The sequence below is a fragment of the Strix uralensis genome, chromosome Z, assembly GCF_047716275.1.
Source record: "Strix uralensis isolate ZFMK-TIS-50842 chromosome Z, bStrUra1, whole genome shotgun sequence".
In the NCBI taxonomy this organism is placed as follows: Eukaryota; Metazoa; Chordata; class Aves; order Strigiformes; family Strigidae; genus Strix; species Strix uralensis.
Genome location: NC_134012.1, coordinates 13,829,190 through 13,973,368, shown reverse-complemented (window position 1 = coordinate 13,973,368; position 144,179 = coordinate 13,829,190). Strand labels below are relative to the sequence as shown.

The window sequence follows — 144,179 nt, the reverse complement described above, 5'->3', positions numbered from 1 at the left end:
ATTGCCTGTACCACCTTCTCACCTTCCTTGTTTGAACAAAATACTGTCCATGTTCAACTCAAATTTACCTCCTTATCTCCCTGGCAATAGCAGAATTTCTAGTGGCAAATGAAGGACTCCTACATATACATTACCTTTTGGTCAGAGTTGGTTTGCTAAGCATTACATGGCATTGATATTTCACCCTGCAAGAATAACTGTATAGACACCAACAAAGTTATTTTTCCCAGCTCTTAATGATGATGAAATAATACTTTAAAAAATTTTAAGACTTGGCCATGACCTTAATCATTTCAGTGTAAACCCAAAGCCAGTTTAATGAGTTACTCCTAATCTATCCTAAGTAATGAACACCAGAATGGAGTGCCTTACCCAAAGTTTATTGATGTCTGTCGTCTACTATCAAAGGATGGTTTGTTTTCTCTCTGCTACAATAAAGATTTTCCACCTTTTAACATTAAGTACTCTAGTACAGATGTAAATGAAAAGATGTTCTTACTAAGCAGTTTCCAGAAATGTATGTTCATTAGCTGGTCTCACTTGTAGGTTTCCTGCCTTTTCTTGACAACATACCTGACCAGACAAATTTCCCTTAAGGTGGTAAACTGTTGAAGCATTGCCATTCACTTACTTGGGCTTGGAACAATGTATCATGTTAGACTACCTATGGCTGAGGCATCTTCTTCCTTGTGAGGTGGAAAATCTGATGAGTCCTTAGGGAAAAGCTCAGGCAAAAAGTGGTATTGAGACTGCTGAAATGACAGTGGTAACAAAGTTGAGTGCATCTCACAGAAGGGAAGATCACCATACCTTCAGCCCATGAGTCCTTATTCTTCAGAGATGGTCACACACCAAGGGTAGCAGCACATTCCTGCAGGATTTCCTTATGCTACCACATCATTCCACCCAAACAGAACTTCTGTCCTGTTCTGTGGGACCCTGAATTTCATATGGATGTTAATGAGTGTTTTCCTTACTACAGAAGTCACAGAATCATTCAGGTTGGAAAAGACCCTTGGGATCATCGAGTCAAACCATCGGCCCTACTCTACAAAGTTCTCCCCTACACCATATCCCCCAGCATCTCATCTAAACGACCCTTAAACACATCCAGGGATGGTGACTCCACCACCTCCCTGGGCAGCCTATTCCACTGTCTGACCACTCTTTCTGTGAAAAATTTTTTCCTAATGTCCAGTCTGAACCTCCCCTGTTAGAGTTTAAAGCCGTTACCCCTTGTTCTGTCACTAATCACTTGTGAGAAGAGACCAGCACCAACCTCTCTACAATGTCCTTTCAGGTAGCTGTAGAGAGTGATGAGGTCTCCCCTCAGCCTTCTCCTCCTCAAACTAAACAGTCCCAGCTCCTTCAATCTCTCCTCATACGATTTATTCTCCAGGCCCTTTACCAGCTTCATTGCTCTCCTCTGCACTCGCTCCAGCACCTCGAGATCTCTCTCGTATTGAGGTGCCCAAAACTGGACACAATACTCCAGGTGTGGCCTCACCAGTGCAGAGTACAGGGGGACTATCACCTCCCTACTTCTGCTGGTCACACTATTTCTAATACAAGCCAGGATGCTGTTGGCTTTCTTGGCCACCTGGGCACACTGCCGGCTCATGTTCAGCTGCTTGTCAATTAGAACCCCAGATCCTTCTCCTCCAGACAGCTCTCCAGCCACACCTCCCCAAGCCTGTAGCGATGCAGCGGGTTGTTGTGGCCCAAGTGCAGGATCTGGCACTCGGCCTTGTTGAAGCTCATCCCGTTAACATTGGCCCACCGATCCAATCTATCCAAGTCCCTCAGTAGGGCCTCCCTATCTTCATGCAGATCAACACTCCCGCTTAACTTGGTGTCATCTGCGAACTTACTGATGATACACTCTATGTCCTTATCAAGATCATCAATAAAGATGTTAAACAGAAATGGTCCCAACACCGAGCCCTGAGGAACACCACTTGTGACCAGCCACCAGCTGGATTTAGCTCCATTGACCACCACTCTCTGGGACCGTCCATCCAGCCAGTGCTTGACCCATCAGACCGTTCGCTCATCCAGGCCATGGCCAGCCAGTTTTTCTATGGCAATTCATGGGGAATTGTGTCAAATGCTTTTTGAAAATCCAGGTAGACAATTTTCACAGCTTTTCCCTTGTCCAATAGTCGGGTCATCTTGTCATAGAAGGAGATCAGGTTTGTCAGGCAGGACCTGCCTTTCATAAACCCATGATGACTAGGCCTGATCCCCTGGTTGTCCATTATATGACTTGTGATGGCACTCAAGATGATCTGCTCCATGACCTTCCCTGGCACCGAGGTCAGACTGACAGGTCTATAGTTTCCCGGATCCTCCTTTCTGTGTCTCTTGTAGATGGGTGTCACATTTGCCACTCTCCAGTCCAATGGGACCTCCCCAGTTAGCCATGACTTCAGGTAAATCATGGAAAGTGGCTTGGTGAGCACATCTGCCAACTCTTTCAGCACCCTTGGGTGTAACCCATCCGGTCCCACAGACTTGTGTGCATCCAAGTGGTGTAGCAGGTCTCTGACCACTTCCTCTTTAATTGTGATGACCTCATTCTGCTTCCCCTCCCCACCTCCTAGCTCATGAGGCTGGGTGTCCAGGGAACATCCAGTTCCACTGCTAAAGACTGAGGCAAAGTAGGCATTGAGCACCTCAGCCTTTTCCTCATCCTTTGTTACCATGTTTCCCTCTGCATCCAACAAAGGAGGGAGATTTTCCCTAATCCTCCTTTTGTTGTTAATGAATTTATAGAAACATTTTTTATTATGTTTAATAGCTGTAGCCAGGTTGAGCTCTAGCTGTGCTTTGGCTCTGCTAATGTTCTCCCTGCATAGCTTCACTACATCTTTATAGTCTTCATGAGAGGCCTGCCCCCTCTTCCAAAGGTCATAGATTCTCCTTTTGTTCTTGAGATCCAGCCAAAGGTCCCTTGAGGTCTCCCCAAAGGACACCATGCTGGTCTCCTTCCCTGCCTGCTTGTTTTTTGGCACACGGGAACAGCCTGCTCCTGTGCCTTTAAGACTTCTCTCTTGAAGTATGTCCAGCCTTCCTGACCTCCCATATCCTTCAGGGCAGCCTCCCAAGGGATTTTGTCAATCAGTCTTTTGAACAGGTCATAGTTAGCCCTCTGGAAGTCTAAGGTGGCAGTTTTACTAACCCCTCTCTTTGTTTCTCCAAGGATTGAAAACTCAATCATCTCACAGTCACTGCACCCTAGACGGCCTCCAACCTTGACTTCCCCCACAAGCTCTTCCCTGTTCACAAGAAGCAGGTCCAGGAGGGCACCTTCCCTGGTTGGTTCACTCACCAGCTCTGTGAGGAAGTTATCCTCCATACATTCCAGGAATCTCCTGGATTGTTCCCTCTCTGCTGTGTTGTATTGCCAGCAGATACCCAGGAGGTTAAAGTCCCCCACAAGAACAACGGCAAGTGTCTGCGAGATTTCTCCCAGCTGTTTATAGAAAGCTTCATCCACCTCACCACTTTGGTTGGGGGCTCTATAGCAGACTCCCACAGCAAGATCTGCTTTATTGGCCCTTAACCTAATCCAAACACTCTCAACCCCGTTATCACTATACTTGATTTCTGAGCTCTCATAGCATTCTCTAACATACAGGGCCACTCCACCACCTCTCCTTCCCTGTCTATCCCTCCTGAAGAGCTTGTAGCCATCGACTGCAGCACTCCAGTCGTGTGACGCATCCCACCACGTTTCTGTGATAGCTACTATGTCATAGTTCTCGTACTGCATCATGGCTTCAAGCTCCCCCTGTTTGTTGCTCATACTGCCTGCATTGGTATAGATGCACTTGAGATGAGCTAGTGAATCCAACACCTTTTTGTGAGTGTGGGCCCCATTTCCTACCAGACCCTTCTCAGGTGCTTCCATGATTTCTAAACATCTTTCCCTTCTCTCAAATGAAATGGCAGAGGGAGAGCCCTCACTAGTCCACCATCCTTCAAGCCTTGGCATGCTTCCCTTGAGCTTATTCCTAACAGGCCCAGTTATCTTCCCCTTCTCCCTCATATCTAGTTTAAAGCCCTGTCAATAAGCCCTGCTAACTCCTGCCCCAAAATCCTTTTCCCCCTCTGGGACAGGTTCATTCCACATGTCCCATTTGTCGCCAGCAGACCAGGTGCCTTATAAACCTCGCCATGATCAAAGAACCCAAAATTCTGACAGTGGCACCAGTGACTGAGTCACGTGCTAATCAGATATGTTTTCCACCCTCTTTCAGTGTTTCTGCCTTCCACTTGAGGGATTGATGAAAACACGACCTGAGCTCCCGAGCCTTCAACTAGCCACCCCAGTGCCTTGAAGTTCTTTTTGAGTGACTTCAGACTTGTCTCTACCACCTCATTGTTACCTGCCTGGATAACCAACAAAGGGTAGTAGTCAGAGGGCTGCACCAGAGCAGTGGCCTTCCTTTTAATATCTCTAACCTGAGCCTCAGGGAGGCAGCAGACCTCCCTATGGTATGGATCTGGTCAACATATGGGCCCCTCTGTACCCCTCAGAACAGAGTCACCCACTACAATTACCCTCCTTTCCTTCTTAATTGAAGAAGTCACAAGTTGTGGGGCTGAGGGACAAGCTGTAAGTGACTCACCAGATGGATCCTTGTTTCCATCTTCATTCAGCTGGCCGTCTAGTTCCTGGTTACCTTCACAATCTCAGTGTCAAGGAACTCCTTAAGAGTGAACTGCAAAATTTAAAAGGAACAAGAAAGAGCAAACCAGATAGAAATCTGCACACCCAACATTGTTCCTAAGGTTATTTTTTGTAAAAATTAATAAATAAATCAAAAACAATCCTCTCCCAAACCACAACATCTCTCTTCTCTGGGCAGTCTGGGGGTAGCCAGTCAAAGTGCAACTCATGCATGTTTCTGAAAGCATTTTGTAATACAATTCCTGCTTTTAGCTGGAGGAACAAAACTGGACTCTTATTCTCAGAAGTAAAGTCCTTAGTACCAGCTGCAAGAGGTCTCCCTAGGATTCAAATTTTGCAAGTAAAAATTCTGAAGATGTGAGATAAATATAAGATTTTAGGAAAAAATACAGTAATAAATAGTCCATTCATAGGAATGCAAAGCTGTAAATGGACCAACAGTTTTCTGATACCACAGTTACTTGATTACAAAACACACAAGTGCAATAAAAAGCACAATTTGAATGTTAGCTCACATGGCACAAAGTGCTTAAGATGGTGTTATATTTGTAAACAGGACATTAGTTAGATTAGCAGAATACAAAGTAATTCAATTAGAGACAGCTGACCTTTTACTACTTATGCTCAACAGCAGCAGAAGGAACCTTGCCTATAACAAATATTCAGCTATCTGTACTTTGTTGCTGTTTTCTCGCATTATCAAAATGAACATGTCTTTTCTATATTGCAGATGAATTTGGATTTCTGTAGCCTTTCAACAGGGAGATTTCCCTGTCTCAGCTCGATGTTCTGAGTATTGTCAATGAGGTCATACATATGTTCTCAGAAATATAACAGTAGTTTCAGTTTAACCATCAAGATATTGATTTCACCCTTGGGAAACTACCAAGCTGGGCATCATTAAAGTAACATTTGCCACTTTGCAGTGATTGCAGTAATGCAGGAACAGCATTCCCCCCATACCGGCCTTCCTGCACTGAAGGTTGTGATTAAGGGGTGACAGCTGCAGGTAATAAGAGTGTTGCATGCACTACCTCACCTTAGTACATTTGAAATCAAAATTACAACCTAGGCTAAGATGTGACTTCTCCCAGAAACAAAGGAAAAGTAATTTAAAAAACCTACTGACTTCACCTAAGAAAAATAACTATCATTTATACATCAAAACTAATAAGTACCATGTGATCAAGATGTCAGTTTTATCTCTATTCTATATGATAAAGTGCTATGACCCCTTCACACTATGCTGGTAAATTGGCTCAAAAATGACTCAGAAAATGCCACCTGCACTTTCCACCCAGCAGCTGAGTTTTACTACAGGTCCTTTAATTGGAAATGCAATTTTCCAGCTAGGCTTTCTTTTTAAAGAATGTTATTGTTCTTGCATTTGAATACCTTGTACTTGCTTTGTTTTAAAATGTAATGGTTGGCACATACAGTATGTGGTTCTGAATAATACCTTGCAATATAACAAACACAACCAAGTGTATAGTGTCAGAAAATGGTTTGTTGAGGGAAGGAGCCTGTTTTAGTTAACATGGGAGAAAGGTACCTCACTATGCAGCATTGGATATTCTTCATGTGCAGTTCTTGACTCTAGAGCAGCTCTCAATGCTGCAGGTGAAACAATGAGAAGAAATTAGATAGGAGATTTAATAATAGGAAAGTAAGGAGCAGGAGATGGGAAGCGGCCCCAGGGAGAGTCTGTGGTTAGTGGCATGTTCAGTCAGGCTATGCCAGCCACCTGGATTTCTGGGAATTTAATCAAGTGCCAGAAAGCCTGGACAGTTAGTTAAGGATTACCTCTGCCAAGCCACCCCAGCTCTACCTGGAGGTGAGGAGGGGGTTAGTGAGTGCCCATGGTCCCAGCTGGGTGGGTGGCAGGAATGCAGCTGAGTCAGGGGGAAAACTATGAACCGTGCTGGGTGGACTCACCAGAGACATTGAAGTGAAAGCTCTCTGCCCTCCTGGAAATCCCCAGCTGAGCATGGCATGGGGAGGTGGGCAGTGCTCCTGCTAACTCTTCAGCACAAGGAGACCATATATGTACATAATCTTGGGGTCATTGTTAAAGGGAATATTTCTATCCCACTCCTCACACAAGTATGTTCAAAGCAGGAATAGCTAAACTTTTTTTCCAGTTAAGGCATTGCTAACTTGTGAGGGACTGGAGACTGTAGAATTTCAAGGGAAATGAAGGGTATTAAAGAAGGTACTTCATGTGTCCCTCTGGACTCTGGTCCCTCCAGCCCTGTCATGATGACTTCCCAGCCAGCATATATGCTAGTTTGCTCCTGAGCTTCTTTGTGTGGTGGACCAACTAATTTCTCCCAAGAGGAAACCCAGAAATGGTGAATGAGGACGTTGTTCCAGGATCTTCCCCACACTGCCAATGAGGGTGGGAGCTGTGCAAGGGTTCACCACTCAGCCCACCAGTCTTTCAACATTATTTAAGTAAGTCTTGGGCTCCCTCACACCCATGCATGCATGATACACTGCTACTCTCCTGAGATAAAAACACCATGCTGATGGGTTGTCAAGGCTCTTTATCTAAATATATCTGTCTTATCTTGATTTGACACACTAAGAACAACTAGCACATTGCAGAAACACAGAGGCAAGCTGAGGCTGAAGAGTTCAAAGGAATCCCAGATGCCCTCTAGGCTCCAGCATCCAGGCAGCTCCCACCAGATGGCTTGGCAGCTTGACACAAGGTACAACCACTGTGCTGAGCTATGCCAGCTTGTATTTCAGAAGTTGAATCCAAACTTTTCAAAGGCCAGATATGCCACCAAATGGTCTGGTGCAGCTTCATGTAAATGTGCAAGTAGCACTGAGTCTTTGGTGAGGAGGTCTTCACGGGCCTGCTTCTCCTGTACCATGTTCAGTGTACCTCTGGTCTGGGCCTGGGGCTCTGTATTGAGCCCAGTAAACCAGGGAGTCCAGCTTCCATCTCCATGTCCTCGAATCTCAGCACTAAGGAGGAGAAACCAGGGAAGGACCACCTCACTATTGGATCTTCATCACTCATGACCCTGAGGAGATAGTGCTCCATAGGGAGACCTGGGAGCAGGTGAGAGCTGGCACTGTCTGAGTCAGGCTCAGCGGTTATTTGTTGCTGGGGCAGTTACATGTGCACAGGAAGCAATAGGCACTTGTCTTCCATCCAAGAGGCAGGTTCATGGATGTCCTTGTGACTGGACTTCCATAAACCAATTAGCACTCTCCTGTAATGCCCATTGGCTGGAGCATGGACATGGAGCTTAGCAACAGCTCCTCCCCAAGAATGGGTAGCCCTGACTGTGCAATGTGGGTAAACAGACTCTGCAGAGTGACATTGCAAACATCTGTGTGACTGCAATGGATATTTTCTATCCTTAAATCAATTATTCCATTAAGTCTGGCACTCTTTCTGCAGGAGTGGCTTTGAAGTGTGATGATGTGGCTCCAAGGAAGTTCTCAGTTCTCAGACAGGCACCTCACAGGTGGCCTTCCATCTTTCTAGATTTTGCATCCTGGGTTGGTAATCTCACATGGTTAGTCCCAACATTGACAGACACTGGTGTGTGTAACCCCAAACCTTCCTCATATAAAGGAAAGATTGCCACAGGTTGCAATCGAAAACGAGGTGGTTTAGCAAATGGGGATGCCATCCCAGTGAAAGGCTTCTGCCATCACATGCTGAGAAGCTGTGGGTGCAAGCAGGGCAGTAACAGGCTGATGGTCAGCTTTGACAGGGAGTAATGATGGTGTGCTGCCTTTTTTCGGTGTGCTCTGTTGTGACCCTGTGCAGAGTGCACCACAGATGATGAGGAGTGGAGCTACAGGGGCACGTTGGCGAATGACTATGAAGGGCTCTGGGACCATGACAAGGTTTGTTCTGAGTTTTGCTGCAGTTGGTCTGCTCTAGGAAGGATGATCATGAAGACTGTGAGCGTAAGTCATCCCTCACCAGCTGATCAGAGGTCTCTGGCTCCCTTCATGGATCATAAAGGATGCAGAGATGTAGCCTAAATGTCTCTGTAAGTATCCAAACTAAACTGTCAGGAGCCTTTATTACTCACAACTTGTCATTTGACAGGGCAAGTTCTTCTGAATCTGATTTTGCAACAAAAGCTTCTAAATCTGTGCTTTTTTTTTTTTTTTTTTTTTTTTTTTTTCCCCTAGTGGGTAGATAGTGCTGATGGAGGAGAAACTCATGTCTAAGACTTCCTGGAATTCACAAAATTTACATCCTACTACTTATTCCACTTTGCAGCTCATTGTCACACTCATACCCTGAGCCTGCTGAACACAAAGGATGTGTGGAAATGAGGAAGAGAGACTGGCCACCATATCACCTGCTCTCACCTGCTGCTGAGCACATCCTCAGAAAGGCCCCAGAACAGGGTGTGCTCACAGCTGGAGTGCCCCAGGGTCCAGGCTGGAGCACCCATCACAGTCAGGAGCCTGTACCTGGCTAGTTCAGCTACTGTCCAGACAAATAACTTCATCCCTGGGTGCTTTGAAAGACAGGCTCTGCCATCAAGATCTTGGCTTGTCCCATTGCAAGGCAGGAATGACCCATTTTTTCCACACTAGTTATTTGAAAGAAGGGTTTAGACTGCTAAGATTAGGACAGTGTTCATGAGTCAATAGATCATCAATTTCCCCAAAAAATCTTTAATCAAGAAAACCTTCCCTGTGAACTCTACTATAGATCAACACTGTAAAATAATTGCTCCAAATTCATGTTTCTCTATTAAATATGGGTCTAACCATTTCCCATTTTGTAACAAAAATGCACACCAAGACTACTGTGGATAGCATCTATTTGATTTATATTGGTCTGAACTGCCCTACAAATGTGGGGGGAAAGGCCATGTTTTGCAGCATCATTACAGGCAGGTAGAGGGGGAGGAAAGGCAGGAAGTTGCTAAGAAAGGGTGTGTACATATACTGTCCTAAAAATACTGGAAGTGGGATTTTGGTCTTCTGGGTTTGCTGGAGCAGAAGGGGAAGTCTCAGGAACGTTTAGCGGTTTGAGTGAAAAGGAATGAAGGCTGTGGATTTTTTAACAACACTTCCTTATTTCATCTGTTAATCAATAATTTATGTTACCTAGCTGTTAATATAAGCAAACAAAAGACAAAAAGCTTTGAAAAGGCCATCCTGAAACTCTGTCACTCCCACCTGTTCACACTGAGCTTTTTTTGCCTTACAAAATCTCACCATTCCATTAGTTCCTCACTCATCCTGGTCCCACTAGTCTGCAGGGTTCTCTAGCCTGCATTTCTGATGGAAAAGAAATAGACATTCCTAGGGGAAGGGACAATCTTCTGCTATTCACTAGGGCAGAGCCTTGCTCAGCCGCTGCGATCCTGACCTAGAAGCAGAACCTGTATCTACCACGCCAGTGTCAATAATGTGAAGGGTTAGAAGAGCCGCCCTTGTCTCTGAGCTGGGAACACCACAGTGCTGACACTCTACATGGTGCTGTACACCACTGTCATGTCTGTAGTGCTGCAAATGCTCATTATCACAGGGCAATCGGCCTCTCCTCACTGAGGTCTCTGTAACTCCATAAGTGATGAAGAGTCACCTCTTAACAGAAGACTAAATATTCTTTCATTCTTACTTTACAGCCACAGGTCTGAGCAGCTGCACCTCACAGAGAGGGCTCATATGTGAGGGCTTCATCAAAATGATACTGCAGTCTAAAGCAAAAGAAATGTTGCTATCCTCACTCCCACTCCTCACCGTGAAAAGTCAGTCCTGTTGACATGCAAAGGCAAACATAAATGACATACACTTGTTAATTATTCCTTTGTTCACTTTTACTTTTGTTGGAAATAATCTTATAGTGCTACATTTTTCCTCTCAATAATGTTTGATGCCAAATCTGATATGGACTTATGGTATGACTTGTATAATTCATACTTCACCTTTTTTCAGACAACAACATTAATATTTTTCCTCTTCATTGCACCAGAACATATTATACTTACATTTTCAAACACTTAGGGACCTTTCACTTTTGTCTTGAAAATCTTTTTTAAGTGAGGTTAGAGCTTTGCTGGGACATTGACTTTCAATCTAAACCCACATCTAAGGCCAGCTGTGTCCTTTTCATGATAAGCATCATTCAACTCTTCCCTTTCCAGATAAACTCCGTCCAGACTCTTTTTAGTCTCAGGCAGTGAAAAAATGCTGAGCAAGTAAAATAGGTCTCATACCCAGCCCTTCAATGGTTAAGTAAATGTAGTTCTTACAGTACTGACTTCATCCCTTCAGGGTTTTTGCATCCCCTCAGACACATGGTACACTCTGTCTTTCCCTTTTCTGATGCAATGCAGCCTACATTATTGAAACACTCCATTGCCGATTTACTAATTAGCCTTTATTACCAGAATTGGTCTGACCTTATCTACCTTCAGTACTGTTCTTCCTGGCTCTGTTCCACCAGAGCATTCTCATCTATTCCCATGTACAATGCACATTCAGGAACTTGTTTGGGTTATGAGTCAGAAGATAAACCCATCTCCCAGTTTGCAGCTGTAGCTGGAAGGCTCTTGAGGCTTAGCTGTAATCTCCAATATTCTTTACAGTAATTGTTATTTTCTTTACAGGGTAGATTGAGGGATCAATATCTAAAAGCAGTAGAGATATTATAATTTTCTAGTTTTTGTAATCCAGACTATAGACCATAGAGAAAATTTTACAGGCATAGAAGTGCATGCCCTGAATATCATAGCGTTTTTTCCTGATGTTAAGCAGAAGATACTCCAGCATGAGGGGAACAGTCTCTAGAGGCCAGGTAAGGTTTGTTACACCATGTACTTCTTGCTCTGACAAGGCTGATGGATGTTGGTGGGAAGTTCTTGTCCAACCTTCTCCTGAGCAGCTGTGCCAACAGTGTCATGACATAAATAATCAAAATAACGTAATTTAAATGAAACTAACCAACCCAGAAAACCTCTCTGTTGGAGTAGGCAGCTGTACACTGCAGTCTCCCACAAACATGCTTATCTGCTCACCAGGCTTAGGCGGCATGTAGGAAGCCTGGACGGAGAGGGTTGATTCACTAGCAACCAGCAAGATTACACCAGATTACAGTCAAGTTTAGCTGAAAGGCTAGGACTGCTGTCAGAAGCTGAGGAGTTCAGCCCAACAAGAAAATGGGTGGTATCACAGAGTTATGTGCAGAGCACATGGGAAATTGCTGGTACTTGGAGTTTCATACTGGCAAAAGAGCTGCAGAGCTTCTCTGAGAGGCTCTGTTGAGTTGTTGATTCCATAGAACTTGTCTGATTTCTTCAGAGCCCTGAGCCTGCTGCTTTCAGTGGAACAGCAGCACCCTACAACAGTTCAGGGCCTAGGCACGAGGAATTATACATTGTTAAATAGTTATTCATACCCTGAACTTTAGCTATTTTTCAGAAAATACAGCTGACAATGACAGAAGACTTCCTGATAGAGTACACAAATCAGGGACAGAAAAACCAAAAAAACTCTGAAGTGTTCCTAGCAGTGCAAGCAAAGCTTCTCAAACAAAGAAACGTTCTTATGGTAGTGACCAATTTCCTGTTCCCAATCAGATGCTCTTGAAAAGGGATGAATTTACCAATTCTTTTGGCAAAACTACTTTCTTTTGATTGTGCTGGAACAATTACAAGATTGCAAGAGCCTGGCTAAAAAAGAAAACAAAATTAAGAACTAGCTATAATATTAGCATGATGGGAAAGTCCATCACCTGCATTGGCAGCATCCAGCAGTGGCAGACTAGGAGGCTCCATCCAAAATCCTAGGAATGATCAAAAAGCATACTCAACTCTCCAAAGACATAAACAATAATCTATCTTTTCAGTGGGAGTACTCACAATGAAAGAGAACAAGAGACTGATCAAATTACAGTGCATGCAAAAGGACTGACTGGAGCAAGGAGCAGCTCATAAAAGATGAAGCAGTTTGGACGAGGTTTATAATCAGGACGAAAGGCAACAGCATTCGAAGGAGAATGACCCAAGCAGCCATGTAACTCCACCAAGACTGTCAATCTTGGGCAAAGTTAATGGGCAATCTCCCATCCAAAGAGCGAGCAAAGATGGAATAGGCAAAGGGGCTGCTGCCAGAAAATGTGGTAGCATAAACAGGAAAGCATGCCCAAATACAGACAACACAGACTACAAAGGAAACACACTGATTGCCACTCTGAATGCCATGATGAAAAAAGTGTACAAACAGGAGAAACAGAGGAACAAAATCAGAGAAACAAGCAGGCATCCAAGGGTTGAGTACTTGCACATACAGGAGTTCAGTGCAGCACAAAACAGCAAAGGAAACCACCAACCACAAGACACGCAAATGAACAGAAGATGTCTGTAAAGCTCGGTGGAGTACCAAATCCAAGAGAAGGGCTGAAACAATGAATAAACTAGAAGCCAAAGCCAAACAGACACTGGGACATGGCTCCATGTTTTATGTCACAAAGGTACCCTGAGACTTTTACAAGGAAGAAAAGTGAAACTGCAGCAAAACAAAGCAAATTAAAATCAAATGATGGCATGCTCACAAAACCAGAAACATAGTGTAACTTAAAAGTAGCGTACAGAGAAAGAGGAAGGCTAGGATTTCAGGTAAAGAACAAAGAGAACAAAGAAGTCTCTGATTTTATTAAAATATATGACCCTAACAACCCCGAAGCCAGAAGAAATGTTCCTCTCATAGACAAATGACAAACTGAGGGTGTAGCAGGAGGAACTAAATCTTCTGTTCCATCAAGGCAGCCAGAAGGCTAGTAAATTACCGTTATGTTATTTTTTTTTTTGATGGACCAGGATGTCTTCCAGAGTTGTTACATGTGATAATAGATAAAAGAGTTTGGCTATTATAGGAGCTGACTCCCAGAAAATCAATTCTATTACAAGAGCAAAATGACTAACAATGGGATCTGCAAAGAGAATGGAAAAGGCGTTCATACTGTCACAGAAGCCAAGAGTTGGCTGATTAGCATCATACTCACTTAGAAATCAGGCAAGCTATTTGCCAGAGGCACTTAGTGCTTCAAACAAAGCACTAAAAAGAGCTCAACATCAAAGGCCTGCAAAAAGGAGAAATATAAACTGACTTGACATCAGCAAAACATGTTGGCAACCAGTGCCAAGAATGGATATTAATAAATGTCATTGGAGCTACTTCACCATATTTGGGATGTCATCAGGTTCATAGAAATGACAAAGGCTGACATTTGGGGTAAAAACTAAGGGCAAGATTTTCAGTGTTACCAGAAAGATGTACAAACAAGATTCTTAGGAAGTCGCGTCATATCGGATGATGTTCTGGCAGCACAGATAGAACGATAGCTTGGGGAAGGCTGCTGCAAATCATGGCAGAAATCCCCTCTGCCTGCTGGGACCATCCAGGGATGCAGGACTGCAGTTGGAAGTGGTGTCACATGCAGGAGTCCATTGACGATGCAAGGTCCGTGACGTGGCCTTCAGAAGGCAGTAGTGATAAAACACAGATCCACACTAAAGGGATTCAGTCAGTTTACAGACTATTAGCATTGGTAAACTAACTACACTTTTTTTCCCTCAGAACCTTTAGGTTTAAGTAAACTTTCATGATTACTGTTACACAAACATGATATATGGTTGTCTCAACATGGCATAGCTATGCCATACCTCAGAGACTGCCTACCTACCCTAAAATACTGGGATGTGTACAGAAAGATGTGACAGAGGCTGCAGAAGTGGCAGTAGGTGGCTTCTGTGTTGAAGGCCACACTGAAACAGGGGCTTGTAGGACTGTGTACATGGGAAATACATCCAGTGTGTCCAAGTGTGGGAAACCTTCAAAGAGAATGTGGCTATGAATGACTAGATAGCTTTATAAAAAGCCATTACTATCAGCTTCTGGAAGCTTTCAGTACATGCCACTGATATTGCAGAACTGATATTTAAATATATGCTTCAGGAGACTGAGATGTACCTAGCTGGCTTCTTTTCCAAAGGGACATTGTAACATGAAGCATGGCAGATATGACATCATCAACTTGAAAGAAATATGGGCAACTGAATGACACAGAAAACATCGATCAGGGTAGTTAGGAGGCAGTTTCAAGACAGAGGTTATAAAGAGTCTGAGAACAAGCTATATAAACCAACAAGTTCCAAGTGTTCATGCCAGTCATTGTATTGGGAGTGTGAACAATCAGGGTGAGGCATGATCTGCCTCTGAAGACTGGAGAGATGGGATGAATGGACCATGAAAACATCATATTTAACAGCAGTCACATTGCAGCAAAAGTTTTCTCCAGGACACATTTTAGCCAATCTGTAATAAAAGCTGGGAGTGATGCCATAGCCAGCTGACCATAAGACCCTGTGGTCACTTCTGATATGTGTGGGAAAATTCAAGGCAATTAAAATAAACCACCTTCCTAACAGACCTGGCAACATTGCAGAGGTGGAATTTTTCATTGCGATCATCTAGTGTGCTTCCAGCAAAAACTGCTGCTCAGACTCCTAGGGACCAGAGACGTGGACAACGTAATCACATCAACTGTCCTGGACACTGCAAGGAAGATGTGATGGGCTGCATCTTAGCCGGGTCTTCCATATTGCAGGACAACATCTTTAACCAGAAACATATTCTGTGCTGACATCACCTGATTTTTCTCCCAAGTTTCTTTCCCTTAATCCTTTTTTTTTTGGGGGGGAGGGGGGGAAGAGGAGGAAACAATTGTTTTTGCTAAGAATAGGCTGCAGAAAATCAATGGGAGCAGTGTCCATAGGGAAGTGGCATGCCATATACATATATGCCATATGATATTCCCCCAAGCACTCTCATCCTTGACTACTTCAATTCAGGGGATATCCTGGCTTAGATGGGCCTGTGCCTGTGCCTGTTTATTTTCTCTGGGTACTTGCTCGGTGTCCCCTTGAGCCTCTGATAACCTTCAGTAGTTACTGCTTTGTTACAGTCTTGTTTTATGCTTGTATACTCAACACAGCCAGCTGCCTTAAGCTTTTGCTTGATTCCTCTATGTAAAAGAGTTATAAAACAATCTTTACAGTAAAGAAAAACCTTTAAGTGGCACAAGGCTCATGGTCTGTAGCTATATTAATTTATAGAAAAGTCCTTGTTGAAGACAAGAAAAATAAAACACTCTAGATTTTTTATTCCATCAGATCATTATACGAGCAACATCACTTCCGATTTAGATCCTATCCCCACTAAAGATAGTTTTAAAACTTTATATACTGAATGGAAAGTTAAATTCAACAGGAAGTATAATTAAATGACATTAATAACTTCCTCATTAATTTCTTCAGTGCTCCTGGATTTGAGCCTCACACTGCAATTTTCTGAGAAGTTCTGAACACTAGCTGATGTGGAAGCATCTGTTTGCACTGACCACCACTCATCGTTCATAGGCATCCTAAATCTGCCTATAGGGAGCTCCAATACCTTCTTTAGTGATAGACAGAGTGGGTCTGGGCTGAGCAAAGGCAGGGCATGTGCTTCCCCATGCCACCCCATCTGTCACCACTTGTGCCTCTTCTCCCAGGAAAGCCTTGAGGATAAGGTTTGAACCAGAAGGAAGATAGGCCTGACATTAAGCATTAAAAAGCCGGAACTGGCTGGCATTGCAGACAAGTGATATTGATCTGAGTTCATGACACAGAGATGTTAATAACTAGACAGGGGCAGATTTTTTTTTTCTTAACCTGTGGGAATTTTTAAGCTTTCACAATTTTTCTGTATCTCATATCAAGGCAGAAAGTTGAAATACTAAAAGACAAGCCAAATGCTCTTCCCCTCCTTCCTTCTGGACTGTGTTGTTTGAAGTATCTTTCAATTTCAAATGTATTTTTCCTCTTTCTACTATTTTTGTCTTTGGGAAGAAGTCACATGTCAGCTTTGATCTGCACCCCCTTTCCCACTGCCCTCCCTTGGCAGTAAATGCCCACACCTCTGGCTGTGCGCTCTCACCACCTCCCTGTGACCAGGCTGAGGTGGTGTAGGGGTCCTCAGCACTCTCCCTCTGACTGCTACTATAGTACTTACCCCGCATGATACAGCAAATGATTAATATTTTTAATTTTAAAATCACTTAAATTAGATGTTTCAAATGTAAAAAGGCTTTTCCACATATTTCAAGGCATGAAGTCTTTCCACTGGATTTGTTGTCACAGACATTAAGTTTGGGTAAAGCTCTGTTTTGATGACTGGCTGCCTCCCAGGTAAAATACAGTGAAGTGCTAGGACCTACCTTTATGAGAAGCAGAAGCTGAGCTTTTGTACCCTACAGCACAACTGACTCTGGAGGGAACTGGCCTCATTTTCCAATGCTGGTTACTCCAGTAGGTTCAAATGAGATTCAGCACTTTTGAAAGTCAAACCATGATATTCAGGGACTCAAGCAAAGATCCTGGATCTAGATAAAAATGCAAATGTTTGTGCCCAGTGTTTCCCTAGGACAAAGTAAATCATGTCACCTACAGATACCTACATGTACAGCCTTCGCCAAGATGGCAATGTAGATGACTAGGCTACTATTGACTTTCCTCAGATTATGGCTATGTTTTGTAATGTTCTGTGCTGCTGTAAACTGGTTTTCAGAGCATCTTTTGGATTTTTCTGGGTCCTGGTATGCCTCTCCTCTGCATTTATCTCCTTTATTGACTTTCTTTGATTAGTTTTCCAGTTGATGTGCTTAAATTTGTATCAACTTCATTTAATTTCTTAATACTCAGTCTCTACATAAGACAAAGGAGAAAAACCGTTACTTCTTGTTTTACTTTCATCACCAATGTAGTGAGTATAGTCATATCTGTCATGGGCTTATACCTAACCTAGTAAAGCAAGATAATATGTCCCATACAAAGAAACAGAGCAATTTTATTCAAGAAATGTGTTAAGAAGCTTAACAACTCCTGACATATCCTCTCTTCGTTCATACCCCTATTGCCAAAGGATATATGCTCCTGCAATGAATACAAATACCTAACATCAAATAGAAATCTCATAACATCCAGGTGCAGGTGTGCACAATCTAGCCATGATCAAATGGCATTCTCTTCATGCGTTGCCTCCCTTCTCATTTTTCTTAGTCATTTGTATCTGAAGCAGGTTGTAAGGGACCCCTTTTTCCACAGAGACAGGGGACAAGTTGTCTTCCTCTTGAAGAGTGCTTTTGTGCACTGCTACAACTATTGTGTCTTTGTATTGCTGTGACATCTACAAACCTTGGTCAAGGCTCACAATACTGTTGTTCTTGGGCTGGATAAGCATATTAACTCCACAGTGCCACACTTTGCTTTCATTCTGTCTCTTTTAATGACACGACACAGCAGGCTGTGACATTCAGTCCAGTTAAGACCCCTAGGTTGCACCTTCTCTTGCCCCAGCAATGACAGCAGTAGTAGTCAGTTAATATTATTATTGCAGGAGCTGACACTCTTTGTTGCGCACTGGGCACCACAGTGCCAGGCAGGGAGCAACCACAGAGCAAAGGCAGTTCCCCCTTCAGGTGACTGCAGCGTAGCAGAAAGAGGCGGGCTTGGTCGGATGAGAGAGCACATGAAGCAGTAGGAGGGCACTGGTTAAACAGATAAGAGTATTCACACAGTAGCACACAGGCAGTCTAACGCTGTCGGGTTGCCCGTGGGCAGCTGTGTGAAAAAAACAGCCATGCCTCCTTTGCTTGCAAACAACTGCAAAAAACAGCTGTACCGCCACAAGTTACATTGTGGTTCTTCCAGCTGTCACCCAAGTACACAAAAATCGGCCAGAAGTAGAGCAGAAACAGACGTTTGCATAAATCCATCCTTATAGATGCAGAAATGGGAGCAACTGAGCAGGGCTGGTACCCAGGCATGTGCTGAGCTCCCTATGGCCCCAGGCACCTTGTCACTATAAACCCTGTTTGAAAAATATCCCAGAGAAAATAATAATGGTCCTAAAAACTCTTCTGGCCTCTTAAATGCACAGCTATCAAGGATGGCCACTGCCCTAGAAAACTTTGTTAGTGACACCCAAAATTCAAAAAGGGACCTGATTCGTTGACATTTGTTCTGTGAAATCTCACACTATTTTGAGTAAATGCACATAGATGGAGTCAACTCACTTCTACCTCAGGTAAACAGCATTTATTTATTTCCCATGCCCACAAATTATCAGAATGAACCTGCTTTCTTGTTCATCCCTGCATGCTAGGTCCAATCAGCTGATCCAGAAACAAGAGGTGATTATTGCAAATTGACATGGATAAGATTTTAAGCCAGCTTCATTTCTGCAAGGATCCTAGACGACTGAAACTGCAACATGAGATAGGCAAAAGGGATGACAGCAAAATATAAAAGACAGTAACTGGAGACTCAGTAAAAATCTGATAGACACAAAATGGCCTTGTGCAGTGTTTCTGATGCCTTGGTTTAGTGCTTTGACTTAGCGGACAGCGTCGGAAAGCACTTAGTCTTGTATTCCTGGCTCTGGCCCAGATCAGCCCTTGATGTGAAGAAATCCCTGAAAGAAGCTGTAAAGAGGGGTGACAGCAAGGACATGCCAATGGGGTCCCCTTGCCAGACCTGCTCCTGTGGCTGCTCCCAGCAGGGACACACAATGTGTGTACTGTAGATATACAACATACTGTGTCATTCGAGTCGCGGAGTGGGTTGAATGCATCATTACACTCCTTCAACATTGCTCCAACCTCTTCCAGCTCCTCTGCTGCCTTAAGATGGATGGGGAAGTGACAGCATTCAACGTCAGGGTGCTGCATGTCCCCTGGCAGTGATGCACTGCTATCACTTCAAACAAAAAAGGGAGCTCTGGTGTTTGCATGCAAGGCTGCTGGGCTAACTGCAGTAATGCACGTTCTCATCTCCCAACTCAGTCTTCAGCAGAGTTTTAATCTATTTGCTCAGAAATATTTATCTACCATTTTTAAACCTCACACACACAAGGTTTCAGCAATTTAAAACATTTTAAATGATTCCCACCTCCCCCTTTCATTCTGATGTTGAAAGAACAGATACCTCATACACATTATTGAACACCCAAGATGGGGACAGAATTGGAAACCAGACAAGTTAAAGCTAAACAAAATATACTTGTCAGTGTATCTGTTACGCTCTTGCTCAGCTCAGAAAGACCCAGCTCAAATTGCCCTGTGATACCCAACTCATGCTACGTACCATTTAGAAATCAGAACCTAAGGAAGATCTTTGGCAATGTTTTGTCAGCAGATAAGCTGGCTAAATATTAACCTCTTTTTTTGCAATCCCTAATCAGATGGTTTCCATTCATACGGCTGCTCTGTACTCTGAACCTCAAGTTAATGTGTCTCCATTTTACAGGAAAGTTTTGCTCACATTGCTTTTGGGCTCTGAAGACTTCATAATGTGACCTCCTGCTGCTGGCTCACAAGGCAACCTGATGCTGCCTCTGTCACATTAGTTAACGAGTTCACATCAAGTCCAATGTTCACCATGACTTGTGGTCTCTGAATGCAGCGCACCATCCTGAAAGTAGAATTTCATAGACTGGGAGAAAACACTATGATTTGGAAATTCACATTAGATGGATAAAAATATTTCCAAGTCCTTGTACAGGAGTGAAGCAAGCCTGAAACAGATTGCTTGCCTGGCAAAACAGACCCTGCCAGTAGAGGACCTGCAAGCCTCCAAGAGTCTTCTTCTATGAAGAAAATCAAATATAGAATACTAGATATTTTGGTGTTTCTATATAGTATATCAATGTGGTCTATTTTAAAAATGTAAATAAGAGAGAGACATTAGCTCAATGTTGTAATTTATTGGTACTAATTGATAAAAAGGAAATAGATATAAGGGGCATAATAGCAGCAGAAGTGTTACATTTGCACAGTGAAGGTTGAATTTTCATTTTGGTAATTTAGAATTGTGATTTCTCAGTAGCATAGAGCTGATGCAGTTAAACTGGTTGCAGGGCAGATGCAGGGTCCTGGAGTAAAAATGTTCTTGCAGAGCAGCTCAGTGGCTCCCTGGCCTGTCACAAACACTGGCCAGCAGAATGGGGTGAGGAAGACTGCAATTCTCTGTCTGTCCCGGCCCACATGGATACTTGAAATGTTTTGTGGGCAGTGCTGGGCCAGCATCCCACAAACAATGGAGCCATGTTCCCTCTTCCTCTCCCAAATTCTGCAGCTCCAGGACTTGCTGAGCCACAGCAAGAACCTGGGGTAAGTTTTGCTGTCACTATCCTGGATATGGGGGTCTGACACTCTGTGTTTAAGTGTGCTGCTGAAGATTTAGCCTGTCTCTTCTGTGTTCTGAGAACCTAGTTTTGAAATGCTTTTCTTCAGCTCCTGCTTAGACATTTTATTTTCCAGACAAGAAATATAGCTGGGTCACAATTCAGTAAACCATCCCTATCCCACACAACGCTTCATCACATACTTAACTGTAACATCAGCACTGACCTGAAGGGGATGTGAGCACATACTCAACTTGCTGTCCATGCTAAATTATTTTCCTGAGCAAGGAGTGGCAGAAGGATCAATTCTGAGCTGAACTGGGGCCTTGCCAGATTTCGTTTCTTAGAGCTCAGCTGTTCTTTGCTGTTTAGCTTAAAACAAACCCCAACAACATTGCAAGAGTTTATTTTACAACACAAGAAAATATATATTTTCTATACTCTGCCATAACTCAATAACAATTAAAGGGATAAAGCTCACTAAAATAATTTATTTCTGGCCAGAAAGCAAAGATGAACATTTTCAGCTGAAAAAGTGAATGTTTTTCAGACTCACAAAAAGTGACAACTCAGGGTGATAACTGAGACTGTCTTGTGGTCTTATTGCAGCCTTCATGCAAAAGCTCCTGGGTAAATTAGTTCTTCTTACATGCATTCTAAGGCAGTAAACCTTTTGTAGAGGTCCTTACAGTACCGTAAAGCATTACTGTGAACGTAAGATCATCAGTACAGGGATTATGTTTATTTTTCCAGTTGTACAGCTCCAAGCACGCTCTGACATTAAACAAGTAAGGGACGGTAGCAGACTACAAGGTCAAATACAGCCTCATGTTAAAAACGCAACACTGGTGATTACATTAGCTTTGGATTTGGGCACAGCTAAAGGTACCATTTTCTAATTGCATTACAGCTGTGGCCCGGAGAAGCTCTCCACCACCTCTCAGCAACCACAGTTCTTGCCTGAGGATCTAAATTTTAGACTCATGAAATGAAGAGTGGTAACGCAGAAGCCTCCCCTCTGTCTCCACATTCTTTATGTGTGCACCACGTTACTGAGGCACAGTGTTTGCTGCAGTATTGGTAACAACCTGTTTATAAGTATGTGGGCCCCTGCTCCTATTCTGGGTGTGAATCCTGATGGAACATTCTCAGTCCTGTGGGGTGCAGGAGGGAGCAGAGCCTCAGAGGGGAGCCTGATGCTGCCCTGCTGCCCTGCTCAGCTGCTTTTCCCGCCCTAACATGCCACCTCTGCTTTTCCCAGAGCTACTGAGGTCCTCCAGTGCCCTCCTGTCATGGCCCTACTAAAGCTAGCACTCTCCCAAGCATCCTTCCTTTCCAGATGTCTAGGAAGCCTTCCTACAGCCTATATCGTCTCACCTAGATGGATCTGCTTGCATCTGGGATCTTTCTGTGCTCATTTAAGAGAGGAGGAAAATAATTTCCTCCTAAGAAATTGTATATAGCTTTTCTTGTAAATCCCCCGTGATTCGCTACCCTTATGAGCAGATTTCTTTTACCATTTTTGATGTCAGGTACAATCTAAATTATATTTACATGTGTCCTAGGGTGCTGCTATGCAAAGGATTTCCAACATATTGAAGCAAAGCCTGAAAACTGCTTAGGACTATGCAGTATTATCTGATTTTTTTTTTTTAGTGTCTCAAGAATAGTAATCATATATTACTCTGCAGTAAAGCCATTATATAATGACCCATCTGTGGAAGAAAAATTCCCATGAACCTAATGGTAAAGAGACAATCCATTTTAGCTACCTATCATTTCCAGATGAAGCATGAAGTTTTGGGCCCCTCACTACAAAAAGGACATTGCATTACTTGAGCGTGTCCAGAGAAGGGCAACGAAGCTGGTGAAGGGTCTGGAGCACATGTCGTACGAGGAGCGGCTGAGGGAACTGGGGGTGTTTAGTCTGGAGAAGAGGAGGCTGAGGGGAGACCTCATTGCCCTCTACAACTACCTGAAAGGAGGTTGCAGAGAGCTGGGGATGAGTCTCTTTAACCAAGTAACAAGCGATAGAACAAGAGGTAATGGCCTCAAGCTGCGCCAAGGAAGGTTTAGACTAGATATTAGGAAGCATTTCTTTACAGAACGGGTTGTTAGGCGTTGGAATGGGCTGCCCAGGGAGGTGGTGGAGTCCCCATCCCTGGAGGTGTTTAAGAGTTGGGTTGACATAGCGCTGGGGGATATGGCGTAGTTGGGAACTGTCAATGTTAGGTTAATGGTTGGACTAGATGATCTTCAATGTCTTTTCCAACCTAGATGATTCTGTGAAGCAGAAGAGCATAGTTATATTGTCCAAAACTGCCTCTCCAGAAGGGCTGGTGAGAAGGAGAAGCCCATAGATAGAGACTGGTTTGCTTGAATAACATTTAGTATGGATAGGCTGCATTGTTATAATTATCTGTATCTGTTTAGATTTACCTCTGTGGTCACGGAGGAATAGCAGAAGCATATAGTGTCATGTGCAATTACAGACTCCATCCCTATCTATGTGGGAGGAGGCAGCACAGCTTTCATTAAACATCTTTTTATTCCAAGCTAAGAACTGTACACAGCTGATCAATAAACTGGAAAGTAAAAAATATCTTTTATTCAAATTAATAAAAACTCCTGTTTAACATCTTTATTGATGATCTAGACGAGGGGATCGAGTGCACCCTCAGTAAGTTTGCAGATGACACCAAGTTGGGTGGGAGTGTTGATAGGCTCGAGGGTAGGGAGGCTCTGCAGAGAGACCTGGACAGGCTGGAGCGATGGGCTGAGGCCAACTGGAGGAGTTTCAATAAGGCCAAATGCCGGGTGCTGCACTTGGGCCACAACAACCCCCAGCAGCACTACAGGCTTGGGGAGGAGTGGCTGGAGAGCTGCCTGACAGAGAGGGACCTGGGGATGTTGATTGACAGCCTCTGCAGAAGTGTGTGAGAAATGTTTCCTGGTATTTGGTGCCTTGGTACACTGCCCCCCCCTCCTCAACATATTTTCACAAAGATGTCACATTTCAGATGAACCCATCTGAAGCTATATGTTGCTATACATTTGTTATATGCATGCATGTTATATAGAGCTATAAAATATATACTAGAGAGTATATAATACATGTTATCCACTTCATGGGTGACCAGAATAACCTGTGGAAAAACAGCAGTGACCCTTTAGGACTTACCCTTACCTGGGTAAGCCAGTAAAAGGTAATGAATTTCTTCTTGACCTTGCAGCACATGGAGGAAGGATGCAACTTCTCAAGATTGAAGTGGCTCTGCAACTCTTGTTTTCTTTGCTATTGTCTGAGTTTCTGTGGGCAGGTTGACTTGCCTCTGATTTGTGTCTTCTACTAGACAACCATTGGTGATGAGGTAAAGAGCTGTGTTTGAGGTGTTCTTTGAGTTGGCAGTACTTCCAGGTGATCACAAGATGTTTGTTTCAGGGGGTATTTTTTGTTTTGCAATTTCCTTCTTTTGTTTTGTAAGTATGATTTATAGCTTGCTTTGTTTTTATGCAAGAGCAATTACTCATTTCCTTTCTGCATGAAAACTTTCATCTGCTCTTTTGTGGTTGCTTTCCTCTTCAGGATTGCTATTTCAGATTCAAGAGGTCCTAGCAATAACAGTTAAAATTGTCAATTGTGGTCAGTAGTTAGAAGACATAGGACATGAAGCTAGATGCAAGCTACAGTGCTGATGGGAGAAAACAGCTGAATAAAAAATGGCAATGATCCCCTACTTGTAGCTACGTGAGCCAGACACACATAGAGGAGCGGGAAGGGCAGTCTGGTGCATCTTTCCCTGGATGTGTATCTTCCCATGGTGAAGGCCTTAGAGTGATTATTTGCAGGACTTGATAAATCTTCATCAGTTTGAGGAGCTATTCTCTTTAATCAAGAGAATATGCTAAGGCAGGCCCTCAGTACACAAACAGTAAATGATGCTAATCTCTCCCGTGCTTATTTTACACCAAACTGACTGCCTTCATTTTGTATGTCAAAGACAGACATCCTTTCCTACCCAGCTACTAGTATGCACTGCCAGCAGCTGCCAGCATTGCCCCTGAAGGTGACTGATTCATTGAGGAGTCTTTTGAAACTGAGTCCCACAAGCTTTCTCCTTTGCCACAAGGCATAAACTGATTTGTCTTCATGACCATGCACAACTGCAAATATAATTGCCTGTGACAAAAATAGCCTCCTAGCATCCAGGCCCAGATTTTAACTCCGTAGCCATTTCTGAAGTGAGAGCCACACGTTTTTACAGTTCTGCTGCTAAAAGGTGAGGTTTGGAGGTTAGTGTGTCCTTCTAGGTTACAGCATACACAACCCAAAAGAACTGAACATTATGCCCTTTCTTAAGACAAAGTCCTCAAGTGAAAAGATCAAAAGATGGATCTGGGACATGCAATTGAAGTTGAGTTTGTCTCTAATAGCTCCAGAAGCATGCCCCATGCTTGTAAGGCTATGGAAAGCATTTATGGACACCAAAGGTTTGGGGTCATAGACTGGAGGACTTGGCAAACGTGGCTGGTTAGTGGTAAGGTACTTGCAGTTGTACAGAATGACTCTTCACATTCATGCAATGCAGCTCCCTGTTCTGCTGCTTACAATGCACTTTGCAAAATTTGCATCAGCAGTGTCTCTCCACATGAACAGGAATTCTATTTCCATGGATGAGAAAATTGCATCTCAGAGAGATCAGATGATTTTCCCACAGTCATGCAAAGTCAGAAACAGACCTCAGGAACATCTGATTCATCTTCCTGCCTTGAACCATCAGATGGCAGTTCCTTGGGATGAAGAAAACAGACAGCTTTTTCAATAGTAGGTTGTAATTGCTCCACCACAAGGAAGATTGTAAGGCCATTGTTCATGGTGTTTGTAACCATTAAGGACACCATTTTAAGAGGTTAATAAAATGTGAACTATCATGAAATGATTGTTCCAGTCTCTGTTCTTCTTGATGCTGGCATTAGCACTGCGATCCTCTGTGCCTTTCTGAAATCATGCTGTTTTCTCCCTCTTCTTACTCTAAGGACTTCTCCCACAGGCTCTCTAGATAGATTTGCTATTTTAGATAAATGGTTTTATGAGGGGTCTTAGAGAATAAATGCAGTGGTCAAACTTTACTCCCTGTATATATGCTTCCATATGCTGCCTTAATTCAGCACAATAGTGTGCTAACACCTGACAAAGACCAAGATTTTACTAACCAAGTTGTTTGATGATTTTGAGGAAGACTGCACAGAATACAGTATCATCTTTCTTAAGTGCTCAATTTGAGTCAGATTTAAAACAAAGAAGGTGGAGAGAAGTACAGAAAAAAATCCCAAACCCATGACCTAAATAAGGAAATAAAAAGAAATGAGTAGAGCAAGGAAACTTATTAATAATGCAAGGGATCCAGTTCTTCAAGTAGAAAGAAGTTTAATCGGTTTTAAAATATTTAAACTAGGAAATTACTGTAGGAAACATTTCAGATGATTCATTCCATTAAAAAAAAAACCCAAAATATTACCAGAGATATGTGTGTGACAGAAAATGGGAATGATTCAAACTCAGGATGGTGAGGAATTCATAGTAGTCTCCTGGTTATTTTCTGGGCCAATGTGGCCTATAATTTCCTGGATCTAACTTTTTTCTAATTCTGTTGCCAGCTGCACTGTAAGAATTAGGAGTAAGTATGTTGGGTCAAGGGGGCTATGGAGGTGACAGAGGCAGTCCAGTCTTCAGGGAGGTATTGGTGTATGGAATGGCATCAGGGAACCAGAGTGTTTTCCAGAGGAAAGCATCACTTCACAGAGAAGAGACAGGGAATGCTGCAGGGACACTGGTGTTTTCCTTTGATGAGCTGGCCAGAACTGTGCTAAATTATTCATATCTGGGTGGTGATAGATACCTTATTTTCACACCAAAGAAAGATGGCTTTGGAACTTGTAAACTGCCTTTTATTTTGTCTTTGGGGTTTCTCTTTCTTTCCCATTCTTGTTTTTCTTCCCTTTCTCTATTATTTCCAAGAGAGTAGTACCATTTCTGGTTCAGAAACTCCAGTCTTTGAAACTCATAGCAGCTTCTGGACTCATAAGAGAAGAAAATTAGGACAGTTATCTTGTACTCAGCGGGAACAGATTATGGATTACAGTCTTGGGAGCTGCAAGCAGGTCTTTCTGGCTCTATGCATATAACTCTGCCTGGCTGCTCCCTGGACGCCATAAAAATTTCCCTACAGACTTAGCTATTCAGATCATAAGTAGGCAAGGAATGAGAGGGTTATGAGACAATCACTGTTTCCCCTCCTTCCACCACAAAGAAGGGATGTTCATTTCCAGGGTGTATAAGCTGTCCAGAGGATAGACTCACCCTGCAGAAGAGGCCATAGCAAGAGTCATCAAGGTTAGTTTAATTATGAGAGGTTGTAGTTTGAGGATCCACTGACATGGAAAGTAACAGTAATGGCACGTCCGTTTCTGGAACATGCTCTCCTCTTTGTGTTTTCTTTCATTTCTCATTGAGAGTACTAAGAAAGAAAACATTTGGACATGGCTCGATTGCAAATAATGCCTTTTATTCACACGTGCACACATGAGCCATGGTGATTTCTGCAGTGTAAGAAAAAGAAACTTGGTCAAGGTTCCAAGCTAGTAAAAAGAGTGCGATGCTATATCTTTGTGTCATTGGCATAACTGGTGGAAAATCATCCCAAGAAAGTATAACTTTACTGGAGGAGGGGTTTTCTTCCCTCTTACAACTTCCTGTATGTTCTTCTAGTCTTGGGACTATAAGAGAAAAGATTTTAAGGAAGCACAAAAGAAATAACTCATCTGTCAAATACAATGCCATTTGTGTTGTAATCACTGCATATAGGAGCCTTCTTTACTTGCTAAAATTTTCTCATGAGTTCAGTTATTTTAGGGGATGAAGTCATCTACATTAGGCATATGCAAAAGGATTAAGTCATCTACATTTCCCTGAACCTTTTGCTTTGTCACCATGTGGCACATCTGCTGCACGGTGAGGCTGTGAAGAACAGTTGGCACAAGTGGAGTAAATGTCTTCTATGTTGCCATAGGATTGCTTCAGTTTGCCTGCTTCCAGATGTGCGGTGTTAAATGCATTTCAGTGTTGCCATTAGAAGCTAAGCACTCAGCACACACAGCTCTTCAGCTGAATCTAATGCTCATCTAATGCTCAGTCTTTAGCTCAGGTAAAACAGCCTGGAGGAACCAGACAACCTGCTGAATTATAATCTATTCTGATGCTGCAGGACCAGACTCCTCATTTGTAGAGGTACATCGTGAGGTAGTTTGCTCTTCCACAGTGTTTGTTACTCAGGTATTTTTCATTAGTTCCATTTGGTTTTTTCTCAGACTTCACCCCCTTCCTTATTTTGGTGCTACTCAAAACTAATGTTTTTCAAAAGTTTCTTTTTCAATACCTTGAACAGCTTCTGAACTGAGAGTATCAAATCCCATGAGCAAGCACACATGTTTTTAATAGACTATAGGTAGATGACAACCTGTATGTGTTACCAAACATGTCGGAATACCATGAGTTAGTATCAGGGGCTTGCCTGGTTGTCAAAATTTTTGAAAGAAAATATTTCTCTAGTTACTTCATAATCCATTACTCAGAAGTGCTTTGGAGCCAAGCATAATTTATAAGATCAGTCAGGTCCAAAAAGGGTTCCTAAGAAATGCTAAGCTCTAGTTTAGGAGAACCAGTGAGCCACCTTCTTCATGGTGGTGTAGACAAACTTTGTCAGTAATGGTGCTTGTAGATATTTTTCATTAGCTATGTCTGGAATGGGTTTGACTTACATGTGGTGACTCTCATTTCTTTCAGCACTTCTCTGATGCCTGTCTCTGTTGATGTGCTGAAATCTGGAAGAAGGGGAAACATATCCTCTTGTGTGCTTTTGCTGTGGTGGCTCCACATGGAAAAGGCTTCTGCAGTGCAGGGATGCCTGACGCATGTGTCTGCCAGTCCCTGACATTGTGCAAAGCTAATTTCTGAAGAGACTGTGAGCAATGAGCACTGACAAGTAGATGTAGAGGTTGGAACAGTCTGGAATGTGGGAAGGAATTTAGCTGCTGCGAAGGCAGAACTCAGACATCTCCCTGCATTTGATGCATCCGTGATGGAGGATTTGAGGAACATTTGGAGGATGTCTGAATCTGATAATCTTTTCCACGCCTTCTGTTTCATTTTTATTTTTCATGTTTAAACCTGATTTTTTCTGCAGGAATGGTTTTGGGACAGCTTGCACTCAAGTGATAGCAGTCCTCTTTGGTATTTAGCTATAATTCTTTATCAGCTTTTAGGTGCTCCAAGGATGGGGCAACATTCCCACAAGGTACAGTTCAGCTGTGAAGCAATGAAGGGGTTTGTGGTAAACTGAAGATGGAAGAGATTAACAGAGAGAAAAGGTGTGCTACTCTGTTGAGTTTTAAGGTACAAAGGGAATAGTGCTATATGATAAAATGAATTTACATCCCTTCATTCATTCTCCCTGTAGTATAAAACGCCCTAAATGTCTTTGCTTTTCTTCTCATTGGGAAGTATATAAAGAAGAACAGCAAATGATTAAAAAAACCCTGATGCACTAAATAAATAGCAAAAAAAAAAAAAAAAAGGGAAAAAATCTAACACGCTAGAATTGTTTGTGATAAACCAAATTAATTCTTTAGTGTGATGCATTGATGTGTGAGGTTCTCAGGTTCTTATATTATCTGCTATTAGATTTTATGCTGCCTGCCCCAACTTTATGAATACCAATCCTTCCTGAGCACCCAGAGTAAGGTTCAAGTAGTTATTCAAGTAGTTACACAACAACAAGATTTTGGGTTTGGCTGGATATTTGGGGTGGATATTGGGGTCTTCCTATTCTTAGACTGAAAAGATTCATACATAGACCCTGACTGTTCAATGAAAAAAAAAAAGGGTGGGAGGAAACACACACACATGGTAAATGAGATTTGGATCTTACTTAGGCTTGAGAGTATCCAAACAGAAAAGCTGAACAAGCACACTGATTGCAGTTGATGAATCTGTGTTTCTCCTCATAAACATAAGCTTTAATACACCTTTTACTGAAGAGTGGCTTTCACAGTAATGCCCCTCATCCTACTGTTCCTGTGCTTTTGTAGCAGAGGCTCTAGTCAGCTGTGGTAATGCAATAATTCACAGCTCATCTCTCTTAAACCTGATCAAGCCTTTAGCATAGGCACCAAAGCCTCCAAAACACAATCTCTCCCTTCTACTTGGCCTAAATGTAGTCATTTCCCACATCATCAGAAACATTAGCTCAGTCCTCCTTTGCTTCCTGAAATGCAGGTGAGTTAAAGGTCAGGCATCTCAGTGACCCAGTATAAACAGTGCAGAATACTTTCCTCAGTATTCATTATCTGCCAATTGTGCCTGTTGCCTTGTGAACAGTAAAAGATCTGTTCATTCAGTAGAATATTTTTTAGACAGAAGACCTTATTTAAAATTAATTAATTAAAATGTAATAATTCCATCATAAATTTCCATTCAGAAATAGTGGTGTCCTTAGAAGACTTGTACCCAGGGTACATGATAGCAAAGAAGAAAACCCAGGCAGCATCTTTGATAGCAAAGAGGGTGACTGATTACAAAATTCAGTGGAAGGGTGGAGCAGCCTGAGTGTTATCAGGCTGAGCAATTCAGAGGTGAAATACCCATAATGGTGATTTGGAGATTAGAGAATTGCTGTTATTACAATGCTTCCCTAATTTTAAGAGGAGCAACAGTCTGATCAGGACCTTCCAAGAAAAAAATAATTCACAGGCAAAAGTTCTCTCTGAAGGACTACAGGTGGCTTGGGCAGACAGGTGAGTGTTTAGCATACATTGGGAAGAGGGAAAGATGGCTCTTTCACACTGGGTTTAGCAGAGACAGTGCTCTGTCTGAGCAGTGTTGGGAGAAGGAATGCAGTAATACAAGTAAAAGAGCTAAGGAAGAAGTGGTCTGTAAACTGCTATAGACACGAGGTTTAGAAGAGCAACTCAAAATGAATGTGTAGGCAGGAGAAGCAGTTTCTGGAAGGAAATCCCAGGTCCAGGAGCAGCACAGAAAGCACTGGAGGAAGAGGTGGAAAAGGCATGTCTCCCTCAGCACAGGCACAGCAAGCAGTGAGCAAGCAGAGAAGGTTTGTGCAACAAGCTCTGGATAAAGAACCATTTTTGGCTCTGTCACCATCCTGTGTGTGTGATGACAGCCAAATCATTTCACCTTTCCTGTTATTTTTTCTCCTTCCCACTATGGAAATGTTTCTTGCTTCAGGTTTGCATGGTCCTAGCACAGGAAGGCCTCAGATTTTCTGGGGCCTTCAGGCACCATGGCAACAAAATATTACCTAATTATAACAGAAATAATAGAAAGGAGACCAAGTCCAAGCACAGGACTTTCCCACAGAGGGAAAACACAAAATGTCCATAACAGTTACTATGAAGGAGGAGTGCTCATCGGCTTTGAAATCTGGGTCTCCTTCCCTTTGTCCATCTCCTTTCCTCTTGTTATTCCTCTTGTATTATGCCTTCATTTTTATAGCTACCAGCCAACATCCGGAGGCTAAAATCTACATGTGTCATCCTCAACTATAGCTTGCACATTGCTACAAATTGTCTCTCTAGCCTTGTTTCCATGGAAATGGAAGGTAGCAGCATGACAATAAGATAGGAGAAAATCATCAAAAAAGAACAGTCTAATGCCTTTATCTTATTTCTGCTTAGTAGTAGCAACAAGGCAAATGTTTTCTATCTAGAGCCATTTGCAGTGGAGGATCTCAAAGTGCTTTCCAAATGTAACTGTAGTTAGCCTCAAAACATCCCTGAAGTAAAGACTACTCCCATGTCATAATGGGCAATACACCTTTTAGACTTGAAGCTCTGTTCCCAGGTACGTACAGAGTCCTTGTTACAGACTGGGCCTCTTAGGCACTGCACAGCAGTGTCACATAGCATATGACATGACAGGCCCATACTAATGTGTTCAGGAATAGACCCCAGGGCTGCCCATCACATTACTTTTCGCCAAGAACAATCTTCTTCCTAGGCGTACAGGGAAGTAAAATGGTCTTTCCTGGCTTCCTAGGATTGCAGATTCAAATTAAATACCACCAAAAATAACAAAAATTGAGTGTCTGGCTTTCATTCTCACTTCCATTCACAGAAAAAAATGAGATCAGGGAATAGCAAAGCCTTTCAAGCACCTCTAAAACAATTGCCTATACCATATGTCTGACCTTCTGACTCCTATTTCCATGGAAACAGAGCAGAAGAAAAAAAGCCATAGAATGGGACAGAGGACAGTTATGCAACTGTATGTAATAGTTCTTACTAATAGATTCCAATTTCAGGTTGGGTGCATTTTAAGCAGGGAAATTTAAAATCTGGTAGATACCTGATGGTGGATCTGTCCCCAGTACAAATCTTCACTAGCTAGTCAGATCTCTTCTTTCTTAGCATTCATATCACACTAAACTTCATTGCATTGATTGATAGGTCTCTTCAGCTTGGTTGTTGGTGTGGCAGGTGCACCTGTCCAATGAAAAAAGGGCTTCTTGGCTACTGAAGTGTAGCAGCTACTAATTGTCCCTGTTCCCGGGGCTTCACGGTAGTTGGGGCCTTCAGCCAATAGGAGCCACTATTGACTACAGATCAGATTCAGCTGGGTATAAGTGCAGTCCCCTGGGGCAGCCATTTTGAGCTTGTCTCCTGGAGCAGCATGCTGTGGTCAAGGGCTCTCCTCTTGGGTTGGGATGCTGCTCAAGGAAACTCCTTGAGGTGACTTGGGTTGGTATGCTGCCCTGAGCAGGTCCTCGAGGTTGAGAGCCCTCGCTTCTTAGGTGACTGATAGAGCATTTTGGGTTGTTGTTAAACCCCAGGGAGTGGTCTTTTGTTCTGTGTTTTGTGTTGTCGTTAAACCCTAGGAAGTTGTTTTGTTCTTCTCTCATGGACATTCGAACCTGTAATTTGCAGAGAGCTAGTCAACTGTGTTGACAATAAATTTTTAATTTTTGGTGGTTTCTTGTTTATTTGAGAGCCTCCGTAACAGTTAATTGCACTAAACTTTGGCTTGTAGTCCTTATGGAACAAATGTATTAGAACAGGTACAAATGAACACCACAGTCTTAAAACAAGTCTCAGACACATTGAAAATCAGTCTGTCTATTTGTCTAGCCATCCACCTTTGTATTACCTGTGTGCTTCTCTGTTTCCACTGGGCCAAGCACATAGTACTGATTTCATATACCAGAAGTAGTATGGTTGTCTTTGCTTTCTGGGTGATACAAACATTTTAATGAATGATATTATTCATTCTGGACAGTACCAGCTTAATGGGAACACAACAGGGTTTTTTCCTGTGGGTATTTGTTTTACTTGCCTGCAATGAAAATTCATATGTGCATCGACAAGTCCATGGGAGGCAGCAGGCTTGGTTCCTGAAGCAGAAGGTTCCCAACTTCCTTCTTTCTTTGGCAGAGAGATGAGACAAAGTGTCATCAATGGGTTCACACACATTTATTTTGTGTCACTGACAGAAGCAATGACAGAAAATTCCAGAGCAATCTGTAATATACAGCTGAATACTTTAAATGGATCAAAGAGACATTTGGAAAAAAGGAAGGAAAAGGTTTCCAGAGCTTTTTGCTGTCATGCTGGCATGGAGGTGGTCCTACATGTGCATGAGGGGACATGGATTGACTGTTGCAGAGGTCTGTCTGGGCTCAGAAATTTGCCTGTGGGCACCATTTTGTGGGATAAATCAGTCAGGAAGCTTCCAATGATACCCTCCTAAATGAGGTGCATCCTCCAGAAAAGTGTCCGGTCTTATAAAGAAGGAAGAAGGGAGTGCTGACGGTCAAGACTTTATCCAGTTAAACAGAGCTTATTCTCAGAAAAGACTCTTTGAGCAAGAAGTCTGTGTGGCCTTAAAAAAAAATTTTATAAGATGCAGTAATTCTTCATTACAGCTGCTTCAAAGCTACTTCAGACTCTCCTCTGCCCTCACTATGGACCATTCAGTCAGAAAATAGGGAAAATATTTCCCCGAGGCCACTAGCAGCCTGCTACTGAAGGCTCTTGTTAAAATACCCGAAGGAGCTCAGGAGACTGAAGGATTTCAATGTGCGAAAGGGAGTTGCTGAGGACAAGAGAGGGGGAGAGACTCTCAGGGAAAGAAGAGCCATTTAAAGGAGTCCTGCTGGCAGGAGGAGAGGGGAGCAGGTCACAGCGTATAAGCAGTCTTGCAACATCCTCATTGGTAAAAGGCAAATAAAGAATAAATGAGGGGGAATTGTGGTCTGCTCATGGATATTCTGGAAGCAGACAAATAGACTGACTTAATTGGATAAGTTATTATCCATGAATTATTCTCTCCACCTGGATGATTAATGAGTCTGTTTATTCTTGTAACCCATTTTGTATTTCTTCACAGATCTTGCAGGTAAATGCAGAACTGATTACTTAGGTAAGGCATTTTGATAAAGGAACAAGGTAAACTAGTCAACTTGTTTACAGTGGCTTCCTGCCCAAGGGCGCTTGACACAGATTATATTACACAAAGAAATAATTCAGATGTGACTCTGAAATAACCACATGACTCTTACCGAACCTTTATTAGAAACCTTATTAATTGTTTACATGTACAAGTAAAAAGTCTGTACCTCATTTTTGGCCTGAATAGACAGTTCAATTCTCCTTGAACTTTACTCAGTCTGAGTTTAGACCAAGTAAAGTAGATGTACCTTTATCCATAAAGCTAAGAATTTTTGGCAGGGTTGATCTGAACTATGGAGAGCTGTTAAGTGATGGTGTCCTTCCACTCCAGCAAAGGAAAGCAGGAACTGCCTTACTCACTGGCTAATTTCTTTATCTTCAGATACTGCATGAAAAGAGAGTTGCTGTGCTGGGAGACCGCTGCTTTTCTGGTGCTAGGAAACAGTCAGGGCAAGCTTGGTCAGAAGAAAAGGCACAGCATTAAAATTCAGTTCCTCTTTGAACTGTTTGGGAAAGCTTTGCTTTCTGCTCCATCTATCTTTTCAGTAAAATGAGATGACAGCAAATCTGACAGACTTTTTGTTTGTAAGCCAGGCACCCAGAACAGTTTGCTGCTTCTGAGAGGGAGGACAAAGCTCTGCTCTTGGTCTGATCACCATGGTCATCTGCTGTGGGGTGTACTAGACCTGCCTGTACCTCTGTGAGAGCACAACTCACCCAGAAACACTTGTGCTTGAGGGTCTCCACATGGCCTTGCAGCCTGCATAGCTCATGTTAGTCCTCTCTCTATTATCACAGCTCTTCAGATCTGAACGGTGATTTCTCCGCTCTGTTTTAGGGGAATGTGGACTTCTTTGCTGTGTATGGCTCAGAGCCAGTCCTGCAGGGAAGGGGTGTCCTGTAGTGGGTCCTGTGACTCAGAGTGAGGCTGCTCTTGCCCTGCTACGTCACCCTGCATTCATGCCTTACATGTTGTTTTGGGAGCCAGGGACAAGTCCCTTTCTTAGAAGATTCTCAAACCTAAGCTCTGGCTTTCTTCCATGACCTGAAATTAATACACCAAAATGGCAATGAAGGCAGTAGAGTGAGGCATGGTAAATCTGAAGGTATTTTTTGTTCACTCTTTTTTGAAAGCTGTGTGGTGTGTTTACTGGAAATCCTCTGGGTCTTTTGAAGAGGAAATCATCTGCTTACAAAGACAATCCTGCTCACCCCTAGATTTCAGGACCTGTTTTTAGAGGTGGTACTACTGGGAGATGGCACCATGGGTATGCCCCATTCACAGATCACAGCTATCAGACACTAGGAAGAATATGGGTGTGGGACCATCCATCTCCTTAAAAAGATATAACTGCAGCCTTCTTGCTTTGCCCTTCCTGCTCATGAGGTTAGGAATGTAACCTTGGAAATGCACTTCAATTTTGCAAATATTACCTTTTGCTTCTAAACATTCTTCAGGAATCTTATCAGCAATGCTGAATGGTTTTTGCATTGAGCTAAATTGCCAGAATAGCTATTTAGTTGGGTTGTGACTCAAAAGATCTGGCATCTGTTCAATGCTCTGCTACTGAGTTGATCTGTGGCCATAAGCAGATCCCTTCTCCTGGCTTTAATGCATAGGGGTGAACTAACAGCAACATGGGAGGATTTAATTAGCTAATGTTTTGCTTGTTCTGATGCAAAAATTATCATGGCACCATAACATGTTAAGAAGGAAGACAGAGAGTGAAAAACACCCACAACTCTGCACAGCTTCAGCGTAGCACCAGAGAGCAGAGAAACGGAAGAAACAAGCTTCTACAAAGTTCCAGCCAGTCCTGCAGCTACTTGAAGCCTCTGGAAATGTTTTAGCATTTATTAGGTCAGAGCATTTATGAGGTTAATATTTGATTTTATGCAAAAAAACCCAAGCATGTGTGTGTATGTATTTATATATGTAACTGTACAGTTATATAGTTGTAATTATAAATGTAGGTTATAGTTGCATAGATGAAGTTACACAGTTTTCATATTTAGATATAGGTAACTAGAAATTCACACACACTTACTTTTTTTTTTTTTTCTGGTTGAAAGAAAGAGTGAAGACCAGTACCAGTATAACAAGGGTCTCTCCTAGAAAAAACACAAACACAAAATCAGCCTAAGTCTATCTCTCTGCCCTCTACATGTGGTAGAAATCAACCAATCTATTCAAAAGATATCAGAGAGACAACAGAACAACAACAGAGTCTTCATTGCCTTAGAAAACCAGGCCAAAAATCAAGCTTAGCATTTGGAAAGATTTCTGTAGTCCTCACATTCTACCACTTGAATAGGCAGAAATAATTATTTCCAAATGTCTTCATAGAAAAACTGTTTTATCCATTTGTTTACCTTTTTACACCCTAATTTCATGGGATTATTTACTGTGTTTTTCAGACTTGCCTTCCGTTTTCTGCCCCTTTCCTTTTTCCTGGTGAAAATAACTTATAAAAGAGGCAGGCAAAAGTCTGCATAGCCTCAGACTCAGGCTAGTGATACCTTGGATCAGCTTCTCTCTACTTGGCAGCTTTATGTAGTCTACAAGTAATTTTTAAATTGGGGTCATCCACCTGGCTGGTTGGTGACTGTACCCATCTTGTGAGATGATTATGTCCAGCTCCCAACTGACTTCAGGTGTTTCCTGGTGTGTTGATGCCTGTCTGTGTCCTGAGTCCCTCAGCCACTGTTGTGTCCAACTGACTAGCCCATAGTATGGCCTTGGCCCCAGAATTGACATCCCAGTTTTGGGAAGATTGACTGACACAGGACTCAACTTTAAATGAATAACTTCTGATTTGTCTTTCAGCCAAAACACACAAAGGCTTTTGTTCCTTTTCTCCCATTGCCCCAAAAGTCCACCACATTGTACTACAGAGCTTGGGCACATGGAGAAAGATCAAGAGAGATTTGGAAACCATGAAGAAAGTGAGAAAAAGGCAAACCCACTGACTGCTTATATTATCCACTGTTTAGTTCTGACCCAGAGTGTTTATTCCTTCTCATTAACTCTAATTACAGAAGTATTTTGCATTATTATCTACATGGGGTATGAAGCTTGCTTGTTCTGAAGAAGAATGTGGACACATTGCTTGTTGTAACTGAGGAAACCTCTCCAAAGTCTTCCTCAGACTCTCTGTGAAAGGAATAAGAGCTGTTCTCTCAGCTCTCCAATCCCAGACTGCTAGCAAATTCTGTCCAAACATTTTCAGCAGTGGTCATAGGACTGACAGCATTTTCTAGAAACATTCTCATTAAAGAGAGTTCCAGTAGTGTTACTTCTTCACTCTACAGAACATTTTATGGGCAGGATTCCCAAATGTGGCTAAAGATGCAGGACTGAACACCTACAGACAGACTGCTTATGATCTTCAGGTACTCCTCAGCATTATCCTGCCAGGGGCTCCAGGCTGACTCCAGTAGTACTACAGAAAATTGAAGAAATTCCACACCATATATATAGTGTTTGGCCCAAATAAAGTCTTCATTGTCTTTGGGTAGAGCAGTTGATTTTGACTGCTTTCAGGGCATGAAAGACACCCTCTAAAAAGGTCTTACAGATGATGCAACAGGTATTATTAGACTAACCAAGAAAGCTGAGAAACATTTCTCTTTGGAAGAATTTTATCGTTTCAAATAGCCTCTCAAAAGTTTACATATTCATCAAACTATTTTTTTTCAGAATCCATCAGTTTTGTACAACTCTTTTTGAGTGATCAGGGATTGAGAGTACTTATGGCCATTTTTGACAGGTTCTCATTTCTGTGACAATCTGAACCATGAGAATCAGTGTTAAAGGTTCCATTAAGTCCCACCCAGACATGAGTTTCCTTCCTTTCCTCTGCCCACCCCACCTCTGAAACACCCATTATCAAACACAGTTTAATCTTCCAGGGCTTCTTGCTCAGCAGACACATTTCCAGGAATAGGAGAAGTCTTTGCAGCCTCCTGGCATGACCATTTACTAAAGCCTGTGTGCTGGTACTGCTTATATTCTAGGAGGTTGCTTACATGCTGTGCAGGCACTGGCTTTTGGTCACATCTATATCCTGTTGCAGCAGCTTTTGTGCTCCTTGCTGTGCCTGTTTCTCTTTTCTCCTACTCCTCCATTAGCCTGCCTCAACTCTAGTGAACACTGTCTAATGTCATAAAACATAGCAGTTAGTTACAAATTTTTACATAAAAACACAATCTACTGTGGAGCAGTACGACCACTGGAAAGCCCAAGTACTTTACTTATTTTTCCTGTATCATATTTCTCTAGTTCCTTCTACTTTTTAAAGTACTTATGTAAGATTTTTCCTTCTGGTTTTGCATCTTGAATCATGGTGGACTGTGTTCAGTAATAACATAATAGGTTATAGTGGGATGGCAATGGTTTTGGACATAGTAGGACACAAGGAAGTTAAACTGTGCCAGCCTGAAATAAGCATCATGGGTTTTGAAGCTTACTGGTAGTCTCTTATCCAAGTCATTAATTGATCAGAGCCACCAGAATAAATGAATTATCAGATTTTTTTGCACCTCTCAGTGCTTCAGTAGGTGTCCTGTCAACTGCAGAAAATAAACTTTTGTCTGAAGGTATTTAGTTGCACAAATAACCTATTAACCCATCATCATGCTGGCTGGGCTAAGGCCATCCATGTGACACTTCATTTTTGAGGGCATGTCTTTCTCCCCTTCTTCTTAACTGTACTACTAGTCCTGGATCTGACAATTTTTTTTTTCATCCAGTCACAAGGGGAAAAGCAAGCAAGGATATTTTTGCATCTCTTCCATGCAATGTTGTGAATTACTTTGCTATAATCCTGTTTCTCCTTTGTACACGGAACCAACTGCTCTGATTCTGCTTGTAAGCACACATGAAGTTAGGAAAAACCCTGGTGATCTCTAGATTCAGTTGTGGCCTCTCCCATTATTTTCTAATGGAGTTATAGTTCAGTCTCCCTCTTCTTTAGCTAGGAGTCCTATGGGGGAAAAAATTCACCAGGAAAAATATTTTTGAAATTCTGTGTGCTATTAGATGGATTTAAATCCACAATGTTTCATGAAATCAAGAATATCCAATCAGATTATACTGATTGGATGAGGAAGGGGAGGTAAGCATAGTTTAACTTAGTGAAGCGTCTTGAAAGATCTCAATGACTGGGTAGAATAACACTCAATGGACTCAGCACACTGTTGAAGGTTATTTTTTGCAGTGCAACCTTAGCCTAAATACAACCTCCCTGCTGCTGTAATATGTATTGGTAGGCCACAGATTCTTCAAAGAAGATGAAACACTGTTCTCTCCTGAATTTCACATTTATTAAAAGATTTCATCTTCCCCTGTGTAATGTTTGCATCACAACACAAATCATCAGCTTGCTTTGACCCTGACACCATTTTATAGGCTTAATAATAATAAATCTATGTCCTGAAATAGTTTCTGCAGATTACAGCAATCAATCAAAATTCAGGGAGCCTTAAACCATTAATGTCATCACCAATGATCCAGCACCCTGGGAATCCATCTAAATCAGCCATTATTACTGAAAACGCTCCTTAAAAGCCTTAAGATAAAGGTAGTATCTGGGAGCATAAATTGCAGTTCTATCTTTATCAGCCATTGAGGGATGATTTTCATAGCGACTTTTTTGTATCTGTTTTGAACAAGACAAAGCCAAAACAATTCTTTCTTTTGCCTCATGTAGCTGTTTTGGTTATTGTAATAGAAAAATAGAAGCCAATACATAGCACATTGCTTTACTAGAGGAAAACTGAAGTATTTGTTATGTAAAAGAATCTCCTGATTCTTTGAAGGAAAAGGAAGCCCTTAGTGCACTTTATGTTGAAACGTTTCTAGTTCAAGGCAATGCTCCTAAGAAAAGCCGTGCCCACTTCATTGGACTACAGATATCTGCAGGTTTTGTAATTTCACACTCTGGAGTTTTGTGATGTGGAGAAACAATGCAAGAGTTCAGGACAAAGCAATTCCTTCACATGAGAGATACATCTACTACTCCTTTTCTTGGGATTTTCTGTAGCCATCCATTAGCAAAGTACCTGAAAGTCCAGGTAAAATCAGTGGCAATAGTGAAAGGTTGCAGAACTCAGATATGTTTTTATTCTCTGGTTTATGTGTAGCTTTTAAAAATTAGTTTTCTTTCACCTCTTTTAATTGAATTTGTATGTGATTTTTTAATTTTATTTTTTGCTTAGCTGGTTGGGTTGAAGGGTGCTAGTGAAACAGAGGGTCACATGCTTTGGGGTAGGGTCTTTTGAAAGTGTCTAAACTATGTCCTGCTGATTGTTGTGCCTAATGTGCTCTGACAGCTCATTCCCACCCAGCTAGGAGCACAGATCACATCTCAACCACATCAGTGCAGGCTCTGTGATCAGCATTGTCCTGAGAACAGACATCGTGTTATAAAGATCAGAACTCCATCACTAGCGGGAATGGATTCAAGTTTCTTAGAAGCTAGCTAATCCCCCAACAGCCTAAACCTAATGGACAGTGCTGAGGCAGTCCAGCAGTCTCCATCTTCAGCAATCAGTATCTCAGCAGACATCCACCCAGATAGCTACAAAACATGCCAGCAATCTCAATGTCAGAGAAAAAATGTTTAAGTCATGTTGTTACAGATATGAATGTAAATTAACCAGACTGTCCATATCACAAGGCATGTCTGAAAAGGGAATAACTTTTTTTACCAATGGTGTTATTTTTCACAGGTGCAGCTACTGTTCTGTTGTTCATGCCTTGATTTTTCCCTAAAATAGAGCAAACATGAACTGCATGAATATTTTTGAATCTTAATATCTAAACAAGAAAAGAACACAGACAAAACCGTGTCTCAGAAAGCCTGTTGTGTGACACTCACTGAAAAGCAGATTAAATTTTGATCTAATTCAAAGGAAATACATCTACAGACAGGTTTTCAGCCTCCCATTCCACATTGAAAAGTAGAATATGTAAGAGAATAATTTTCTGTTTCTGAACTTGTGAGAAGCACTCTAGTCTCACTTAGTGGCTCCCTGGTTTTGCAACTGCTATAATTCCCTGATAAGAGATTAGTTGCTGTTCTGCACTTGAAATATGACATTGGCATTGTTGTCTGATAATGGTTCAAATCCAGCTTCATGTGTCTAGGGAAAAAGACTTCCACAGCTGACTCATTCCCAATGAGAAATCTCTAAACTTTGCTCCCCATCACTGCAGAGGTTTATAAAATTCTGGTCTCACCAGAAGCATGTCAAGTTTCTTTACTTGAAGTTGGATTATAGCCTGTGGAGTCTATGCAGTAGAGAGAGACAGGTGTAAGGGGAAAACAAACAGGTATTGTTCTTTCTCATCTGTTCTGTGAGGTAATGCAAGAATAATCTATGAAAATCATAAACTAAGGGGCATGCAGCTAAATCATCTTCTCTTGTTCTTCCCTTAACCTTGTATTTCCTAAACTGATAAACTTGACCTTTTATGTCTTTTAAATTTTATAGCAGTATCTCTCAAAAACAGACAGGCAGTTGTGACCTCGACAATGTCAAATAATTTTATCTATCATTATATGCCAGTCCTTCCCATTTAACTGATTTGCTTTCGGGACTGCAGCTCTCCCTGAGCTAGGTGGCTGTTAATGGGGCCTGCTGCTGTGGTTGGTCATACAATGAGCTATAAATGCAACCTTTTATTTTAGCTTTTACTATGTAAGTAAAACCAGTTACTGTAAAAGCTGTTTGGGAAAACGGGTGACGAAGCCCATCAACAGAATAATGTAGCCCATATGGTGTCCGAAACTTTGCTACAGGAATTGCAGTTAAAGACTGAGGGTGGGGACCAAAAGAGCCCCAAGGCCAAGACTTTGGAGGTGGGTAACTACTACTTTAATGGAGTAGAAGAACAAGCAACAAAGTTTTTATTAGGTTATTTCTGAGGAAAGTTTCCCACAAGTACTGAATAAAGCACTTGTCTAAAGAGGAAAAGCACATGAGAAGGAGCCACGTAATTTCTTGGGGTTCATGAAATTCCCCAGTGTCACGATTTTGAGGCTGGTCTAGGCTCCATCTCATGGCTGCTACCCACATGGTAGTCAGGGCAAATGTAGATTTCTCTGGGTTCTTCCTCTTTTGCACCTCTGTGTGTCACACCTATAAGGTGGCATGGGATTGCTTCAGGCTCTGCTCTACAGCTCTAACGAATGGTCATGAGATCAGTATGTGAAGTGGTGTTATGGTGTAGAAATGAGCCATAACATATCCACAGACAATGATGAAACCCATGGACCTGGGCAGTAACAGAGCTCAGGGGTGTGCTGGATAATGACCTAATCCTCAACTGAGGATAAAACCAGCTACTTTCTGAGTTGCATTTTATCTTCAGAGAAGCAAAGGTTAGTGAAATACCTATATTCTCTAACAGGTTTGGAAAGACTGAAATTCCTGGAAGCTCTTGGGAAGAACATCTAGACTCTGAACAGCTAACTCTTGATACAGTATCCCTGCTCTCAAAGGAGTGTTACCTGAGAGAAGTGATTTGCACTGAGTTTTATTTCTAAATCTAAACAGGAAGAGTATTTCAGAACTGGGACGTCTGGTGTGTGTGTGTACTCCTTATACTTACGAATATTTAGTCTTTTGCTTAACTTCTGACCTTCCAGTTCTGACTGTCTGGTTCTGGAAATCTGAGAGCTTTGATCTGTGAACTCATCTTTCACCTAAACTGCAAACTGAAACATTGATATCAGTACAGCAAGGGAGAAAAGACCCGCAGGATCACCTGCATGAACAGTATGTTATATGGCATAGACAGTCCTTCTGGCAACTAACTCCATCCCAGAGATTTCTCTCTTGGTTCTTTTGAGGAGCAGCCCAGATTCAGTCACATTGCACTCCAGTGAAATTACATAAAGGAGATTTTTTTGTATCAGTGACAGTGTGTATACTACAGTACATAAATTAAATAATAATCTTACAAATCTACACCTGATTTTTACAAATACATAACATGTATTCAATAGAGAGTTCACTGTATTTAGTTAACCATATACATAAAATGTCTCTAAGAGCTGAACCTTAATTATTGAATGTATTTCATCCTGTTCTACTTTCTCTCGGATTTATACCATAAAGAAGAAATCAGTGAAAAGCTCACAATAGTGTGACCTTCCTGGAGATTAATGAAGACAAATTAGTACAGAAAGACCTGTTTCAAAAGTATATATGTCTTGCTAAATAAATCCAGCATGATCCTTCTGAGTTTGGATTAGTTTAATCTTAGCAGTTTTCAGTTTCCTAATTTCCAAGTGCCGAATCCCAGAAGATTAAAAATTGTTCTGCTGCTCCAAGCAGCTCCGGGGGGTTCCCAGTTCTGCTGGTCCCAGCACCATTGAGAAGCTATGCCATAAGGCACCCCTTCCCTCCAAATGCACAGCACAGCCCTACACCTACTAAAGGTTAAGAAACTCCTCAGGAATATAAAGTACCCCCTGTAGCAGCTGTTAGAGATGTGAGGTCTTGAGGGACTTTAAAAAAAGAGTCCAGTACAGAAATGGCACTGGGGTACCCAACCATTATTCCTGCCTAGAGGAACTAGGCCCTTCAGATCTGTTACAGCTGCAAGATAAAGCAATACAGCCCACAAGTTGGTCGGGTGTGTTGAAGGGAAAATTGGATAGCGTGCAAAAAGATATACATAAGCATACAAAAATGTACATAGAAAAATTCTTCAAAATTTCTGGAGGCTTTTCTGCTCCTAATCTGAAAACCTAAATCTCTTCCTCAGTGAGCTGGTTCTCCTAATACCTGGCTCAATCCTTCTGAGTGTTTCCTCACTGTATAAGGACCAGAGAGAAAAATCAGTAGGTGAAGGCAAGCTGGTGATTTAGGAGAGAGCAGTACTGTGGAGGTTTGAACTCAGCTGGCAGCCAGATGCCACGTGGTCAGCCGTTCACCTCCCCCTCCGCCCCCCTCTGGTGAAATAGGGGAGGGAAAGAAGAAGCGAATTTGTAGGTTGAATAAAAAGAAAGAATTTACTAAATATAACAAGAGAACAACAGTAACAATAGTGAGTCCAAAAAAGAAACGGGTAAAATGCAGCAGTGGCTTGCAAGCATGGCGACCGCCCCCCCCCCCCAGCAACACACACCAGGGCCGACCTAAAATCCACACCTGCCCAAGAGAGCCCACCTATATCCCTGGGCATGACGTCACATGGTATGAAATACTCCAATCAAAGTTAACTCCATCCTTGACTTAGTAAGGCCTTTGACACCGTTTCTTGCAGCATTCTCCTGGCGAAACTGGCTGCTCGTGGCTTGGATGGGCACACACTTTGCTGGGCAAAAAACTGGCTGGATGGCCAGGCCCAAAGATTTGTGGTGAACAGAGTTAAATTCAGTTGGCAGCCGGTCACAAGTGGTGTCCCCCAGGGCTCGGTTTTGGGGCCACTCCTGTTTAACATCTTTATTGATGATCTAGACGAGGGGATCGAGTGCACCCTCAGTAAGTTTGCAGATGACACCAAGTTGGGTGGGAGTGTTGATCTGCTCGAGGGTAGGGAGGCTCTGCAGAGAGATCTGGACAGGCTGGAGCGATGGGCTGAGGCCAAAGGTAGGAGCTTCAATAAGGCCAAATGCCGGGTGCTGCACTTGGGCCACAACAACCCCCAGCAGTGCTACAGGCTTGGGGAGGAGTGGCTGGAGAGCTGCCAGTCAGAGAGGGACCTGGGGGTGTTGATTGACAGCCGGCTGAACAGGAGCCAGCAGTGTGCCCAGGTGGCCAAGAAGGCCAATGGCATCCTGGCTTCTGTCAGAAATAGCGTGGCCAGCTGGGACAGGGAAGGGATCTTACCCCTGTACTTGGCACTGGTGAGGCCGCACCTTGATCACTGGATTCAGTTTTGGGCCCCTCACTACAAAAAGTACATTGAATTACTCAAGCGTGTCCAGAGAAGGGCAACGAAGCTGGTGGAGGGCCTGGAGCACATGTCGCAGGAGGAGCGGCTGAGGGAACTGGGGTTGTTTAGTCTGGAGAAGAGGAGGCTGAGGGGAGACCTCATCGCCCTCTACAACTACCTGAAAGGAGGTTGCAGAGAGCTGGGGATGAGTCTCTTTAACCAAGTAACAAACGATAGGACAAGAGGGAATGGCCTCAAGTTGTGCCAGGGAAGGTTTAGACTGGATATTAGGAAGCATTTCTTTACAGAACGGGTTGTTAGGCTTTGGAATGGGCTGCCCAGGGAGGTGGTGGAGTCCCCATCCCTGGAGGTGTTTAAAAGTTGACTTAGCGCTTAGGGATATGCTATAGTTGGGAACTGTCAGTGTTAGGTCAATGGTTGGACTGGATGATCTTCAAGTTCTTTTCCAACCTAGACGATTCCGTGATTCTGTGAAACCAGGACAAGTACTTACACTATTGGTTTTATTGAGAGGACAACTTAAAGACTTTATGTTTACTGCTTATTGCTTATAAGGCTATTTCTGAAACTGAAGATGAATGGAAGGATTATTATTTTAATTATCATTCTGTTGAACATCTGAGAGGGGCATTTAACAGTCTCCAAAGTATCCATGAGGAAGTTGGTTGTCCCTGGATTTCCAGGAGATTAGGCAGACTATCTGGTGTCTGATGCTCTACAGATCCATGGGTGGGGAAAATTAAGTACTGTAATGAACAGTAGGATTACATTACTTTTCCAGAAAAAATAAATAAAATCTTGCATTAAAAATTGTTGAAAGTATCTCTCAGTCTTTCATTTCTGTGTAGACATGTGCTGTCATTCTCATGGGACTGAGGTGGAGCCTGGATGGGAGAAGAGAAAGCTGAGAGTACAGAACAGTGTTGTCTGCACAGTTGTAGAGTTCATAGTCAGAAAATATTTTAAGCATTTAGACTTGATGTTGTGATGAGAATCAGTACACCCAAGGCCTAATGAGGCCTACAGAACAGATTGGCCAAAATAGAAAAGCAACTTTCATCATCTCTTTCTTTTTATCCACATTATTCTTGATATAATGAGAAGCAACCTCAAGGAGTTACAGCTGTGAAATGTCTAATAAAATTTTTTAGTCACGGAATCTGAATTCTGAAGTTTTTCCTTCTTCGAGTTGAAATGTCAAGTGGAAGTATTGTCTGTATCATGGATGATGAATTCTGAGTGTGGTGAAGGAGCAGAGAGCTCACAACTATACAGAGGAGGGTTTCTAAAAACAAGCTGTGGTTTTGAGTCACTAACTGTACAGCAAACCTGTGCTTGGCCTGACACTATGTGCAGCTATTAGCAGGGATGTAACAGGGAAATATATCCCATTCAGTGTTTACTCTTTTAGGGCCTGACAACTGTTGGGGAATTCCAAGTGGTGATGAATGTCTTTGAATCCCAAGAAGTCAAAAGGATCAGACTGCGAATCAGGTCCCAGAGCAGTGCAGGTAGGGAAGTGCATGTCTGCTGCTGGGCAAAGATTGAAAGTTCTATAATCTCTTGATCAACATCAGCCCATGAAGGCTCAGATGCAGTCCTGGGATAATGCAGCAGTTTGGCTTCGTTTAACAGAGAGCTGGACTTAGCTGGGCAAGGAGAGCCTGATGGAAGTGCCATCCATCCACGGTGGCCCTATGCATGTTAGCTACAAAACAGCAGTTTTCCATGCTTTCGTGCACTGCAGCACTACAAAATGTGTTGTGCTTCACTGGCTATGTAAGGATACAGTTGAGTTCAGGACTAGAAACCCCAGTGGGGAGAGAAAAGTGCAAGTAGCTTTTGCATCATACATATACCACAGCTATGACAACATTTGCAACCACTCAGGATTTTGACTGATTATTTTGTTGGGCAGAAAAAACAATCAGCAGCATAAGCTTATCCTTTGATTTTGAACTCTGTTCCTGCTTCCTCAGAGATCCTGTCTCAGTAGGCTAAAAAAGCATAATTTTTCAGTTGTGTTAGCTCAACCAGTGCAACTCATGAAGCTCAAAAACTATATTAGGCTTCAGGCTAATATGCTCAAAAACTTGTTAGCTGCCCATATTTGGCCTGAGGGGGAGTCTAGCCTACAATGTATTGAGTAATACACCTTCAAACTTTGCTTTGCTCTTAACATAATATAAATAAAAACAGGAAACCAGATGGATATAATGGATTCCAAAGAGACACCTCCATCACTGATATGTTTGCAGATAGATATACATATAGCTTCACTATCTAACTTCTCTAGCAGGCTTCCAATGGCATTCACAACAGTGAAATGAAAGCCCATGCAAAAGTTACTGGCTATTAAAGAGATAATAAAATTTTTTGCAAGTTGCAGCTATGTACTGTACTTGGCTTTTGAATCATCTTAAATTAGCGTAGCTGCACCTTTTCTATTCCTAAAGAAGGATCAAATAGACATGATCAAAGATACCTTTTCTGTATCCCAAACTTCTGAATGAGATTTACCTGACTGAATAGTACATTCTACCATTGTTCATAATGCACACAGTAGCTTGATACAGGTAAATTCATGCAAGGGTTTGCTTCCTGGCTGCTGATTTCTCCCAGACTGAGAATCAAGCTTCAGCTTTTCCAAGGATTTAGATTCAGTTCAAGAAAGAGATGAGGACATTGTGGATCGTTACCAATTCAGACTCAGGGTATCTAAACACAGAGGTGAATTGGTGTAGTGTTACTGCTGCAAGCCCATCCCAAGCATACAGCATGATACAGATTTTTTTGCCTCCCAAAGCCTTCTGATGAATGACAATGTTTGCTGTTGCAGTGGTTCAGTTTCTGTTTGCGGTAAACAGCAACCATAATACATTATTAAAACCAAGAAAAAGATTTCCTAGTCCACACTGGAATAACATCCCATGAGTACAGGGCAGTTCCTAAACCATGACCCACGAAGCACCCTCTCTCATGAGAGAGACTCTTGTGCACCAGCCCTTTGAGGTCTGTTACCTCTGCCCTGCTCCTTATGCTCGTGCTTGCATGACTTCCTCCTCCACGCAGCCTCCACTACTAGCAAATCTTCTTGAATGCTTTCTTTGAAAAAAATATCCAGAGCACTCTCCCAGTCTTTCGTATTACTCATAGCTTTAAAATATTTAAGCAGTTTATTTTAAGCCACTCCTTCGTCTAATTCCATGTCTCTAATCAAATTATCCTGCTGTTAGCTGTTCTCTCAGTATACCCCCAAAAGATTGATTCTCAGTTAAGCTGATTTGTAACAAAGTCTCCTCCACAAGCTCATTTCTGGGGCCAGAGCTCTTGTTCCCTCCACCCTGACTCTGAGCTTCTAAAGTCTTGAACATTTCATCTTGGGGTTGTTTTGCCTGGATGTAGACAAGAATAAGGTGATACCACATTGCTGAACAGCTCCACGAGCAAAGGTGTTTCAGGTGGCTTCAAAGTCCATTTACAACAGTCCTTGGCTTCCTTCTATACTCCAGAAATCACTGAAGAGGTATCAACTGAGCCGAGGCAAACCGCCAGCTGGGATGCAGTTTTTTTGCCACATCAGTGGCAGGCAACAGTTTGCTTCTTTCATGAAAGTAAATGAAATATCAGTAATATTACTGCTGTTTGGTGAGAAAAAACCCAAGGGGAAGGGAGACCAGTCTTCTGCACACTAGAATGGCTAATTGCTAATGAGCTTCTGTCTCTGAGTCAGTTTAAGAACAAAAAAGCATCTTTTTCACAATCTAGTTGAGTACTCTCACCGTGGTGCTAATGGGTACTTGGAACAAGACTTTTTCAAGTGACATCTCCTGTTAGTGCTATTGAAGTAGATAAATAGTGTCTATTTGGTTATATAAATAATTAAATGGGTACTGGAGTAGGATCTTGAGCCTTGTTCTCCTATATCCCCTGGTGACATATCTACCCACTGGGCCATCATATCCCTCCTAATTGCCTATGCTTGCTCTGGGTCTGTGAATGTTTAATTACTTCTATAGAGAGGAATAACTCCCACAAAAGAGATTGGTATTGATGGAGTCTGGTAGCAATACTAGTTTGCTGAACTTGGTGTGTGGTGGTAATATCACAATGCTCTTCCAGAAGTGTGGTGTCCTTGGTCATTTCTCCCAGACACTAAAAGTGGAAGCTTGGTGATTACAAAGCCTGTGGAAATTGTTTCTGTTAACTTTCAGCGTTTTTTTATTTTCTGTGTGTCTGTCTAATTTTTTACTTTTAATTTTTTATGGATTGAGTGTTCCCTCATGCTTTTCCTCCCCACCTCAAAGAAGCTTGTGGCAGAAAGCTAAGAGAGAAGGCTTTGCTGAAACAGAGAAAAAGAAGAAATGTGACCAATTGCAATGACAAGCTTGCACTGGGTAATTTAATACACATTCAAATGAATTCCTGCTTGTCTAACGCACTGTATTAGTCAGTGTAGTAGTCAGATGGTCACAAGAAAAAACAGAACAAAAGGAAAAAGAAAGAATCTGAGGAGGGAAGAACCCACCCGTATTTCCAGGGAGGAATGAATAAAGTTTTGGTACATGAATATTTTAGCTGAATTGTTTCTACTTCTCCCCAGACACATTTAGATCGAAGAGACAAGCTGATGAGAGTCATCAGTGGGGTTCCCATGAACAGCCTGGTCTGATAGACAAAAAGTATTTGCACAGCCTCCTGCCAATTAACTCCTATTCTCGCTCAAGAACAAAACCAAAGTAAAATGTGTGCCAGGCTACTGAGTGAAGCTGAGGAATCAAATAATAGGACAAAGTTTATCAGACCCATGTTACATAGTCTCTCCTATGACAGAGCTTCATCTAGTCCCTGGAATGAATTCCAGGTGTTTCTTCATGTACCAGTGAATAGGAGGAACTGGGATATTTGCCTTGACAATTATTCAGAATGATAGAGTTTGGTACCAGAATGACTCTTTATCTAAAAAGCTGGAGGGAAAAATTGGTTTGTCACTGTCTTAATGTGAAAGTTGTTTCGTTTTGTTTTGGTTTTTTTGTTTGTATTTGCAGTATTTGGAAATAGAAAGAGATTCTATTTTACTAGTACTTGTTCAAGTACTGGAGAATGACAAAATAGACAAATGGCAGGAGGGAATACAATTTAGAAATGTATCAGATGGAAATGCAATGAGTGACCTATGATAATTCAGGGATAAATGGGCTGAATCTGGCACGATCCTAGGGCTTTTGTTTTCTCTCCTTCCACTCCAAGACAAAACTTCCCGTTATGGCTAAACACTGGGTAATAATGAAAAAAATTCTAATTTTTTATCTTTTTTGGGGAGAGTTTTCCAGAATGGAAAGGAGGAGGAAGCCCTGTTTGAATGACTGGAAATGAAAAGGACTAAGTGATCAGGAAAATGTTTCTAACAAAGAGAATGTTATTTTCATGCAGTATGAGTTCTGAATATACAGGCAGGCAATTACCCAATCTATTATAGGCCACTGCATATTGGATGGCAGCTACTGAACTCTTGGCTTCAACATGTTTAGATAGAGCAGTACCTTAATTCTTCTTCTTCTTTCTGTTAATGGGAAGAACAGCAGCTGGGAGGAACATTTGCTGTGGGCAGAGTGTAGACTGCATTAAGGATCAAACATTTAAGCAGAACATTTCAACAGGGATGCAGAACCCATTTAGATTTCAGCTGTGAACATGTTCAATCTTGTTTAAAACTGAGACACTTAGAATGCCTCAGCAAAAGCTGAGAAATACTAGAAATTAAGCTTGCATTTACCTTTGAAGCAAAAGGTCATAAGAACACAGCAAGAATATCCCCTTATTTGTTTATGTTGACAAATACTTGGTGTAATTTTAGTACATGCAGCTATGGTACTGTACACCCCAGAGTTTGAAAGTGAGTCTCGGATACTCTTGTGGCATTCTGACAGATTTTTTCAAAACTTTTATTAGACCAGTCATGAGCTCCTGGAGACTTAGGGGGGAAAAAAAAAAAAAAAAAAAAAAAAAAGTAATATTTATGGGACACATTTGAATCAAAATTCTTAAAAAAAGCCAAAGAAGAACAACACCCCACATTTCTGAATGCAGAAGTTTAAATAACTATGTGGAGCTGAACATTGCAGCTGAAGTTATAATGAACCTAAATTCCAAATCCTTAACAAATTTGGACTCCAGGTCTGAATCATCTCAGTAACTTTTTTTCAGAAACGTGATTAGTCCTCCTGTAGTAACTTCCTTGGTTTATCATTGCTTCAGTTCTGCCTGCAGTCTAAGGATTTTACCACCTGGCAGTTGTAGCAGCCGTTTTTTGCTCGATAGTCCTGATGGACTTAACTGCCATGAATTTGTTTAATCACTCTGCTATTCACAGTTTCCCAAGTTGAAGAATTTCCCAGTTCACCTATGTATTATTTGTATTCATGTGTTTTGAATCAATCACCTGTTAAGTTCCTCTGATGCCCTTGGACCTTGTGTTCTGAGAAGCAGTAGCTAAATTTTGTTTGACTTCTCTGTCTTTCAGAAACGGTTGTACCTATCACACCTCCTCAACAGCCTCTTTTCCAAACTAAAGCACCCTAGTCTAGTTTATCTCCCCTCTCCCTGAAGCTACTGCACACCTTCAACCATCTTCATCATCTTAACTGGTATTTTTGCTAGTTCTTTCATTTGATTTTCTAGATGAAGGAGACCACAGCCATATGAAGTCTAAGATTTCCACTACCTTTGAAAGAGCTGAGTTGCTTACCAATTTATGAACTGATCTTCTTTGGGTTGGGTACTATAGAAGGACTTTCTCACACATTCAGGTTCGATAAGGCAACTGATTGAGGTGTGAATTTCCACTGTGAACCTGAGAAAAAAAAGGTAGTAGGTATGAGACTTCTGACCTATTGTGCTTATGATGCAAGCTGGTGCTGCAGCAATGACAATTACTTACTGACTTGTCCTATATGCCTGTCTACACACACACAAAAACCCCCAAGCAGCTTCATACATTGCACTTTTAGAAGAGGAAATGTACACCTCCCTTTGCCCTTACCACTAACGAAAAAAACACTTCCTCCCCCCCTCCACCCCCGTTATCTCCACAATAAAACAGAGACAGAAAAAGTTGAACATTCCTGACTCAGGTGACCACCACAGGAATATCTTTTCACCAGTCCCTGAAAATTTGCTGTCATATCAACTGTTTGTCCCATCCTGAAAGTGACTGCTGATGACCATGTAAACCAAGCACCTGATCAGACTTCCAATTTGCCCTCTCTCCCTCCCTGCCTCCAGCTTATTTTTTATGCAGGGAGGTAAACATGCAGAAGATGTTAAAAAAAGAAATGCCCCCTGTGGGAACTGTAATAAAACATATATGGTATTTGTTATTCAAATCTCAAGGGGAAAAAGAAGTTGTAGTCAGGATGTTGTGGCCGAACAGTTTTGTAATTCTCTTATGTAAATAAGAAATAAGATATATGTATATAGTTTCTATTGTTAAAATCAGTTGTTAGAAGGGAGCTAAAATGGCCCCCATCTTCAAGCCACTACAAAAACACTTGTGCTGAGTCATCTCCCCTTCTGTGACGGAAACCTGAGAAAAGCCCGCGAAAACAGGAGAAAAGCCCGGGAAACTTGTTTACACCTTTGCAGACGCTCAGGGTACGCCCATCATGAATATGGATGAAGCCTACACTATAAAGGGACTCAGTTCTGTCCTGTAAGGTGTGTGTCTTGGTAGAGCAGAGACTCCCGGCACACCCAGCGCTGTTTTGCTCACTCGCCGCTTGCTAATAAATTTATTATTGATCACTAAAAATTGAGAAGTGGTTATTTCCCACTAAATTACTTTTAATCTATAACAGGAACAATATTTAAACAAAGTTTACAGTTCAGATTCAATGGACAAAGAGTTCAGGAAACTAAGGCATCTGTAAGAATAGTCAAGCTCTCTAATTGAGAAATACAAGTTCTATTTTCCATTGCAAATACCATTCAGGTACACCGGGTGCGTGTAGTCAGGCACACAAGTGGAACAGGTTTCTATGACACTAGTACAAAAGTACTCCACAAGAGCTTGTGGCAGCAAAATGAGACTGACAATTTACACTTTCTCACTTACAAATACAGTATCATCAGTGCTAGATAAATTATTGAAAAAGTTGTAAAATAAATTGCCTAGTGGATATGGCCACCATTTTGCTGGTTGAACAGCATTTGCACAGGTGGTGTTCTTCTAATACCCTCCAAAAGGGTTTATCTGAGTAAAGTTTTAATGTGAACTGTTCTGAACTTTCTTTAATGTAATTAGTGTAATTCTGTCACCCACTCAGGATTTTTGCACTTTGATACTGCTCCCATGCGAATGATAGGAGAAAACTTTCTGCTTTACCAGACTATGCATGTCTTTGAGGCTAGGATGCCTGACCAGTGATTTCCGTTCAGTCACATTTTAAAATGTTGGTTAAGAAAGCAGAAACCCTTTTAAATACTTTAGCTTAGCAAGTAGGCAGAGCTAATTTAACGGTAAAAATAGTAACCTGAATTGCAGCCAAATCTATCTATAGGGACTGAAGATAATTCTGGGGAGATTCTTCTGCTGGGATGAGATGGAGTCAGTGAACCTAAAGAGATTTTTGGCACACACAGTCCTGTCCTGTATATTTGTCCATTTCTAGTTCACATGAATTCATGCTGGGATTGGAGTAGTCTGGAGGGAAGGGGTTTGAAATGAAGACCCAAGGGTCTTTTCTGACTCGGAGCTTCTAATCATTTAACAGTTAGTTATGCTGCGGTACACTTTTTGAGCCATAAAAGCTTCTAACACATTCATTGGTCTTTTTGCTACTGCTGTGTTCAAATGTTCATGTTTCTGATCCAAAAGACTAGGCAATATTGATCTTTTCAGTAAAAATGAGCCAAGCCAAAACTGAGGATCTCAAATACCTTTGATTTCTGAGTGGATAAAGTACACTTATGAAAACACCAGTCCAGTTTGGTTTCTGTGTCATACTCAGATCTGGCTGGGTTTGGTTTCCTGTTCTGTCTTTAAGTTATATCTGGTCAAAGCAGAAGTTTTGTGATTTCTACAATTGCATGAGATGGTTTCTCATGGTGGAGAAACCTCCCAGACTTTGGTCCTTTAGAATCCAAAGACAGACTCACATTGCAGAACAATTAGGCCTTGAAATGTGAGTATTGATCCAAAAGTAGTTCTGATCTAGATGTCACTTCCTGAGCTGTAATACTCAGTAAAGAACCAAGAAATCAAAGTTCTTAGAGAAAAACACCACCATCGTTATACCTATCAATTAACTGTCTCAGCCTAAGCCTGCTTAGTTTCTAAGAAGCTTGAAGCTTCAAGCTGTACACATGGAGTAACCATTGAAGTAGGGATGTGTCTTGCCTTGTCTCTGGTGAGTGCCATAATGACTGGGTACTACAATAAATTTTCTTTACCCCATTGAATATTTTTATTTATATGGAGTAAAACTACCAGTGGATTGAAGCTAACTCTACAGTCTGATGGAAAAAGCAGTCACCTAGGATGCCTTATCTCTGACTTCAGCCACTGATCACCAGAGAGTCTCCTAGACCTTTACATATGCTAGGTGACAACTAGCATGGTCACTGTTGGCTAACAGGCTATATTAAATGGAAAATGGAGTCCTGCTTTTAATTTTGAACATTGAAAACATTCTGCTCAATCCATAACCCTTGTGAAGATTTCATATCAAACAAGTGAGGTTTTTTTAATGAGAGTTGTCCTTGCAGAACTGTTCTTGATCAACTCTAGTATGTGCATGCTGAGCTTTACATTCCTAGTCTCTTTCAAGGACCATGACTAGATTAATTTCTAGGAAAGGATGGAGAATGATGACATCTTGTTGCTGAGTGGGCCATTTATCTGCCACAGGAATGTAGCCTTGGATTATCAAATGCATCAGCACCAACAAATACATCAATAACTTTAAATTGATAAAGATGTTGGGCTGGAAGATTTTGCCCTTAATGATCAGCAGATCAAAATTAAAAAGATAAGTAAATCCGAGTTCTAGATGACTATGTGAATAGAAAATCTAATCATTTATCTTGTAATTTTTCTCTGCCTTGACCCTTCCCCTTGCATTCAAGCAGATCTCCCAGGAAACTGATCCACTGAAAACAGGTAGCTCAGGAAAATATTGGAACAAAAGACTTTTTCCAGGTCTTGTGGTCCCTCTCTCTCAGTGGGAACCAGTTATCAAAGCTCCAGAGCCAGGTTTGCTTCAGAAGCTACAGAGGTGAAATTGTAGAGAGACTTCAGATGTGAAGTATCTGCTGGCACTGATACCCAGAGGCACCCATTATTTTTCTCATGCATATAGTCAGCTATTTCAGCTTCCAGACTGTACAGAATAGAGCTGACATTTAAAAAAAATAGTCAGAAGAAACCAGCTGCCTAACTTGTGCTGCTGCTTTTGTGAGCTAAAAAGCTTTGCAGATGACAGCTCAAAGGAGAAAACATACATACTGAATTGGGCGTGGACATGTGTCAGTCAAGGCCTACATACGTATTACCAGATATGGAAGCACTTTCTTTGAGTTTGTGAGACCAGGTGCATCCTGGTTTCATATGAGGACATAAGTTAGCTACCACCTTCCCTTGCAGCCCCATTACTACAGAAAACAACATAGGTGTGTGGGTGGAACAGCTTTGGTCTGCTTCAACTGGTTCCTCTGTCAGTGGCTGAAATACTACAATTTGAGAACAGTCAACAAGACCCCAGTCTTTGTTTTTTGGCTGGACATGAATCCAGCAAATCTGATCTAGAAATCATAGATATGTACAGTAAGGGTGGGATGCAGTGATGGAGTTGTGGTAGACTCACTTTCCAAGCTCTAGAGTGTCCTGTCTGGAAAACTACAGCAGTCTGTTTTGCTGGTATAGCATGGTTACTTCTTTACTGAGACACTGATATGGATTTCTCAGGCTTCTCAAAATGATTTTCACCAATTTTATATCATTTTCAAGAAATAACATTTTTTAAAATGGGAGGAGTGTGGCATTTTGAAACAAAGTCTATTCATTGGCACAGTCTGGCTAAGCAGCTGAATACATTCTCCATTAGTCAGCGTGTCTTCAGACCTGAAGACATGTTACTGGTTGCATTCAGCTAAGGAATGTCAGGTGAGCCCAGGCATGCCTGCAAGTATTGGTCACAGTGTCTACAGCATAGACATGCTGAGGGAGCATGTGCATTCATATTGCTATAGATGTTCTGAAAATAAGGAAGGGAAGCCTGTTCATTTAATTGCCACAGCTAACCCACCTTCCCCAGTAAAAGGAGCTTTCTTGAACCATCTTAATAGAGGATGTGCTTTTCTGTATGTGACACCAAAAGGAAGATTCTGGTGAGAAAACTTCTTACCAAGACTTTAATAGCAATCCCTTTCCCTTCCCCTCTGTCCTCAGCATTACCCGAGAGCTGTCACACACAGCTGGCCAGAAGAGTACACATGTGCCCAAGAGATTTGCACTAGCAGAAGACAACTTGGGTCCAGTCTCTGGCCACACCCTGCTGGAAGCCCATATGGCCCAGCCAGATAAGAGGCATTTCTCCACTGGAGAGCCGTGGATGAGAGCTTGCTCATCTGTACCTGCCAAGATTACAGTGGGAAACGGACAGATCTTGACCAGATTTCAGTTTTAGTAACACTGTTATTGGTAATGAAGGTCCAAGACATTTTGAAACATAATTTAATTGTATGTATTTGTACACCAGTTGGCTTTTTTTATTTTTAATCAGTTTGTCCTCTCTGAAATACTCACAGCCCTGCAGGAGAGTGGTTGTGCACATTTATTCACCTGCTAGGTCAGTCTGTCTTCACCTAGGAGCATTGTTCTTTTCTCCGGAAATATACAGTGCCTACCATAAAGAAGTACAATGCCATGAACCCATTCTGAGAATCTTATTCACATATCCTAAGGACTCCTGGTGCTCATGGGTTGTTTGACAGTCCACGGCTTTCTTGTTCACATTGCCTGTTATCAGTAGAGCAACAGCTGTTTGCATAACAGCTTCTCCTCTTTCATCTCAAGTCTCCTGAAGTTTCTCCCCAAAATGTTGCTGCCTTAGACCTGCCACTGCATCTGCTCTAGCCACTGAGGTTATACAAGGCCAGATCTTCCATTTCACTGGACAGGGAAACTCCCCATGCAGTCTGCAGGCTCTTTTCAGCAGAACATTCTCCACTGAAAGGTTTGGTTTAACAGGGATAGGTATGAATATACTCCTGTACCTAAAAAATATTGTAGGGCCTGCCACCTTCTTGAATTTTCCACGTAGTAGATGCATGGGGAATTTCACACAGCTCTCCTGCCCTAAGGTAGAGCTTAGTGTGACTGAGAGGTAATTTGATTGAAGTCCTTTCTATCTTAGTTTTATTGTCACAATATCCCAGCCAGAGAAGCTGGAATTATTCTGGCATTACTGCTTACCTGCATTCTCTGTGTGAAGTCCAGCATTACAGCTCCAAGGAGGATATGGCGCAGCATCTTTTTGAATCTGTCAGCCACCTTCACAATTATTATGAAAGACCCAAATTCTACAAATCAACTGAATTTCCAGCCTCAAATTAATTGTCCCTTATCATTATGCCTAAGAGCAGAAGATATCACAGCTGGCACTGGAAAGATTAAAACTGAACTATCAGCAGGGAAAGACTGAGTTCATCTAATCTTAGCCACCTTAAAGTTGCGTGTCTAGTGTAAGCCATTTGCCTGGGCTCCCCCATCAGTCAATGGAGTGACTCGAGAGCGTGATTCACTGCATCCTACAAATACTGCCCGAGGTAGGTGGGGTGAATCACCCTGGGGAATTGCCTGGCTCTCTCTGTGAAGAGAACTTTGCCAGATGATTCTGATGACAGAACTTTCTTTTAGGTGCTTAAAATTACATGAGATGAATCCCACCTCAAAATGTTCAACCTCACTGTCTTCCTGAAACAGGGAAGAGCTGCAAATCACATGACCATGCAAACAGCCACTGTTTTTAAGTGGCAGCCTTTACCCAACAGAATAATAATCCTTCATGGATTTCACAGGGAAGGTGGAAGGCACCTGGAGCTCCAGTACTGTGCAGTTTGTGTCCTTGCCCTGAGGGTGCGGTGAGAGGTGTGAGGCTGTAGGCCTCTGCCTCTGCCCCCTGGTATGGCATGGCTGGGTCCAGCTCTGACAGCTGCTGGATTTGCATTTCTCTCATATTTCCACTTCATGCTTTTTCAGGTCTCTACTGCCATTCAGCCTCACAACATACAAGCTGCTAAGACTTGCTATACCTGCCTTTTAGATAGGTAAAGCTTAGGCCTCATTCTCCTGAGTGCAGTGACAGGCCTGAGGGCACATGAAAGCCAGCATCAGTATGAAGTCAGTATGAAGTCACCAAACGTTGACTCTTGGTGTGTCTGCTTCACCTAACACCCCGTACATCTGCTGAAGTACTTCGGGTAGTTGCAATGTAAAAAAAAGTTAAAAGGATTAATCCAGCAACCTTCACCAAAAGTTTGTTTTATGCCAAGCACAAGATTTGTGAAAAAATAAAGTAAACCATGTAGGAAATAAACATTTCTAGAGGAAGAAATGCGCTCAGGTATGAATTCATTATATTTCTTCTCAGGCTACGAAGAGGAATACCAGACACATGACAGTGAAATCATCATCTGAATTCACTATATTTATGTCTGGTTTTGTCAATATTGTTTGTTCAAAGACCTGAGGATGGCAAGTTTAAGATCCTCTTGTGTGCTACCTGTTAAATTTTTCTCCTGTCAATATTTGCACGTTTAAAACAGTGGCCTAAACACCTCCTTTTTTTAGTATGCAAAGGTAATTTCTTTGTAGAGGGAAGAACAGCACAAGAAGTGTCCTTGCAATGCCGTTCTGGCAGGAAACATAGCGTGGTACAGTCATGGATAAAAACATGCTTTTTCAAAGAATTGTCAGGACATTTCTGGTTATCTGATTGCTATTTAGAGGTTAAAGTGCTGGTATTCAAAGTTTGAATAGTGGCTGATCAATTGATACCTGTTTACCCAGAAGTTCCCTACAGAGTTTCTATTTTTGGTAGTCTATGTATTTGAGGACATAGGTCCTCAAAGGGATTAAAAAAAAGAGACACCAGAACCATGTCTTCAGCAGCGCTCCCACAGTTTATGCTTTTTGCTGTTTCAGAGGTGATAGAAAGCTCCAGTGTCTTTTATACAGTCCACGTCTGACAGGAAGTGTGTTTGAACCCGCTCCCCCATGTGCTGTCCCGCAGGGAAAGCAGAACTGCTTAATTTTAGCCTTCTTTCCAGCCAGGGACACTGTCAGGACCTCACTGTTTGCCATTTCCTCAGTTTCCACCTTCTAAACGAGGGCCCCTGTGGGGTATTGGGACCCTGGGGTAAATGTTAGGTGTATCCTCAATATAATCATCTCAGAAGGGTCCCTATGTGAACAAGAGGGGCTCTTCCCCGTGGCGTAAAGGAGGGCCACCTCTGTGGGAGGCTGTTATGGGCAGCAGAAGGCAGCCCAGGGCCTCAGCAGGGCTGTGCCACAGGGCTCTCCTCACCATGCCTGGCTACCCCCACCTGCAGCCATGGGAGCGCCTGTGTTTGTCCATGCAGAGCTGTCCACAGGCACCCACTTGGGCTCTGTCAGCACCCCTGCTTGGCCTGCTTGCTTTACAGGGACCTCTGCCTGCCAAAATCACCCCTTCGCACTGGCCAGCTGATGATCAGTACTGGCATATGATTTGCAGTGGGCCTGGTGGGTTGGCTTTTAGGGAAGCTCCCCCTGGCAGTGGGAAAGCCTGGGTGCTAGGTGTAGGGTGGGGTGAGACACTGGAGGCTGAGGGGAGAAGATGCCATCTAAGATGCCATCTGTCCTGCAGCGAAGCCCGGAGAAGGTAACAGTGAGCAGTTTTAAAACCTCCTCTTCCCTTTTTGGCTTCACAGCTCAGACAAAGGGATTTGTGTGAAGTTACTTGCACATGACTTCACAAGAGTTAGGAGCTTGGGGAGAAACACCCCCCCCACCCCCCTCCCCAATGAGCATTCCCAAGCCTTTAAAAATATCTCACTCACTTGGAATGGGCTGCCCAGGGAGGTGGTGGAGTCCCCATCCCTGGAGGTGTTCAGGAGGCAGGTTGACATAGCACTTAGGGATATGGTGTAGTTGGGATCTGTCAGTGCTAGGTTAACGGTTGGACTAGATGATCTTCAAGGTCCTTTCCAACCTAGATGATTCTGTGATTCTGTGTGGTGTGGCACAAAGATAGATCTAAGCAGTTTTTCATATTCCCCATGAGAAATGACCATCAAACCTTAGCAAGAAAGCAGAGAGGGAAAGTGGGGGTGTGTTTGTCTGCAGACAGCAAAAATAGAATGCATGTTTGCAAACTATTTTTCCAGTCTGCCAAGAGTGATTTCTGTACAATGTATGATACAGACAAGAAATCTGCCAGCCCATAGATCTCTGCAGATTATGATCTGCTAGTTTTAATTTCTCTCAATAGCTGATCATGGACAATACATGATTCACCTTATTTTTAGACATTCAGCTCTATGGCTGCAGAAGCGTTTGTGTTGCTCAACATCAGTTCAGGGAGAAGGAATGAGATTAACTCAGTGTCTCTTTAAAAGACTCAGCTTACTAACTGAGAAAAACTGCAACAGATACGTTCATTGGAGATCTATGCACACTTTCTATTACATGGGCTAAAAAGATAATAGCCTTTAATCTAAGTTATAAGAACCTCTAAGGGCCAGTGACAACATTGTGATTATTAAAAATTATTTCAAGCCTCTGCTACCTGAGTACCTCAGGCAGGGAGTATTAGGTGACAACTGAGAGCAAAATGTGGGCAGATTTTGAAATGGAAACCTTGGACAGAATGGGAATAGGACTCTCCTTCTGATTCCAGGATGGCTGGCTGACTTCCACGGTGCACCGCTCCTGGGGCAAGATACGGATGGGCTCAAAGAAGTCAGATACCACTTATCAATAATGAGGAGAAAAAAACAATGCTCAGAATCAGTCTTGCCCAATCCCTCCCTCACTTCCTCGCTTCTCCTCATTCTCATGTTGGCTTTCATGATTAGATGCAGGCATGAAGCTGGTAAATGACTTCTAGCTACAAAGGCTGACAGGCTGGCTTTATGGAAATCAGTGACAAAACTCACACTGATTTCAGAAGAACCAGAACTTCATCTGCAGTCTAAAAGGCAGATCACAGATCATGAATATAGTACTGCTCACTGATCATGAATATTGTACTGCTTTTGCAAGAGTATGAGATGAGCAGAACTGTCATTTTGGCACTGTTTGACACAAGACTATTTTGGAGCTACTCAACTACTCCATTCAATTCAATATACAGGATGGCTGTAAGTCATCTGAAATTATTTACTCCCTAGTTCCCTCTAATAATATGAGTATGTGGGTCTCATATTCAAAGTAGACCACATATAGACAGGAAGAATCGGGCAAGGATGCTGGTAAACAGACATCTCAAGTCCTTACTAAAGACTCAACAAGTGAAATACAGTTTCAAAACAACCTTTATTCTGCTTGAAGACTTATTACAATTTTTAAAGCAACTGAAAAACAAGACACAGCTCCATCAACTCTATAGCTTGAACAAAATTTCAAGGAGGCATGTTTTCATTGTTGCCTTGTAAAGGCAATTTACAACCCACTTTACCCTCCACCTCCTCAAAGACCATTTTAAAACAAAGTAATCTTAATGTTTTAAAGACATTTAACAGAACAGAGCTTTATTTTTAAAAACAAGAATAAAAAAATTAGCAGCATCTTGGGCAGCTAATGCAATCTCATTAGGACAAGTGCAATGTAATGTTACCAAATCCCAGTCCAATTCAGTCTTCAACTGTAGGAAATAAAACATGATTCTACATAAAATGTTGCATTTTGGAACCTTGTCCCATGAGAGGCATTGTGCTTTGAGCTGCCCATTTCTAAAGTGACCCTGAAAGAAAATAATATCAGGACTCACTTTCCCAACTTAATACCATGCATAGCAAAAGCACTGTGTGAAAATCAGCAGAAGTTTTCCCCATTAGAAGCATCTGAATGTTTTCCCAAGCATTATTATTTCATTGCCAATTACAAGACAAAGCCATTTCTTCACTACAGAACAGTTGACACCAAATAGAAAATTTGAAGATTTGGTTTTACAGATTGCTTGACAAGATTTCTGAGATAACTGAACCATACAGACAAGCTTTTTTTTTTTTTTTAAGAAAATATTCAACAACACAAACTCAGTTTTCTAACTGTATTTGGAAACATGCTGCACCCACAAAGGTCTAGTGTGCATATGTGTGTGTCTTTAAAGAAAGTTAATGATATCACTTACTGTATTCAGCAAAATGATCATGTTTGGTGAAAATGCACCTATACTGGGATCTATGCATTCATAATCACAGCAAGTGTGCACGCATATGCACAGATATACATCCCCAAACCTGCAAATTCAAGTTTTAACTTAAGGAAGTCAGAAACTCCTAATTTTGCTTGTGGGTTTTGGTTCTCTGTGTTATGTCTCAAGCCTTCCAAAGGCCTTGTGAAAGTGCTGCTGCAGTGCAGCATAACTCAGGGATTTAAAATAAAACAAAAAATTCCCCAAACAAAACCAAGAAAATCCCCAAACAAATCCCACCCTTGAATTATCTTAGATGGAAAAACTACATGTCAATAGAAATACAGAAAAGCACTATGTTTCTTCAGTTACATCCACGTGCTTTTTTTCTGTATATAGTCTGTTTGAGATCAAATAAAAACTGGAGTGAACAATAAGGTACATTAAGTACAAAAAACTCTGCAGTGAATAGTGCCTTTGGCAGGACTTAGCTCTGTGCATTAAGAAGCAAGTGAAATGCAGAGGCCACACAATACATAAGTACCAAAGAAAACCCACTCATGCCAGTTTGAGGGCGTAAGTGATCCTTGCAAATTGCACAGACCCTGTGTAGGCAGAATATCCCCATAAGAAGTCCTAAGCACTCAGCCTCACAACATAGTGCTTATTTCTCATTGTTGCTTGTGCAAGAAAAGCAAGTGCCAAATCTGCACACACAGAGATTTTTTTTCTCTGCTACAACTACAGATGAAGAGAAGTTGTACAGCACAACAGGAACAAATCATATTCCATATTGGGCTGGGTGTGCTAAGGATATGGCCCACTGACATAGCAGAGGTTTTCTTAATATGAAGAAAATTAGATCCAAATGCCTTAACTACGATAAAATTTCTTGACAAATGCTACGTGAAACATCAATTCAGATTACATAGATTTTGCTTATAGAGAAAAAAAATACAATTTTGCTCTTAAAATATTTAACATTCAAAATTAATATATGTCCAAAGAATATCTTGGATTGCTACAAGTGTTAAATTGTTGTATACTGAACTAATTTGTAACTTCAAGCCCAGTAGCGTAACTGGCATGCTAGAGTAATTGTTGGTGCTTTTCATAGTAAAAACCAGTTATTACTAAGCCAAATTTACATGGTCCTACAGGCCTGAAAAGAGTATGGAATGAGGAAAGGAAGGGATGAACACTAAACTTCTATTCAGAAAAAATATTCAGAATAATTTTTTAAGTGGTGACTACCCTGAAACATTAATGTTGGTTGAATCTTGTTTCCTGATATTTTCTAGTAAGAAAATATATCTATAGGAAAGCAAAGACAACCCACAAAAAAAAGAGCACAAAATCAAAATAAAATCTACAGCCTCAGAAATGAAGGAATAATGTAAAAATGAAAAGATAGTATAAAAACTACTGCAGACTGAAAAATTTCTTATTATTTCCAATAGCTTCATTGAATTAAAACACATGTATCTCTAAACCAGAGCTATTATGAGAGAACTCCATGCGTCTTAACTCTTCTGATTGTGTGCGCAACTCTCTTTAATAGTAATGGGTCTTGCCTTTCCATCTTGGGGGAAGAATAAATTCATATGTTCACTTAGTCAAAACTCTTCCAAGATTTCTCTGAACTTCATTACTTTACTAATTTGCAATGTGTGAGCTTCCTCAGTGGTCAGGACAATAAATAACCATTGCAAACAACCCAGAGTGAATTGTTTCAGAATTCTTAATAAGTTTGCTTTAGTGGGATTCATGTATTTGTTTCCTTCAACTAAACCATAATTCTCTGGTGCCTGAAATTATAGAAGTGTTCACTTTGATACAGCCTCAGCCTACAAACTTACAAAAATTTGAAGTGTTAAATATGATAGCCTAATCATTTTCAAAGCAGGTATCTTCCAGTCTTAATTACCTCTATGTTGTACCCAAACATTCTCAGTAAAGGTGGGAACTTTTTTTTTCCACAATACTAATACAAGAAAAAAACCTAGGCAACAGATTACAGAAACCTCCTTCATATAAAGTGAAAATACCTTTACACGCTGACAAAAATTCTGCCACAGTAGGTCAAGAAGTCATTTGTTTTCTATGAAGGCTGTATTAATTCTGAGATCCAAACTATCTACCCCAGTAGCCAAATTTTCTGTTTTTTCTGCAATCTCTCTCAGAGAAGGGTACACAATCTTTTGTCTTCCAAATACAAAGACAATCATGATAGAAGTTTAAAATGCTTCAAAAAGCAAACATAGTGTGGTACCGTATTTTAAAGATATCTCTGAAACAATATTGTTGGACTCAGTGATATTTTGTAATGTTCATATATTTTGTATTGACTAAAGCAGCTTTGAAGCTTATTAGGCACTGCCCAACAAAATATTTAGTCAAAAAAAAAAATTATGAACTTTTTAAACTTTGAGCTAGTAGCTCAATATTCTATACAAAGAAAATTGTAAAGTATTTCATAGTTTTAATTCTGAAGCCAATGGCTTCCTGTACATTTATTTAAAACAAACAAACAAACAAAAGAATAACAAAAAATAATAATTGGAAAAAATATTCTCAGGCAAAAGAAAGAAAGAAAAAAAGAAGACAAGGAAACAAGAAAGAAAAACAAGCTTAACCTGTAGATATGCTTCAGAGAAGACTACAGTGTAAAGAAAATTGAGTATTGCATAGCATAGTCTAATAATTCATCTTTCAGCGAACAGAAAAGGAAAAAGAGATGCAGTTTGGTATCGATAGTTTCCATCAATGATAGTTAGTCATCCAATACTATGTACATTATTATATACTGTATGCCATTGAAAGTCCTGTCTTCTTCAGTCTTAAATATATTCTTAAAAGAGGATTTTTAAACGTCTAAACAAAACACTTCCTGGCACTTTGCTATTACAATTACTCTGAACAACATCCTGTAACTTAAGTCCTTTTAAAGTGTCCCTTAGAAATGAAAGTGCCATTCTGCTACATATCATTCACCAGAAACCAAAAAAATCCACAATGCTGTGTGTCTGGATTCACAGAGTGCAGCAACACTAAATCCAAGCCAGGTCGTGACCAGAAAGTTCCAATAACCGAATGACAAAGACCTCTTATACCTGTGTCTGGGGAATCCAATGTTCTAGCTGGTAAAGCTTCAGAAGTGGTCGTAAACAAGCACCATGGTTAAAGGCCTCTATGTCCCTGCAGGGAGATCAGTTTTGGATTTCTCTCATGTTTTTCTTTTCTTAATTAAAAAAAAAAGCACTTCAGATTAGAAACATATGCTCACAGCTTAATACTGTGATCTCTTCCACTGCAGTTGTGAAGGAAAGCTCTAGTCCCATCTGAAGACAGATAGCTTTGATACTGCAGCTCAAATTCTTGAGTAAGGCTGAAAGAAGCCTTTTCTCTCCAGAGGCCTCAATGTTGCCAAATCTCTTCTTTAGAAAAAAACCCAAACAACCCAGAATATTAAGATCTTCATCGCCTCTGCTGTGCATATACTGGGTAGGCTAGTGTGACATTGAGAGAGTCGTTGTGCTGCACGAGTGATGTGTGTTGATAATGTAGCACCAGTTCTTTGAGCGAGTTGTACAAGTTATATGGCTCTGCAAATCCATACCCAGTAGGTGTTTTGTTTATCACACAGTGCTTTACTTCTCCATCCACCCTAAAGAGGAAAAAAAAACAACTAGTGTTTAGTTTGTCAGTACAGTAAAGTTAAGCTAGAAGATACAATGCTAGCCACTACCTAGAATTTCTGTCTTCCGTGGCGGAATAATAGTAAAAGCCTAGGTTTAACCCCCAATTCGCAGATGTTGTGTTAGCTTATGGAGGCCGGACATAGGCAGGATTTAGCAGCTGCACAGAAAAGACTGCATCCATGCTTTGGTTTCCCTTCTTTTGTGTGAGGCTTATCTGTGGGAGTGGCACAGGTTTGAGCTGTGTAGGAAACGGAGCAGCAATGAGGATGGCCTCAGGACTTGTTGGGCTGCTTCTAAGTGCAAAGGTCCAATGGGATTCATGCATAGGCAAGTGTTTATCTGCTCAAGCTAGGTGCCTCAAATGTTGGTTACATCATTCACAAATTATGGTACATACACAACAGAGCAGGCATAGCAGCCTTGTTTGCTGCTCTCTCGAACAAGGAATGTTCCATCTCGCTTTCCCCGTAGCAGATTTTCAGCTTGGCTTCTATTGATATTTCCCACATTCCATGTTCTCTCATCATGATGGGGCAAGTCCTCATCATCTTCTACCATAGAGTACTGGCTGTTGAAATAGGACAAAACGTGTTTGTGAAACACATAGCAGAGCAAAATCCATGAATTAAGTAGTCCCTATTTCATATTACTTAGGAAAAAAGAAGTCAGTGGTTAGTAGGAGGCCTCCCCGGTAAAACCAGGGATGTAAACTGTGTGATACTGCACCCTTCAAACCACTGAATAAAAATAATATGTAAGTTTCTTTTAAAAACACTCATGTAAATCTGAAGAAGGATATGAAAGGATGCCATGTTATGTTTCAGAATCTGATGTGAGAACTTCAGTACTTCTACTGTTGCTCACTGTTTTGGTAAATAGCAAGCCCTATGAAATCAATACTCTCTGATTCAGCTTCATTTCCAAAGATCAGAACACTTGGTCAGCAGTGAGAAATCGTGCAACATATCAACTACAGCTGCTGCTTGGGAAAGCTATGAGCCGTTGTACAGGTAGACAGATTAATTATTTATAGGAGAGATAGCTTTGTGAAAAGGGAGTGCTCTTTCTCTCTCCTTATAGCCAGATTATGGGAAGAGCATATAATGTAGGGCCTTCTTTACCAAAACAGCCACCAACTATAAAGCTGATTCAGAGAACCCTCTGAGCTAAAGCTCACCATGAAAGAAGATGTCTCTGGTTCAGCTGTGTGGACACCACTTTGATTATTCTGCAGTTTCAGTGCTCCCCACCCCCCCAGCAGCCTGCACTGGTGGGTCCTGCTTCTCCTGCTCAGCTTGCAATCAGTCTGTGTTTCGCTAAGGTATTTATTCTCTCTGTAATAGGTTTTTAATCAGTTTTCCTTGGTCTAAGAAAATGTGACTTCTCACTCATCCACAGTTCTGTCTTTCTGAAGATTCTCAGAGTAGTCTACAGAAATCAGCAATCTCACACAGAATTCAATTTTTCAGAAAGTAGCAGCATTCCTTTGTTTCAGATGACACTCTAGGTCCCTTATCCTGTGTACTCCTTTGTCCTTCATGATATCCAAATGCATTGAGCAGGGCTCTATTTTCAACCAGCACCTAAAGAAAGTGATTCCTGTTTTTCCTGCTGCTCATTACACCGATTTTTTCTGCATTACAAGAAAAAGTCATATTCTGGAAGTTTAATTTTTCAGCAGAAAAGCACTTACCAGACTCACTGGCAGGAAGAGTCATAGAGTGAGAGAAAAGGAAAATTTTCTTTAAACAGTTTCACTTACTATTTTGATGATATACTAAAACCATAGCTTGGTATTGTTGTCTACTGTTTAAGTGATGGAATTACTACTGGAAACAGGTGACTATGTATTCTCCATCATATCACCTTTGAGCTGTGCTAAGACTGAGTAAGCAACATGGCTTTAAAATATGTATGCCATTTTTATCCCCTGCTTCTACCAGTGTAGCCACAGCAGAGACACACAGTTTCCAGGATAACAGTAGGAGACTCAGTAAACCAAGCCAAATTAAAACAGATGTGGACAAGGCTAGAATGTAAATCCACTAAAGAGTGTCAGTCTGCTGCTTTTGCTGTATGTTCAGCCAGTCAGTGTAAAAGGCACACACAAGAAACTGTTAATACAAATACTACTCAGACAACTTTGTTTTTCTATTTGTTCATTCTTCACTGTTACTATACTTTTGATATTATTTTGTAGGTTGCTTTTGTTTAAATTTGGTCTGCATTCACACCAACCAGGTGCATTTTGGTTTTTTTCCCAGGAACAAAGTGAAACGTATTCATTACCCAAGCCCTTGTCATAACCTATAGTACACTGAATTGTTTGAAATGACAGAATACTATCCTGCCATTTCCAAGAAAAATTAAATAGTCCACAAAACCAGAGGAGGACCACTCTTCAGCATATATGATTTTATCATCTTCAACAGCAATGTGATATACTGATGTGAGTACCACTATACTACATAGCACCATGGTTACCAACATGTGAAATCTGGAAGAAGCCTGCCCATGCCTAAGAGACCTTCTGAACAATTTATCCATCCATATAGCATCTCTATAAGACACTAACACATTATGATCTTCATTTTGCTGGTAAGAATAAAGATACAGATTACATTCCAGTGCTTTGTTATAGTAACCTGATTATGAACTTCCCCGAATAATGGAGAGTAGGGGGTGAGACAGAGTCCCTTCTAATACTTGCATTGCGTAGGCTGCTATGTGTTAACAGTGTGCATTGTTACTGGAGACCCAAGCTTGAGATTTCCTCTGTCTGGTCCAGGAATTAAAGATGCTTTAACTCACTTTTGTGTAAGACGATTTGAAATACCAGAAATATTTAAATCTTTTAATACTCACTCTTCTGCATTCTCATTTCCAAGCCATTCATTTAGCTTCTTTTGCCGAACACCTTTTTGAGTCAGCCACCTGGACAATAATTGCAAATAAAATCAATTTTTAGTCACAGAAGTTGGATAACAATTAAAAAAAAAAAGAACACTTTAAAAAAAATATTGTTTAATTCATAATGATACTTACATCAAGTACTGATCTCTTGTCTTCCTCAGCTGTATGAGGTCCGGCTTAATGCTGTTCATACGCTTGTCTATCTCTCTATACTCAGCTGCTTGCTTCTTTAAATCCTCTTCTAATCTACGCCTGCTGTCCACAATTTCACTTATTCGAGACTTCAATTTTTCATAGTTGTGCATAATTCTGAATGGAATAATGTGGTAGGTTACACTCGGATGATGTCTTATTTATAGCTTTATAATCTGGTATTTAGCGGTGTAGACACTTAAGAGAACAGATTATTTACTAGATGCAGCTACACATTTTGCGTGTTCACACTTACCCCATTTGAGGCTTCTTTGCTTACAACTGAACAACTTTAAACTTGCAATCTTGCTTTAGTTTTAGGCGTGTCTATACTTGGCATTGTTTCTTCAAAAGCATACAATTTGAAATGCAAATACAAATACTGACCTTTGTATTTCTTTTTCATTTCCTTCCCGTTTAAACTTTTCGATGTATTCCTTACTGTATCTTTCTTGTGTCTGGCACTGCTCTTCAAATATTTTAATTGTTTCATTAAATGCTTCGATAGCTGTTCTTTTCATTTGAATTTCCTGAAAATAAAATAATTGTTATTACACTTTGTTATCAGACAGAGTGGATGATTTATTGGCTTGTATCACAGCAACACTTCAGGATATTGTAAAAGACAACCTCAGTATTCCTTTACCAGAACGCATTCTGTTTGCAGAGTCTTATAACACACAGAGAACAGGCCTGTGCAAAAGGCTACCATGATGAGGCTTTCCATGATAAGGTTTTCCAAGAAAGAAAAACTGCTAGATGAAGAACTAGCTACAATCTTTGTTTTGTATAAATAAGTTTTATTTGTGATGATTAAAGCCTTATGGCAATGCACCTTGCTCTTTGTACGAACTGATGTCCTTAGACGCACATCTGGCTTTCTGAAATAAAAGTGTAAGATATTGTACTGGACAGGTCTCAAGAGCTCATCTAGTCCATCCTCTTGCCCCTACATAGCTAGTTGATAGCCATGTCTTTTAAGTCATTAGTTCAAGTTGCCTGCACTTCTCCACCTTTCTTCAATTATTTTTATATTTCTTACACATTTTAAGAAGCAGTCTTGATTCTGGGTCTGTAAAACTGCATTAATTCATTGGCACTTCAAGGCTTGGCTAACAATTGATTAAGTTGAAAGAAGGACAGGGGCAGTTTTTAATTCCTGCACTGTATCTACACATCATCTACCCTGCATAGATAAAACCAGACCCTTCAAAACTAATAATAAAACACAATGCTTCCCTGAAAATGTGCCTTGAAAACCATAACTCAGCTTGATAAGGTCAGTATGCAAAAGTGTTGGTAAATCAAGATAGTTCTGTGCTTGCTTTGGATGCAGGTGTCAGACTTGGGCAGAGGGTGGGTTAGGTTACAGGTGGTGACTGTTCAAACATAAGTAAGTTATTCTACTATACTGAGCAAGCACACCGTATATGTTTCCTCTTTTGGGCAGTGGTAGTGGTGGCAGAAGGGAAGAGGAAGAGGATGGAGGAAGATGGCAATATGGATTTATAGTAATATTTTTCTACATCTACAGAAGTCTTCCACTCTCCCTTCAGTTTCAAATCTAGCTCACCTGCGATGTTCTTGTGTAGTCTTCATAGAGTCTGTCATACTCTCGGCTTTTTTCTTGGAACTGGGTATTATATTCATGTAATTTCTTTCCCACTGCTTCAATGCTATCCTCTTTTACAACTTGATCCTGGAATGATAAGAAGAAGCAAAGATCTTCCATAAAGAAACAATTATATTGCCCAGATTTTCGGGATGAAACTGCTTAAAAATGCCTAGATAGTTACATGGTAAATGTGACTCTTCTTTCATCAATATGGAGATAAAATATACTATATGCATAATACACAAATGAGAAATTAATGACAAAAAGCAAATTTGTATTGGAAGTGTTCATCATTATACTGAAAATTATAGATTTCATCACTAATGACTGGGATACTTATAAGTTTATCTCTTAATAATGTATCTGCAGTATTTAAAGTTTTAATTATTTATCTGCAAACTGTGGAGTTGGTTTTAAACAAAAATATCCATTTTTATACCCAGTTTATTTTTTCAAATATTAACAGAGCTGAAGTTCTTCATGATAAATGACTCCCCAGTACGCAGTAATTTCTCTGTATTTAAGTGAAACACAAAGAAAATAGACCAAATTACCTGCTGGTACTTAGACACTGGATACAGTAATTTTACATCCAGTTTAGGATTATACTGGGCTAGGGATTCATTCCGGTAGTGGTTTATTAGCTCGACCACAGAGTTGAAAGTTAATGGGTCAGAAAAGCCGTATTTTCCATCTCGATGAAATATTTTGATTAATTTGTTATTTCCTCCTTTCCTGCAAATAAAGTTTGTGGAAACGTTAGGCATACTTCAAGTACTATTTCCTAAAAAACCCTATTTTAAATGCAGTATTGCATTTTACTATCAAGTATTACAGACATTAGCGTAACTAATCTTACCTCAGCGTAAGTGTGTAGTCCCCATGCATTTTGGTTGAAGCATCTCGTACCAAAAAGGTACCATCAGCAGTGTCTCGAAGCTTCTCGTTTACTTCTTCTCTAAAATGAAAGCAAAAGTAAGCAATTATTTCAGCTACCTCTCACTGTGCTCTAAATTCTTCTGTTTTAAAATAAGTGGTTTTTAGAAGCCTTCTTGAACTCCATGTTAATACACACAGTTACTTAACAGTTTATTTTAAATTGCTGGAGAACAACTGGGATATAAAAATGGCATATTCTATGTACTCTCACTGCTGGACCAAATTATATTCACGCAAAGGTCTTTCTGCTTGTTCATACAAGCCTGCACAATTGGAGCAGCCAGTGCTGGTCTAATGTATCTATATATAGTAGAGTTAAAAATGTTGCTAATATCTGGGACTTGTTAGTCTGGCTTGTTAATTATTGTGCCTACAGTTGAGGTTCTGGATGAAAGACAAGAAAAAAAAAGTTTTCTGATGTTGTCCTTTCATGCTAGCATTTCATATAGCTGTCTTAAAGTAACAGAACAATCATTTCACATACTACATTCCAACTGACTGCCAGTAACTTTTTAGTCAGGTTTGAAATAAAACCAACCATAGTATGTTTGTGTTCAAAAATATCCTAAAAATGGCTCTTAGAACTGTAATTTTTCTATATTTAAGCATAATCCATACACACAGAATAGCATAGCAAGAACATAAATCCAAACATAAGGCATACATGTCTTGAGTTGATTTACCTTGAGATATCTCCCCAGTACCATTCAGCATCTTGTAATGACATGTTGTTATTCATGCCGTTGTTAGTTACAGTATTAGGTTTCGGTGGCTTAGGAGGCAGTGCTGCAGATGAAAGGGGAAAAAATAGTTGATTATAACTCACTGAAAACCTGACCATATATTCCTTGAAATACACATTACTATATGAATGAGAAAAAAAATAGTTACAAAATAGTTTTCCACCACTAACAGTCTTTAAAAGACATTAGACGAATTAAGATATTTTACTGAAAACAATATAATTAAACAAAAAAGATAGTACTGTTTCAAAAAAGTATGTTACTCTTGAAATAATATATTTTAAGCAAAGTATAACACCATACTCATCTCCTCTCCCTGTGAAGAAAGCATTTGAGAAGAAAAATTTCTGAAGTTTGCTTTTACCTTCTTCCACTATCTTCAGGTGAATACAAATAATAAAACATGACAAATTTCTCTTTTTTTCCCTCCTTTGTAATGATCTTAGAGCTATGTTGCTGCTTCCTCACCTAGAAGCTGAGTAATAAAAGATGCAAACCCACAGCAATACTGTATGTTTTAAGAATTGGGGTTTTGTGATCTTCAGCATTCTGTGTCATGATTTGCCAAAAAAACACTTTGAGAAACCCATCTGTGACCCAAATATCCCTTGTGTTAATCTTAGTATTCTACAGAATAAATTATGTTCCAAATGCCAGGACCAGTTAAAAAACACATCCGCTTTTTCTCAATGTCAAAGCTGCATACGTATACTAGTGGGTGCCAGAGAAGATACTGCAGCACTCCTGACTTAGTAGCAAGGGGGACTACACCAGAATCAGGATTAAAAATCAACCCAGCTCTTTCAGTTCTCCAGTAAGTACATCATTCCTTACAGACATCCCTGTCCTATATATTATGACCAGCTACAAAAGACGGTGTTTTTAAAGTTGCAATTGATATTGAGACAGCGTAATAATTTTTTATGATACAAAAAAAATGATGCAGTAACAGGTATTCAATTAATATTGCTAGATTTTAAAATCTGTTTTTCCTCAAACAGTCCAAAACAATGATTTGCAATCACTGTTTCAGGAAATAGAAGTGTTACTACAGCATCTTCTTTTAGACACAGTGTGGAACAGAGAGAGCAAAAATAGCAATAAAATAAATAGAAAATGTTTATGATATAATAGCAGAACTAGAACTACATCTGACAATAAAACCAAAATAAACAGGTCAATTCAGTAAAAATTCAGTGAAGTAAGCAGACAGGTATTTCTACAGGTTAATATTCTAATTATCATCACCATGCACTAAACCACAATTTAATTCTGATATATGAAAAAAAGGAAAAACTATTTGTATCAATGACAAAGTAAAGAAATCCTACATAGTCACTAAGAATATTTCAGCAGCTATTGTAAATACCAAAATTAATTAAGTCTTCCATAATAAGGCTACAGTTTTACCTGGTGGATCCATTTCTATGTAAAACATCAAGTCTGTGCCACAATTTATATCTGTCTTAGGATATTCTATATCCAGTTCTTCCATATTCCAAACAGTATTGTACATTTGTATGAGTTTCACTGAGTAAGCTCAGATACAAGAAAAGAGTCAGGCTCTCTTTGTAATGGTGTCTTGGAATTCATTTTAAAACCTATAAGGGGCTGCACTGTAACCTATTACATCATAATCCTCAGCCAATCATGTCAAAATAATGTCACCAGACCACTCCTGTTTCATCATTTTGTTCTACATTAATCTTAAAACAATTTCAGTTTTGGAAAGGATCTACATTTAGCAGAACAGCAATATAAACCTGGTATTACAAACAAAAGGAGTGAGTGGGCTCTTCTCACCCGTGTTCCCAGCTCGTTTTCCTGACTTTGCAGCATGGTACAGTCCAATCCTGGCAGGATGACAAAAGGCTGATATGCTGCAGCATGTAGCTCTTACACACACACGCACACAACACATGCACACTCACACACAAGGCAGCTCCCTTCAGAAGTAGGTTGATCACATCTCAGTTGCATTCTTCTGCTTGGATGCAGCAAGTTTACCATTCAAAAAGCTTTAAAAGGCTTCTGGACCTACTGTACATATTCAAGATGCAGAAAGGAAAAGAGCATGACTCTGTGTGTGTGTGTGTGTATCCATCACACACTCATTTTACACATATATACACAGACAAATATATCTCCACATAATGAAATATGGATTATGTTTTTAAACTGTGCAGATTTCTATTATTTTAATGGACACACAGGTCTGATATACTTGATATTATTACACAAAATGTGCTTACTGCAGAGATGTCTTCATCCCCTTATAATTTTGTAATAAAACACAATTCCAACAGATTTAGATTAACTCATTTTGAAATCTAAAAACCAAATATTGTAATCTTACATTCAGCAGACTTGCCTAAACTGTGGGAGAAAGTCAGAACTGAGCAAGATCTTTAAAAGTGATTTTGCTGAACATAATAAGCCAGTCTATGAGGATACAAGAGCTGCCTTTTCACACTGTTTCTCTACTCTGTTCTCATTAAGCTGTCAGGTTAACTGTATTTAAAAGCAAGAGTCCCTTGTCAATGTCTCCTTCCTCACTTGACTTCATCAGTATCCTCCTACCATTTAGAAATATTCCTTCTTAACTCCCCCTCCCCATCTCTGACTGTAACTCTCTCAGACCCCTTGAAAGAAACATGCACAGAACTAGACTATGAATTCCAGAGCAGAATGCTATGTAAAGCAATGTGAATGCTTTATACTTGCTATAATCTATGGGGGCAGAAAACCAGATACCAGAAATAACCACAACAATGAGTAGCTGTAGCAACTATCTGCGCCTACATCGTAAGAAATCCTGGTGTGGCTGAAATGTGCTCTATCTCACAAATACTCATTAAAAAAATTAACACAATTTATATCCTTCCCAAATATTTGACACAGATCTACCCTTCGTCTGTGCTCCTCAGCAGTCTACCCCTTTTAGACAAGCATTAACATACAAGAACATGTCCAGAGTACCTACAACTACAAAAAAAATGCATGCTAGTTTGCTTTACATGTTAGCAACCTTAAAGTCATTCTGAAGTAGACTGTCCCCTCCCAGTTTAGGTAGACATGCTCCAAAGATTCCTTCCATTTCCAAAATGAAATAGGATACCTAAAATCATTCCAGACACAAGTCCAAACACAGAACTTGGAGGTTTAGCCCACCTGCTACCCAAACAGTTGAGCTGCCAAGGTAATTGTTTAAATTAAGTTATAAAGATTTCCTACAAAGGCTACATTGCTGCATTTAGGCCTTGTGTGGGATCAGTAAGATTTTTTTATTCCGTTGAATAAAAGCTTTCAGGAAAAATTACTTCTCCAGGATTTCAGTCATGGACAAATTTTGGACTGCCCACACTTGTATAAAAGGATTAGTGCTCAGCTCAGACTAGCCTAGCTCACAGGCAAGAAAAGACAGGAGGCAGACAGGCAATTCCCCATTCCCTATATAACCTGGAGAGGTATCAAGGCACTTGACTTTCATTCACATATCTTAAGACCATGAAAGCTCCACCTGGTAATCAGTTATAGTTCAATACTTCCATGAGGTGATGAAGAAAACACACACAGACATTCAAAATCACTTACTTTGTAAATTATGCATCGTAAATGCTCACCCTTGTAATACAACCTGAAAATACAATCCAATAACCTGAAAAATTAGTTGGTTTCCTCTTATAAAAATCTTGCTTAACTCCCCTGTCCCAAAACTCCTTTTACTAATGGAATGAGGAAAAAAAAAATTCCGATAACCAGATTGTTCTGCTTTATAACCAATGTTCCATAAAAATCCCTAAACGTGCTGTAACATGCAGTGAGAAAATCCAAGTCTTTTCGCTCTTCTTAACTGCTTAAAGCTCTGTGCTGTGCAGAAGGTATCCACTTACTCTGGTTCATCATTAAAAAGTGAACCTGACTTTAGTACTGCGAAAAGAAAAAAAAAACCAACCACCACCCTTGGTAGCTTGCATGTCTCTCTCAGATAAAGATCTCAGTTTCATGATTAACTTGGGCAGGTTCAAATATTTGCTGAGCCAGGGATTTCAGATGGGGGAGGGGGTGACAGATTCAAACTAAAAGTTGTCATCAGCTAACAAGTGGCCAATGCAGGGCTAACTTTCTCATTTTAGCTAAGTAAATCAGAAGACCATTGTAAGAGGCCTTAAAATAGTCTGTCATGGACTGCTGAGTGCAGTATCAAAGTCGAGAAAAGCACCATGAACAGCTAAATACAGGAAGTGGCTAACTAACTTACTGCAGAAATAAACAGAATCAAAATCTTCCTTGAAAAGAGCTGCACCTCTCAGAGCAGCCCTGTGCAAGCAAAATAGCCTGCTTGCAAGCACAGCATCACCTCCTACACACTCACACTGTTTCACAAATACAGGTGCTGCTTGAAGACCCTTAGCGTGATGCTGTGAGGCATTTTATCCATTACCTATAAACCGAAAATAGTAGAAAAACACCTGTCTGCATCCATGGTGTTTTTCAGTACTTCAGGATTGCTCATTTCTTGGGCAGGCAGGCAGAAAAAGGGACTCTACAGCGAGGGAGCAGTTTAGGTCAAATATGTTTTCCTTGCTTTAGTGTTTCAGACTTGCTAAAGGAACAGAGCAGCAACTGAAGAGCCTGCTCCCCCTTGCCTACAGAGGTTAACTTCTCTACCAGCTATACTTTTACAAGGAAATAAATTCAAAGTGAAAGGGGAAGCAGACCACAAGATTTAGTCCGGAGAAGAGAAGGGGATTAATATTTTCTTCCCACTTTTGTAAACAATGAGAACTTCCAGTAGCTGTGTTCCTTGAGATCTGCTTGTGCTCCTTCTGGCAGTCAAATGACACTGAAAATTTTTCACCTCCCAAACACTCCACCTACCAAAATCCTCTCCTGCTACTAAATACCACTTGTACCTAATAATGAAATCCCCAATATCTGTAGGACATTTTTGATGTCTTACAGTTCATCGATTACCTTCACCTATAACAATCCCTTGCTTTTCTAGTTTTAGCCTTCGCCTACTTGAACAATCATCAATCCTATATAGCATTTAAAGCAGCACAGCCATAAAGGTACAGCCTACTTCAAATGGCGATGGTAACCTGTGTTTCTGAACTAATCCAACTTCTGACAGTAGCTGACTGATATGCCTCCTATTTACTGTTAAAATTACAGAAGAAGTTGATAACACTTCCCTGTTTTATAGGGCCACAATACAGAAGCGAATTCTCAAAGGAGAAAAGACAACCCAAACCTGTTTCACTGAATTGTTTAACATTTTAAAAAGCACGGGTACACACACAGAGATAAAAGATAAGGCTTTGTTCCTAAGTCCGATTTTTTTTGGATTCCAGTGCCTTGTGGAAAAATGAGTTCCTAATCATCCTGCACAGGGAGTCAAGTGTCTTGTCAAAAAAAGATACTGGCAGGCACACACCTGCATTTTCACACAATTGCCCTATCTTAACTTTTATTTAAATTTAAATTTCAAAACCTTGGGCGGTACCCCAAGGTAAAAATCTATAGATTTGTATTTGCAGGAAGTCAGCAACCTACTATTTTTTGCAGTCATACTCATGGTGTTCTTCTACCTATAAAGCACTTTTTTTCTAAAAAATTATGTATGAAGCAGGAAGAGAACTGATCAGGTTTGACAGGCTTGCATGTGTGTGTTACACATACACACAAATACACACACATACATATATCAATCTGTAAAAAATTCTAATAACATCGTACATGTTGTTTCAGTTTTACCAAATACTTTCAATTAGGTATTGAGAAACATAAAGCATAGTCTACAGTCAAAACCTAACCCAAGAATACGGCATTCCTAAATATGGTGATTAACAATGCATTTTGCTCTTCGTTAAATCAGGTATGAAGGCTGATTTTTATTAGCTTAGAACGGGAGCCCTCTGCCGGGTGATGCACCGATGCGCAGTATCCCTCCTGTGCAGCATCAGCTCTGCCTGGGTCAGACTGACTGCCTTCTGCAGGTTCCACACCATACTCCACACTGCTGACCGTCCAGCCAAATCTGAGACATGATGCAGAAAATTCCTAACAAGGGACACTGTTCCTACATATTTGTGTCCCCAAGGCACTACTGACAGGACTGTGGGCTGAGCCTGACCACTGCTGCAGTCCAGGGGAGCTCTGTGCCCGATTCCAAGAGGAACAAGATCAGCCTTTACACCTCTCTGCTCTGGCTGTTATACTACCATGCTTGCTAATATTTTGTGCAGCTAAAAGCAAAGTGTCTGGTCTTGGTGATACTGCCAGGACTCTCAACCCATCCTCAGCGGGTGAGCAGTTAGGTGTAAGGCAGTCTCATTACTTCACTTATTCTTAGCTATGACCCTATCAGTAGTAAAACGTACCTCTTCAAGCTTAAAACTGCAATATTTCACAGCTTGAGCCATTATTTGCAATTATATTTACAAACCTAGGAAACAGGAATAAACTGGGACAGACTGTCTAGATGAAGCAGCTCAGCTTTAGTTTGTGCACAGGCTATGCTTCAATTCATCCGCACAGGATGGCAGCTCCTTCCCACCACTGCAGTAGCTCTTTCTCTGCTCCTCACCAGCCTGTCTGCCCACAATCCCACCAACTTCCCATGTCCCCTTGATCTGCCACCATGTCCCCCTTTCTCTTTGCCTTCCTGTGAAAAGACACACCTTATCTCACACACCCAAAGCCAATCCATGCTCCTTAACACTCTCTGACCTCAGGAGGACTCCATCTCCCTGAGTTTCCCCTGAAAATCACCTCCCAACTCTCCTATCACCCCACTTTCCTCTGTATGACCTGCTACCAGCTCCAAACTGCCCATGGTGCCCTGAGCACCTGTCGGGCCTCATGGATGGCTCTGGGACCTCCATCCAGGGCAGGCCTCCTCCAGATGGGAAACCCAGGAGACTTTGCAATCCTTGAAAATTAACTAAAAATACCCCCATCCAGTCTTCTACACCTACAAATATAGCCTATTTTTCCATATTTACCTCTAAAAGCACACATGCCTTCACGCCTCTGAATGATGCATGAGATTCTGAGAGACATAAGCAGTACTGTTAGCTATCATCTGTTACAATGAAGAGATTTTCTTCTAATACTACTGTTTTGAATAGCATATTTAGAGACACGCATGTTCTTTCTGACTGTAAAACCAGCATTACTGGTTAAATTAAAGCCTGTGTGGCTGTTCATCAAGTTGGGGTGTTAAAATGGAATGCTACATCACTTAGCTTGCCCACTAACACCATCTTTTGGCTCTCCTACTGATAAACTCGAAGAATGAGACAGGAATCAGAAAATGGATCTGCTTACCAATTATCCAAAACACAACCATTTCTGCAATCTTACTTCTCCTGCAACATATCTTCACACACATAGGCACAACAGGTACTTTAACTTTAGTACTTTAACTTTTGTGAAGGGCTAAGCACTATTCTAATTCACAAACTAAAATGCATATTTTGCTGTTGAACACTGTGACACAGAAAAAAAAAATCAGTCCAGAGTTGTTCTGTGATAAAAAATAAGTTATCTTTTCTAGGAATCTCGTTTTATTACAATGTCTCTAAACAACTTTTATGGAAACTCAAGCCACTAGAAGCAAGAATCTTGAAGATGATAATTCTGAGAAACAGATCTTCTATGAGGACTATAAAAACAGAGCACTTCAGATGATCAGGTCACTGAGTGAATTTTGGTGTAGAAAACAGACTTGTGTCCTAATCCTGTAAACTTAGGTAACATTCTATTAAGACTCAACTAGGAGCACAGGCTAGCTAACCATAGACTACGAAGCTTGAAAATTCTTATCTGAGGGTTTTTTCAGCATATTAATAGATGTGCAAATGTTTTTTTACTCAAAAACATTCCACTGCCCCAGATGGACTTTGAAATGCACAAGGAAGGAGTTCTATTTTTGTAACAGATCAGATGAAAAATCTCAGGAGGACCCTCAAAATAAACTACTGCATTGTGAAATATTAATTAATGCAGAAGGAATATTAAAAACAAGCAGATGTTAGATTATAATTATTAATGTAGTGTCAAACCCTATAAATCTGATGGATACAGCCACATTTCTTCAAGCACTCTAATGATGCTCTCAAGATGACTAGACTCCTTGTCCTCGTTAGTAGTTCTAACATCCACATCTTTCACTTTTACACTTTCCTCACATGAAGCAACTCAGGACAATATGCAACCAAGTGATCTCTTAAGTGCAACTTAAGAAACTCTCACTGTTGACCCTACCTCTGTAACCTCCCAATCAGTGCCTCTAGCCATATAAATTTACATACTCTAATGCATTTGCAAACATATGATTTTTAAAAATGCTATTAGCAAATTCTAGTATTAGAGGATTCAATCACATATTGTGCTTTTTAAGGCTTATAACAGGTGGCAAAGAAAATAATTCTTTAACAATTAGCAGTTATTTGCTGATTCTTAATAAAATAGGACAAATAATCATTAAAAGTTTAGACTTTCCTGGTTATTAAGAAGCATTAGGAAGGAAAACACACAGTGGTTCTGGAAATGCCTGCTTAGCTATTTTGACAAAATTGAACAAAACCAGATAGGTATAAACTAGCTGAAAATAGATGTACACTAAATGTTAGGGAAAAGTTCCTAATAGAGAGGGCAAGGTTGGAAAAGCCTTCCAGTCAAAGCAGCAGGAACAAAAATCTTATCCATTTTAAATTAATCTTCATTAGTTGATGAAGGGGATTATACAATAAGTCTACCTGAAATATGAGAAATAAGGCATTTTCCTGCTGCCACTTTTTTGCTGCTATGTTCTAGCTCTTCAAATCATAAGCAGCCCTACAAATCCTACTGCCATGAACTTTACTTTATACTTTGAATGGAGCAGCGGGAAAGTTACAGCCTGACCAATGCTCTGTTCACCACTGCCCTATCCTTTGTTAGGATATTCTCTGTTAATAAGATATAAAAGGAATTACATTAAGCTAACTTCTAAAGTCCCCCTGTATTAATAATTTCCTTTACACATTGTCAGCAACTCTGCCTTGCTCCTGCCAAATATTTGATTGAAAACCAGGGATTTTTACATGAATTAGAGGTGGGTTTTACTGTTTGTTGAGTAAATTAGATGCTCACAGAATCAATACAAGTGTAGTCTAACTTTCCTGAATGGGGTCTTAATATTTTCTGGTTTTTATTTATTGATAAATAAATCTTCTGAATCTCTGGATTAAAATATATATATATATAAAGGGGGAAATCTTACTTTCTTCTGATGATCTCTACGGGGTATAGTAGTTCTAAGAAAATTTGCCGGTGAGTAAAGTCAAAGTTAAATAAAATCTTGAGAATTTACCCCACCACCACTGTATGACATGTATTCTATTGGTTTACAGGTCTCAAAAATTCCCAAGTTCCTATTCACTGATTACCAAAAAAGAAATGAAAGTCCTAACGCTGTACAAACTGTGGGTACTAAAATGATTTTAGTGAAAAATGTTGCACACCACTACAGAATATATGAATAACTTCTACTTAGTTCTGTAATTATGCACTTTTGGATTAAGTCTGATGACAAAAGAAAAACAACAAGCATATACTGTCCATAAGTTAAATTTTAATATTTAAGAAAACAATGGCATGTAACTTTTTTAATAAAAAATATTTTTTTACCTGGTAGAGGCTGTCTCTCATTCCATTCACTTGTGATTAAAACCTCTAGTATTTTTATGTGGTGTTCAGTATTATCAGAGCTGCAAGAGATGGATTAGGCAGTAAGAACTAGGAAAAATGCAAAAGTTTACATTAGAATTATTCAAAAAACATTGGAAAAATTTACAACTATGCCCTCCACATTAGAAATAAGGTCAGAAAGTTAATTCATTAAACTTACTTTTGTATACAACTAACCCATATTTATAGTACAAAATAAAGTGCAGATGATCCACGTACCTTGCTATCTGGAATTTGAAAAGCAGAGGGCTGAAAATTTCAGCCAGAGACCTTGCATTCAAGAGATTTTTGCTGGAGGCTTGACAAACTCTGAGGAAATGTTTGAGCAAATACTGGAGTGTGACCCAATACTGGGGAGGTATATTTGGAGATCTGATGAGTTTCTTCAGCAACTGTGCGTATTCCTCTGAGCTCTGCACTTCTGCAAGCAAACAGATAAAAAGCTCTTGATATCAGCACAGGAACATTCCACAAGTAAAATGAAACTATATATGACTCCTTTGGAAGCATCAATTGTATGAAAAAAAAAAATAAAAAAAATTTCTGTCCTTCATTAGTGCCGTCAGACTTCTTTCTTCTTTTGAAAAAAAGTGAAATGCTTAGAGAAGAGTAAAGAACAAGTATTTAAAAGTCAAATGGAAACAGATACGCATTTTGGTAAAAACCACAATGTGTTCAGAGTGTACTGGTAGAAGGCTGTCTTGTGTTTAGTGTCACACATGATTGGGTAATTCTGAGATGCACTAGATAAGTCTCACAGGTGCTGTTCTAACTTTGAAGGTTACCAGTAACAATATCCTGTCCTGAGATATATAACAGAATACTTGGCCCACAGGCTGAAAGCCTATAAGCTGTACTTGTTTGACATGACCACTGTAGATGGTGAATCTTACATGCATGTATTTCTCACTTCATAATCTGCATCTCCCAATGTACTGCAGAACACCATGACCTCTAATACATTTACTTTGTCAGCACTGATAAAAAGTTAAAAATTAGCTTTCTGCATACACATAAGTCCTTGATTTTTCCCCCCAGTTTTTCTATAGTTATTCTGCTTACTAAAAGGAAGAGAACTGTGCTATCCCTTATATTTTCCATTATGTTTACCTAAATAGGTAACTAAATAAAGCATGTCTAGATCTGAGTTAGAACAGCTTTCATCAAAAGTGGTGAAGGTATACATGTTTTCTGAGATGCTGCCAGGTTGTGCAGAACCTTCCCTGTTCTGTGGGTGACAGCTGGACGACTGGATATTCAGAACCCCAGTACAAGCTTTTTTGTCTGACATTTGAAATAATGTGATAATCATACCTTGAGCTACAGAAATCATGTCACTGTAAACAGCTGCTGGAATGATGGGATTTGGCAGGTCCAGGAGATACCTCTTGAGAGCATCTGATAAAGTGTGCACATCAAATGTCTCTAAATCCAACGAAGAGGCATCTAAAGGGAAAGAGCGACATACTTTTTAGACATTTGAAACTGGAAAAAATATACAGGCTTATGATATTAGGGCTTTATACCAAGTCAAAACTGCTAACTTATATCTGATTTACAGGAAATAACTCTTAAGAAAGAATGTGAGACACCAAGAAACATTATTTGAGGTGAAGAACACACAGTGCTCAACACCATGCCCAGGTCTTTGGCATCTGATGAACCAAATTACTTCCACAGCTGTGTGTGGCCTTCTGTCATATACAGTGCAGGGCTGAACTCACAATAATGGTAGTGACTTGCTGCATATTGGCAATGTTATGGAACATCAGAATATTTGTAACAGGTGTCTGTTTTACCTGTAAATATTTTGTGTAAGAAGCAAGTATTAGTCAAGGGTTTGGGCAAATGCAGCTTCTCTACTGGTAGCTACTTCTATTATGACTGGAAGTTTGATTAACAACATGGGGCTCCAAGTCTGTAAATATTCATGTGAGGAAGTCGAAACAAATATACACATGCAGAACTGGGTGCTTGGTGTTTTATGCAACTGTTAGGATTTATCTTGTAAAACCTGATATCCTTCCAGGATATTTATGACTTGGGCTAAGGTTTGGAAGTGTCACATAAAGGACTACTTGTTAGTGTTAGAGCAAGGAATATCAGCAGCAAAAATAAAAATAGAAATGCTTAATTAGTGCAAGCAACACTAGGGTTCATCTTAAAACATGAAACTCTGGCGCAGTAAAGTCCTACATGTTTACAGAAAGATCCACATTTGGTACAAGAATTTAGAGGTATTACTGCTGACCAACTTTCTAGGATAGCTAGCTCCCCTGGAAAGTAACTGCTGAACCTATTTGGCCAGTTTAGACCAAATTCAACAGGGAGGTAGAAGAGTCAGATATGTGGCATATGTGGCGTGTCTACACATACTGTGAAAAAAGGCAGCCAAGAGGGTGTAGTGAGAAACTTAGTGCTCTTCCACCTCCTGTCTGTTTTCCACAAAGGAAAGCTTTCAGTATGAGCTCAATTCTTATCAGACACCAAAGAATTTGCATGAGAAAAAAAGGCATTATGAATGGTTCCAATGATAAAAAACTTGCAGTGCGGGTATGAATTCTACAAGAGCAATTATGTGTCAGAGAGTCCAACCACAGATTTGTAAGAAATAGTTTTCAAGAGTCTTGTTGCTCACAGGATGTTTTTTACTTCACAAGCCAAGTTAAATCCTGTTCTTTCCATGTTGAGCCATTCTCTGAAGAGTATTCCAAATTATTATAATGAATACATGAGTAAGAATAAACTTGTGGTATTCTGCAGCTCTTTGGGTGTAATGTCATAAACAGACCTGAACTCTTCCATCTGCTGAGCTGTCCAGATGCAAGTCAGCTTTGATTTTGGAGCTCCGCTCCATAGCACTGTGTGGAAGCTAACAGGCAGTTATCCAATTAATATCGAGACCAACCACTTTGAGACCAACACTACCTTTGCTCTCTGAATTAGCAGTCTGCTAATTCAAAGAGAGTAGGCAGAGGAGATGAGATCTGTCTGTATCCATGTATCTGGACACGCACTGCACCGGCTCTGTCCTGGAAAATTCTGATCCTATCTTAAAGAGAACTCTGAAAGATACACTGTTACTAAGAAGTAAAGTCCTGTTTTCTTTTCTCAAACCTAATTAAATTTCAAATAAGAATACATGTAAACCACAAGTTCTTGATCTCAGGAGACAGATGAACCTTTCATAAAAGCACATTTCAGTTTAGATACTTAAGAAGGGACTCACATAAATTAAGAGATACATTCATATTGGTGCTATAGAAAATCTTGATTTCTCTGTATTGGAAAATATAATTACAATACTAAAAATTTGGCTTAGGCTGCTAGCACCATGTGCATATCTCCTCTCCCTGCTTGCACTCATATACTTTTTCATTCCTACCACATTCAGCAGAGGACCGGATGCACTTTTGATTTGAAGGAACAGACAACTCATAGTATCATCTCTTGTTCATTTTGTTAATATTTGCAATTACTAAAAATGAAGATAGCTAATTCACAGTTTGAGTTTGCTTCCTTTGTCTGTTTGGCAACATGGCATGTAACCAGTTTCATTTTCTAGCCCTTGTATTTTTGTACTCTTTTATGCACGTGGAAGCTCACACCCCACACTGCACCTCAGTTTGCAAAGGTGTGGTTAAGCACTCCTCCTCCAATAGCTCCTGATCTCTCGTACTGAAACTGTGTGTTGCCATGCCAGTATATTCTGGCCTAAAGTAGAAATAAAGAGTACCAGAAAGAGAAGGAAATATATTTCAGGAAACTTGAAAGGGTATGTAGTATAGCTGCATTTTACCGTGCAAAACCTGAAAACCCAGCCTACTGCAGAAACATTAATTCAATTCTCTCTTTCCCTTCCAGCATCATCTCTGTAGCAGGCAGGGAATATGCAGCTATTGCTTCCCCACCTACGGGACTGAAAAAACGCAAACACAGAACAGTATGTAAACAAATGGCCACTTGTTTACAAAATAATGACCTGCAGCATTACAGGAAAATGTATCTTTATCTTGCTTCTGAACAAAACGTTTAGATGAGATGTTGGGGGATGTGGTGTAGGGGAGAACCTGTAGAGTAGGGCTGATGGTTGGACTCGATGAGCCCAAAGATCTTTTCCAACCTGAATGATTCTGTGATTCTGTGAAAACATCCTTTCTCTGTACAGTGAAATTGTCAGTCCTTGAACAAGCAAGTGACCAAGAAATGATCAAATTAATTTTTCGTGGAAAAAAGCATGCAGTGAAGCCATGAAAAAAAGACAACCTGTAAAAGTGGAAAATACCTTTCATATTAAGTGTAAAAGTTAGAAACCTTTTTTAACTTATATTTGGTTTTTTAATATTATATTATTCAGAACCAGCATATATATTTTTATATATATATTTTTTTTATATATATATATATATAAAAGCATATAAATATATAAGCTGAGTAGGGGAGCAAAGAAAAGAGGAGCAGTCTGACCACAAGATCTGACTAGATCTTTAAGGAAGAAAACTGTACTTACCACATTCAAGAATTTGTCTTAATTCTGCTGAGCTGCTTGAGCCTTGTGTTCCATACAAAGTTGAGCACTCCAGACCTTCAAATCAAAATCGATGGGATACATTAATATTCCAGTGACTGTTGTCATAACACAACATACTTCTGTTTTCTTCACGTAAGTACTTACAGTATAAATTAGCAACATTCTTCCAACTACCACCTACCACATTACAGAATTCGATTGCTTTTTAAGGCTGTAAGACACCTCTTTATACAGGCAAACTGCTGTGTCTGCATAAAGAGCTGGCCAAGGAGGATCAGAGATGCCAGCAGTCCCACATATCCTGTACAACTCTATACGGGCTGACTGCAGAAGGCCAGGACTAGGAAACAGATTCACATACCTCGGGGAATAAAACACCTTCCAGAAGCAACATGGGAGCCAGATCTTCCTTTACACTTCCTTTACATGCCAGCTGGAAGCACCAGGTCTTCCAGGTGGATAAGAACTGAGCAATCTGAGTCAGGCCACCCCACAGGAGTGGGACAGGGACATGACAAAAGTTCTAACACACCCTAATTAGCCATAAAGATTTAACTGAGACTTCTAAGTTACAAGCATGCCTAACCGTTGGCACCCTATGCAGTCAACAGAGAGTCCCTTCTATGGGACAGGCAACCCTTAGATCACCTTTGACTACCCGTAGAGCTCGTAACCTCAGAGTGTATGTAGGGTGAGTGTCACATCACTGGTGTGAGAGAAAATATCTGTATATGTCATATAATATGTCTGATAATCCACCCGAATAAAAGACACCAATACAGTGTTTTTATGTGAAAGATACTGTTTACAGCTTCCCTACTTCAGTGAAAACAGAGAAGACACAAGGAAGGAGACCATATGCAGGGATGCAGAGCACCAATGATTTAATAGTATCAGTGGCATTTCCTGGAAGCAGTAGCTGCTTATGCAATGTGTTGCTAAATAGTGGCCCTTCTCACTGATATTAGCAAGCTCCTACTCGTTCAGGAAAGGCCTATATTCTCTTAAAGTGTCAGAGCAGTATGTGAGAACCTATGTCCCCAAGGACAGCAGCCCGAGCCTGATCAGAATACCGCTTTACCTCTCGCTCCCTGACAGTAAGGCCACTGAATGAGCAGGACACACTGAGCTGCTCCTTACTGCACCAGGACTATGAAGGTGACATCAGGGGAGGAGCCAGGAAGAGAGAAATTGGACAAAAGAGGAAAGACATGGTAGAAGAAAGGGGAAAGCTTCAAAAGGATGGAGAGACATCAATACAGGAAAGCAGGAGAGAAAAAAAAAACATAAAAAGAACACTGGCTGGGTCAGCATATAGCAGCAATAAAGAACTGGCTCCTGAAGCATAGAAACAGTTCTTGTAACCTTTTCATATTGATTCCCTCTTCCTCCCCGCCAGCTTTGGGGCTAAATATTACTTGTTTGGCTGTGTATCCAATTCAATGTTATGATGGCGTTTCTATAACCAACTTAAGGTGCTTATCGGTTAGAAAAAACAAAGCAATACCAAACCCTTCTTCCTTACTTTTCAATAATACTTATATTAGTTGAATTATTAAATGTCATTTGAGGCAAGCTTTGTTTTTGCTCCTACAGTCCAAGTAGCATCTACTGAGCAGAAATCAGTGCAACAAACTTTAACTAAAATTATTTAATATCTGTTAAGCACTGTGATGCACTAGCAGCTCTAAAAAGGGGAGATGCTAGCTCTGGATCCGATTCTGCAGTCTTGGTTCACATAAGTAACAATGAGCCTTGGTAGATCATTCTTCAGCCTACCTTTCTTTTCAATTGTCTCCACTATCTTGATAAGAATTGGTGGAGCAACATCAGGAGGTGCAAACTGTTCCGTAAGATCTGGAAGTGAAAAAGCTGTAAAAGAAAAAGAAGAAAAATAAGCCAAGCTACAAGTGAATGCAATTTCTGTTTATGAAAGTCATGACACATAATGCAACCAGTTAATTTTTAAGAACGGAACAAAAATCCCACTTGCCAGGCCTAAACATGAACACTCCACAAGTAATCAGAAAGCTGAATAAAAATTGTGATGATTGCGTTTTTATGCCATTTCCTTTTAGGGACCTCAGTCAGTCCTAGAATCACTCTCCATATTGCCTAGGAAAAGTAAACACAATAAAAGTTTGCAGTATATGGACGGAAAGAAATACAATGCAAGGAAGAAATGAAAAAAAATCTTTTGGTCTGAAACATTTACATCCAGTGTGCACCAGGGATCTAAACACATCACCATCTGGAGGTGCTGATCCCCTGGGTAAAACAGACTTACAAAGGCTTGAAATAGCAGTGTTTCACATTCATACAAAAGTTCAGTAACTTCTGTTTGCTTTCCATTTTCAAGAATAATACTATTAACAGTATAGTTTTCTTGAAGCAAGAATTTTCTTTTCTACAATGACTAGTTAAGCATAAATAGCAGTATAATCAGAAAGGGGCATTTTGCAGATTCAAACAAACCTACATACATATATTATACAAAGTCAATTTTCATGCAATCCAGTTTCTTCCCAGAGAGAACAAACTGTATAAAAGAATGTTCTGGCTCTGTGATGTGAGTGACGATCTATCTCTAAATGCACTATTTTTGCCAAGAGTAATTCAAAAGTTTTAGAGCAGTGCTGTTTAACTCTTGGAAAGCAAGAATGTTTACATAAAGATATTATTAAACTACTGCCAGAAACATCTGTCATACTTTGATGGATTATGATTGATAAACAAAGCTTAACTACTGAAGTAAAAGTTGCCAGTTGCCTGAGCAGTGGTGATCTCTGCCCAATTTAACTCACCACGGACCACACAACAGCAACTATGAATAGAGAGTTTTTAATGAAGAACTTTGAGATAGCCAAAAGATTAAATATACCACAACTGAGAAAGAGAAAGCAGACAGTTTTGGTGGAGAATTCACCCTATTTTGGAAGCAACAATTAGATAACTTTCTAAAAATGCAAAGAATTTAAAAGTGTTAAGACAGCAAGGAACATACAGAAGAAGTTTGGAAGTGCAGAAAATTAAGGATAGAAATGAAATACAATAAATAATAATTATTTAAGAACTAGTAATGGAAGTGGAGCATACTGGGACACTGAGACAAGTCCCTTGCAAAAAGCAGCAGAATGATGGTAAGATAATGATGGAATACTTTCCAGTCCATTCATAACTGAGAAGGACATTAGAAAAACATCTGTTAGTCATAACAGTTTAACTTAGAGGTCCAGAAAAGAAGCATTCAGGAATCCCAAAAGAGTTGCCTAAGCAGATCTCTGGCCTGCTGATGTTAATTTTTAATGACGTGTAGAAAATCAGAGCAATTCCTGGGGATCAAAAGAGTTCTAATGCCTGATCTGCACTCTGAAAGTACAAGATGACTACATGCTAGTTACATTATCAGTCCTGGGCAAAATAAAGAAAAACTTGATACTAGACTCATATGATAAAGCAGTAAAAGACAGCACTGTAACAAAGGATTGTCTGCACAAGCTTTTTAGAGGGTAGGTTCTGTTAAAAACCACACTACTTCCTTCCTTGGTGGCACCTTAGTTACTGAAAAATGCAAATGAGTAGATACAATAAACTCCAAAGTTTTGCCAGATAATTGACTTAGTATAACACTGTGATTAAAAGCTAAGTTCAAAGGAAGCACATGTTATATAAGTGTAGCTGACCAGCAAATCTCCAAGTATAGTTATTAATGCAGAACAAGCTTACTCAGGGAAGGAATGGACTTTTCATCTCTTCACATCTTCAAACCACTTTCAGATTCCACCTAGAACTTATTTTAGCTTCACATTGCATGTGCTTTATCAAACACAAGTTGGGCTCAAATGGCAGATGCTGCACTCCAAGCAGCCTCTGCTGAGGCATGCTGAAATACAGACCATTTGATTTGTAATATTTGGATCAAATAGATCCTTTTGACCTCAGACCATGAATCTAATGAAGGCAAAGCTACTGGAAGAAGAAATGAAAGATCAGATCAGAGTCATATCAAAGGGCATGCTATGAAAATACTCAAATTATGAGATACTAATAGACTCACAGAATGCTAAGGCCATAAAATGCATCCCTTGCATGGTAGCAGAAGAACAGGTTTTAAGAACAGAGTTTACATATTTTTACTTACAAAAGTCACTTTCTGCTCCCTAAGGTAGCTAGTTACATTAAGTACCTTTCTCCCTCTTGCATAACTTTTGCATCACCTCTGAACAAAGATGCTCATCTCATAATTCCAGCTGGAGGCAGCATGTAGCAACAGTCAACAGCCTAAACTGAAACTGAGGAAAGAAAAGAGAGATGAGAAGGAGAAACCTGACAGACATTTGAAACATTTCAGGTGACAGTTCTGCAGTTCAGGGATAGTGCATCCAGGCTACTAAGCAGCAAGAGAGAACCATGCTTTCTTGCGTTAAGCAAACTGTGTCTTGAAATGATGCCGGGAGATACACTCCAAATACCTCTTAACAAGGTATATTTAGAAAAAGAATACCATTTCCCACTAGATTTAGATTTTCTGAATGAGGGATGGAGTCCAAGCAAAGCAAAAAGGAGAACCCAATGTCAAGGGAAGACTTCAGTTCATGGGAAGAAGTCCTTGCAGGGTGAAAAAAGGCACTACAGAAAATGGCTTGCCTCCAGGGTACATAAGGAATGGGGTGCATGTAGACCATACCCAATTACCTAAACAAGGAGCACCTCTTCATGCAACCTACCTGATGCTCCTTGCTTTTCATCTACACTTTAATCAGGATCTTAGCTTATAAACTAGGTTTGATCATAATCTGCTACTGAAACTCTTTGTTATACAGTATTCTTGGATCAATAACATTCTTAGTGAAAGTGAAAGAGTTTAGGAAGCTGCGCATTTACCTTTGTATTTATGTAAAAATCTATAGTATGTCCACAGAACATATGTATGTAAATCAAATGTCACACTGGTTAAAAGAAAAGATTTCCAACACTACTCTGCTACCCTAAAATATGCCATTGGAAAAATATTAAGATTTTAGGAGTTTAGAGGATTTCTGATGTCTCTTCCTCCCTATATCCCATTCCTTTTTTGCTAAATGCTATCTACCAAAGACATTGCTGAACTTCTAGATATGAAGAGAGCCTTTAAAATAATGACAGTACATTCCATAAATGTCTAACTATAAAATACTTGTGTATTTGACTCAAAACTCAGGATATTCACCTCTCTTTTAATACTGTACACACAACTGGTGAGTGTAAGCTCTACAACAAAAGGGCACACGCACATATACACACATAATGGCAGGTACAAAACACGCAGTTACCTTCAATGCAGCAATGACAGAAGAATACATCTAAGTCACACAGTTATAATGCTCAGTAATATTGAAAAAAACATTAACTTCGTCAGCATATAGGAGGTGGCATTAACAAATTAGAATCCCACCTGTTCTAGGATTTCCTACTCATTGCGCCATCTCCAACATAATTAACTCATAGCATCATACTAACTTGCACTTTAAACTTCTCAACTTTTGCACAGAATAGTAAATTGTGTTTATTTAAAGGTGAAAGGCCTCACGAAACACGCATCTGTCAGAAAAAAAAAAAAAGACTTAACAGTATTTGTAGAACTGAAACCAGTTTATAACATTTACACAGGAAGACAGCCCAATTTGGGAACAGTGTCCTTCAATTTCAAAATGCTGAGAGGAAATGGCAGGGGCTAAACTGAAGGAAACTACACCTAATTTTGGAAAAAACCCAATCTGACTCCCAGATCCAGAATACAAGTTATCCTTAAAAAAGTCCTGATTCTAGACTAGGTGTTCCAGAAGAAAACTCAGCATGCATATTAAGCTTTATGGAGGAAAACTTTTCAGATAGGCCAGTTTTAGTAAAAGAGAAGCAAACAAAAGCTTACATGCAACCTACATTTAGTACCTGATTTCAAAAATAGCTTTGGCTTTGAAGCATGCTGTAGCACAGCACAGAGGTTTGGAGAACCAAATCCACTCTTAAGAATCTGAGCAACTTTGTAGATCCCTTTGCTAGAATCCAGTATCAGTTTTTCACTTAAAGCAATCATTTTCCCTCCAGATTCCTGTAATTTTTTTAAAATTCCACGGTCTCCAAAATATTACAGTTCTCAAAAGCTGTCATACGGGTTCCATGTCTTCTTTCTAGTCACAAGTCTGGTAGTGGGTCTCCAGATAGTAAGGAAGCTTCTGATGACACGTGATAAAAGCTGGATTTTCTACTACCTCTAATTTTACCTTGCCACAGTGAGAACCAATGAGATGAACCACAAGCTAGGGTTTGCTCCAATCTGCAAACTCTTCCCTCTCCCTGATACAGACAGGCCTGAACAGCTCTAAGGCAATGGCAATGTGTGGGAGATGAGAGCATATCTTACGTTCAAGCGTTGCCAACAGAGCTACAAAGTGCAAGATGAAACCAACACACAGCTGCACCTTTTGGAAGGGATCTCACTTTCAAGTTAGTACCTGGCAACAACAAGTGGAAATTTAAAGCTGGAATTTGGCTTCAGATGCTTCTGAGCCAAATCTTTCATTACTGCTAGAAGAACGAAAATGAATATTTAGTGTATATATATATATAACTTAAAATGTAACAATACACACCACGGAGAGGAGTTTAATTTCCAAATATTTTATAGGAACTATATTACTTGAATTGAGCTTTGAGTCAAGATTACTCCATACATGTTCTTCTTTCTTCAGAAATACTATTTAAGTTTGAGCATACATATTGCATTCGATGACAACAAAGCTCCACATAAAAGTCTAATATTTGAGAGCTCAGGTCTTAAGATAATCACAAATGGCTTATGTGGATGCAGATACACTCTCTATACATGCAACTGCATGCACTAATACAGTGAATTATGCATTCACAGATTTACCCATATCCTTGTTTGAAAGTCATAGAATATGTCCAAACAGGAATGGTTTGAGCAGCACTGAAATTAACTATAATAAACATAAGCATATTAATCAAAACAGAAGAAGAAATGAAAAGGTAAGGGTCAAGCAAGTTGTGATAATGCCTCCAACAAGATTAGCCAGCAAACTATAAAGAAACAATGTCTGACTGAGCACCTAAAACTTTTGCCAGTGGCACCATCAGTGGCATAATGCATGACAAACTGTAGACAATGGAGGGTTTTCCACAAAGTTCAACACCCATGCTTACTACTGAAAATTCTGGGAAACATGGGAGCTTGCTTTCTTGATTGAAATGCTGTTATTTCAGCAGTTATGTATACTACTAGGTACGGGAAATGAAATTAAAAGATTGTTCCACTACTATAACCCATCTTCCTTGAAATAGAATCTGCACTTCAAAAAGGATCCATAATGGCTGAATTTAACCACCTGTCAGTATACAATGTCAAATTCAAGTGAAGACACATTAGGAACAAGTGCAGTTTGGCATTCCTGGACAGCCTTTAAGGCTGTGGCATGAATTGAGGGGAGTCCCAGGTACTCCTGTGTGCTGACTGCTACTGACCCCCAGACCGGAGACAGCAGTGCTTCAGGAGACTGCACTGAGAACATACCAAAAGCCATGCCTGTGGAAACATGAGTTCAGATCATGTAACACTGGAAAGCACCAGAAGGTGCCTCTGCATGGGTGACAGCACGGCGCAATGCTTGTCATGGCCCTGCTGTGGCAGTTGGTCCAGATGCAGAGCTTCAGCCATTGTGGCCCTCTCAGCACCTGCTTTCATCAGCTGGGGAAGAAAGGCCACACAAGCCTCAAAACGTGACAGAGAGTGAAACGACTCTTACTGACACATCACTCCTAACTTTTAGCGAGAGGGCATTTCATGGTCCATTTTATGTTTCTTTATAGTCTTAATAAGCAGCAAGTTCCTGCAGAAACTTTCAGTGGAAGAGTATGAAAGATTAAAAACTCCCCAAACCCTAGGGAGAAAGTTTCCACAGAAATCTGTGCTTTGGGTTCAATGCCAGACCAAGACAGAAAAACCTGAGTCTGGTATTACAAATAAATACTAGAGAGAAATTCACTCTGAGATTTGAGGACCATAGACTTGCCTTGGCATTTGTAATTTCAGAGAGCCTAATAGCATTTACCAAAAAACAGGCAAATAGAGTGTTCAGAACTGCTCAGCTGCTATTAGCAAAAGGTGTTCACTGGGCAAGGATGAAGGACAAGAAAGTGAGAGCAAAGATGAAGAAGCTGATGCCACTGTGTGTCTCAAACTGAGGACTGCAATAGATAGCAAATTCAGCTGCAACCGTTGGAAGATAAAAATACCTCTTCTTAGACCCTACTGAACTGAGATGATTTGGTTTGGCTATTGTTAAATTCTCCTAGAGGCTGAAAGCATCACTGAAAATGGCAGGAGGAAGAGCTGTTCAGGGCTCAACCACCTTCTCCAGTATTGATTTCATTAGAAAGATTTTAAAAGACAACACTATTCATGGAAAAATATGAAAGAGATTTAAGTTTCAGTGAATTAACACATCATTACAAGTGGCTTAATAAGTCTGTCTACTATTACTTGTCTTTCATTTTTATTAGATGACATCAATCAGGCAGACTGTGGACTCAGAATACCAAGAAGCCTTGGCAGCTAAAGGAGAATAGATCTGAGAGAAATTAAGAAAGGTGAAGACTATCCCAGCAGGAAAAAAAGGAATGGCCTGGCCTACCAATGCTATAAGCTCACAAGAAGCCCATTTTTATGGAGGCAGAAAAATGTCTGTGAGCCAAGATCTATTGCAATATGAATGACCCCAAAGCTATGAAAAGGAATAGGGAAATGATGCCTGCTGGTGACCTTGCATGACTGGAGTACAACCGGGAAGCTGCATGAAAATACTGTCAAGTCTAAAATCCTTCAATACTATGTGTGCAGCAGAGTCTACATCTTCTATCAGTCAGTAGGTGTTGGATATGAACTAAAGGACGAAGTGACTTCATTCAGATGTTCTGTGTTAATGGTACACTGAAGAAGATTTTAGTCGCAGAAGGAAATACAGATCTGTACTGAAAAAATGTTTTATCAATCAGCTGTCACTCCTCTTTTTCCTTTGTCTTCAATGGAGAAACACCTGAATAAAGCAGAACACCCTTCCTAGGGCATCTTACTGAGAACATTTAATTCTGACAGATAAACAGTATTCTGTTAATATGCTTTTGGACTTCAGATAGCTTTTTTAAGCATCCATATTTCTGCTGTGATCCTCTATCAGTAATACCGAGTGACAAGAACTTTTCCAGGGGACTTATTCCAAAGGATGATGACTACAGTTCTCACCAGCATGACACCTTCTGAACTCCAGTCAGTCCCAGTGTATCACCCAAAACACAAAGCCAGCATCTCCAGAATCCTCTGCGTTGAGGTAGGTACTGACAACATCCCCTATAAGCTTGAAAAAGGGCATTTCAAACTGACTTTTGTAGAAAAATGTATACCGCTTGTTTAATATATGTGGCACTTAACTGAACAAGGCCAGGCAGTCACTACTGCAGGAGGACAAATATATGTGTTATGATTAGGCCATTTATAGCCCAATCCACTGAACCTAAAAGGGTCAGAATAAAAACTGAATGTTACTTCATTTTATCCTGGCTACACATAATACGTCAAAAAAGACACAGTTACCTGTGTAAGTCAATGGTGTAAGTGACACAAGTCAAATACTTTGTCTAGATACTTTCCAGGGTTATCAGCACATATATGCAAGCAATGATCTGACTGATAAACTACCATGTACATGGTGATTATGCAGGAAGTTTGGGGGGCCAGGAGAACTAATTCTTCTCTTCATCCCCATTCATAAAGTTGCACCAGCTGCACTCTCACAGCTAAGGAGAATAAGGGGCAATTATGGGAATAGAAGGGAAACAAGCCCAGGCAAATACAGATTAGTGTAAGAAAATAATCTATAAACAATAGATGGCAGAACTAGAGAGAACAAAGCTTTGATTTGATATAGAAAATCACACTTTATGATGTACCAATTCTCCCAAAAGAAATCCGGGGTCTCTTTACCCTTCTTAGTTTAGCTGCACAAAGAAGCAGAAAAATAAAATCACCAGCAACATAGTGTAGAGTACTATATTCCTTTATAGTAGTTTAATACTTCTAATAGTGGCTGCTAATCATGTTTCACACTTATTAATTTAATGTTTCACAGAGCCCTATCTCTATCTGTTGAAAGGGAAGTGATACTGTCTGTACCAGGAAGGAATTCTGTACATAATATTCTATCAGATTAAACCTCAGTAACTTTATGAATTATGAGCTGTCAGGCACTTTTCTCATCTGCTACAGAATATACTTCTTAGAAAAAGGAGCTATAAATAAGACAACAGATGTTCTTTGTTGGCTTCAACTGAAGCACAGATAATTTCTAAAAAGCAGCCTGTAGTTAAGACTGTTGTAAAGATAGTATTTTGCTTCCCTCTATGGGTGAGCTTTTGCAATGCTCCTTTTCAAACTAGAACTGAATTTAGGATTTGAAATGGCTGCAGCTATTTACAGTTAGCATTAATATAACTAGTGAAACAAGCAGTCCTATTCTGAGGAAAAAATACAAGGCTTATGAAAAAAATATTAACTAAGTGCAATATTCTGGCATGCACTACACTGAATTATAATGTCATACATAATGTATAAACTGTTTTGCAAAAGAACCTCCCTCCCAAAACCCAAGGAAGAGATGGGAAAAACCACCTGCTTATCCAACTGTTCTTTCAAAGAGTTGTGACATAAGCAGAAAAGGTAAAACAAGAAATAAGCAAGAATGTAGCAAAAGATGCCTTTCTTCTTCTAAGTAGAGGAGGGCACTCAATTAGCTGAGGACCACAGAGGGGGCCCAGGACAGACACCACTGGTGCTGAACCCCAAGCAGGCTGGCACTGGGGCTTTGATACTGCCAGTCTCCAGGAGAGGTGTGTCTCATCTCCTTCCCATGGGTCTGGAGTAAGGGGCACAGCTAAAGGCTTCCCATGCTTTTCTCAGGGGTGGCAGACTGATGCGTAATTCCCTTACCCCTCATTCTCAGGGATCACCCCAAACCCTGTGTGACGTGCAGAGGCACAGAAGGTAGCAATGCTCTCACAATCCCTAAGAGCATCACTTCAAATGGAAGAGCAGGTCAATGTCTCTAAACAGAACAAGACAGCGTGGTCCTCAGAACGTGATTCTGAGGGCAGAGAAAGAAAGTATTTTAATAAGACAACACCGATTTTTCACGTCTTGTTGACGTCTGCAGGTTTCCTGCCAGCAGTTTTCAGTCAGAGAGATATTAGCAGATGAGAAGTAAACTGTGGTGTGGGTACCAAGTTACTGCATCCCCACAAGCAAGGAGATGACAACAGAGGTGACAGTAAGGGAAGGACAGGACAAGGTCAACCAAGAAGCTAGACCCAGTGAAGTGCAAAACACTGCCTTTTTTGTCAAGTGAGGCTTGTTATATTCCCTCCTCCTCCTTCAGAATTGCTGCTCAGGGGTAGAGAAGAGCTAAGCTCTGCAACAATTTGAGTAATTCTGCTCAATTCTCCCCAGAGATACTAACTGGCAATGAAAAACTTACCATTCCAGCTTCTGGCAGTGGTTTGACATGAAACCATACATGATTCAAGAAGCAGAATATATGACACTGAATATTCAAGCATAGTGTGGACAGTGCAGGTGTGAGGACAAACAGCAAGTTCCAATGGCAGCTGCATCTTGTGACCTACTTATCAGGTTTCCAGAGCAACCCTTCAGGGTTATTGTTGTCATTAAACATTCAGATTGCAGTAGTAGTAGCAGTACCTAAAAGCCCTTACCTAGAAGCCCTTATCACAAAATTGTTACAGTTCTCTATAAACAAAAACTCTCTTACTGGTCTTGTGATTAACTAAGCTATCTCTTAGAATTGAAGCCGGCTGCCTTCCCACAAACTCTATCTTATCTCTCCCAAGGAAATTAAAGCCATGATATTCTATTAACTTCTGCACTCCAGACATATTTTTTTTTTAAAGGAACAGTGAAACAGGCAGTGGAGAGTCATGGTGAGATGATTTCAATGACCTCCATCAGGTAAAACTTCACAGATGGAGCAAGTTCCCGTGCTGAAACTGCTTTTACCTAAAAAGCAGTGATGTGTATTTCCTTCTGAATAGTTTGGCACTAATCTACAAAGATTTTTAACCTCAATTCCCTTTCCACATAACCACGGTGATGGTTAGTAATGGTGCTCCAGTTGCATCTGCTCTTTGGAACCGAGACAGGACTGCTGGATGGACATTCACTGTGAGATACTGGAGATGCTGGAACTGTATCATCAGGAATGACCTGTCCCACCTGTAAAGGATCCCTGTTCCTACTGCTGTTTGCTTTTTTTGGTATCATGAAGTTGCTTCTTATGCAAGGCCATGGCTGGTTTGTGATAACTCTGCTTGAGAAGCATATTTGAAAACATTATCTTTTTATTCAATAATCATAATACATAAAAATTCAGACAGTAAGTTGTTTTGCTACCTTTTTGCTGTGGAGAAACCAATGGGGGAAGAGATGTCAACAAATCCCCCTCAAACTATCCACAGGCAAGCAATCTAGAGGAAAAGAATAAGCTCTTCACTACTGCAAGAAAAAGATAATGTGTATTACTGTGCTTGAGAAGTCAAGTTGTTTAGATCTGGAAGATTTACATAAAAGTACTGGCAGAAGCTGCTGACAGATAAAAGCCAAAACAGCTCCTTCATCTTTTGGGAATTATGGGAAACATTTGTAAGTACACAGAAAGTTAAAAATAATGAGCGTATAGCAGTCACCCAGAAAAAAAATGCAAACAATGGTAACAGCAGTCCAGCATCAGAATTTTTTATTCTAGAAACTAACATATTTCAACTCAAGCCTTCTTTTCCTCTTCTTAAAAAAAAAAAAAAAAGAAAACGAGAAAGAAGAAAAAGTTTAGGGCTCTAGCTGTAGCAACAGAAATACAGCAATGCTGAAAGGCAATCTTACAAAAAAGTAAAACTGGGTTAATCCTTACAGCCATTAAACCATAGGCTGATCTGACACAGATATAGAAACAACAATGTTATTAGGAAATTCCTGAACTGGATCTACAGAGTTAATCCCACCATCGTCTTTAGTTTCAGATGAAGAAGAAAATTCTAAGTCTGTATGTAAAGATTTTTTTCACCCATATCATCCACCTGTTGAGATTTCTCTGCATACCAATGTCAGCATTATTTTCTCATTCCAATATAATTCAGACTACTAGATGCTATACAAAAAAGAACGTCACGGAATATGAAGTACATGTACTTAATGCACAAATTTAAAGACCTCTCTTCCATAAACCAGTTTGTTCACACCCCACTGCTGAAGTAACTTTAATTTAGACTTTAACAGTTAAAGTGGTGAATTAATTTCATGGACTTTTACAAAGCAGTCAGGGTCTCAGCTGGCTGGCTAACTGCAACTGGACAGAGACCTTCATTTGTGTACACTGTGTTGCAGAAATTCGTATAGTGCAAAATCTGTTTATAGGAAGTGTAAAAAAAGAATTGAAGATAACAACAAAGATGGTGCTAATGAAAAGCTAGCATGAAAAACTGGCTATGTTTTCACACCACCATCCACAAGCCAAACATTAACTGATGTCAGGGTGAGGAGGTATGGAACAGGATTTCAGTCTGTATTGGGAGTATTCATTTGCAAAGAGACTAAAAGCAAGAGGCAAAGCCTCTCTAAGAGAACCCAAGCATAATTCTAAGTACTTCAACTTAGAGAAATCCTTTTGCAACCTCCATGCAACCCTACAATGTTAAAGAGTTTCTTGGGGTCTAAAATAAAGAAAAATGTGTCCCTCTTGAAAACAAGCAGTGTGTGGACAGAAAAGACTGAAATAGCCGAAAAAAATATTTTGTAAGTGGTCTTGGAAAGCCTAAACTGCAGAGGGGCTGGGCAAACTAAAAAACTATACACATCTGGTTAAAAACTGACATGTTCCCTGTGATTTTTAACTCAGGTAGATCAAATGAAAGCTGCTCTTCCAGGGAAGAAGCCAGGGAGGCAGAACCTCTCTTTGTGTTCTCTACAAAGACCCAAGAGTTGATCAAGAAGAACTCTGACTTGCTTCCCTTCCTTGCCTCTGCCACCAGGGAGCTGCCCTACACTGGCCTACTCCAGCACAGGGGAAAGTGCTGTGGACATTCTTCAACTTCCGTGTAGAAAATTCATGGGGCGCAGGATCATGCTGAAGTTAACTGCCTCTGAACTGTAGGGTTATACTGAGTATATAAATGAGAATTCTAAGAAATACTAGTCTGTTGAATATTTATATCCGTTGAATATAAAGAGCTTCTACAGGTCACACAAAAAAAACTTAAAACAGTTTTTTCACCATCCTGCTCCTGCCAAGAAAGTTAACTAGTCTTCTACCTAACCCATCCATATTTGAAAATATAATGGCAATATCTATCAATACATCTATCTCTAGTTCCACGTATGTACAAACAGAACTTAAAGCTACAATCACTCAGTTGTTTCAGTATCTTGATTATAGGTTGCAATAAAGGAGTAAAAATACATCCCTGACTTGCACAAGATGTGATCGAACATGTGAAAAGGTCTTCCAGCTATGACTCAGTAAGAAATGGGTGGAGGTTTGTGAGGCTGAAAGGCTGTTGGCTGGAAGGAGTAAGCCTTCTTCCACACTGGCCAGCAAGGGCTAGGAATTGGCTGCTATTCTGTCAAAAGGCCAGGCATATCCCTGTTGTTTTCTTTCAAGAAAGAAAAAATTTTAAAAACCCTGAAGTCTTATATGCTACATGTCTATTTTTGTTATTGTGCTCCAGAGGAATCTCTTGGGCATCTTGCCAAAAGAATGAACCAGCATTACCTTTATCTGGCCATATCAGAAGGGAACGCCTCCTTCTCATTTCATTTTACCTTTTTAAGGGAATTTATTTATTTATTTAAATGTGGGCCATGCCAAGAAGGGAAAGGATGTCTCACTTGACTCTCAGATGGAGAATCCTTCCGAAAAAAGTTCCCTGTCAGGAACAGAATGAAGAGGAATGCATTAATTTTAAACTGACCTGATTTTTCTAACAGGCTTATGACTCCCTGCTTTTAAGCATAGTGCACATGAACTGACCGCTATATCAGAACAAGCATCTTTCTACCTATCTGTCCCTCTGATTTTACCCTTTCAAACTTGTGCATGAAGCTGGAAAAACTTGTATCTTAATTAGCTCAGCTGTGGCATCTTCAGAGAACTTTACTGAAGCTTTTACAAGATAAAGCTCCTCAAAAATGGTAGATTCAGCAGACAGCTGGCATAACTCACCTAAGCTCTGCTATGCTACCACCAGGTACCTAATTCTTGCTGGTCTCAAAATTGCTAAACAGGAGCCTGCCACCTCCCAAAGGGTTCTAATATTTCATGGTAGATGTGCCACTAATAGATTCTTTTAGAGGCATCAGTATGAGCAATCATCTAAATCTAGGTCTTGTTTTAAGGAAAACACTTTTTGTTTCTTGGGTTTTGGGTTGTTTTTTTATAATAGCATATTTCTTGATCTCTCACGGGGAGCCAGCCCTTCTGCTTCTCTTTTTCTTGTGTTTCACTACATCAGTCAACTTTCCACCAGTCAGCTTACCACATTTCAAACCTTGCTCTCAAACTGAGAAGTCTTAGGAGACAGAGCAAGGCAGCTGGTTACTGTAATGGCATTCAGCTAGGAATAAATAATGCAAAGGACCAAGTGAATATTCTAATATGTGCTGCCTGAGGTTCAAAGGGACCCAACTCAAGCAAGAAACTGCGAGGCCACAGGTGTAGACTTCTCTAGACACATACACTCAACTTGTTTGGCTGTTACTTCCAAAACCTTGCAGGATAGTTCTAAACTACTATGTATAAAGACTGGGTTGGGTTTTGTTTTGGGGTTTTTTTCCCCCCAAAATAGCTACAAATTACATATCATTAAATTACATGCAGAAATTTAACATATACTGAGAGTAAATACTGTAGTCTTGCAACAAGCTAATCGAGACTAAGAACAAAGTTTCAGCGCCTATTAGAGAGTCCAGTTATGCCACAGTCTGACAGTGCTTTGTAAAGCTTCAAAGCAAGCTGCGTTTTTTTTTTTTTTTATTTAATTGGAGTCAGGAAAACAAGCACGGATTAAAGATTTCTGTCAGGCTGCAAACAGGTGACCAAATCATACTTAACATGACAGAAAACTGTATTTTCTAGAACATTAAATTCATATTGAAATGAGAGACCATCATCCTTTCACTTTTGCATGACTATCAAAACTTGAGCCGAACAGAACAAATTGGAACCACGTTTAAGTCTACTTTTTCCTGCTGGCTTTATAGCTTTTCTCCATGCTTTCTGCACATTACACGTTCTCTCTTTCTCTCTCGGCATTTGGTCTCTTTCTCCTTCAGGCATCCTGTAATCCTGCCAGCCAAAGAGCTTTGCTTTTAATAAGCAAATCTGCCAACTTAAACACCAGTCTCCTAAGGCAATCAAATAATGAAACACACATGTATGTACTTGCATGTAACCCATCAAATGTCTCTCTAGCCCACTACAAATGATTTTTGCAATTTGGGGTTTCCATAGGAGCATGCAGTCAAACACTCTTGGTTTTCAAAGATCAAATGCCATGGTTCTTCAGAGTCCTCTGTCTTGTTTGTATGTACAAACCCAATGACCCTGCAACTTCCATATCAATATGTAGAAGACACAAAGTATGAAAAACCTAAAAACACAAAGGTTGTGCAGACAACATCACATGCAGTAAGCATATCCTTCAATTTCTCCAACTTGGCATAGAGGTCTGGTGCAAGACAGCACAGATGCCTCCACGGCAGAATACTCTTCCTTACGCTTCTAGTGTGTCTGGAAAGTTAATGAATAACCAATCGTTCCAGGTGTCAAGAGTATTTTTCATACCTCGCCCATTACTCATCTAACATCCACACTGAAGCCACCTTGATTTCCACTTTCTAAACTAGTATTTCCAAAAAGATAAATACAATGTATGAGGCTAGCAACAGAGTAATCCAGGAAAAAAACTTTGTCACACTAGGATGAAGTTGCACTGTCACACCTCTTGATTAAATAAGGCTGCAGTTTACAGCATGGCAGAATAAAGATGATAGCAAAAGAATATTTCAAGTAAGCAAGTTACTGATTGGTATTAGAAAACTCAAACCAAGTTTCAAGGACTGTAATTTACTATATAATGTCATAATTTGCAAAAATTCTTTCACTGTGAATCACATCTACAGTGAAAAAAAGCAAAACTACTAGAGATGCACCATAAAAACCTAAAGCAAAAGGTACCTAAAATGTGCATGTCCCTGAAATGCGTATTTCTATTGCAAGACATGCTTTACAGGTACAACAAAGTACTTAGAACTTGAAATTTATGTCACCACATCTGTTGAATCTGTGCACTCACATTCTAACAATCCTGTTGCTTTTGATGCTTATATTTGGATTCCAGCTGGTGAAGCTGGATGATGCAGGCAGAGGTATGCCAGAAAGATCTGTTCTGCAAGGAGCTGTCTCGGACACCCAGTACTCAGTAACTGAAGCCAGCTGTGGAGTGAGCAGATGGTCCTCACTCCCTGTGACAAATAAAGCCTTACGCTGTCAAACCTAATGCAGTTTTGGTTCCTGGTTTTAGTTATTTCAATGAACATTTAAGAGTTAGACTTAAGAGTTTTTTAAGTTAAGAGTTCCATTCCCAGATTCAGGCTTTTTGAATTATTTTTTTCCACACGACCTCCCTATTACAAAGAGATTAACCTTAAGCTATCTTAAAACAGTAGTTATTTTTTAAATTTTTGGTCTACCTCATTCCTCACAGGAATCACGATACCTCCTTTGCTCATAATAGTGTCCTGAAGATGACTTAATATCTGTGAATATGAAGCTCTTTGAAGATGTTATCTGTCACATCACTGGAAAGAGCAGAAGAGGCAATGAATAAACCTGTTTCCAGAGAGGAACCTGAAGGCTGTGAACAAAAGGTGGCTTAAGAGCACCAACTACAGAACTAGAATGAAGCAATTCTCATTCAGTGAAGACCTTGACAATGAACAAAGCAGCGATAAGCGGGAAAAGGGATCAGGCTACTATGTAATTAAAAACTGTACCAGATGGCATACACCTACAAGGTGTAATTACATGTACAAACACAAATTTTAGACGCATAGTTTTGCAATCTTAACAATGTTCTCCTACTATAGTGTGTAATTCACTGTATATATGCACATGCATCAAGGCAATAAAACTCTGTACTTACTGTAAATATAATAATTTACTACAATAACAGAATATACAGTTAAAACTGTCCCATATCACTTCCTCAATTATAAGAAACTCCATTACCATCATGCTAGTTACCCACCAGGCAGACCTAATAAAAAAACAGCCTTGTCAAATTATCTAGCACCATGGAGCAAATTTTTCATGTGCATTAGTGAAGGGGACTGAATGTAATAGAGGAAAATAACATGGTGAAAATAATCTCTATACTGTCATCGACAAAAACAATTAAATGTGTGTGTCCCCCAAATGAAGACATTTCTACTATTAAATTTGTAATTCTTACCATATAATGGATATACAGATGACTAAAAAGTTAAGTCATCTACATTAAGTATGTACTAAAGGACTAATTAGGAACATGCTTTAAATCTATCTAGAAGTTATTAACTCAATACAGGAATTACCAGGTGAAATTCCATGCCCTGCATTAGTCCAGGAACTCAGAAGAGATGATCATAACAGTTTTTCCCTCTTCAAAATCTGTGGAAGGACAGTCAGACACTGTTCTTTACATCAGTGTTTATCATGTAGTACTTCATGCACATTCATATTATATGCAGTCTGGTATACTGGAATCTCTTCAGAACAAAGCAAGCACTTGTGCTCCAAACCCTAAAGAAAATGGAAATTTTGCCTGAGAGAAGTGAGAGTAAGAACTGTGAAATTTGTCCTAATGCTGCTAACCCTTGACTATAGGTCTGATCCTGTTCCTCCTGAAGTCAAAATGGGTTTTGCCACCAATATAAGGGAAAGTAGAATAGGAGCCTGCTGCTTCTTGTATGAACAAGTCTTTTATGTAAACAAACAAAAAAACCCACTCATGTATAATATTTTCAAGAACATCAGTACTTTAAAATCATCTCATTTTTAGTTTGCATCCAAAGGGATTCTGAATAAAGCATTTTAATACATGATTTAGAAGAGAGCAGCTCACATTAACAAGCATGGACATGTTCCACCTAAACTACCAGACAATCTACCACAGTATTTGATTGACTGGCTACTTAGGTCAAACAGACAATGAAAAGAAAAAAACCAAACAAAACCCACCATTCTTTTCTTAATGGCGTGTTCTTACTGTGTCATAATAAAACCCTAGATATTTGTCTTAGAGGAAACATCTGGAGAAAAAGTGTAACAGTTGCTAACTGTCTTCCCCTTTTTTGCTAAACTGTACAAGCAACCCAAAGTCTGCATCTTAAATCACTAGGGAATGCACCCAAGCCCACTATCCTTTTCAGTGCAAGTTTTAATATCAAAGATATAAAATACTTTTAACTATCACTAAAACAGTAGTCCAAAGCAATGATTAGTATTACACACAACAGACAAGCAACAAATGTTCCTCCAGCAGACAGTCACAATACTCCCAAAACCCAGAAGGCAGTTCAAAAGTAGAGAGACTTCATGCTAGTCACTCTGTAGTAAACATTGTTAAACCAGTGATTTAATATAACCCCCCAGAAGTGTCCTGATAATAATGGGATTGTGAAAATCATTTCGCGTAGGGGGCTGCAGTTTACACAGCAGACTACCAGAAGGGTTTTGGAGTTGTCAGCACTAAATTTGACCCAAGAGGAAGTTAGAAAAACATGAAAGCGGTGGGGAATGCACGCTAGTCTTTCAACCAATGGTAATAAATTATAGATCAGCAGAGCAAATAGAATTCAAACATTCATCCCTCTGTGCCCTTGAGGACCCATCACTGAGGGAACAGAAGTCCTTTAATTCCAGATATTTGCGATTAAGTTTTTGCTACTTGCTGTTTTGAATATGTGTTCCTTATCACTTTCTTTATTAAGCAGGCCAGGCTGTGAGGACCACTAAAATACCCTTTACTCTCAGAACTGGTCTGCACTGGAACAAAAGGCCTCCCTAAATCTAAGAAAATTGCTTATGTAGGCTAACAACTAGCTACACTATTCTGGCTTCTGAACAGTGGAGCAGAATTGGACTGGCAAGAATATATTCTAAATTATACTCAAACATCTGTACAGATTCAACTCCAAAGTACCCAAAATAACTTGCTTCAAAATGTCAAGGGATGACATTTGCTGACATTTCTCTCTAGGGAATGGCTGTATTGCAAACAGTGCAACAAATATCAAATGAAGAATGGAAGACCGTATTACAGTAAGAGGCACAAAGCCTGGTCAGCCAAGAGCATCCTGTTTCAGAGGAGCTCTCAAAGAGCATCGACCCCTCACAGAAGACCCATGCATCAGTGGAGATGGGAAGACCACAGGAGCAAGCCTTACCTTGCTGCACCCCACAGTGCCTCGGAGCCTCACAGCCCTTTGTAGACCATGGCAGGGTAGATGACCCTCAAGTGTGTGCCAGTCAACTAGGAGGAAAGCTGGAAATGATGGAGAGCTTTGCCATGGCCTCTATTGCTCCTCACCTGTGCCAAGCAGCTGTGTCTCGGCGATGAGCAATTCAAGGTTAAGTTCATAAACACAACAGACATTTTCATGTCTCCATCCAAGCACAGCACATGAAAAACTGCAAATTAGCAATAGAGGACTGGAATGTGTGGTCACAGGGTTGAACACCATGTGCAAGTAGGAAAAAGTCTGCAAATCTTTGCCCTTAACTGCTTATTTCTGGAATGTTCCTGGATAGAAAGATAATGAAACCAAACACAGCTGTGCAGCCTTATCAACCACCACACATAATTAGTGGTTTCTTTCATTAATTCCCTAATTTAAGCACTTTGGTGTACCTCCAGCCAAAACAGCTTAGGAAGAGGGCTTGGAAATTAAAAGGTAACCTCACCAACTAAAAGCCTTTCCTTTGAGACAGACTGTTGGAGAAGCCATAACATGCTTTCCAACATGGGTCTTTGCCAAGAATAATCCTCCATGCTTATCTGCTACCTACCAGTCCTGTACAAGTGGGATGAGGATATGTAAGAAGAAATTGGTGAAAACTCATGCAGCCATGCCTCCTGGGAGGTTCATTTCCTCCTCAGACTTTAGATCTCAGGTTGCGCTACTCTCCCTTCCTTCGCATGTGGTGAGCAGAAGGCTACAGCACAGGAGTGCTCAGACACATTGCATCCAACAGATCCGATCCCACAGGGGAGAAAGAGCAAGAAAGAGACCCCCTGAATTACACCAATCTGATGTCTAAGTGGAACAGTTTGGCTTTTGGACAGTATCTTTACATTTTTAAGTGTGTGTATTTTTTAGGAGGAAGCATCAAGCAGAGTTGACTTTGGTTTTCCAACATACAGAAACTCAATTTAAAAAAAAAAAGCAAAGAAACCACAGAGGAAAAAAAAAAAAAAAAAAATCAGCCTCATCTACGCCTTGCCTATTTAATGAAAAATACAGTAGCTGCTCTAGAGCTTCTGGAAGCTGACTGGACCAGAAGTAACTGCTCTTCCTACAGCAGGTCTGCCTTCTGCAGGAGCATCTTCCCAGCCCAGACACCACTGAGTGATCTGCCAGCACAGAAAGTGGCATGTTGAGATCAGCCAAGGGTAGATCTCACTTCTTGCCCTCAACATCTACAATCTCTGGTGAAGAAACTATCTCAGACATTAACCTCTGGGAAATATTCTAACAAGCAAATGATGCCAAGCGTATACAAACAGACCCAGTGGATTATACAAGCAAATTGTCTGACAGCTAACTGAACTGTTAAAGACCTTTTTCATCATTCATGCCATGGTTTACGTAGTAGTTTTGAAGAACAAGATACTCTTAAAAGCATAGAAACCATATGCAATTACATCTTTCCCTAGCTCAAGGCAGTAGTGTGTTCTTGAAGCTGTCCTGAGGATTTTGATTATAGATCCTTATTACCTAAAAAGCTTAAATATTATTTTTAAATGCTGTCTTACATGCAAACAGTTTTATAAAGTGGATCAACATGTGAAAATAGAGAATAGCGGTTGGTGTTATTCTTGTGGACTGCTGCATACAGAATTCATAAAAGACTGAACAAAAAGCAGTCAAGTTAGTACAGACAGTACACCTGCTATCGCTTTCCCAAAAGACTTCAGTCAATGTCCAAAGGTACACGCATTTCTTTAACAGAGTGTGAAAAATTTAATATATAACAAAAGAAAAAAAATTATTAATGAAAGCACAGAATAGGATTGTATTGTAGACATAGATTTTGCTGAAAGCATGAATGGAAGTTAGCAAGTATTAACCACAGTTATTACTTTTTTTTAAAAAGCAAAAAATTCTCTTTATATTCCCTTAGGTACCTAGATTCTCACCAAAGTATTCTCAGGACTTAAAATCCTTCTCCAGTTAAAATAAATATTTCTTTAAAATCCTGTAATTCCCCTTGTCATTCTTAGCTATGAAAATAAGGCAGTTCTTTGTATTCGAGCCTTCAGATTGATTTCATGGATGTTCATCACGGAAAGCAGCTTTGGCACAAGACACAGATGTGAAAGAGCACAGCCAGCTGCAGTTACAACACCTGTGTTCTTTCACACAAGAAAATCTGGATGCATATATGGCATCACACAACTATTTAAGTGGGCACGATTATTTGCTTGGGGTGCAGAATGATCCATTCTTGGCAAATACTTAGCACCATGTGTTGCTGAAACTCACAAACTGATGTTATCATATGCAAGCCTAAGTAAGAACTATTTGCTAACCAGTGTTTTTTTCAGATGTTCCTGGATCACAGCTACAGGAACAGATCAATATAATTCCAAGGGAGAGGAGCAGGCTACTTCACCTTTGCTTTACTACAGGAGCATTCATGTCAACAGGGGGTATTAACAGACTGAATTAGTATTACAGAAGGCTAAAGAAAGGTAAGCGAAGTCACTCAACATAATGTCACTGTTGTAACTATAGAAAGGCATATTAAAATCAGGGCAATACAAAACAGACAAATATTTCTTACAGCATCAAAATAGGAGTGTCTTATTCATTCAGTTTCTTAAAGCAAAATGTGTAACAGAAGGCAGAATTTTTTTAAACTAATTGATACAGCTGGGGAAAAAAAAGATGCATTTCAGCCACACAAGCCTTTTCAGGTGTGAGTTCATCTTTGAGGATCATTTTTCCAAGAAATATGAATTGGTCAATTAAAATACTATTTTCAAAAGCTCACTCCCACTTTTATCCTTATCCTGTGACAATGAAAACACAACATGGAAGATGCTGGTTTTAAAGCTCCTTCCTCTCTCTTGCTTCCGTCCTCCTCTACCAGCAGGTGGGGCCACGCATCAACCATGAACTTGCCCAGGTTCACTGTTAATGCGCAATTCGTACTAGTACTTGCAAGCTTATCCTTGTGCTCTCTGTGGTGCTTACAAAGACTTTTTTAGTTACTATCACCCTGACTTTATCACCGTGAAAAAACTGCTCTGCCTCACTTTAATGCAGCTTGCAAAATCCTTGTTTTCATTAGTGATAAGGCAAGAACTTTGTTTTCAGATGTGTGCACTCATCTGGCAGGTAGAAATTTGCCTTGTACACCAAGAAACTGGACCACAAGTAGCCGGCAAGGCTTTCTGGCAGGAACCTGCCCCATTTTATCAATGCAAGTCAAAAGCAACCAACTTGTGAAGTTCATGACTTTAGGGCAGCTCTGACGACCACAACAGGACAAAAGCTTACACTCTAACCAGGCTTTTTAGAATGCAACCAGGGGTTCTGGCTTGAATGGCAAATTCATTTATCAAATGAGATAGTGACTCATCACCCCATAATTTCCTTTTTCCATTTGCCTACATCAGGAGAGATGATGACTTGTTTTCTTTCCAATGGAGGCTCCAAGTTTGCTGCATTCCACTCACTTTTATGTCCCTTAATTTACAAATGTAAATAATTTTCAGAAATGCAATCGCTCTACTGGCTTTATAGCAAAATTAAAGAAAGAAAAGCACATTCAGTTCAAGCATGCACAAACGGTTTTATGCTCTCCATCTGCTTTGATCTTTGTCAGACATTGCATAACCTGGTCTCTGAAAGGCAAGAGTTTCAAACATTCTGTGTAATTATCTAATTTGCTGATCTGTATCTGTTCTAGAAGAAAAGCATAAAGAAAGGTGTGGGTTTTTTTAAAAAAAAGAAATCTATGTTACAGTTTCATCACAAGAGGGAAGAGCTTCGTATTATTTTTAGGCTCTAAAACAGGTGAAATGGTACAAAGTGTCAACATACATAACCCTTTTAAGTTAAACTGGAAGTTCCAAAACATCAGAACAGTCAAATCATTCATACAGAGTTCTGGTCTGCCCTTTCTGCAATCTGACCTTCATTTCAAAGTGTGAATTTAGCATTCCAAGTTAAATCTGGAAGTATTTCTGTCAATCAATCAAAGCTTTATGCTCCAAAGTCTGCTTAAGATAAGCCTTCACAAACCAGGTAGAGAAGCAATACTGTATGAATTGACTCTTAAACATATAAAGCTCTATCAGATGAGCTGAATCAAAGTTTACAAAACTCAGTACAGTTTATGTACTTTCATTTTCATAGTTGGGCAAGTCAGGGCTAAGTGAAAGGAATCAGACCTATATAGCTCCAATTTAAAAAAGAAAGCATTTCAAGAAAAAAAAAATTTGCATGAAATCTTTACTAGTGGAGGACATAAAGATGACCCTATGCTGGATCTCCACTGCTGCATGTGCCTTCATCCCTCCAGCAGCACCTAGTCACACTTGCCTGGTGGCAGAAGAAACCTGGGGAAAAGGCAGGTTTTGGCCAGTGAGAGCCTCACACCAGTAACAAGAATCAAATCTGCTTTGCCATAGCTCTGACCTGCACCACGCCTGAAACTAAGAGGTGCTAGAGACTTCCTGGAGCTCTTTTATTTCCTTTATTTTTCTATTTTTTCAGATGCAATTAAAAAAAGCCCCAGAAACTCAGACTGGATCTACTTCTTTACTGACAAAGGTAAGAAGAAGACAGGCAAAATGCAACAGTCCTAAAATTTCAGTCAAGGAGCCCCAGTTCTGGTCTTGACCCATGGTTCTAGAAATTTAAATGGGTCATGGATAAAATAAAAATCTGGGGAAAGATTTTACTTAAGTGTTGCAATAAATTAATGTTTTAATAGAACGAGACCACCAGCAGTTTTATTTGTTTTAAGACTGGCTTTTAATATTTAAAGAGCTCCCTATTTATAAGTAAGACTGTGATTGCATGAGACACTGGACTGATGAGCAACTCTGCCCGTGTTACTAGCCTCATTGACTGAAAAGTCTGTTCAAGTGTCTATGATTATTTGTGTATGAGTACCACAGCATTGTGAATACCAGCAGCATTATGCCTAAATATTGCAAATTTGATCTAATTCAAAACAATCTGGACACTGATGAACAAGTGATCAAGCTTACAAGGCCACGGGTAAAAAAAATTCAGAATTAAGTATTAAAGAGTATTGAAATGATTAGCAAGCATTTCCTTAAAAAAAAATTTATGTGGTAAAATCAGAAGAACTCATATGATTATCTACCTATTCTTCAAAATCTCCAGTTAAGTTTCTGATATTCAACACATATACAACAGGGGTACATAAAGAATTACAGAATAAAAAAGGTATATGGATTACAATTAACTGAGGTACCTTTAAGAAGTATGCTTCCAGTTCCCCATTAATTTGTCATTTTGATTCAGAGCAGTTTCAAATCATCAAGTACTGAAAATGTAAACTTGACTGTATTTGGTCAAACAAGTTTCATACTACACATTATTTGAAATACACTCTAAGGGTATAGAGAGAAGTATCATCCTGGGAAGAATCTTCTGGCCCACCGCCCGTTACACTGGCTGCTGGACAATATTAACTGTGTTATTCCCTGAACCAAATCTTATATACAAAAATAGTGAAGTCACCTGAAAGTCAAAAGTACATTGCTACATTATTCTTTAATTGAACTGTATTTCCACCTGCACCTCTGGTTTCACCATAGGTATCATTTTTGTATCATTCTGCTCACTTAAAAATTTCACCTTCGTTTTTTATAATATTCTTTCATTGCAACATTTCCCAAATTTGTTTCTAAGATTTAAAGCGCTCTCTGCCTTAGTTCTGTACAGTAAAAAGATCTGTAAAGAGACCACTTACTACTTTTCCCAATTTCTTTTAAGTAAACATACATTATTTTAAAAGTAATTAAACCTAACTCTTGAGCTATTTGGAGTTTAAATTTCAGTGTTTCCCCTAATTCTGTTAAAGGGGATCTAATCCCTGACCCGAGGGCACTACTGAAAGTGCCTAGCCTTTTACATGAAGCTTAAAAACCTTTAAATCGAAACGAGTTATGGGAATTTTGCCTCATTTTTAAAATCAGAAAAAGACAGGGCTTGATGGCAAGCTGATTCTTAAACATTTTGGAGCATGGCAGGATCATGCGTGCAGAGTTTGAGATTAAGATTCCCTGTTAAATTAGCACATTTTCTTGTTTCAAATCCCTGCAGTCCCAAGCTATTAAAAATAAATACATGGTATGTAAGTAGTACTCTGTCTAGAAGAAATAGTCTTCAGTTTAGGACAGATCTAGTCACTAAGGCTTAGAGCACTGTCTCATCCCAAGGAAGCAGCAAAGTCTACATTTAAACAGAGATCTGCAGCTCAGTTTCCCAGCAACCGAAACTCCCATAAATGTCTGTTACAAACACAGTCCTGGTACAGGTTTGGAAATAGCAAGATTAACACCAGGACTTCCCAGCAGTGCTGTGGCCACCTCACAGTGTGAAGCTGTGAACAGGAGCATCAAGCAAGCATGAGTACAGAGATCAAGTAAGTTACAAAGCACTACTTTAAGTTTAAAGCAATAAATGCATCAAAGCCTGGGATGCCAGTTACTTCACCACAGCCTGCATATGTAAAGAATGAGACTTTCTTTCCAGCCTCTGACTCTCAAAATGATCTGTCAGCATTGAGGTGTCTACCCAAAGAGCCATGTTTATCCTGCAGTTACATATGATGGAGGTGGGTTAAGAAAGAAGTCAGTGTTACCTGATCAGCACATTTAATATCGAATACAAGGAACAATTAAAGATGTAATAGTGTTTTCTTTCAAAAGCAAATACCCCATTTTCAGAATTAATCTAATGAGAAATCATGAGACTCTAATGACTAGAGGCTGAGAGTTCAAGGACTTAAGAAATAGGGACAGTATAACCTGAAATGCCACTACACCCCATCTGCCCCCACCTTCACGCTAATGATGTACATCTAGGCATTATACACTTGCAAGCAACATTGCTACGTAAAACAGTTCAGGTTTACTCTTTATTAAGACCCTACCAACCTAGAAATGCTTCTGCCAGCTTTCTTCTTGGTTGCCACATATAATTTTCTATATTTCCATTCTTATCTTTGTTGATTAGCAGCACAGCTGAATATAGACTCATAATAGGCACAGTGGGACAGAAGCTACCAAACTGATACCACAACTTTGCAAGTGATGCTGCAAACACTGCTATGGAGTCAGAGGGTGATGATACTACTGAGGACTATGGTGTCACTGTGAGAATCACGATCACATACTACAATTTCTATTTCCTGCTGCTAAAAAACCTAAGAATTTAGGAAGTACTTGACATTGATGCAATATAAGCCATTCTAGACTTTTGAGAAGTGAAAGACCAATGTAAACTCTATCCCAAGATGGACTTTGCTTGTTGATTTGCAAAACCCAAATATGTGAATGTCAGTAAGGAAAAGAGACAAATCACTTGGAATGAGGGTGGTGTTGATTTTTTTACCCTAAAGTTTTTCCAATTCAAAAGAGAACTCTTTCTGCTATTAACAGAAGAGTTCTGATGAAATTGAGTTCTGCCCAACATACTGTTGCAAATGTAGGTCAGAAAGCAACTTATGCTTTCTATAGTTTATGCAACTATGTAAGTGCTATTTTTTCTAAGGCATGCCCTACCCCCAGAAAACATTAAATCTGAATTTCTCTTTATTGTCACTCCATTGTTCATTTTTAAATACCTGCTCTTACCTTTAATGCCACAGGTAAACTGAAGTACGTATCTTTTGACGTTAGCAAGAGATTTATGATAGGAACATACTGTTTATTTTGAATTTGAACTGTTGGATTCACCAAGAAGTTTCTCAACAATGAGTCCAATGAACCATAGAAGGAAACACTTCCACCAGCTTCTTCGAAACCTAAAATAAATGCTACCTTGCTCATTCGCCATTTAAGTCTTTACAGCTGTGAATTATAAGCATACTTTCCAACCTGTGAGATGTATCTCACAGTAAATTATTGGTCTCTGTTGTGCCTGAGACAAAGCACATGCAATTACAGTGTGAGCTAAATATTATGAAGTAGAAACAATTCTTAATTGACTGAAATGAGCCATCAGCTGAAAAAGATGAACTGCAGGTGTTATACACATAAATGTACAGTCAAACAAGTCTATGAAAAAAAATATCTGAAAAACATGGAACACACATACACCCCTTCAGAGAACAGTACTGACCTTGTTGTTCACTCTCTGCTTCAACTTTCGCAGGACTCGGTGCTATGGGAAGGGGTCGAGGAGGACGAGGCTTTGGAGTTGGGGGAGATATTTTTTTTCTTCCAATGTACTCTACATAAGTTCCTGGGAAATCCCCCCTCTCCCCTGTGGTTTCATTAAAGCCATTTAACCAACCAATTTCCTCAGGCTTTGCTTCTTCCCCTTCACTGAATCCAAGTGCTAGTAAGGTACCTTTATTCACAGTTAATATATCTCCTAAGTGCAAGTCAATGTCTTCTTCTCGCTCTTTTTTGTAGTCATATAAAGCTCTGTATTGATATCCTTCGGCACTCATCTCGGCAAATGATTTAATGTTCAAAAGTGTTATTAAACAGTATCAAAATGCAATTGTCCAGTTATATTTTTATATACAGAGAGATTCAAGATGTATTAAACAGGATAATAAAAACGTCAATAGCAATGTCTAAGTAACGAAATCCACCAGAGAATCAAAAAGCACCAGGATCTGACATTTCACTGCTGATGCTTTTACTGATGTATTTATTCTGAGACAATGATTGTTGCAGAAGTATGCGTTCCACTTCTTCTACGTCTAGCAATATCCTTCCAATTAGTTTTTTTTCTGGGCTTGCTGGCACTTCTGGGTCTCCATACTCAAGTTCAGCTGATTCTTGTAGCTGGTCACTTCTTCAGATGTACTTGCCACAAATTGCCCACATACCTTAAGTATTCTGCCACCAAACCTTGCACACATGCTCTGCCTGGAAAGAGAAGAAAAAAAATATGGTGAAATAATTTCAAATTCTTTTGATGATTGTGAACTTGGGATTCCACTTACAACTTAAGCTTTCTCCAACCCTGGCAGAGGTGGTGTCCCACAAAAGAACCCTAAAGAACAATACAATAAGTGACCTCACAAAAGAATCTGCCAACCAATCCTTGCGTTTTTATAAAGGATGTATGTCTAATTACTTGAACCAATTTGCACCCGTGCAGTATGAGGCATGCTTCCTTCTCTGTGGCTTATGGCTACTCAAGTCTCAGAGCGAGAGGACAAAGCCCTGGAGCTATCCCTGTAGTGCAATATCTAACCTGGCAGCAAGATTTTACATGTTATCTCCCTGAAGACACACAGTCACAATCCCTCCCTACAAGAGGTCTGCCAGGACAGAGGAAGACCTCACTGTAATTAGCGCTGACACTCACCACTGGGGTATTCAATCTCCTGCTGTTTATGCAGAGAGTGAGGACGAGCAATAATCTCCAACTCAAAGCCTATATTACAAAAAAATCTATTAGAGGGAGAGGTCTTTTCATAATATGCAGGAGAACCAAGAAGTCCAAAATGCTTTTAGTTGATGAATACCATACTTCTGTTTTCTTAAAAAGAGGGGCTTCCCCACTCCCCCATCTTCCAGATCTTTTTTTAATGTGTTTATGGTATAATACTAGAAAAACAATCAGCAACTGAAACAGGCACACCCAGACCACCTAAGCAGCACTAGCAGGAGGAAAACATCAGTGTGTATGCTTAAATTACACTAAAGGCAAGAGAATACAGGCCTGAGATTTGACTCAAGGTTGCCCAACCATAAAGGAAAAATATGACTAAAAAATCAATTTAGAAAACAGTAGCTTAAAGACATATAGAACAGTGAAAGTTTTCTAAACATTATTTCAACTGTTACTCATTTTCATCTACTTAAAAAGACAAGCCCCGACATAATTTGAAATGCTACACTGGGAACCAGAAAGCGCCAACTACTCAAAGTTGCACTGAAACTCCTAAACTACATCTGAGTAAAAGACCCATGGGGGCCATGTAATACCAGCAGGTAAAATATTGACTGTGTACTATGTAGTTAGTGTACAGAAAGCTGATTTTTTTTTTTTGAGAAGCACTCCTTTTTACATTTTAGAGAGACACTAGTAGACAGGACTGGAACAGGGAACCTCTGACAGCTCTTTTCCACGCCATTTCCTCCAATGTCTCAGTCATCAAGTCCCTGGAACATGACTAATTGACAAGTTAAAAGTGTTCATAAGAATGTATATGGGCTTCCTTTGCCAGTGAATGACCCTAATCCCTAATTTGTATGTGGCTCCTCTTCAGCCCATCAGGTCTAAATATAATTCCCTGCAGTTTACTTCACAACATCTAACAGGATACAGAAGAAAATCTTGTAAATTCTCAAAGAGCCTCCTTATCATCCCTTGCAGTTTTTGCTGTAGGAAAGAATTATCTGAGCCTGAATTAAGACTTCTCATTTCAAAACGCCTACACACAAGTATTTATTTTAATAACTTGCAAATCTATCCACGTGGATTACACATCCAGATCCCACCAAAATTTTAATGGGAAATTTCTGCAGCCACTTCTAAGCAGTATAGTTTGGTTTTTTAGATCACGCTACCAAACAGATTTTGCAATTAACGTGAAGAGTTTCACTGATACCTTATTTTGCCTATTCTACCAGAGGAAAGCATACAGACAAGAACTACAAAAAAAAAAAAGGAAGCAAAAATCTAAAGCACAAGTATCAATTAAATTGTACAGAAGCCTTTTCAAAAGCATGGGTTCCTCCCATTTCATACAGCAAGGGAACAAAATGCACTTACACACCTTAGATCTAAGTGTTGGAGCTAATCTAAATGTTTCCAATCAAAACCAACTATGCACAGCAAAACCTGCTAGAAAATTACCACTTTGACTACATTAAATATTCTGAAATATTTATTTTCTTTTTAAGAAAGGTTCAACAAGTGCTCTGCTACAACTACTCATTTCACTCCTACTGCCTACAGGCATTTGGCAGTCAGCGAAGTCAGTCTTCTAAATGCTGCATAGTTTAACTGACTTGACCTACTCCTCTGATCTTTTATTATCAAATGTATCATAGCAACTATGGCGAGATACTTAAAATGAGTACTTTGTGTCTCTTACACTTGGTCAGACAATACAGAACTGGAAATGTTGTAATAAGATAAAAACTGCTTATGACAGTTTTTAAGCATATTTTTAAAACTAAAAACCTGAATCAGATAGGACAAAAGGTCCGATTTACTTGCATGTTAGAACAACTCAGTGCAGTTATGGTAGCAAAGTTTCCCTAAATTCAATTTCCTCAGGGCTCAGACCAGCAGTACCGGTTCATAGTCACTCCTCAGCATTGCCCTTGGTACAGGGCCCCCAGCATTCTATCTCCTAACTGATCTACGGTTTGTGTACCTAGAGACACTCTGTGGGTGAGCCATGCTGAACTTCTTGGATTTATGTCTTTTTCTATTCTCACAATCTGTCAGGTTTGGGATTGGAGGAAGACTCAGACTCCAAGAACCTTGCAGACAGCCCTAATCCAGGGACAGGCACCGGTTCTCCACAGCAGCATCTCCAAAGAGATGACAATGATCTCTGACAATTCTTTACTTACCACTGTTAAGATCCCATATAAAGAATTGTCCTTTACTTAAAGTGGAGTTACATGGTCTCTAAACTCAGACATTTTGACTCAAACTGACTTAAACTGATTAGTCTTAAAATAAATAGCTTGTAGACCATCTTAAGTAGAGACAAAAAAACAAACCAAACACTTTAGGCAAGAAACATTGTTATATTTGAGATGATGTATTACTGGATTTCCATTTGGCTGGTGGAATGGAAAAGGAGGAAGAAGTATTGTAAGAGAATCAAGCACTCATTTGGTTTTTATTTACTGTCTAAGAGCTTGATCCCGATGGAATATTCCTGAGTTCAGGCAGAATTCTGGTCTCTCAGCAGAATGGATTTTAAGTTGAGCATTTCAACAGTTATAAAATTTAAAATTCAACAGAAAGATGAGATGCAAGAGATTCCTGTAAATTTAAGTGGAAAAGGAAGGGGACCTGAAAGCTTCCCCTCCACTCCCCTCTTCACCCCCTATTAAAAATGATGTCCAGCTCCCACTCCACTGGTACCCAAGCATTTCCTCCCACACTAATTAGCATTCCTTTGGTGACCGAGAATAAAAACTTCTACTTCACGAACCCATGTTACTACCAGTCTAGAGGGGTGCATGTGTGTTACCAATACAGCACCCCTATACCAAGACAGGAAAGATTTTCTTCACTTTTATATTAACTCATTTAATAACTGTATCTCCTCATACTGCCATGTCTCTCATACTTATTCCAAAAATCCCTGGGGAAACAGTGCCTAACACGAACTTCCCTTCTGCTGCAATTACAAGCTTCGTCAATAGAAGAGCAGACTAACATACCCAGGGAGGCACTGAAATAAGGAGAATTGAAGTGTAAGTGGGGAATTTGCCTGGAGACTGACTCTTCTCCCCACTAGGTGTCCGCACACCTGTAACCCAAACCGCGGTTATCCCTGAAGCACGACGGTGATGATGATGCTGCCGCTCTCCCAGTGCAAATGACCAAGGTAAGTACCACTACTTTCTGCAAGAAAGCGAGGACCATGATATATCGTGAAGAAGGAGATGCATACCTATAATACCTTTTATAGCGCTTCCAGTCTTTGGAAGAGCGATTTTGAGCCCGGGGAGATTCTACCGCTGAACAAGTTCAAATACGAACACATGCAAGAAGTACATTCACATCATCGTGGACACTGTAAAAAGCACGTCCCATTTTGGAACATCTCAAAGATTATATGCGGGCTGCAAAGCTACGGAAGAAGGCAGGGGACCATCAAGACCACTTCAGAAAATTCATTAAAATGGTAGTAATTAAAAAACCTAGGAAGGCAGTACAAACTGAGCTGCCATCCTGTTAAGAGGCCGGCAAGCTAACTCCCTCCTCCGAGAGTCCTGCGCCGACACGCACCCGGCCGGCGGTCACCACCGCAGATGAGCCGCTCTCCAGGGGCCGGAGCTCGGTCCCGGCGCCCCAGCCCCGGTCGGGGGGCGCAGCCCCTCCACCGTCAGGGCAGGGCTGCGCGAAGACGGCGCTCCCCGACCGGGAGACGGTCGCGGAGCCGCCGGGACCGCCCTCGACGGAGACCCGGGCTCAGGCAGGCTCGGCGCCGCGCGGCCCGCTCCCCGCTCCGGCGTCGGCCGCCTCAGAGCTTCCTACGGACACCCCCTCCGCTGCCCCGGGGACGTCACCCGGGCGGGGGCACCAGCCCGGCTCCCCACACCACATGGCGGGGCCGGGGCTCCCGGGCAGCCCCTGCGTTCGACGGGCCTCGCTCCCCGCCCGGCACGGCGCGTCGCCCGCCCTGCCCGACCAGGAAGCGCCGAGCCGGGCCGCCCCCGGCCGGGAGAGAAGTTCCACCGCCCCTGGGGCTCGGCGCCGGCCGCAGCGGGCGGCCCACCCGGGCCTGCCGCGCCAGAGGGCTCGGCGGCGCCACAGCCGGCCCCGGACGAGGGAAAAAGTTGCACGGGGCGGCGGCACCCCCGCCTGGCCTGCCACCCCGCAGGGGCGGCCAGTGCCCGGGTCCCGGGCGGCTGCACGGCCCCGCTCCCCTGCCCCGGCGGCCACCCGCGGTGCAGCGCCAGGTGAGGCGGCCGCAGCGGCGCTCACTTTACCTCAGTAGCAGCGGTGCGGCCGCCACCGTCTCCCTGCGGCCGCCGAGCAGCCGCAGCTGCCGCCGCGTCGCCCCGCTCGCCTGTCCGCTCGCTCGTCTGTCCGTCCGCCCCGCCGCGCTCCCGCACCGCACTCCCGCCCGCCGCGCTCCCCGTCCCAATGTCTCCGCGGCGCCGTGCCCGCCCCTGCCCTGCCTTCGCCCCGCCCCTCGGCGCGTCCGCCAACCCGTGCCGTCACCGCCCCCGCCCCGCCCCGCCCGCTGACTGACGGCGGCCGAGGGGCGGAGCCCCCGCCCCCGCCCCGCCCCGCGCCGGCGGCGGCCTCGGCCGAGGGCGGCCGGCGGGCCGGGCGGCCGGCGGCGGTGTTGAGTTGCACGCGGCTGCCTCCCGCGGCGGAGGGGTGGGGGGTCGCCACCCCCGGGCGCGGCGGCCGGCGGTGCCGGCGAGGCCCGGGCGCCCCCTAGGCCGCCGGAGGCCGGGCAGCGGCAGTGAGAGGAACACGTGCTTCTGCCTGGTTCCTCTTTGGGGATTTTTCTCCTCTTTTTTGCCTTTCCTCCCCCCCAGACAGACGTAATATGGTGGTTGGTGAAGCGTGCCCTGAAAGAAACAGCCGGCTCTGCTACCCGGTACCAGGGCCATGGGTGTCTGGCCGGGTCCAGAGCAGGGTCGCGCCGTGTGACGAGGCGATGGCAGCCCGCTCTCCCTCCGGGCTGCGTGGGGCACCAGCTCGGGTCTGCTGGTCCTCCCCTGGGGTGTGGGGCACCAGTTCCGGGCCGTGGTCTTCCCCTCGGGCCTGTCCAGCCCTGTGTCACCAGGAGCCCCGCACCATGCCAAACGCCCCTCAGCCCAGGCCTAGCCAGAACCTCCTTACAGCAGGCACAGTCATATGGGTGGAGGTGGTAGCTATCTGCAGCAGCAGAGATTGTCAGTTGATGCCAGTATTTACCATCACACGATGTCCAGGTTTGCTAGGCTCCATGCAGCGCCAAATAAAATGACATATTCCCTGCCCCAAGGAGTGCACAATCTCCAGTGGATCTGACAACATGAGGGTGTGACACAACACCACGAGGTTGGAGCAAGAGAGTTGTGCTGCTGAGGTATGTGCTGTGTTTGAACAGGCCTCTGTTTATCTTTAGATACTAATATGCGTACATATGTTACCATGACTCAGTCATTGTAGGTGTTGCTGTGAAAGAGGAGAAAGTGGTTTAAGCAAAGATGTAACACATCCAGCCTGTCAGGGAATGAATGCAAGGGCAGATGTGCAAGAAGCAAGCTAAAAGTTCATCAAGATCCATGCTATGAATATAAGGGTCAGGGGTTGACCTGATCAAAGCAGCCAAATGAAAGATACGTAGAACATCAAAAGCATTTGTCAAGGACAGAGTGCAAGGATGAGGCCTTGAAATATCCTGTGAGAAACTGTAGGACTGGCAAAGTAAGACAGCCTAAAGTCTTATGAGTGAAAGAAGAGTATGTGTTGGGAGGGGAGGGCAGGAAGGGAAGAGTCTGCCTTGCTTTAATTTGGCAGTTGAGCATCCTGAAACAGCGAATTAGCTTATGGTCTGATCACAGACAACAGAGAGAAAACAGAGAGAGTTTTACTACAACAAGGTGTAATTACTTTTTGCCAAGTGCAATAGATCAGTGAGCATGGTTTTGGAATCCTTAGACTTTTGGAGGTATTTTTCCTGAAAAAAATGTTCTAAAACAAGAAATTTGATTGTACCAAGTGTGGGTAAAAAGTGGAAATCTCTTACCAACTATAATTTCATTAAAAGATGGTCTTCCATGGCCTATTATGCTTTGGGGAGGATTTTGCTTTTTTCCCCATTGACTTCCTAACTTTGCAAGCTTCCAAAAGACACTAGAAGGATGTTTCCTGACACCCAGTAATCATTTCTGCATTGATTCATTAGGACTCAGTTCACTTCAGGACTTCAGATGAGAGAAGATGACAGCTCCTAAGGCCTCTGGGATGACAGCGTGGATCTGACCCCACAGGGACGTGACAGAGCATTGTGAGGCTGCAGCCTTACAGTTGCAGGATCCAGTGCCTGGAAAATGGTAAAAATGCCCTCATTGGCCTGTCTGGCAATCTAAACACAGAGAATGACTTTTAAACTAAACATTCCTTTTGGAACAGAGACTGGTGTTTGTACATAAAGCAAAAGCATTGCTGTAATTTAAATAGTAAATAGTAAAATTATTGAGGGAGATGGCAGCTCTTGTCTCATACGTTTTTTTCTGGGATTGAAAACACAGGCAGAAGCAGAGTTAAGAAAGAATGTTCCATTTCTTCTGTCCAGACTGCTGTCTCTGGCATTTGCTGTTGCTGAGGGCAAAAACAGCATGGATTTTGAAAGGGATTAGACAGACTGGCTGGTTGGAATGCCAGTCCTGGGCACTGGCCTGACAATGGGTATTTAAGGGAACTAAAAACCTCTCAAGCAGTGGTTCCCAACTGGTGAGACTAGAGTTGTCCACAGGTGAAATGCAGGGCTACAGTCAATGGCTGTGCTCCCTCCCTGCTGGTATGGTGACCCTCACTGGAGGGGAAATTCTCCAGGGCAGAGTCCAGGACCTACTTCCTGCTTCCCCTCTGTAGTAGCTGAGCATCTTGGTCTCCGCTTTCTTTACCAGTTTTCTGCCCTGAACCTGAATTTTGACTTCACCTCAAGCACCTCATTTGCTGCTTTCTCTGTCAATCAAAGGGAGAAAGGGACCCAAAAAAGGGAAAGTAGGCAATAGCAGCAGGTTGCTTTCTGGCACCCCTTGCTGGCTTTACTCTCATGCCTATTGTAACTTCTGTCTCAAGGTCACTCCAGCTCCCTCACATCCCTTTCCTTACAGACCCCAGCATTATACTGGTGTCTCCAAGAATAATTTTCTATGTCCAAGCTTGGTAGTTGAATGTTTGCTCTAGGAACACTGCAAAGCAGTAGTCTAGTGTAAGGCTTGATAAGGAGGGGGATCCACAAGTTGAAAATCTGGGTTCCTTCTTCAAGCAGCTACTTTTTGGGAGGTCTTAAGGACTGCATAAAGCTTTTGCATATAAAGCTTACAGTAGGCATAATGCATGTAGACATGTTTGATTAGGTCTAGATTTGTTGAGAAGGATATTCTTGACCAGTTGAAAGGTTAAGTCACTTAGGCAACATGTAAACAGGAGGGATTGTCAAGGCAACAGTCAGTAGAAAGAAGAAGACAGAAAGGTGAAATATGGGTAGAGGACAGGATTATCAAGGTACAAGCCATAGACACTTATTCTTGCTAAGGAAGACAACTGTAGCCTCCATCTGTCAGGAGATCTCCTGAGCATTTCTGTCAGAGGCTGCTTAGGGGAATGCAATAAAAAAGTGAGCTGGTCTTTTGTTCTGTACTAGTAGCAGTCAGGTGATTTGAGCCTTCGCATTTACCTCTGGGTAAGCTTTCTGTGGTAAAGGTCATGCAGCACTGGAGAGAATCTGCCTTGGAAGCATCCTTTCCTCTGGCAAAAAAAGTTCAGCTTGATCTTAGAAAGGAAATTTTAAAGTATGGAAACTGAGAGGAAAAAACATGCATCAGAGGATCTGTGGGGAAAGCACTGTTCTCAGAGCATCAGATCTCTTACACTACAACTGGCAAATTCCGTTTTTCTTCTTTACTGGCACATTTTAAGCAGGGAGATTTCCTTCTGTTTCTTCTAAGATATCAAGGCAAATCCATTTGTAAAATAAGATGCCTAGATTAGTGGATTTTACCAGTGCTGAATCTGATCTCCTGGGATAGTGTGGGCAAAAGTTGAGGAGACCGTGCAGGGGAGTTTTATTGGAATATACCTTAGTTGTGAAGAATGCTAATGGCATACTTCATTTACTAAGTTCAGTACAGAGTCCTGTGATTCGTGACATAATATCATGCTGTCCTGCAGCAGCGGGGTTTTCAGCCAGCTGATCTGAAGTTGAAAGAGAATCTACGCTTACATTCTTTCTTACTCCCAAAGATGAAAATGAATTCAGTGTAACTATGCTATTCTACTAGCACACATTGCTAAATGGCTCATGTAAAGTTCCCAAAGGAGTGACCATAGTGGGGAGTCAGGAAAACAACAGGAAAAACTGTCCATACTTACTGTAGACATGAATTAAATACCAAATAAATAAAATGGATCACAAGAAGGACAAGCATCAAAGACTGTGAATGGTGATGTTTTCCTGTCATAGCTGGGACAAAGAAAATATTGCTGTTCAAAAATGTGGTTTTAAGTGTGTTTTAGAAGACAAAACAGTAGCATGAAAAGCAAGTTCCTTCACTGCTTAAAAGCGTTTTAACATATAAAGGAAAAGAATGAGCTAAAATAAGATATGGGAATCCAGGAAAGAAGGAAGCAAGGCTTGCTATCATATTAAGAATCAGAGAAGTAAGCCTGACAATCTTCATGTTAAAACTGGAAGGAAGCTGATTAGTAGTGTGCCAGTCATGCTGGGCATCACAGTGTGATTTGATTTGAATTCATTATTTCAGTTCTGTGGGAAGGGTAGAATGGCTTCTATGCATCCAAAAGCCTGACATCAGCAATAAATGTTGGTATCTCAGCTTATCAGACAAATCTCTATAGAGATTTCCAGTGTATGATTCATTTCATGCTATGGTGGACATCTAAGGCTTTTTTCCATTCTTCAAGATACAGGGCGGCTGAGGAGGTGGTGGAATCTCCATCACGGGGGGTTTTTAGGAAGGCTAGTTAAACAGCTACCTGGCAGACATACAGATTGTCTTGCCTTGGCCAGAGAAATGGAATAGATGACCACTGGAGGCCTTATATGGTTCTGTAAGCGCACATATATATGAATTATCAGAAGAAGACACAAACCCTGAGAAATCATACTTTCTTTTAATTAAATTTTCCCACCAAAAGCAAGTGGCCCCAAAATCACTCCCCTGCTCCCACCCAAAGCTGAAAACCAGATGACTATAGTTGTAAAAGTAGGGGTCCTTAACTCTGCAATGTGATCTGTTAGCAATTAGTTTCTCCAGTTTGCTTTGGAGCACATTTCTAAAACACAAAACTAGTGGAAAACAAGATTTCTGTGCACAAATCACAGCCAGAAAATACTTTGTGTTCATGAAATGTCTTCAAAATATTTTGCTTAAAAAACCTAAACTATTTTTAGTCATCTGAAAGTTGACTTTTTATGTAATTTTTTTCTCTAGTCTCATAATTTTGACTAAACTGAATATATGAAAATTTACATTTTGTCAAGAAACCTTTTAAAATCTGTAAGAATTTTTTTTTGATCTACAGATTATTAAGACAAATGGACAATGTTTTTCCATGTCTGAAGCACAGCATAATTGATAAAATAGTGTTATAAATACCATATCTGCAAATGTAACATCTGTGTTTATCTTTCAACCCTATAAAATTACATAAACATAGATTCTGCTTTTTATGAAATCTATGAGTAATTCCTCCTCTGCTCTTTCAGTGCTTGTACGCTAAGTGATAGAAAAGTCTAGGTTTGACAGCCGTGCAAGACTCACATCTTCTGTGTAGACAAGTGGTGTGGCATGAACAGAAAGCTTGGAAATTTTCACGTGCGCTGTAACATTTGTGCACTGTCGTCTATCAGCACCGTCTGAGTAAGACCACCAGGAGTAATAAGATACCCATAAGTAATAATGTGTCTAAATTTCCAGGGCCATCTGTAGATGTGTTTTCTACTGAGACTATTTTCCTAAAGATGCCATTTGTAGGTTTTGGTATTGACATCTGATCACAGGGAAGTTTGCATGCTGCAGTAGTGAGCTTGATCTAAGAAGTAGATGCAGTTTAATTTAGGTTAAGACCATTTAGTCATTCTGTATCAGTTTGTGTAGAGTAAGAGTTGTCTAGTTTCTTCCTGTAACATTGAGGTGGAAGAGGTCACATCTTATTACCAATGGTCTGAGATATCCTGGACCCTTAAATCAATTATTCACAGGAGTCACTCATCACAGTAAGTCTGAATATGGGTACTTGATAGATGGCACCCTCACTTCTCTTGCAAAGTGCATAAGATGCAAGACCAAGCCTTGGAAAGCTTGCCAACTTAGATGTGTTTTTGTAGAGCCTGTGAAATTCACTGCAATATGGGCATGAATAATCCAAATTCTGCCAAGCAGGAACATGTGCTGTTGCTCCTACATAAAATACATCTTGAGTGACATCTCTAACAATTACAGTACTAGGAAGCAAATACAAAATTAGGGCTCATCCTGTGAAGCTAGTAGGAGTTCAGGGCCAGAAGAAGAGTATATTCAGTTTCCTTTGGCTGTTTGGGCTAGGAATGTAGTTCTTTTTTATTGCAGCAATAAATGAATGAATCTTTGATGTTTAATCTGATGGGCTAGAGCTATCATTTTTTAAACTTTGAGACAAATTTGCTAACTGACAGTGCAGCAACAAGGCTTCCACTTGTTTGTTGCAAATATTATCACACAACATGACAGCTGTCATTCTAGCAATCTCAAAATGATATTATAGGTGCTTTAAGCTGCATCTTAGAAAGTCAGGATTCCTTAAATCTCAGTTAGCTGGGAAGGCTGAGAATATTTACCCCTCACTTTTTCAAGGGGAAATGTATGGCAGCAAATTGCTTTTATTATTCTTACCTACTCCTCTTCCTTGGTAGGAACAGCAAGTGAAACTAACAGTGCCAGTTCCACCTTGCAGCTATAGACAGAATGATTCATCATGGATCTTCTCAGTGCACATGTATATCAACACATATGCATATGTAATTGATCATTAACTGTGCCTGTCATCTGAGTAGGGTGTTTGTGTTCTTTTATGGCAAAAATGTAGTTGCTGTACTACAAGAAGATACATCTTATTGTAAAAATGTTACAAAACTATTAAATGAATTTCAGTGTAAAACAAGCAATTATAAGAGCAATTAGTGTTTGGAAGCCTTTTTTGTTTACATGATCTAACTTTGAAGCTGGCTCTGCTTGGAGCAAATTGGAAAGGGTGAACTAGATGGCCCTCAGAGGTCCTTTCCAACCTAATTTGAATTGCTTTTATTTTCATTTGGAATGTAGTAGAGTCAATATATTATATGTGACATTCTTGAAGGATATTTATTTGTTATGTGCTACTAGGACACCTTTTTAATAAAATGAAAAATAGGATTTGACAAATGCATGTGAGCCTAAGTATATTTCAGTATAAACGGAACAGTTGTTCAGAAATTACTTTGTTTGCAAAAATAAAAAATCAGGAAAAGAAGAAAGTTATTTTGAATTAAAAATGGAGGTAAAAACTTGAAGAGCTCATATCAAGACAAGTGCATTAGGAATTTGCTAAACTGAAAAACCCAGCCAAAGAAGCCCTCTGTTACGAGCAGAGCAAGAAAATGCTATCCTTGGTGTTCAGTTGTCATCCTCGTACTATCAGTGAGCCTCAGAATAACAGAATAACTTAATGTTTTTACATGCAGCAAAAGTGGTGAAACCTCCTCCCATTCTGACTTTATCTGTTAAACCACAAAGAAAAGGGGAAGGGGGAGGGGAGAAAACCACAGTTTTAAAGTAAGGTTTTGGGGTCTAAGGAAAAGAATGGAAATTCAAAGATAAGGATGGTAGTGTCTGCCCATTACCCACGAATTTGTACATTGTTGTTGCACATTTCATATGAGAACAAATATTTCACTTCTGTATGACTTTGGAAATGAAATGTATTTTGGAAAGGGAGCGCCTCCCAATAACCTTTACAAGAGAGGGAAATGGACCTAGAACAGAGCCATGTAGTCTCCAGCAGTATTTATTACTGGTGAGGGGTTTGGAGTTTTTTTTAATAGGCGTAGGTTTGGATAGCAAGCAAAAATCAGTGGCTGGTGCAAAGATACCATGATCCCCCTCAGATCATGATGAAAGTGAGCTATGTTTTCTGGAGTGAGGTCTGGTCTCTCACTGCTTTTGTTTGAGTGACCGACTGCCTGAAGCAGAAGCTATGTTATGAAGTGCAATTTATTCATGCAACTTGCTGCTGAAAAGAGATCCCTTGATGTGATGCAACTGTGGCTTATGGTAGGGTCACCGGCTTCTTAAGAGACGGGACTGCCCTCTGGCCTGTTTCCTGAAGCATAACTTTTTAAAGTAAAGGAATTTGGGGAACTTGTAGTTCATCAGCTGTGTCATATTATAAGTCAGATCTCAGAGAGATCTTGTAACAGCCTTGGAGATGGATGAAATAGCTTAACTCAGTACAGAAATGGATTGAGACAGTAACTAACATAAAAAGTCTTGAATGTGACACAGAAAAAAAAATGGTTTAGCTTTTGTGAGTCCTTCTAGAAAGTCTTAGAAGAAGCAGAAAATGCTGATGGCTTGAGTATAGGAAAAAAACCACAAAATGTATAGACTGTGGGAACAGAGCGATACGGTGAGGTGCACTGTAAGAAACATCATGATTAAATGCAGGACAGAAGAATTGCTGCTACAGCAAAACATTTTCTTGGAAGCTGATGAGAGGAAGTGCTATTAAAACAGTATGACGTGTTCTGAAACTGTGGCTGTTCTTGTATGTGATTGAACTCAAAACTGCCAAGGGACTGGACTGTGGGAAGTGAATCCCCCATCTCAGATTGCCCCACAGCACCTGAGGACTACGATACTTTTTTTCTGAAAGTCTGGAAGGCAGAAAATGCTGGTCCAGGGAGGGCCAATGTCCCTACAAGGTTGGCTTCTCTCAGTGTTTGTACAGCACTCAGCACAGAGGCCTTTAGATGTTTAGATAATAAATATAATTTAGATATTCATGACTACAGTGTCACCCAGAGAAATGCCAAGTTGGGTGAGCCAATGATATGCCTTGCCCAAGTTATGTGCCTTAGTCTAGCCACAACTGGCTCTCAGTTGCTTGTAGTAACAGCAAAATGGAAGAAGCTGGAGAACAAAAATGTGGCTAATATAAGCCACATGGAGATTGAGTTATAGGGCCATGTGTGGTAGATTCACCTGTGAAAACAGTTGTAAGCAGTTCTCCTTGGAGAGTATTTCTACTTTCAGTAGAGAGAGGCAGAGGGAGGTCTGGGTGAACAGTGTGTATTGTGTTGCACATGTTGCCCCATGGTGCTGCACTCAGAAGAGCTGGGAGACCACAGGACCTGTAGAATTCACAGCCCAGTATCTCAGTTTTAAATCACTGAAAGTTTCCCCTATGTTTTTTTTTTGTTTTTTTTTTTTTTTTGTGGTTGTTAATGGTCTACAAAATAATGCAGAGAATGTTTAGAATGACATTTAGTGATGGAATAGTGAACTGAAAAAAACCTTATTCAAAAGAAAAGTCAAGGAACTTATAGTCTACAGATATTCTTCACTGTGGGCTGGGAGTCCTACCTTATTTTAAGTTGGAGAATATCATGTATTCTGGATTTTTAATAAAGCATTACAATTCTCTGTAAGCACTGTGATCATATAATTTATATAATCATATAATTTAACTACTTGTAGCGGGAACAGGGACAGGCTGGATAGATGCCTGATCTATGTATCTTGGTTCCATACAGTAATGTAACAGCTAAAATGGGAATTAAGTAATTCCAGTAAGCCTGGTGAACTTGTTTCCTGCACAGTGCTATATTTCATATCATACAAGCATTGCATGGAATTTTAGTGAGTCTTGGCAAGAAAAAGCTGAAGGGGGACAATTTTTGGAGGTACTCTGAAATAGATTTCACTTCCCATGCCAGTATTTATTCTGAAGCCTCAGTATTTCTTGAAGAGTCCTCCCTCCCTCCCTCCCTCCCTTCATAAAGACAACAGGATATTCAGTGTGTTGCCCTGGATGTCTCAGTCAAAGGAGACCTCCTCGAGATAGCTTATGCTGGGTGATGAGGCCAGTGTGACTATAGAAAAAGGAGAAAACTTCTTTTCTGTTACCATTTCCAAGTAAAAAGACAGATCCCTTCAGTAGTTTTTTGCTGCAGGGGTGTCTTCACAGCAACAGATGTAATCCATAGCTCTCAATTTTCATTGGCTTATGCCCTGTGGATAGATGCATCAGTGGAATTCAAACCCCATATGCTTATCTTGGAGCAGGCATTGCAAAAAGAGGCCCACTCTGGAGAGCTGTGTTGTGAGAGGTAGGTAAAGGGCTTAGGTCAACCAGTGTGTGCCTCTGTGCTCAGTACTGTTGCAGTACTGTTTCTATCAGAGGCTTTGTTCTCCCTGAAAACTGCTGTTGGAGTTGACTTGTGCACATGACCTTGATTCAGTGGTGCAGTGTGGTAGAGCAGGGAAGCATGATAGCCCTCAGGATTGTTGCTAGGAGTGGGCAGTCGGGTCTAGGATTAAGTTGAAGATTTACAGAACGAAGAGCCTGACTCTTGGACCTTTCTCTGCAGTTAGACTCCAGCTAGTGGCAGTAACATCTGTTCCATAATGCATCAAACAACACACAGATCCACTAGAGGAAAGCAGTGCAAAGCTGAGAGACCTGCTAGGAGCCTGCATAGCCTGGTCTGTGACAGGTGAGCTCACACTCTGCATGTTAAATTTATCCTGCACCTGGTCTATAGCATCAGAATAAGCATGCAACTTCCTTCTTCCAATATGTGCCCATGGAACATAGGCCTGGGTTGGTAGATCTACATCTTTGCCAGTTCAGTAGTCCTGGTTTCTCACCAGTCTTTGTTTATACTGTAGTGTGAGCAGAAAGTATAAAGTTTTGTGCTTGCGATCTGTATTGTTGAACTCAACAGGCCACATCATGTGTGCTGGAGCCTTCTCATCTGCAGAAGAGCTAGACAAGATCCTGATGGGGCACTGCGGTGGATCACCAACTCAGTTCAATGAGAGCTTGATTCGTGAATAAGAAAGAAGAAAGAACATTCTCTGGGAAGGCTTTAATGTTCAAATATAATTTTTAATTCATAGAACTGAAGCTTTAAGAGGCAGGTACAGTCTCTGTCATGCAAAAAAATGGCTGACTGATAATTTATTTTCATATGTCCACTACCTTGCATGATAATTCTGGTTATAATACATTCCACTGAATATTCCTTGTAATTTCAGGACCAACCCTAGCTGTGTGAAGAGATATTTTACTCCTTAGAAAACCACTGTCATATCTAGTCCCACAAAGGAACCAAACTACATAGTCCCATGTCCTTGTGTTGAGTCCTGTTGAAGCCTGCTTGTCAGTCCTCACCTGAGGTGAACCAGCATGTATTTATTTATGCCGCTGGGTTATTTATGTATCTGGGTTCATTACTAGTAAAAGGGTGTAATGCAGATCTGCTTAAAGGATTCCCTTTCTGAAATGATATGAAGTTAAAGTGTTAAATATTCTTGTCATAATTATTCATCTTGTCAAAAGATAAAATTTCATCGGATTTTATCATTAGGTTACCACACAGGTTTCTTAAATAGTCACAAACGCACGTAACCATATTCCTGTATCTACCAATAAAAGTATTCTCCACTATAGGAGGGAACAAAATACAGTCTTAGTTAGAAGCGATACATAACACAGAGATAGTATCCTAAATACTTTGATCCATTTTTATACTACGAAGTGGGAAAATGAAGTCCTCAGCAAATCTTTTTTGTATAAGAGTTATTCCTATGAAGAATTATTCCCCAAATCTCCCTGATAAGCGCTAATATTGCTCTTGGTAGAATCCACTTTATATACTTGAGTGCTAACATTTACAATACATTTTCTCATTTGTTTTTAAGCCATGCTCAAATTAGCAATTAACTAAAATAGTTGTTTCTGTACATGAAATATAAGAATAGTTAATAATTTATATTTTTCTGATTCCGGAGCGCAACAGTGTGAAAATGAATTACTAATTTCTTGTTGATATGGAAAGGAATTTTAATCTTTTATGAGAACATCTTGGCTGTGGGTATGCTTATCTCTGAGAAGGAGAGCTGGAATTCTTCAGTGGGCAATGTATGAATATTATCTGAGGCAGTGTTGAAAGTAAAAATAATTGGGCAAGGAACTAGTAACAATTTCCTCTTCTGTGTCTAAGATTTTTATCAGCCGCTTTCCAAACAAATTGTTAGCCCATATGGAACTGAGTATTATTTCAGAACCATAACCATTAATTTATTAATTGAGCATTTATTTGCTTCTGTTTTAGGATTCAAAAGTTCATTGTTACAGATAAACTAAGAGAGAAATTCAGCTAAATTCCTAAAAAAGGGAATTTCATGATCAATATAAATGCATAACTCCTCTCTCAGTTAGGACTTCAGAGGAGACGGTTATCTTGTTGCATTCTGGGACCATTTCCCTTTGTCCTGCAATTACGTTCATGCTTCCATTTAAAGATCAGCAGCATGACTATAAGTGAAGACCTGGTGACTGTAGGGGCAAATCAGTGCTCTGTCCTCACTACTAGCACTCTCTGGTGCAATGCCCTGAGGATATTTTTATACAGCCTCCCTTTTCACGGGTGTAGTTGGCAGGCAGAAAAGAAAAATGAAGCCCTGATCAGCTCCAGCAGTCTCAGCTTTGTTTGCCAGGTATGCAGCCCATAACCAGTCTCCCACCTGTGTATTTCCAAGAAATAAGTAAAGCCTATTGATACTGGATCTACTACCTAGCTCACCTGGTGGAACAGCATACAGAGGCTGATTAATTTAAAGTACTGCCCCTCATAGACTTTTGACATTACTGTTAATGATACTGTGGTCAGTAAAGAAATGCAGGGAACAGCAAAGAAATCTTCCTACCAAAACCCAAGAAAAGTGACATGACCTCCCTCTTACACACATGCATGCACACCCACACTACTTGCATTACTTTCACATTCTCAGTTTTCATGATCAGATTCTTTCCCTTTATGAGCCACTCTTTTGTCCAGACAAGGAGGTGAAATGACTAAATGTGCTGCTAAGCCTGTGGACAGTATTACTTATCTAAGTGAAGCTGTCATTATTGTCTTAGGCAGAAATAGTGACTTGAGACCTGTTTCTCAGCCCCTTTCTCTGGCATGTGCTATAGCTGCTGCCTCCCCATTCTTCTCTTTCACCTCACTGGTTACCAAATACTCAAGACACTCATTTTACCTTACAATTCCTGCCCCAGGGAGAGGATGCCTTTCTTTGTGCTTACACAGCACCTAGGATTACAAAACTTCAGTCCATACAAACTTTCTGAATGACATTGTACTATAAATAAACAATAACTGCTACCTTAGCTAGACACTGGACCAACTCCAGTAGCTAAGGCAGATTTCTGTTCTCTTCATATTTTGCATTCCTGGTATAGTGACAAAATCCAGACTTTTCAGGTCCCCAGATGCAGTGGCTCATGAAAAGTAATTTCTTGATCCTTCTCATTACAGTCGTCTTACTTTGTCCTGGTAGGGCAAGAGTGGGAATGGAAATAGGTGTGTTGGGAGCAAGGGAAGAAAAGGCAAACTAAAGAAAAGGGAAAATAGGTTTTAACATTCTTGTGTGACTCGAAGCTGCCTTGAAAGAAACTTGTCCAGGGGTCTTGGGCAATTACTTCTGCTAGTTTTGGCCTTCTCTTCTCATTGTATTTGAGGTAACATGATCTTGTCAGCTTTCTATGACTGACTTCTTTGTTTTCTCTTTGGGAAACAATACAACTGGAAATCAAAATAATTTTAGAAAGAAAACTATCAAATGTTAATATTTGCAGTGACATAGATTTTTATTCTTTCCTTGCTCGCTTTTTGGAGGAAAGTCTGTTCTTCCTTTCTTCTTGCAGTTGAATATCACTTCTTTCAAATTACTTGGTTTTAGACTTAGTGCTTCTCTTAACTGATTTCATAGCATTTCCCTTCTCTTAACAGAAGTGTAGAAGAACATTCTGTACCTTTTACCAGTTTTTCTAACAATGCACTTTCAATTATGTTAGACTGTGGTGAAAGTGAGGATGGAAAGGACCCATTATACTTTTAATTCATGCTTTTCATACCGAAATTGTTCCATATAGCCTATTCTCAATTGCCTTGAGCAATAACATTGTAAGTGGTTCTCCCACTCTTCTATTTGGTGTAGCATTTCATGTTCCTGTAGACATCACTACTAAGAACTTTTCTTGATATGTCACCCTAATTTAGCTCCACTTCAGACAAGTCACATCCCTTTGTGCCTGCAACAGGCAACTTTTGCTCTCTTTTTGTTTTCAGGAGTCTTACTCCAATAACCTTCTGGAGTGAATAGTCCAGTGCCAAATAACACCAATTCAAGGAATCTAGGGTCCCAAGCAGTCCTGAATTCAGACACCAGAAAGTTGTGAGAGTGACAACTTCAACTGTGCTGGAATTACTAGGTGTTTGTGATCTTTCACCAGCAGTACAGGAGGAGAAGTGGTATGTGCCAGCTCTTCTTTAGGACAAATATTATTCTATTTTTTTGTAACAATTTATCATTTTAATTTCTGCCTCTTTTGTGTGCTTCTTTGTAATGAGTCCAGAGATAGAAGATTATACTGAGATGGGGAAAGAAAAGTAGGGTACCAAAAAGTCCAGTTCTTTCAGCACATAGGCTATCTTGCCTCCTTCATACCTCCTTATGTATACCATACTGATATCACGCTGCTTCAAGTTGCTGAAAATAATTTCCCTAGGAACTGGGGAGAGGAATTATTCAGCTTCATATCCTTTCATTTTCCTCCAGTAGTTTGGTGAGTGATTGGTGCAAAAAGCTCTAAACTGTCCATTTGTTTTTTTGTTTGTTTTCTTTCTTTCTCTATGCACCAGAAAAACGGCATCAAAGCAGGTACAGTATACGAGCTTTTCATGCTTGTATATACACACACAAACAAATACGTATATGAACATTGCTGCTGCCCTGTTGGTTTTATGCTGCAGAGTGGATGCTGTTGTTGGCTACAGACTCAAATGTCATCTGGGTCTGGAGTCTTCCAGCTTATGATTTCATCTTTGCAAATGCTGATTTTCAGGTCTGTTTATATGCACTGTAAACTGAAATGTTCAGTCTGAAATAGTTTCAGACATTAAATGCTAATCAAAACATTTTATGGTTGAATTATGCCTGCTTCCACTGTTTTAAAAATTCTGCTAGTGAAATCACATCATAGTATTTTAGATTAGATGCCTAACACTTGCTTGTTTGAGCACTTCCTTCACCCAGATGTGCCACTATGTTCAGCAAGCAGGACTTAGAACTCTAAAGACGCACATTATTTCTGGAACAAGTCAAACAAAATAACACCATTAGTATTACCATTTCCATGAAAAGCTTAATGTTGGGGAATTTGTTAGTTTAAGTCCATTGCCACCTTTAATTTGGTAGCTACCTTTAAAGACCATGCAATTCCTTTAAATTCCAGGATAAATGCCACTATACAACATTACAGGATGGGGGTTGGTGATCTTTTGAATGTCTCTGCCCACTTAGAGATTCATCCAAGTCCTTCTATAAGGACTGGAAAGACACCCATTGACTTCGCTGGGAACTGGATGAGGCTCTGAACGTCAATAAAATCAAAGAAGTCTCACAGTGAATTGGCCTATCTGGCATTCATTAAAAAAAACGATTGTAAATTTTAAAAATGAGTCTTCTTGCAGTGTAGGCCAATTGGTCAGCTGCAAATTTGGCACAGCTGTGAAGCATGTGTCCTGGGCAGTCTGTAGGAACATGATGTTCTTTTTCGCTTCTGAGAGCTTTGGAGACTGAAAAAAAGGACTCAACCCAATGCTGAAGACTAAATACCGAAATAATGGAGCTAAATACAGAAACCAACAAATACTTACAAAGGTAACACGTCTTTTGGAAGAAAAGGAATTAACAAATCCCCCAAAGTTGAAACATTTTTAAGACAAGTGTACTACTTTCTGTGTTCTGGAAAAAAGAACAAAATTCAGAGAATTCTCTGGCAGAAGCTGATGGAATTTGACCTTTATATCAATGCACTGTAGAAATCAGGCAGAATTCCTGAAAAAAAAATACTAAGCATGTAATTTTCATCCTTTAACCATCTGCGAGGGGAGTGAAACTCATCCAAAGAGAGGAGAAGCTACTGAGCCCTAGGCATCCAAACTGCTGTGCAGAAATGTTGCTGCTCTGTCTTCAAGTAGAAGTATGATTTTGCAGCACAGACTCCTAGTTGATGCTTTTAAAGCCTTGTGCAGTTGGTACAAACTCCAGAAAGAACATGTAGACTTCTAACTGCATACAAAGGTACAAGAGCAAAAACGGCACTTGAATATTGTGGTTGATGTAATGTGCAAATAGAGCACAACACATACACACTTAGGCTTGAAAGCAGCCAATGCAAAACTGGTTTTGATTGCCCTGATTTCCCACAAAGGAAGCTTCTCATGCTTGGAAAGCAGGAGTAATGTCATTAATAGCAATGGAGCTTCACCACAATAAAAGAAATGTGAGGTTCTGCATTTGTATGTTGCTGTCAAACCATAATCTCAAGAGACCTCAAGTCTAGCATTCTTACAACTCAGCATTCTGCAATTACATAGCAAAAGATACTTTGGAAGTCATTCTTTCATGTCTTTGGGGGTAGACTGCACTGGCAAAGCAACATATCACAGTATATATGATTAACAACTAAATATCCCCGTGACCTAGATAGCTGCTTCTCTCTTGCAATTGCATCTTTCCAAGGAAAGTGAATTCCTGGAGTATAGTCGCAGTTGATAAAGGGACTTGAGAATTTGGGTTTCAAACAAAGATATTAAAAAGTCATTGTTTAAAAAACAAGTCTATGCAATTTTAAGTTAGCATTTTAATTTTGGGGCTTTAAAAGCCCAAAGTTTCATTTGTCTTTTGTTTTGCTTTTTACTTCCAGCTGTTGCATGTGATCTGGAGTTCTCATCCTCCTCTTCTGCTTCCCCGCTGGCTCTATGTGCCTTTGTGTGTTCCACAGAGACGCAGCCTGGAAAGGCTTTTTAAGGGTCATTTTAAAACTCCCATTTTCACTAATTCAAGCTCTTTTTTCAGTCACAGAAATTGTCGGCTTGTAGCTTAAATTGACTCATGGATGCTAATGGTCCATTTCCACCTGTTTCTATGGAAATGGATGTCAGCCTGGAGAGAGGGGAATGATTTTAAACATGTACTTCATAAAAGCTGTCACCTACCTGATGTCTTTTTTCACTAAAACCCGAGTTAGAAAGGTTTCTGGTAGCAAAAACAACACACTGCTGACTGATTTCAGCTGCTAGTTGAGGACCGGGCACCAAAATGCGTTTTTCAAACATATACAAAAGAAAATTCCAAGTTCACTGGCTTCTAGATCCTGATTTGTCATTGTCTTATATACTGTGCAATAATTCACTGTATCAGAAAGTGTGTATAAAATGCTATGAAAGTAGGATGGGAGAATAAAGTGGAATAACATTGCTTTGTTCCTGCATTCAGTGTTCTTGTAAAGCACAAGGCAAGATGTGAAGGAAAGGGGGGAGTAAAAATAACAAATTTTAAATATCTCCTCCTAAAGGGAGCACAGAGATTGTTCGGCATGTTGGTTCTCCAGAGAAGTTTTGCAAGTAAAGTCTAATGCAACATTTCTTTCTAAAAGATGTTGGATTCCAGCAACATTTTCTTGGGAAGAGTAATTTCTTTTCTTCCGATTCACAGACAGAATTCTGTTTGGTTCAACAGATACCAGTATTTATGTAGCTGAGAGCAAAATTTGTCCTAAATATATAGATAAAGTGTAAAAACTGTTTTTTTTTATTCCAGCAGAAGGTTGAAAGAATATAAAACTGATTATGCTTCACTGCAAAAACCCCATCGATGTCTCTGATCTGTGTATACATGTGCACACATGATCATGGTCTCATATAAAATACTGAGGAAGGATAACATGGAATGAGTATTTACACAGATTAATATGACAAATAGGAGTCACTCTTCCACTTTTCTAATTAACTTTCCTGGTACAGTGTGCAGAGGCAGAGAACACCTGTCCTGGCATGTGTGCTCTTTCAGCAGATTTTGGAAAATTGCCACACTCTTGTTTTCATGACTCTTTGATGGGTTCTCCCATTGGCCATCACCCATGTTTAGGTTATTTGAGTCAGATGTAATCTAACATGCAGCATGTGCATTTAATATCTGTAAATGGGCATACTGCAGAGTCTCAGCAGTGTAGCCCCTGATAGATTTAGCATACTGAGCATTTTGCATAGTGCATGACCCATGGACTCCATATGTGGTTCTCATCGTCCAAGGTCCTGCCCTTCATGCCTCTCTCACTGTGTACTTTGTCCATCCACTGCATTGATCAAGCAGCAACATACTTCATTGAAAACAGAGTGCTGACCAGTTTGTACCTGGTTTGAGCAGCTGACTTCACATTGACCTTAAAGAAATGTTTTTGACAATTTGTCACAATAATTTTCTTTGAAAAAGACCTCTGTCCTGGAACAGTTCCCACTTGGAATAACGATGCACCATTATGTGGCAAGTTTAGATTTTCAGATTCACTGGAATGGACTGGAAGAGAAAATTCTCTCCTTGGATTTTTTTAATGCTTTTGAAAGTGGGGTAAGAAAAAGAACCTTGATTTTTTCCCCCCACAAGTGCTGTGGTGTTATCTGAGGTAATGTTTCTTTTCATAAGCTGCAGTCCCTCAAGAGATCACATTTCTCTCACTGAGCTACTAGGTCATAAGAACCCCTGATCATAGTACCACAGAGAAAGCTGAAGTCCCAGGGAATGAACATGCTTAGCATCTATCAGATCAATCAAATTTGGCAATGGTGAGAAAAGGAAGGATTCAGATGAAAACCAACAGCATATTTAACATTATGTTGAAAAACTGTATTAGTTGAAAAAACAATTTTCTGTTTAAATGAAGTTTGGACAAAAAAACCCTCTCAACCAGTCATATCTGAAAGGCTAACACTCCGCTGATGGCAAAGTATTTGGTTGCTACTTTTGTACAGATGGCTGCATAACATTCACAGAAGGAATGATTCTAGGAGCCAGTTTTTCAAATGTCATCTTCTACATATGTAAGTGCAAATGGGTCCCTGCATATCACTTATGCATGCAAATGATAGACCTAGCATTTGCACATCAAGCACAGATCAGCTTTGGGCATTATCCTACAGATGGACAGATAAGGTGTGAATTACATTTGTTTAAAGAAAGGCAAGCTGAAAATCCCTTTAAAAAGGTGATCTCTGGGTTTCTCTACTCCCAGCGATATAGAGCCGCTGAGGTAAAAAGTTTTTGTGAAGATAATTTTTTCATCCCCTTGGTATGCTTTTATTACCCTGTTTTCTGAAGATCTGGTACAATTTGGTGAGACTTTGCATTGCAGAAACAAAGACAGTTTTTTAAATTAATATTGGCATGGGCTGTCAATGATTACCAACCTACCTTTGCACAAAAATTGGCAGGAAGAAAATATGCTGGGTCCATTTAGGAGACTGGATTATTTTAAAACATTTTGTGATATCCTTGTCCTTAATCTGTCATTATGTCATTAATGATGCATCTTTGGCTGATAAGTTTCCTTATTTGTGCTTCTGACTAAATATAGTCACTGTATGATGTAAGGGTTTTTTTTTTCAGTCTACTTATTAGTAAGAATAGATTTCTTACCAGAATAGCTAAGACTAATAAATTTTAGGCCAAGATCTCAGCAAGTCTATACTGGTTCCATTGACTACTATACCAATTACTCAGTCATAGGCTGAAAATAAACAGCTTCATTGAGACTCATAGTTATTTGGAATAGTGTTAAACTGCTAATAGGCTGCTATATATAGGTGTGCAACTACACATGTGTTAGCTGGACATGCATCAGATATCACACTGAAAATTTTATCACTGCTTCACTGAGCAGTAGAGAAGTAGTGAGGTTTCACTCTTACTGGGAGTAGCAGCAGTCCTTCAAATAGTATCATTTTAACTGTGTAACGTGTAATAAATCCCCTTTTGCCTGACTGATTTTACTTAGTATTTATATTTCAATGGAAAATGTCACAAACCTTTTTTATCTGCCTAAACACAACTCTTTCCATGCCTTTTTTCTGAATTTTATGAGAAAAGGGAGGCAGAACATATAATTTTTGGGTTTTATAAATGCTTATTGTTAGCCTCACTTCAATATTCTTGGTATTTTTTAAGGTACTCAGTTAATTGTGCCTTATTAGTTCATTTGCCAGCTGTTTGACATCAATAATGTTAACACAGGTGAAATAAAGTTCATGGAAAGTATTGTATTTCCAAAAAACAGACAGCTTAGCAAGTCCTCTGCCAGTCCAGTCATATGACAAGGGGGGATTTATCATGACACACTTAGTTCTCTAATTAGAGGTAAACCTTATAGTAAGAGGCGAGCTATCCAGCTGTTACAGTACTGCATTTTGGCTAGTGAGCCATAAATATGTTTGTTGGGCTTCAGATGTATAAACAATTAAGAACATATATAATCGCCCATGAAGAAGAAGAATTGTGTGTGACTTTTGTTTGGATTCTGTGGGAGCAAAACTCAGATGAGTGTTAGTTTTCTGATTAAAGGCAACACACTTCATTTTACTGGTTTTAGATCTTTGTGTGTGTGTGTCTAACTTAAAAAAGGCAATGCCAAAGACACAATTTTGGAAGGCTTGGTGCTCTTTTTTTTTTTTTTTTTTTTTTGGTATTGATGAAATTGTAGGGTTTAAACAATGTAGGGTGTGGAAGACTCTGAAGGAAACCTACTTCTTCTGAGCCGAGGGAGAAGGACCAGAGGACCCAAAATAGTAGACAGTGACTAAAGTTTTCCCAGAGGCAGTAACACGCCAACCAATGAAGCATGCTGCTATCAAGCTGGATGTAGCAATAACTAAGACAGCTGTTTGTCTTCTGAAAGAAAGGGATGAAATTAATAAAATGAACAGTTCCTTCCTGTCCTTCTCCCCACAAATAGATTTGGAAAAAGGGGCCTTGGGACTTTCTTCCTTCCTTTTGAACTTAAATCTTCAAGGTCTGTTTTTTCTGTCTTTCAATTGCTGTAGCCATCTGTATAGTGAATATCACATAATCATTGCTCAGAAAAGTGCAAAGAAGTGGAGAAACTGTGTCTCATCATTACTAATGAATAATTTTTAGTGGGAAAGAAATGGACCAAGGAAACTCTGCAGGACAATTAGCGTTAAGACATGATCTTCCTGTTTTCCCACATAGTCATCTCCAAAGAGTGGAATGCATCCTGTAATTGAGTTCTTAGACAGCATCTGAGAAGAACTTTTCTTTCTGCCATTCTTCCTAAAGTCTTAGCCCACCATGCATTTTACTGAACATGAAAGACAACCATCTAACATGAACAATGAAAGCACATTTCTCCTGCTTCAAAGCAAAGTATTAGACTAGATAATCTCTTGAGATCCCTTTCCTATCCTATTTTCATTGATTGTATTGTTGCAGGCAACTTCTCAGTGATCATACAGTTTTCTCTGAATGATGAAAAAGCAAAACTACAATTAAGTAAAGTTAAAGTCCTATCTAATTTTCGTTCAGGAATTCACTAGTCAGAAGGTAAAATGCACTTGGAAAGAAAATGGTCCCTGTGTCTGGTTGGATCAATATCACTCTATTGCCAGCAAATTCATTCCTTGATGTGGAGATGTAGTTTCTTCCTTCTCCAGGGAAAATCCTAGTTCAGGTCTGTGTTGGGTTTTTGGTAATGGGGGAGAGGCTACAGCAGTAGACCCTTGTGAGAAGCTTCTTGAAAGCTCCACCTGCTCTAAGTTGGACCCGCCTCTGGCCAAGGCTGAGCCAATTAGTGACAGTGGATGCGCCTCTCTGATAACATATTTAAGAAGGGCAACCTCAAAGAGAGTTGGGACTTTGAGGAGGCATTATGAGGACACTGATGTGAGCACCGAGCTCAGTGGAAGGAAGGATGAGGAAGCAGGGGAGATGTGCTGGAGCAGAGACCCTCCCTGTATCCCATGGTGAGAGGGCAGGGCCACCCTCCCTGCCACACATGGAGGTCACCAGAGGAGCAGAGATTCACCTGTGGACTGTGGAGGACCCCGGGACTATGTGGGAAGAAGCAGCCCCCGCTGTTGCAGTTCGGCGCTGGGAGGACTGCACACGTGGAGGTTACCCACGCCGGAGCATCTCGAGAAGAATGCATCCCGTGGGGAGGACTCATGGTGGGGAGAGTTTGTGGAGGACTGTCTCCTCTGAGAGGGACACCACGTGGAGCAGGAGGAAGAATGCAGAAGAGTGCTTCCCTCTGGCTTGGAGGAAGAAGTGGTGGGACTGACTGCACCCCCCATCCCCTGCCCCTGTGCTGCTGGAGGAGGAGGTAGAGATAATCAGAACAAAGCTGAACCCGGGAAGAAGGGAGGGGTGGGCGAGGTGTCTTTAAGATGTGGCAATGCCTCTGATTGTCCCATTCTGTCTGTCTGTTAAGTGTTGGTTTTATTAGCATCTGAATTAAAGTGATGTTCTTGTTTTCTTCCCCTAACCAGTCTATCTTTTGCCTGTGGCTGTTAATGGGTGAGCCACACCTCCTTGTCCTTATCTCCATTCCTGAGCCTTTTTTTTTTTTGTTTCATTTTCTCCTTCCCAGTGCTGGAGGGGAAGGGGTGAGTGAAGGGCTGAGTGGTGCTCAGTTGCCCTCTGGGCTCAAACCGTGACAAGATCTCTTTTGCTCTCCCTTGCCAGTGATAGGTGATCAATGAATTGGTATTTGTGATATTTGCGGCTTAGTAAATTCAAGACCAGTTTGTACTATAACATGGAACTGTGCAGCAGATCTGAATTCTGTGCTGGGCATATAATTTCCAAGATAAGAGACTCATTTCAGTCTGTTTAG

General features: G+C 40.5%; 1 protein-coding gene and 1 long non-coding RNA gene across 9 annotated transcripts; both read right to left on the bottom strand.

Moving 5' to 3' along the window:
• Positions 1-36,486: 36,486 nt before the first annotated feature.
• On the bottom strand, positions 36,487-58,222 carry LOC141938364 (uncharacterized). The gene is made up of 3 exons (XR_012627239.1): positions 57,823-58,222; positions 52,099-52,203; positions 36,487-36,550 (listed from the first exon to the last, which is right to left on the bottom strand). It is a non-coding gene; the product is annotated as an uncharacterized LOC141938364 (long non-coding RNA).
• Positions 58,223-61,907: 3,685 nt separating this feature from the next.
• PIK3R1 (phosphoinositide-3-kinase regulatory subunit 1) lies at positions 61,908-121,541 on the bottom strand. Of its 8 annotated transcripts, none has more exons than XM_074857118.1 (16): positions 121,418-121,541; positions 115,887-116,647; positions 88,901-88,993; positions 87,101-87,175; positions 83,905-84,036; positions 82,810-83,011; positions 82,531-82,610; positions 72,790-72,892; positions 72,027-72,125; positions 71,722-71,902; positions 71,126-71,251; positions 69,940-70,082; positions 69,493-69,669; positions 69,313-69,381; positions 66,845-67,015; positions 61,908-66,413 (listed from the first exon to the last, which is right to left on the bottom strand). In XM_074857118.1, the coding sequence occupies exons 2-16, from the start codon at positions 116,218-116,220 to the stop codon at positions 66,224-66,226; spliced, it is 2,175 nt and encodes a 724-aa protein (XP_074713219.1). In that variant the 5' UTR covers positions 116,221-116,647; positions 121,418-121,541; the 3' UTR covers positions 61,908-66,223. The 8 variants fall into 8 exon arrangements, with proteins under 8 accessions (XP_074713219.1, XP_074713221.1, XP_074713220.1 ...); XM_074857120.1 differs by having other exon boundaries at positions 88,901-88,995; positions 115,892-116,647; XM_074857119.1 differs by lacking the exon at positions 121,418-121,541 and adding an exon at positions 120,143-120,161.
• Between the last annotated feature and the right edge of the window lie 22,638 nt (positions 121,542-144,179).

What these genes read in the sequence shown, in the direction of transcription:
- PIK3R1 (XM_074857118.1), bottom strand. Translation starts at nt 116,220, where the DNA reads ATGAGTGCCGAAGGATATCAATACAGAGCTTTATATGACTACAAAAAA. An exon ending in ACAAGAGATCAGTACTTGAT is followed by an intron (nt 69,382 to 69,492) that starts GTAAGTATCATT and finishes ATTATTGTCCAG; the next exon opens with GTGGCTGACTCAAAAAGGTG. An exon ending in TGCTATGCCTGCTCTGTTGT is followed by an intron (nt 66,414 to 66,844) that starts GTATGTACCATA and finishes TTTCCTCTTTAG; the next exon opens with GGTGGATGGAGAAGTAAAGC.